The 144179-nt window shown below is 32.8% G+C and overlaps 5 protein-coding genes across 11 annotated transcripts; 1 reads left to right on the forward strand and 4 right to left on the reverse strand.

Moving 5' to 3' along the window:
* Positions 1-1425: 1425 nt before the first annotated feature.
* On the reverse strand, positions 1426-25129 carry LOC148609191 (tetraspanin-9-like). 2 transcript variants are annotated; one of them, XM_088596302.1, is made up of 7 exons: positions 24966-25129; positions 16567-16767; positions 13139-13213; positions 11764-11868; positions 10970-11218; positions 9514-9603; positions 1426-5772 (listed from the first exon to the last, which is right to left on the reverse strand). In XM_088596302.1, exons 1-7 carry the CDS (start codon positions 25029-25031, stop codon positions 5608-5610), a joined length of 951 nt encoding a protein of 316 aa, XP_088452428.1. In that variant the 5' UTR covers positions 25032-25129; the 3' UTR covers positions 1426-5607. The 2 variants fall into 2 exon arrangements, with proteins under 2 accessions (XP_088452428.1, XP_088452429.1); XM_088596303.1 differs by lacking the exon at positions 9514-9603 and adding an exon at positions 9803-9886.
* A 5614-nt stretch (positions 25130-30743) lies between these two features.
* On the forward strand, positions 30744-58495 carry LOC148609192 (uncharacterized). Of its 3 annotated transcripts, XM_088542613.1 has the most exons (10): positions 30745-30818; positions 31995-32119; positions 33252-33347; positions 34587-34709; positions 37450-37716; positions 38280-38484; positions 45933-46081; positions 52458-52619; positions 52838-52984; positions 54116-58495. In XM_088542613.1, the coding sequence occupies exons 4-10, from the start codon at positions 34622-34624 to the stop codon at positions 54421-54423; spliced, it is 1326 nt and encodes a 441-aa protein (XP_088398739.1). In that variant the 5' UTR covers positions 30745-30818; positions 31995-32119; positions 33252-33347; positions 34587-34621; the 3' UTR covers positions 54424-58495. The 3 variants fall into 3 exon arrangements, with proteins under 3 accessions (XP_088398738.1, XP_088398739.1, XP_088398740.1); XM_088542612.1 differs by lacking the exon at positions 31995-32119 and having other exon boundaries at positions 30744-30818; XM_088542614.1 differs by lacking the exon at positions 31995-32119 and having other exon boundaries at positions 30766-30818; positions 33240-33347.
* On the reverse strand, positions 58390-80321 carry LOC148609193 (uncharacterized). The gene is made up of 12 exons (XM_088542611.1): positions 79834-80321; positions 74599-75561; positions 72069-72213; positions 69634-69827; positions 67317-67481; positions 65935-65991; positions 64427-64484; positions 63458-63548; positions 62340-62373; positions 61207-61310; positions 60476-60562; positions 58390-60070 (listed from the first exon to the last, which is right to left on the reverse strand). Exons 1-12 carry the CDS (start codon positions 80149-80151, stop codon positions 59968-59970), a joined length of 2319 nt encoding a protein of 772 aa, XP_088398737.1. The 5' UTR covers positions 80152-80321; the 3' UTR covers positions 58390-59967.
* An 11494-nt stretch (positions 80322-91815) lies between these two features.
* Positions 91816-129821, reverse strand: LOC148609194 (uncharacterized). Of its 4 annotated transcripts, none has more exons than XM_088595923.1 (17): positions 129414-129821; positions 117501-120581; positions 115827-115981; positions 112113-112281; positions 109448-109662; positions 108867-109042; positions 107658-107749; positions 106076-106155; positions 103936-104023; positions 103363-103468; positions 102633-102663; positions 101982-102097; positions 101234-101284; positions 98514-98552; positions 97350-97396; positions 95249-95370; positions 91816-94880 (listed from the first exon to the last, which is right to left on the reverse strand). In XM_088595923.1, exons 1-17 carry the CDS (start codon positions 129484-129486, stop codon positions 94377-94379), a joined length of 5145 nt encoding a protein of 1714 aa, XP_088452049.1. In that variant the 5' UTR covers positions 129487-129821; the 3' UTR covers positions 91816-94376. The 4 variants fall into 4 exon arrangements, with proteins under 4 accessions (XP_088452049.1, XP_088452047.1, XP_088452046.1 ...); XM_088595921.1 differs by lacking the exon at positions 101234-101284 and adding an exon at positions 100025-100054 and having other exon boundaries at positions 117501-121379; XM_088595920.1 differs by having other exon boundaries at positions 117501-121379.
* A 3427-nt stretch (positions 129822-133248) lies between these two features.
* On the reverse strand, positions 133249-142340 carry LOC148609195 (protein FAM221A-like). Its single transcript, XM_088541144.1, has 8 exons — positions 142186-142340; positions 140958-141036; positions 138635-138729; positions 138221-138411; positions 137775-137987; positions 136598-136714; positions 136218-136330; positions 133249-134937 (listed from the first exon to the last, which is right to left on the reverse strand). The coding sequence occupies exons 1-8, from the start codon at positions 142260-142262 to the stop codon at positions 134815-134817; spliced, it is 1008 nt and encodes a 335-aa protein (XP_088397270.1). The 5' UTR covers positions 142263-142340; the 3' UTR covers positions 133249-134814.
* Between the last annotated feature and the right edge of the window lie 1839 nt (positions 142341-144179).

Consider the following 144179-nt stretch of genomic DNA (forward strand, 5'->3'; position numbering starts at 1 on the left):
AAACTTAGATACAAAAATAAACTTGAGGCTCTAAAGACCCTGTATCGCTCACCTTGTCAAGCTGGACTCTTGACCTCACCGTACTATTGTCACAAGAATCATTTAATCAATACAGAGCATCTTATTTATCCATCCGGTTTCATATAAAATAAGTCATTTTTCTCTTCTAAGGCAATACTTCCACATTGCGCAACAGATCTTTATGAAAATTTCGGCATAGGTCGGTCTCACCATGCTGTTCAATCGCCCCTTAGAAATTTTCAGTAGTGGCGGTCATGTTTTCGACAGTTAAAAAATTGTTAAGGATATCCTAACAAACATTCATGCAATGTTTGGTTACAAACCATCCTACAAGTTGTTTTAGAGGAGATTTTTAAAAATCCATTTCAGGACCCATATCTCATTCATTTGTCAACGGATCTTTCTGAAAATTTCGGCACAGGTCCATCCCATCATGCCGAACAATTTTACCCTCACCAGGTTTTAGCTAAATCCAACTGTTTTTAGTTATTTGCATAATTCTTCAATTTGACCCCTTTCATGTATTTGTAGTAACGGCTGCCATGTTTTTTTTTGCCAGACCAGAAATTCCCACATAATGATTGTTAAAAATACCCTAAGGAACATTCATACAAAGTTTGGTTACTATCTATTGAGTAGTTCCAGAAGAGAAGTGATTGAAAAAGTTAACAGACGTCGCACTCATAGTGATGGCAATAGCTCACATGGCCTTTAAGCCAGGTGAACTAAAAAGCACTTGCGGGTTCTTTATTAAAAACGATACTGCTCACTCAGTTTTTTTAAATGGAAATATAGTCTATAGTTACTTTGTTTTAAACAAAATTTAATGGATTCAATTGATTTTTTCGTATTTTCCAATCATTGTCTATTTTTTAGCTTGAGATTTTGACCCCTAATTGCCGTGTTTTGTGTCATTGTATTACTTTAAGTTTGATTAAGAAAATTGTCATTGTTCTGTAACCATGGATTCTATTAATTTTGCTGTCGAGGACTGTAAGAGTGTTTTTACATTTTTGAATAGCTTTTGGTGGTCTCTGAAAATATTTACTATTTTGTATTTTTATGATATATGCTGGTGCATTTGTTATGTTGCACCATATCTTTTTTTCTATAGTAAACAGATTGTGTCATTCTATATTCATTTCTTTTGCTTTTAAGATACAGTTGCTTTATAGCACAAAACATTGTTGGCATTCCTTTCCAGTGTTAGCATTTCAATAACTTGGAAAATTGAGCTTCCTTCCATGAACATATAATACCAACATAACATTTCCTTGGAACTTTCTTGAGTTATTGTATGAGAGGACTGACAACTTAACTGACCAGTATCCATATTATATCTGTCAAAGTTCAAAGGTTAGTAAAGTAGGTATTCCTGTAGCTGATAAAAAGCTTCAGAAAGAATTTCCATGTTAAAATGTTTTAATGACAATAATTACAACATCATATAAAATAACTTTCTTACTTCCTCATAAATCTAGAAACTATGTCATCTATCAAATATTATGATAAAAAAATATGGTGAAAATGACATTAAAATAACATTGTTTTACAAAATACAATAACAATACAACCTTATAAAGGCAAAAAACTTGTAGGAAGATAGTTCATTAGGCGAAGTCAAAAAAGCATTGTTTTTTGCACTACCATGTACAGAAAAAATTCTAGAGAAACTGGGGTTTCCAAGTCTTAGGGTTAGGCAACACTTAATCAAGATTCCAAAGTAGATATCTGGTAAGGAGGAGAATGTTTGAAGATGTTTAGTGAGGGCAGTAATAATCAATTTCTGAAACATAAACTTTGTATATAAGATAATTTATAAACCAATAAAATCATATAACAACTTCATTGTTATCTGTCAATTCTACTGAACAGATTAATTATATGGGATGGCCTAGCTACTATTAAAAAGTTGAGGTCTGGTGGGACAACATGTTTGTCAAAAAAGCCCGTCTAGAAGACAATGTAGAACATTTTTTACAGTTTGTCAACTTAAAGGTAAGTATCAAATACATCCATCATTACAAAACTAGGATTTTTTTTTGCACATGTTAAGAACTAAAAGATGATGATTATTAGGATTTCTGATTTCTTCCTTAAAATTATATACACATTTTGTAATCATTAATCAATTTTTCACTCCTCTTTTTCAAATTTGTCTCCATCATACATTTATGAGAATTTAGATCTTGCATGCTTAATACTTGAGATTCATATACAGCTTCAATTGTTTACAGTGCCATGACTACCCTAATAAACACAACATTAAGGTCACAATTAATGAATAACGGTTTGATAACAGTACAAATATAACACAAAGTTAAACTCCAAACTTCATTTGAGTTAGCATATACCAAATTCTTACTTTACAAAAAATACTTGTGACATGAAAATGAGGACTTTGTTTTGAAATGGAGTTCATTATCATGTAGAGATAAATCATATATGAATACATCATGAATATAACAAACTATTTACTTGTTTTTGAAGAGGATAAAAAATCATCAGAAATCAGGGTTACTTTTACCCTTTGTTTATTATTTGGTTACCATTATGCACCAAGGATATAAAAACATATATAAAACACAAGGAAAAGCTGTCCTATATATACATCACTATTGCACAATAATAGGGAGGATACGATTAATTACAAGACAAGTAATAAAATACCATCTTTTCCTAATTTGTTAATTGAATTTATACTTTTCGTCTTAGGCATGTTTTATTAAATATTCTAAAGGACTTCCATGATTTAAATAAAAAAAAAATAGACAGGCTATTGTATAATAGATTGAAATGTCGGCCAAAGAATATAAAACAATTATTAGGTCATGATCATTGTCCTACATGATAAAGCTTTAAGAAAAGTTTTCCTTATACTGGAATTTATCAGGAAAAAATGGTATATATTCTACAGCACACAAACATTGAAGATGTCATACATACAACCAATATTATCGAAAGAGACAAATTTCTATCACACTGTAATTAATATGTAAACAATTTACAAAAAATTAATGAAACAAAAATATCCCACTAATATATCACCATGAAGTCATGTGTAGCACAGCCAATTATATTTTAGGTTAAACACTGATGCAAGTCTAAAAGAATCTGGTGCATACATGTTTAGCCTCAATTATAGATTCTTACAGATGGACAGTTAATTTTCATCAACTTTCCAAATTAAAAACAAAATCATGTGAATAGCTCCTTGAAAAAAATATTTGATGTCTGTGGCAAATCATGTTCAATTTAGTATACTAACAACCACCTGTGTTGTTACATTTTCTCATCACCCAGTTATGGGTGGGTGGTACCATCACATTCCAGAAATGGTGATTATTGTATATCATTGGCATTAATATACCATTTTACTTGTATCATTTTTGACACAAAGCTAAACACACTTTACAACATGTAACAATCGTCCATTCATAACATTAAAACTTTCCCAATAATATTACATTAATAAGAGGAGAAATTACAAAATTCAAAATTTGTTCTTTTTGAGTTTTAAGAACTTCAAAGCATTGCAGAAAATTTTATACGAAAACTAGGGATGAAGGAAGACAGCGTTAAGGACTAAGTCATAAACCATAAACAATTGTTTTAAAATTTAGTCGTCATAAATAACTTTAACATGAGATTATAAAGTAACAATACCAAATAATACTATTTTTAAACATGTCAAAAAGGACCTGATTTAAATTACTTTTACAACCTATAAAATAAGTTATCAGACATAAATCAAAAATATCATTTTAAAAAACTATAAAGAAACAACTTTTTACAGATTTACAATACCAGATACCAAACATTAACTGAGTATTATTGAATCTCATTAACGAACTTTGGATTAAATACATCAAGATTAAATACATCAAAATTAATTGAATATTGTTAAATTTCTTTTATTTGCAAGGCTGAGTCCTATGTTCAAAATTAAATTCAAATCATGATAATTATCTTCCCCAAAAATATAGTAACAGACAATTTCAAAAATTTAAGCATCACAAACAACCAAAATGTTCTAAATCCATAACACAATAAAAAGTTCTATGAGAGAAAAGGACATTATTAAATTAATAAGAGCCTATGAAGTTGTCTTTCTTCATTCAACATATAAAATTTCATATGAATTTGTTCACAGGTTTTTATTCAGAAATATATATAAAAATGAAGTAACTACTATTCAAAATTCTTCTGAATAGTTAACATTAAAAGTAGAATTGGTTCAATAAAATAATTTCTGTATTTGCCTTATGATAAAATACTACCGGTATATAAACTACAACCTCTGTCATATAATACAACTAACATTCAAATGTGTTTCATTTCCTCCTTGAATGAAATTCCTATGCCAATAGAAGTGTGTATATTCATTCTACCAAGGTACAGCCCAAACAACTGCCATATGGCATAAGGAGCAAGTTTGTTTGGGATATTATTATAAAAATCTTGATCTTATGCAAAAATAACACATTTTGGAGTTGAAGCCTTTTGCTGTCTTTGAACCACTAAGTATTACTATCTTTGATTTAAACCCTTTCTGTATTCATGGTATTGAACTTACTTTATCTCCTTTGTAAACAGACATGGATAACTGTGTAGACAGGTGGATAAAATAATAAAACAACATTCATACAGTGCATCATTATGAAAACAGATAATTACATATATTATGACATAAAAAAATATAAAAATGGTGTCTACTTGGAATGATTTAATCAAAATGAGACGAACTCCTGTTGAAAATGCAAATTATGCTAAAATGAAATATTTGGGTTTAGCACCGTTTTTCTGACAAGCTTGCAAATCTTAACTTCTGAAGCTTCCTTTAATATGCAAGGTAGCAAAACATGATTTTCTCCCATAAAATTTCTTAAGAGTACAAATTTTTGTTTAAAAGCTTTAACCAAAGAAAGTTATATTATAATTAAAAAGGGACTTGCCAACAAAGAAAAAAGATGTATAATCTAAAAAAAAAAAACCATACCAGGTATTTTTTTCTGAAAAAAAACAACAAAAAACCAGTCACTTTCTTATGGAAAAATAAAATCTTCTGAACAAAACTAATATACACAAGCAATATATCTCTAAAGGTTGTGTTATAATAATACTATAAAAACATTAATTATTCATTCAGTCTACCTAAATGAGCAAATTTATTTACTTTTATCATGGCTGGGTGTATAAATAAATTTGATCTCCCTTTGCAAGTATAAGCTTTCTCCATTACAAATGATCAATATGTTCCCTTAAAATCCTATAAATCAAAGGTAAGATAAACTTGCATTACTTCTATTTATACCTGCAAGGGAGATAACTGACAAGAACTTACTGACTAGAATTAGATTGTCAATTAATGTTGATTCACCGATCAACAATATTATGTGATAAGATTGTCTTTTCCCTCATTCTGAATAAATCTTCAGAATAGATTTGCTACATATGACAACCTTGATAACACATTGAAGGTGTTGCCTTCTAAAACTTGATTGAAGTCCCTGTTCTTCAAATTGTCAACATATCTCAATGCAGAGAGAAAAATTGGTTTTGTGTGTTAACATCATTTGATATACCTTAACTGTTGTAGAGATTTGCATAAGGCCCTCGTGTAGGGTAAGGGGATTTCTCTTGACTTCTCGCCATCTCATAGACAACATCATCATCATGGTTTGATTGTATTTCTGGACGTCTCAGCTTGTGGATTAAGGCTACAGTAAGCATAATGGCCAGCAGTAACACCTATAGGCAGAACAAATAAAATTCATATAACAATTTTATAAAATAATTCTCCATATCATAATTGGATCAGGGGTTATCAGAGAGTTTAAAATACATGTATTATTAATTTTGTTGCTTATCAAAGCAAAATGGAGATAGTTCTATGTTTTATACATCAGTAGAGTTAATTTTCTTTCCTAAATTGAATTTGAATCATCAAAGTCAAAGAGATAAACATTGAAAAAAATAAATAAATACAGAAGATACATGGTTATTTTAATTAGTTTATTATATTACAAAATATGAGTTGCTAAATCTCATAATGTCAGAGAGCCTTTAAAATAAACTAAAAAAATCTTTTTTTTTTTTCTGTTCAGTTGCAAGTATGTAATAGAATATGTTCCAATTGTAACTTCAACTACATGTATAAATAAACGTTTATGGCACACATTTCTCAGATTGTGTTGTTAAATTTTTGTATGTTGACAACTTTCAGAGCAGCTACATTATTTTTTTCCCCGACAATCTCACATGCAATATACTTCACTTTACTACACAATGTGTTCATAAAGTTTTATACCAAGTAGTATGAAAACAAAAATTCACCGGAGCAAAACAAAGGCAATACAAATTGCTGAATCTACTGCCCATGTAAATGCTAACTGTGACCTTAACCTTTGACCTTTATAAATATTTAGGTTTTTAGACAATGTTTTGGTTAGCAAATCTTTTTATTTATTAAAAGTCACATAAGTTGATGATAACTAAAACTTTTCTACTGTTGCCTCGTATCTTAGCAGCTCAGTTATAAATCAAAGTTTGTATTTGCATACAAAAACGTACGTCTCCCCTTTTCAAAGCTCTAAGGGGTATAAATCACACAAAATTAAGTGGATCAAAATTTCCTGATAATATGCATATCATTTACTAACTACCTAAGAGTATCATGAAATATGAAGCAGTAGTTTTTGAGGAATTGCCCTTGCATAAGTGTGACAGACAGACAGACAGTTTGATGGACAGGGCAAAAAAATATGTTTCCCAACCAAAGTTGGGGGGAGACATAATAATTTTTTCACTTAAAATGTTTTGACATTAAAGTTGTTTGCTTTTTCTCAATGATATTAATATCTACATTACAGGAATGTTATTAAGAACTGCACCATCAGTGTATGATATCCCCTTTAAATACCTAAATATATACTTGAAATGTATGTTTTTTGATCCACCAGTGGTGAGTGAGAGCACCGCTCAATCAGACCGTCCCTCCAAAAACATCCCCACAATATGGTCAATATATAGCTATGGGAAGACATACATGTATCTCCCCTAGCATGGTAGATTAAGGCGAAGACATACATGTATCTCCCCTAGCATGGTAGATTAAGGGGAAGACATACATGTATCTCCCCTAGCATGGTAGATTAAGGCGAAGACATACATGTATCTCCCCTAGCATGGTAGATTAAGGCGAAGACATACATGTATCTCCCCTAGCATGGTAGATTAAGGCGAAGACATACATGTATCTCCCCTAGCATGGCAGATTAAGGCGAAGACATACATGTATCTCCCCTAGCATGGTAGATTAAGGCGAAGACATACATGTATCTCCCCTAGCATGGTAGATTAAGGCGAAGACATACATGTATCTCCCCTAGCATGGCAGATTAAGGCGAAGACATACATGTATCTCCCCTAGCATGGTAGATTAAGGCGAAGACATACATGTATCTCCCCTAGCATGGTAGATTAAGGCGAAGACATACATGTATCTCCCCTAGCATGGTAGATTAAGGCGAAGACATACATGTATCTCCCCTAGCATGGTAGATTAAGGCGAAGACATACATGTATCTCCCCTAGCATGGTAGATTAAGGCGAAGACATACATGTATCTCCCCTAGCATGGTAGATTAAGGCGAAGACATACATGTATCTCCCCTAGCATGGTAGATTAAGGCGAAGACATACATGTATCTCCCCTAGCATGGCAGATTAAGGCGAAGACATACATGTATCTCCCCTAGCATGGTAGATTAAGGCGAAGACATACATGTATCTCCCCTAGCATGGTAGATTAAGGCGAAGACATACATGTATCTCCCCTAGCATGGCAGATTAAGGCGAAGACATACATGTATCTCCCCTAGCATGGTAGATTAAGGCGAAGACATACATGTATCTCCCCTAGCATGGTAGATTAAGGCGAAGACATACATGTATCTCCCCTAGCATGGCAGATTAAGGCGAAGACATACATGTATCTCCCCTAGCATGGTAGATTAAGGCGAAGACATACATGTATCTCCCCTAGCATGGTAGATTAAGGCGAAGACATACATGTATCTCCCCTAGCATGGTAGATTAAGGCGAAGACATACATGTATCTCCCCTAGCATGGTAGATTAAGGCGAAGACATACATGTATCTCCCCTAGCATGGTAGATTAAGGCGAAGACATACATGTATCTCCCCTAGCATGGTAGATTAAGGCGAAGACATACATGTATCTCCCCTAGCATGGTAGATTAAGGCGAAGACATACATGTATCTCCCCTAGCATGGTAGATTAAGTTGATTTATTGGTATGAAGTGTAGATGTGCATTCTACATTGCCATTTTGTTTTGGCAAATTTTGTTACATTTATGGGACAAAGATGTTGTGGACACAAATTCTCTGAAACTTACCTCTATATCTGAACCTTATATCATTATTTATTACTTCTGAATTTGAGTATTTTAATCATTCCACTTCAACAACAAGTGTCTTCTCTAACTATATTTCACAACATACCAAATATCAATAAGAATCCATCACTGGGTTTCAGAAGAGTTGTGTTCACAAGGTTCTCTACTGTAGAAACATTCCGAAAACAGTGCAAGTCCCATAACTTTGACAAAATTTTAATGTTGGTGTAGTATGCACATTTACACTTCATAACAATACACAAGACATCTAGATATTCTGTCATATGGTTTCAGAGTAATTGTATCCACAAGGTCTTCTATTGTCGAAACATGCCAAAAATTGTCTAAATCCCATAAATCCCACAAAATTTGCAGAATCAAAATGGTGGTATAAGTATGATCATCTATACTTCATAAAAACACATCATACAAATACCAGGAGGTTCCATCAAGCAGTTTCAGAGGAGTTACGTCCACAAGGGCAACTCCTGTTAAAAACATGCTGAAAATAGTCCCTTAACTTACAACAAAATTTGCTGAATTAAAATGATGGTAAAGTATGGACTCCTAACAAATTATCACATAAAATATCAAAAGAATCTATCAAGCGGTTTCAGAGATGTTGCATCCACAAAACCTTACAAATGCATACCATTACACTGTCCCTACGCCACTTCCTGATGGCAGAAAAAAATAGTTCATCAATGTTAAGTGGAATTTGCTTCAAGCTTTTTGAGTTTTAGTCTGAAAACAAGAAATCACCCTATTTTAAAGTTATTCTACAGAAAAGACCTATGGGTAATGTACAAATCCTCTCAATTTATCCTATTCATGCTCAATTCAGTCTAAACAGAATTAAAACTAAGTGTAACCATATATGCAATGTACCTGACCTTATTAAGCCATGCCTTTCTATGTTATGTTTGTCCAACAATTACATGCAACATGTGAAAAATGATTGCTATAACAATCTCAAGCAGAATAGTTAGTAAACTTGAGAATATAAGTTAAACTCGGGACAGGAGTAATAATTTGACTGAACAACAATTCAATTTTCATGCTTTTTCTTACCGATAAAACAGAAAAGGAAAATCCTAATAAAATTGCTGTTAAACCAACTTTTGTTTCCTCAAAATAGAAAACAAATGCTTCTCTGCAAGGCTGAAATATTGGAAGTTGTTTCTAATTACATTCAATAGAAATATAGATGTCAGTTAGTCTCACAAAGGAGTCACAATACTGCCATCAGCATGTATCAACAAATTTCACTACAAAGAAAGTAGAAAATTTGTCATTCAATGATACATAGCAGCATCAGACCCCTTTGAAGTTCTAGTATCCATATCATCTACAATCTTACCACAAGAACAGCTATAGAAAGTCCTAGACCTAACACTGTAAGTACCCGATCATCTAAAAACTTCACAATAGACTCTCTGCAGGACTGAAATAATGGTAGAAATCATACATTCATAAACATATCTATATCTTCTATACATGTGTATCACACAGGTTCTATACCAACACCTGTATCTCATAGGTTCTATACCTACATGTGTATCTCACAATGTTCTATACCTACATGTGTATCTCGCAATGTTCTATACCTTCATGTGAATCTCACAGGTTCTATACCTATATGTGTTGTATCTCACAGGTTCTATACCTATATGTGTTGTATCTCACAGGTTCTATACTTACATTTATCTCACAGATTCGTACATACATGTGTATCTCACAGGTTCTATACTTATATTTATCTCACTGGTTCTATACTTATATTTATCTCACAGGCTCTATACCTACATTTTGTACATGTATATATCTACATGTATATTTCAAAGCTTCTATACTTACATGTATATCTCACAGGTTCTATACCTGTATCTCATAGGTTCCAAATATATGATAATTCATTTTCCAGTATTTTTTTAATGAACACTCACTTATTTGTAATCTTTGAACCTAAACATGATTGAAATGAATGTATTTATATTGATTGTAGATAATGTCTTTTGGACGTGTCCTTAAGTATCGTAATTTTCTGCCAAGATGGGCTGAGAGTAATTATGGAACAGAATGGTTTACGTCCGGATCTAAATTAAGAAGTATAGCATCGATATACATATACCTTACTTTTCGGACAACAAATTGATACTTTTTTCCTACCAAATGTCCACCTCAACTTATTGTCCACTTCAACTTATAAATTGATTTAAAAAAAAAATTTTCATCTACAATGCATTTCATTAGATTTGTTTATTTTATTTTTGATTGCTTTCATTCAAAGTTTTGGGTAAACAATCAACGAAACCAAAGATTATTGATCAGTGTCGCTATCCTTTATGGATAAATACGATGATGTTAATAAAAACTTAAAACAGTTAAAATATATAGACTAAGTCTAGAAGGTACGTCAACAAAATTCTTTTTTTTCACTGGTGAGACATTATCAATAAAAGATCACTCATAAACATCTGAACTTGTCTCACTACTACATGTATACAGCAATATTTTCAATACTTACTACAGTATATAACTGATCATTTTCCTTCCTAGAATTCTCATTTGCTCCTGGCTCATCTTTATACATGCGACAGTACTGATAGGATCCTTCTTGTCCCTCATAATGATAGGAGTTCTTGCAGCAAGATAGGGGCACTTTATGTTTGCCAATATTTTCACATGTAACAGGGTCTTCTTCTGAAGAGCATACAGACTGAATCCATTGAGACTCACTGTAGTCTGTGTACGCGGTCCCACCACAACAGTGTAACTACAACAAATAATAAAATTTATTACACAAATGTACATTCTGTTAATTTCCCTGAAAAAGGTGAGCAGTCAATCCTTTGAAAAAAAAAACAAAAAAAAACATGTTGCTGGAACAAATAATAATAAATAGTAGTACTCTGCCAAAGTAAATGTATACACCATTCCACAATTTTGTGGTTATGTACAAAGTACCATAACACAGTTTTTAAATACACAAAATGGACAACAATACAAGGCAGAATAACAAAATAACAAAACAAGGCAGAATAACAATATAACATAACAAGGCAGAATAACAATATAACAAAACAAGGCAGGATAACAAAGACAAAACCAAAAATACGCAAAAGCAATAATACGTTACAACAAAAGATACATTATTATGGACCAGCTGTAGGCTTACAAAATAACGGAAGGTAGATGGAAGATGTTAGAAAGATAGTTGTAGTAAAAACGCAACACTTTACCCCATCTTGTGACCTTGATGAAGTCAAAGTTAAGGTCAAAAGATAGTTATCAAATGGAAATTAATGATAAGACACTTACCTCTTTCTGCATGAAGTTAAATGCGCTAGTTACAGCTGTATTAGATCCGTAAGAGTTTGTCAAAGCATTCTTCATGACATCAGAGTTCTTTACACTATTCTTTATCTACAAAACATCACATGTGTATAATAGTGAAATGAAAAAAAAAACAGAACGATTATAACTATAACATATTAAATATAACAGAAAGTGACTGAGACAAATAAAGGATTTCATGTGAGAGTAAAAAGGAAAGTGTTGATGTATACATGTACGAATTATTTTAAAAATTTGCTTCATGAGTTTTTTTTTTATATTTAAGGGAATAGGGAATAAATGTTGATTCACCCTTATGAATCTGAGTCTGGTATATTTAATTAAAGTAATTTCATCATGATAGCAACTTATTGTTTCATTTTACATAAACAAAAAGTTGTAAACATGAATACTGCACCTATCAATTAACAAGTATACATCTGTGTAATAACCTCAGAAACATGAATACAGGATGTATTCTACATGTTGGGTTCATTACTTTAAGTTAACAGGTAGTTAAGTACAAGTACTGACTTCTGATTTTTCAATAGGGATTTTCTTCTACCAAATCTAATTGTGTTTCCACAATGTAATTGACAGGAAGTATTTAAGTATCTAAGATGTTTCTAGTCTTATAAATTCTTTAGACTGTCACAGGTAGCCCTCACTCCTGTACAGCCTCCAGTGTGGGAGATTGTGAGTTTGATCTCAAGATTAATTACGAGTGTTAGCACAATATTTGAGAAATAAAATGCTTCATGAGATGCAGCTTGATATGACCATAGAGGGTAAACCTAAATAGTTGGAGCAAGTATGGACACACCATCCAAACTTGATACAGCTTTGTTTTTTTTATTGTGATAAGACATTTGACACAAGATAAGAATTTGACTTTTTCAGCCCCCTTTCCTAAATAGTTCCGGTCACAACCTCCAAAATCAAATCCAACCTTCCTTAAGGGGTATGCAAATTTGTGGTAGAATTTCAAAGATCAAAGAGATCCATTCACTTTTACTAAAGTTATCAATCAGAAATCAGAATAATTCTCATTTGTAATTTAGATTTTACTAATCATATCTTTCTATGAATGAGAAATATTTGTAATGTAACAGAAGAAGAATAAGTTTTATCCCATAAATATACCACTACCCCAGGAACATACCATTAACAAAGCTATTTTACATTTACTACTAATTTTTTTGCTGTGAATAATTAGATGTAAGAGCAAAACGTTGTATCAAATAACATGATTTTTAACACTATGCCAAACTTAGAAATTATGAATCAATGCATCAGGCATCACATCTCATATGGGAGGAAGGGGGAAGGGGACCAATCAAATCGGTAATTTGTGGCTTACCTCTATCCTAAATACATAACAGTAGATAGCTCCTCCGAGGAGAACTAATGTAACACACACCAAGCAAATGAGGTACTGTAAAATAAAGAAAAGAAAACATGGATTAGGAGTAATAAAAGAACTTTAAGTTATGTAGTATAACACCAACAATTTGTGATATGGACTGATAAATGATATGTAATGAAAAATTAGAAAGTCTAAGTAGTACATCTATGTTGATGAATTATACACCACCCTGTAACAATAAATCTATTTGTATTATCACCTAAGATGCAATGCCTTCAAAATACACCAAATACCTTAGAGTTATAAAAAAAAAAACAAATACAAATTCATTTATACATGTAGTTTAGATAAAGAGGACACATACATACAAGTGTGATTGACAAAAAAAAAGACAGAATACTCAATAACAAATAAACAGACTCATCCCTAGATGTATATACCAATAACACCAAACTAAATGATATGCTGTAAACAGCATGGCTCAATACAAACACTGAAGTCTTAATTTATTGGATAGACAGAATGAATAAGAGATCAAAGAACCTACACATTAATCTAAATATAAATCAATATCCAAAATCTGGATAATAATGAGGAAGTTGAAACATATCAAAGAGTTCAATGTTAAAAGTAATATATCATTCCTTTTATGATGAGGAACCTTGTGTCAGATACACTGTACAATGTCATAACCATCTTTTAACAGTTATCATCAACTCATGATGGTCTATTGACAACAAGAACACAGTAGACACATTGCCATTACATTATATACAACCACATATTTTATGTGTGGTATAAAGAGAAGTGGGTATGATTACTGTGCATATTGATTTATAGTCAAATTCTCTTTCAGGAAATATATAAGTACATGTAAATGAAGTGCATGATAAATCTGCTATCTAGTATAACCTTGACAGACAATGCTTCAGGATTACTACAAAAATATCTTGTATGCATAATATAACATTATACGAACACTACATTTTCAATAAAAAAAAAAACTAAATAACTAATACCCATGGCTGACTGTTAAACCTGAACATCTGGGGACCAATGTGGGCATACATCAACATAGTAAAATTCATATTGGACACAATTTCTATGATGGATAGACTAAGCACTTTTGACAATTTGCTGCTTTTTCTAAAACACTCAGTAGTCAATATTATTCTACTTCAGTACTTATTTTTCTATACATAAATATTACAGTAGTTCTGCTGTTTCAATCTTTCAAGTCGTCTAGATAACTATTTCCCCTCCCGGTAAATAGTTTTGACTATTTTCTCTCTACGGTAAATTTCACAATCAGATTTCCCCAACTTTTTGTGTCTCATTCATTTCAATCAAATGGCATTGCCTCGGACAATAGTTAGTACCTTGGGGGGCAATAAAATTGCTGTTACTCTCAAACCTAGTCAATAAGTGTATACTATTTTTTTGTTGAGAGCATAATAACAGACTATGAGAAGAGAGGCTATAGTGAACAATTTCCATTGTATTTGTACTTCTAGGTGAACAAATACTTTGCCCTTTATTTCATGTACATAAAAGAACATGTACAATGTATATGTGTGTGTTAATTATGTAAGCTATGAAGAGGACCCTACTAAGTTGTGAAACTAGTTTCTTTTTAAATACATGTAGTATTTACAATATTACTCTAATATACATTTAACTAACGATTCTTTAAATAGCCAGATCCCCATAAACATTGATTTTCTCTGCACTATAAACAAAACAATTGAATTATTGGTAAAACAAACAGCATATAATCATTACAGTGGTAACTGTTGCATGTAATAACATCTCTTCAAAACAGTCTTCAAAATTGGAAAAGTTTAAATTATTCATAGTCAGATTGTATCAGACAATACAATACATATAGGTTTAGTTTCTTCTATATTTTGATATCCCAAGTTAATTATATCGTAAAGATGTAAAAATCTTATATATTTGGCGCTACTGGAAAACTTTCTGATTTTAACTTGAAGTTGACCAGAAATAAGAATGTGAATCTCAGAAATTGGAGTCGACCACTTGATCTTAACAGGTCACCTCTGCTAATTTCAATACATCAGCACAATGCCAACCCTATAATTAAACTGAAATGAAACAAGAGGCTCCCAGGAGCCTGAATCGCTCACCTGGTTAAATTTTGCTTTTCAAAGACAATAAATTTAACAAGATCTTGTTCAACAATTTTACTCAAGAAGTCTTTGGTAGGATTTACATGTATCATAGGATCATTTCAACAACTGAAAGTTTCTTTTAATCTATCATAGTTTTCAAGATATTGACTGAAAACTGTAAAAAAAAAAAGTCATTTTTCACCTTTCAAGGATATTACAAGGAGTTGTCTGACAACTTTTGTTACTGAAGACTATTGTAATCCTAATAACAAGGATCATTTCAGCTATTGAAAGAATTTAGCTTAATCTAACGGTTTTGGAGATATATGCGAAAAACTACTGTCTGTTCCCTATGTTCTATTGTAAGTAACAGCAACCATGTTTTTCAACAGATCAAAAATACCCACATCAGTTCTATGTAGGATCACCAAGGACATTCATACCAAGTTTGGTTCTAATTAGTCAAGTAGTTTCAGAGGAGAAGAGTTTAGTATAATTGTTAAAGATGACGATGATGACGGAGACAAAGGACGCCAAGTAATGGCAATAGCTCGAATGGCCTTTGGCCAGGTGTGCTAAAAAAGAAAGGCTGTCAAATTGGCAGCAAATTAGAGTTTCAAACAAAGTCCCATTATTTCCCTGATAAAAGGTCTATAACATGAAAAAGATAAAAAAAGTGTTTAAATCAATTCAGGTCTTCCTTATATCGGTATTCAATGAAACAATGTACAGGTAATTGAAACTCGAAAGATTCCACCACTGGCTGTTTACCAATATTAATTAATAACTATATTATTTACATGATAAATAATCCTACATGTACATTCAGGCATTTATAAATATCATCTTTTTCATTTTAGCATTATATAATACTGTGTATAGATGAAGCAAGATAACAATGACTAAAGACTAATTACAACCAGTATTATTTTTATGTTTTATGCATATTTGTAAGAAACAGGTGGGCTCAATGATAATATTCTGTACATATAGAAATGATTCAGCATACAAAAACTAGTATGCAGTACAACCACATATTCCTACATATATATCTGTTAGGAGTACACCTTTAACACATATTATAAAAGCACTATAAGCAAAGTCAATTAAAAATATACAAGCACAATGTTCATGTACGCCGAACTGTGCTGATTTAAAAATATATATTAATGGAAATTAATCAACCCAAACATAGCCCTTAGTTTTCTTTTTGATGTGTAAAATTCTCACTCAGTCATTATAAATTCAAATATGTGTACATGTATGTAGATTTAGTCTAACTCCACTTACCAAGATAAGTGCCCAAATCTTTGGTCTGGCTGCACCATATATACCAATTATACCAAAAATAAGAAGTGAAACACCCACTGCTATAATTACATGGACAGCAACCAGCACTGTTCTTAATTCATCAGCTGCCTGTATATACTGATTAATGAAGAAGTCCAACAGGATCCAAAGGCAAAATCCAAAAAGGCCTCCACCAAACAGCTGAAAATATAGAAATATTTCAAAATATAAACCAATCATTCACATGTCAACCCAGTTAAGATGCTAATCCCTTACTGTACCCACCACAACTGCCTGTATCCATGTAATTCCCCCTAATACATGGGTATACCTTACTAAAGTGTATTTGCAAATAAGAACTGGGGATGACCACCAGCAAGTGGTATAAAATATGACCAACAGAAGGATGGATAATGGTAAAACATTACCCCACCCCTTTTATCAGCCATGGCAATTTTTTTATCAAAGGTTATAAATCAGGATGTGACAGAATGACAGACAGGAGAGACAAAGTATTTAAGTTTCACCCAGTATGCATACCATTAAATTGTTTAACAAAATTTGTAAATTATCAGAATCAAGTATAGAATATTTTCCTATCAGGCATGTATTATTTTAAATTACTAGAATAATTAAAACACTTGCAATGCTGGCTAATGCAAGTGTAAAAGCCATTAAGGCATTCATGTACAAATTGTGATGACATTTGACCAAGTTCATTAATACTTAATCTGGATACTGAAAGCTTAGGAAAAACCTTTTATGAAAGTGAGCTGTAAATTTCCTTTGGGTTTTATTGGTGTTGGTGTTTCTCAACTGTGTCAACATATTTGAAAACCAGGCTTTTAGATTGTTGATTTTGTAATATTTGTTAAAATCAAGAATCATGCTTTTGATGTTCATAAAAGTTTTCATTATACCTTTTCATTGTGCTTTTACTTCTTAAGACTATTCCCTCATTTATGAATTCTTTATTACAAGGAAATCAATTATGCAAGTTCCAAGTAAAATTTTATGGAAACTGCAATACATGTACATTTACAAATGTAATAGTCATATGAAATTATACACGTATATATAATTTCATTCATTTAAATGGGTAGTGCATTAGAATGAAATTATTTTCTCCTGGGTGTTGCATCATATATTTTGGTCACGCTTCATTGAATTAAGTTTCCCGGGTTTAGTGTAAGTCTTGTCATTCAGCATGACGACATTACATTGAACAGGTTAAATTTTTATTTTTTGGCCATATATACATATATGTGTTTTGATATATACATGTATTTATATTATGAGTGTTTGATGCATCCTGTAATAAATTTCAGTCGGCGTTGTCGTGCGACCATCCACTTTACTTGCGTATTATTTACTATTGCCCTAACCCATTTTAGCATTCATGGTACTGTTAGTTTTTGGTTCATGGTGATTATGTTTACTTTGATGAAGTTTTGTTACCAGGAGAACAGTAAATGTATATATACAACAGCTCATCAAATAAAAAATATAGACTTACAAAATGTACACATGTGTACACATGTAACAGTGTTTGCCTTTCTTTGAAGAGATAAAAATAGGGCAAAACATTAAGTGATACCCTACCACGCAATTGTGAAACAAGGGGATGGCAAAATATTCAAAATTCAAAAACTACATTTTGGATTTTGTTGGAAGTTAAACTTAAACTGTATTTTATGGTACTAAACATCTGTGCAAAGTTTCCAAAAGATAAAATTATAAATTCATTCTCAAGCTATCATCTGGAAACTGCAGGTGTAGCAAGGTATAAAAAGCATAAACATATAATTCATACTACATTGTAATTATCAGAATGGATCACTATAGCATACATGTATTTAAGTCTGTGGTCTTATCCATCAGACATGACAGCTAATTGATGTTTGAAAAAGTAATCAACCATTGATACAATTCTCAACAAATCAGGCAGAGTGCTACAAAACTTACAAAATACATGTACCTACATGGAAGTTGGAAAATACTCTTTACTTCCATGGAAAAACTTATGTTTGTGATGTCACAAATATTTGTAATTCTCAGACTTAAGAATCAATTTTAGTTTTTGTCAAGGAAGGCTATTTATAGCCTTAAAAATTGACTTGGAGATTGTCGGTGACCTGAATTACATATCCAGGGTAGACATTTCAACATAAAAATACCCAAATAACATTCCTTAGGTAACTCTCCTAGCTATGATTGATTGATTGATTGTTGGGGTTTAACGTCCGAGCAGCAATATTTCAGCTATATTCAGACGATGAACATAAAATGGATGATAAAATGAACATGAAATGATTATGAAAAATGGGATGGGACACAAGGACAGTAGGGTCGACAAATTTTGATTGCCACTAGAAAAAGGGAGGGATGGGACACAAGGACAGTAGGGTCGACAAATTTTGATTGCCACTAGAAAAAAGGGAGGGATGGGTAAGGTCGGGCAATTCAGCCTCCTGTGGCGGAGTGCAGTGGTTCCTACTCCTATTGAATACCACAGCAGAGTTCTTTAACGTGCGAGGAACATGGCATCTTTCACAACATGGTGCACTACTATGGTTTGCGGTCAGGTTTTCCGTATTATAGCCTGACAACCCCAGCATGTAATATGCCAGGGGTACCCCATTCCACCACCTGGGGCACACATCCCAGTTGCTCTGTGGGCAGAGCACCTAGCCCCCGGCTGGGTTTCTGAGCACTATTTATTCGCCTTTTACGACAAGCTTAGCGCTGCTGCAGGCCTATTCTTTTGACACCCGGACCTGTACGGGGCCTCTCCAAGCTAAGATTACTCACCAATTCTGATCATACTCTATGTCAAATATGTGATGTTTTATTTTACATAAGACACAGGCGTATCATGATATTAAAGCTAATTAATATGTGTTGAGCTGCAAAATTTCAATGATTATGTGATATTTAAATTTTGACACAGAGAGCTGGACTATTCTTGTGTAATTGACCCAAGCATTTGCAACCTCGAATAACTGAAAACCTGTCTTTTTCCCAAATACCGAAAACCAGGTTTATGCAATTGTATATCTGAAGACCTCAATAACATACATATGTACATGTACGTTTTTTGTGACCTATTGCATATATATCACACTCCTAGACCTTTATCCCATACCCTATATCACACCCCACGACCTATAATATCGCATTCACTATATCATTCCTAGACCTTTATTGCATACCATAAATCACACCCTACACCTATATCACATGCCATACATTGTACATGTACATCACACCCCTAAACTTATAATATATTACATCCCTGTACCTACATGTACATCACACCCATAGGCCTATATAGCATTCCCTATATCACACCCTGAGACCTTAATCACACACTATACAGATCACACTTGATGTATAGTTAAAATACATGACATAATGACATGCAAAATATCATATACGGCACCAACCCTCAACCTACAATGTACATGTATATCACCCAGTGGGTGGGTGGCCCTTGGGTTGATAAACATTTTTGGTATGTTATATTTTTCAGTATGGCAAATAGTAATACAATGTACATGTGTATTATCCATGTAAGTCATAACTGATTATCATTATGTTTTATTTTATTAGTATATTGTCAAGATATACCAAACACATTTATTTAGAATGCAGATCATACAGTAAGAGACAGGATTTTCATGACACAATAAAGACACAGTCAATTAGGTTAGAAATTCTAAGTCCATCAAAGTGCATTGAAAATGTGATGGATATCAAGGCACTAAAAAGTAGACCTTTCCTACGAGCAGACTTTAGGGACATTCATACATGTGCAATGTACTAGTTCCATGTAAGTGTTAAGGTAAACATTATTTGTGCGTATATTTTATGAATGTACATGTACCCTAATAAGTCTAACTCTTCAACCCGATTTTCTTCCGGCTGTTTTCTTCATTTTTAAATGTGCACTCAACAGCTACATGTATACATGTACATGCATGTGTTGACAATAATTAATGAAACGAAAAATATCAAGCAAGTCTTTTTTTGGAAGGCATGTTCTTGCAAGGTCTTGTACTTTTAAGTTAAATCGGAATAAATTAACTTATATTGCTCATCAAGGGTATAAAAGCATGTCAGCAGTTATTTTTGATTTTACAATCTAAAAATATATACACATGTACTAGTATATTTTTAATAAAAAAAGAAACAATTGTGATGTCGGCTAGACAAAGCCAGGTTTCATGAAAAAAATTAAAATAATAATAATAACTAAACAGAAAAATATATACTGGCTTTAGCTTTGAAAATAACAACTTATTCTTCTTCTTATTCTGTATCACTGCTGGAATTGGTCACCTCAGAAAGAAATATGAAAGTTCTTTTTTTTCAATTTTTGTGAATTCTGTTAGACAATTAACAATATAGACTTATTTGTTTATTTAATACATTACAAACAAACAAAAAATCTTATAATCAATAAACATTTAATATTGATACATTAGGTGGTGATTGCCAGTGGAATTCATAATCTTAAAGAAATGCTAATTTAGGTGTAAAGTGTAAAGAAATTTGAGGACATAAACCTACTCAGCCAGGAACACCAAAAGCAACGGTACAAAAGAAGATTCAAAAATACATTAATAAACAGGCTGTATAAATATGTGCTGCATTAAAGCAAATGGTTATTCTTAAAATTGAAAAAGTTTTTCTCAGTTTATTTAGCTTACAATTTGGTTGCCTGAATATTTTTGATAAATTTGAGGTTCTTCTTGACTCAGTGCCTCAGCACTTTGATTAGCATTGAAATCATCATTATAAGTTTGATTCAAAACGTGAAGATTGATGAAAAATTTAAGTATAAAACTTTCATTTAGTGGTACACCTAAATGTTTGCTTGGATTCCTATCAATTTGCACCAAAATAAGGGGCCAACTTTATCCTTAAATGTATATACATGTACCTTAATGAGTGCAGGGCCTATTGCATTTCCAGCCTACCTCACATTTTAATGGAAGATTAAGTGGAAGTTTGTTGTTTCCTGTTATAATAAAACATGATGAAATAGACCTGAGGGCTCATGTCATGAATGGAACTGGTGAGAATATGATGTATTACCATTGTTGTTTTAGTCATACATGTACATGTACACGTCAATAACTACTGTATAATTCAATCAACATTAAAATAATCTTTTAATGAAGGGACATGTACCTCATCAATTTCAGTATCAGTTTATCAAGGTATAAATTGTTCATTTGATCTATAAAAATGAGAACTGAAAAAGCTATCAAATACACTAGGTCACAGTCATTTAGAAAAGATTTTATGAGGTCTACAAACAAAGCGGAAATGGGCAAAAATGAAAGTAAATATACAGTAAAAAAAGAATTGTAACGGTAAAATCTGGATTTGGAATAGTTGAATTCCGCTAAAATGCTGAACAAAATCATCCCTGCTTAGTAAAAAATGTACATATGTACATGTATTGTGATTTCATTTCACCAAGTACCTCTCCATATAAAATTCAGACACTGCCAATGGTGAAGTGATCACTCACCGAACAAACAATGGTCTTTCAGTCTACATACCTTTTTACACTACAATGATCAATTTAGTATTCAGATCTGCACTTTTGAGAAAAACATGTATTCATCTCCCAATAAAATTAATCAAATCAAGAATGATAACTCTTACAAAGTACCAATTTCATGCACAATCTATATGATTTATATATCAAAAGTGCAATGGCCAACAAAAATCTTAGACTGATTACATGTATATCATCAAAAACATTTTCTGAACCAGAAAAAAAAGTGAGTTTGATGGGTTAATGACATGAATGAATCACCTTCTGTCTGATTTTTATACAGACTGCTACTTACATGTACATGTAATCAGCGCTTTGTCTTCACCAAATAAAATACTACATGTAAATCATGAAATTCAAAATTTCAAATGTATTAATAATGCAACTAAACTTATATACCCATTCTACTTACCAGTATATTTCTGGTAAATCATTTTGTTCATAAACATGTACATATTGATGCTGATTCCTGTGGTGAACCAACACCTTGAAATATTTAAATTGTAGCTGTTAGTGAATGTTGGGTGGATCCCTTGTTTGGTATTCACTAATTGTCTTAAAACTTTATAGTAGCATATATTGTCAAAACAACAAAAACACCAAGTGACATTATATTTTAAAGAGTAATCAAGGGAACCAAGGTTATAGCAGTAATCAAAAGAACGTAATCCAGGGACAAAGACCAGACATGGAAAACAGACACACACAACAAAGAACACAAAGTAACTAAAATCATACATACAAAGTAACAAAAGTAAATGAGCAACTCCTACAAGATGAAAATTGTCAACTAAAACAATATTTATGCCAATATAATACTGTATTACATGTACATGTATTGACCAGATTTGATAGCAATAGCAAACTGACAGTCAGTACCCAGATACATGTAGTTGACTTGTATGCATGTACATGTACATTGTATGTACACTGCTCAAAGAACCCCATTCCTTATTTTTCTTGCATTAGCGCTTGCGCAAATCAGAATTTCTTAATTTAAAAAAATCCCGACATGACAATTTTCATCTTGTCCATTGATATCATCTCATGAAAACAGACAATACACTACTCAAGTCGAAATCAATGAAGACCATAAAACTTCAACGATGACTTAAATCTTGTAGCAACATAACCCTGTTCCAAAAGCCTAACTGTAGGAAGTCTAGTATAGTAAAAAAAAGTCCAAGCAGTTTTGACAAAGTTTGGCATAACAAAAATTGTATATTTGTATGAGCTGTGATATGAAAACTCCATAGTGATACGCAGATGTTGAAGGGATGATTTGTGGCAGAAGATAAGAGAGTTGACGATACAGAATGAAGAGTCATCCAATTTGTAGTATACATTTTTTGCAGTTTGTTCATGAGTTTTTCTTTCTTGATCACTATGAGTAAGTCAAGGTTAGATAATGCCCCCCCCCTTTTACACTACATTATTGTACATGTATCTAAGTCAAAGAATGAGGCCAACTTCATAGTGTGTATTGTCTTTTATATCAAGTTTTTTGTTGGTGTGCCATGTATAAAATCCCTGAATCTATGATTGTTTACTGTGTTTTCTGACAAAACATCTTCTTGACATGTTAGTATAACGATAAAGGATCTGGCTAAATGATGTTACTTCTTTTAGATAAGATCTGCCTCATAAGAGCAAAGAAAATAGTTATATACATATACAGACAGTGTATGTATGTAGATATACATGTACGTTTGTACATGTCATACAAATTTTGTACATATATACACGTACATTATATTAGGTCCTATAGGATTACATGTAAATGCATCTCCATTTTTATGCAGAATTTGAAGAAGAATATAAGGGTACATTGTATACAAGACATGTACATGTATGTTCATGTTCAGACAAGATTTTTATTAAGAAAACAAAAAATAACACAAAAAGGAACAGAATGGTTAAATCTGGATTTAAAAAAAGAAATTCTCTTTTAAAATTGAAGAAAATCATGTCTGTATGATGCTGCCTGGAAAACCTGTCCACTTCAAACTTTGCAATCATTTTTTGGACTGAGGAATAAGTGGATTTGTACATGTACATGTATTTTGTTTAAAGTTAGTACAACACACAAATTTCTCATTGTATTAAACTTATTCTTCTTATGCAGCAATTTTAACACTCAGTACTTGCTTGCCTAAAGGTATGTGAGGTAAATTAATGTGCTTACAAAAATGTTCCCATCGTTACAAAATCATTGTATTGAAAAAAAAAGTCTGTAAAATAATTTCTTTAAAAAATCTTGCAATGGGAATTTGAGGACACACACTTTAACAACTTTTGATGGATCATGATAACTTATTTATCCTTATTTAATATTCATTGGATTAAATTTGAAGATCATGCTGAAAATCTAATAAAAATTACCAGTTTGTCCCTAACGTTTTTATCTTTATAAAAACTGGATAAATTTTACACTGATTCCTAGTTCAAACACAACAAATACCTTTATATGTGCATTGTTCTGTGTTCTTGGTCTAGCATTACCATCATACAGAGGGACCCACAATATACATGTATTGGGAACAGAGTACATGGAGTAATGATATATACAGTAATACACAGCAACACTAACACCAAATTATGCAGTCATCTTATCTACATTGAGTACATAATTCAAAGAAAAAAGGGAAAAATAGATCAGCAAATTTCAGCAGAAGTTGGTTCAAATAATCAGCATTAAAAACGAAACCAAGCATTTCTTTTTTTTTTCATTATGTTAATTTTATGCAAGAAAAGAAAGCCTACCTGAGTGGAATATACCACAGTTCAAACAGTCATTCTTCATAATGAATATTAATAAAATACCTACCCATAAAATTGCTGTCACTATAACAATAAACACTCGTAAGCAACACACACATCGTTCCCAAGACATTTTTACCCAAAATATTGAGAGCTTCACATTCCCATAAAATTTATCAACACAAAACACTTCCGGTGAGTTTCATGTACCAGTAGGTGGCAGTGCTGTAAAAAAAAGAAGCAGGACAGCTCGGCACTTTACAAACTCGGCACTCACAAAGTCGCTACATTACTAACTCGGCACATTGCAAATTCGGTACCTAACGAACTCGTCATACTATTTAGTTACTATAACACTATAAAGGCAAACTCGCATACAGTTTATTTAATATTTTAATATAACATTATAAAGTTATAAAGGGTAGAAAAAGTACACAAATTATATTATTATTAGAAAAAAAATATTTTTTAAATATTAATTTGGCTTAAATATTTTTTAACGCAATAAGGAAACCAGTGAAGCAAAGTTTTAATTAAAGTTAATCTACATACTTCATTTCAAAATTTTCCAATATTTTCATATAGAGAAACAAAGAAATCTAGCTATCAAATGACATGTATATATACCGTTTATTTATCACCAGATTCGTATACCTAGTTGTTATTTGTCAGGTAGATATCGGATGTAGAGCATTGTAACTATGTTATTATTCTGATGACACCGATAATTACCCATTATTAGAAACTGATTTTCATTAATATTCACGCAAAGAAGTGACAATTTGCAAGATGCTGGCAAATACCATGTCACGCACGCGAGTTGGTGCAGTTGTTAAAACGTCTAAGACGCCTCTTTTTATGATTTATGGCCATCCTAGAGTATAAATTGCTCCGAACAATTTAGTATTGAAAGACAAAAACGTTGCCATCCTCACGGATTCTTTTAGTTCTCTTCAATCTATTAAAAAATAATAAATCTAGCAGACCAGACTTGTTAAATTCTATTCAACTATAATACGCAAAATTTCTAAAACAGAAAAATATAAGTGTAATTATAGAATGGATTCCGGCACATGTCGGTATTTCGGGTAGTGAAATAAGCGACAGATGGGCAAAACAAGCTCTACCAAACCCTACTATTGGTGTCAAAATTGGGTTAAGTTCAAAAGAATTTATTTCTATTATTTCCAAAATCTTTAAACAAAAATAGCAGACAAGCTGGCAAAATTCGAATCACGTTTGGCATAAACAGCTAAGACCTAATGTTAATCTAAAACCAGCATTTTACAGTGGTTAAAGGCATCACGCAAAAACAATTACTAGACTCAGATTGGGTACAACCATGCTACCAGGTCAAATAGGAAAATATGTTAAAGATATATCGCCTTTATGCCAAAAATGTGGACTTTCAGGGGACATTAAGCACGTCCTTATAGATTGTTTAGAGCACCATCAAGCACGTTTGGAACTTAAAGAAAATATCCACAAATTGGGTCTCCACACTCTTTCGGAACTAAACCTTCTTCACCGTGACGCAAGCATAATTCGAAATAAAAATCGAATTTTGCAAAAATACGTATTTTTGACCCTGGTACCGAACCATAGGCCTGCCTTTTTTCTTCGGTGCGAAGTGCTCACCGAAATTTTGTTTTAAATATAAACAAAAAATAGATCCTGCCTTTTTTTGATTTTCTTATGGGCTGTCCTTCCCTGTTAATTTTCGAAAATTTCAATCCTGCTTTTTATTTATTGCAGCCCTCTCCTTGAAAATCAGACAGTAGTTCCTCAGATGACTACTTCTATGACTACTTCTCCGCTCGAGCCACAACGGGAAGCCTGTAATCAAATTCATTTGAATTACTGGTTAATGATTCTATCGTATGAATTTTCTTTGATAGTCGGTTGATTGTGTGTGTGTGGGGGGGGGGGGGGGTACACAAGGCCATTTTTTAGATAGGCCGTTGATTCAGTTGAGCCGAAAGGACCACTTGTCTTGTCCGTCTTCTGGCAAATTTCTTTTTATATGAGTTATATGTTACAAAATAACAGAGTTAAAACAAAAAATATGCAATTTATTGATATCGAACGATACAACGAAAACAACTTTACTATGTACCATAAATGATACTTTTTTTGTCAAAAACTGGTTCAACATTTATAGTGCTGCGGACGGCTAAGGATTTTTCGGTGTTTAATGGGCCTAGAGGGTATACGGCTATATCATGTGTCAATGGGAAGATAAATCAATGTAGTTTTTGAATATCATTCTTATCTAACTGAAAAGTGGTAAAGTTTTCTGCTATTTTGCATTAATTAGAGGAGGGGTCAAAGATCAATCGACACCGATACACTTTGATAAGTAATTTAAGTGAAATCGTTCATTGTAGGTATCGAAAAACAAGTAACATGTGAAGATCAAGTGCATTTTCAATGATTGAGAGATAATAAAACACCGTAGAATATAACAATGTATATCTAAATATTCTTTACTGAATAACACTTGGCACTTGGGACCAGGACGTTTTTTTAATTTTCCTCAAAATGTCATTGAATCATTTTGTCTCCATATTTGAGTTATTATGCGTGTTCTCTGACACGTCCGCTTGCTATTTATTGCTGTTTATAATATGCCTAGTATATAGATGAAAACTGGGCATAGTATGAACAACAATGTTGTTTTGGGCTTTGTCTGCTTTTACTACAACATATTTGTCATGTATAGTAGACACTGTTTTGGCAACATCGCGGGATATTCGAAAAAATGTATATCGGCGACCCGACTGTTCCAATACCTACATAGAAAAAATGGGTTTCCATTTGGTATAAGCAGCTATCCAACATATTACCGGTAATATCCAAAAACTCGTAATATGAAAAAGGCTTCGCCAATGATGGACGGAGCTATTTGTACTCAAAATTTATAATGCATCGTTATGCCAGCACTACACAGCATTGTAGAACTGCCTAATTCTTGTTTTGTAATATGATACTAAAATATGACACCTCAAGGGCTTCCGGTCGAACTATTATTTTTTGTTGTTGAAGAAGGCCGCTATTCTAAGATAGCCGCCAGTTGATAACAATTAAAAAAAAATTAAAATCGCAAAATAATCATAGGTTTTTTGTAGAAATGATTTCGGGAGCTGATGTGATAATGTGATCGTTTGGGGAATATCTGCATTGATGTCCAATTTAACATAATTAATACTAGTTTCCATTGCTTCTCAATGATCTGGAAAATTTTATTAGAGAACAAAATATAAGAATGTTTAGGATAAATAAATAGATGATTTATGTCAAGAGTCATTACTTGTGTATATACCTTTATGATGATGATACACACTGGACACTTTTAAACAATATTGTGATTGATGAGCATATGATAGGTAGTTATAAAATAACCGAAATAATACGTACAAAGAAACAAAGGTAAATGAGCAACTCGCACTCCATTAAAACTGGGAACATGGAGTGGGTGCACCGGTGTGGTAGACGTCCACTGCTTTTCTAGAAACAACCGTCGAGTTGCTCATAAAAAGTCAAGTCCAGGGCAGCCGAAAGTTGGTGGGAAAACTATATGCAGGTGGGCCCCGTGCAGGTCCGGGTGTTAAAAGAATAGGCCTGCAGCAGCGCTAAGCTTGTCTTCAAATAGTGCTCAGAACCCAACCCTAACCAAGGACTAGGGCGCTCTGCCCACAGAGCAACTGGGATGTGCGCCCCATGTGGTGGAATGGGTAACCCTGGCGTGCTACATGCTGGGGTTGTCAGGCTATAATACGGAAAACTTGACCGCAACCCATAGTGGTGAACCGTGTTGTGAAAGATGCCACGTTCCTCGCACGTTAGAGAACCCTACTGTGGTATTCTCCCGGAGTAGGAACCATAGGACTCCGCCACAGGAGGCTAAATTGCCCGACCCTACCCACCTCTCCCTATTTCTAGTGGCAATCAAAATTTGTCGACCCCATTATCCATGTGTCCCATCCCTTTTTCATTTCATCATCAATTTCATGTTCATCGTCTGAATATAGCTGAAATATTGCTCCTCGAACGTTAAACCTCAACAAACAAACAAACATATGCAGATGGATACACCGTAACGATCCATGAGTTCATTACTTCTGCAGTGATGACTTCAGTCTTGTAGCAACACAATCCTGTTCCAGATCCCTAATTGTAAGAAGACTGGCGCGGTACAAATGTATGTGTAGTAAGCTTTTGCATAACGTATGTTTGTGATATGAAAACTCCATATGAGGGATGTTACCACAGAAGAAAGGAAAATTGATAATAAGTATACGAAATGAAAAGTCATCGCGTTTGACGTATAGTTAGTTTAATCAATAGTTTTCCTTTTCTGTCGATCTCTAAGTGTAGCTCAAGATAGGAGGCTTACTTCATAGTGTCTGTATTATACTTTATCCCAACTTCTTTGGGATAGATGCGATGTATAAAATCCACGAAACCACGATTTTTAATGCGTCCTTTACATAGCAGAAACTGAAATCAAAGGATCTGGCAAAACGATATTCCTTCTTTTTGATCAGATCAGCTATAAAGTCAGTCTCATAAGAGTGAAGGAATGGGTCAGCAAGTAGAGGAGCACAATTTGTTCCCATTTACTACATGTACGTACCTGTATCTAGGTATACTGTCTTTTCTTGGGTAAAGATGTATACTATTTTTGAGTCAGGATTTTAACTGAGTATGGGGAATAGAGGTATAAAGAGTTGAAAAATCATATAGGTTTTAATGCTATTGTATTCTGATAATAGTTTCCAGAAGATCATTTGAATTTTTCTTGAACTACTACGTGAGTAACAAGTGTCGTTATAGGACTGAAGACCCTTCGACAGCTGTGAGTATAGAAGTTAGAAGTTTTAAAAGAGGTTTAGTGGTTCATTTTGCAGATCCAGCTATGTACCGTTGTTTGTATGGATTCTTGTGTAGTTAAGGAATCCAATACATAGACGCAAGACCACAATCATAGTCTTTAGTAGAGAGACCAAAAGAGGGTAGCACAAATCTATGGTTTTCTACTATCTCTCTATCTCCTTGGAGAATGTATATGTGGTAGCAGTATATGTCTTATCTACTGCTGCAATTTTCTACGTCTGTATTGAATGTAATGCGTTTTGCAGACAAAAACAATGTTGTTTTGGGCTTTGTCTGCTTTACTACAACATATTTGTCATGTATAGTCACTGTTTTGGCTGCATCGCGGGATATTAAAAAAAAATCATGTATATCGGCGACCCGACTGTTCCAATCCCCACATAGAAAAAATTGGTTTCCATTTAGTATAGTATAAGCAGCTATCGAACATAATACCGGTAATATCTAAAACTCGTAATATGAAAAAGGCTTCGCCTATGATGGACGGAGCTATTTGTACTCAAAATTGATAATGCATCATTATGCCAGCACCACGCAGCAGTGAAGAACTGCCTATTTTTTTGTTTTGTAATATGATGCTTTGTAACATTTATCACTTAAAAAATTGTCAACAGCTGTAAATGAATATAAATATCTAAAGAAATAGCCCAGGCAGACCCCTTCAGAATTGAGTAATAATTTTTTTTGGAAAAGTTCAAACAACCGCATTCTATACATTTGTAGGACATCACTCAGCTCCGGCTTTATGAATTGTAGGGGATTTAAATTTTATGTGATAAGGTAAATTTTCAGCAAACATTTAAAAGAATTAATTTCAGGTAGAAGCTAATACTATCGTGTATTAAAAAAACCCACACTTTTAGATATTGATCTCTATCTTGGACAAAATTTCTAGCGGTATTCCAATCTCAAAATTCGTTTCGTACGGTTTAGTTTCGTTTCGCGTTTTCTAAATACTTGCAATTAAAAATCCGGAAGGATAATATTCAGCATCAAGCGATTGCAGTTATTTGAATAGCTCTAGGTAGATATGACCGACATCTAAAAAAATGTCTATCTTCAAAACTAAAATTGTTTAGAAACACGTATGAGATCATGGTACAAAGACAATCATATGTCGACAATATAGAAATATAAGCTCAACAACTCGGATAAGTCCCCCTTTTTCTGATGATAATGTAACTAATGGCCTATTACAACAGATAAAAATATTACAATAAACATATACGACAGATAACTTGTTTAAACTGTATATTTTTGTTAATTTCCACACCTTCAATTCCCTAATCTCTAATTTTCTAATTTTAAAAGAAATTCAATATAAATGTTGTTCATTTCATTTGCTATTTAAAATAGACCAGATAATTCTGTCGTCTGAAAGCTCATAACCTTTCATATTAATCTGACTTTTATTTTTATTATATTTTGCTGCTTTCCATAAAAAAAATAAAAAAAAAATAAAACAATAAAAATAAACAACAGTATTATTTATATCATTAAAAGAGCATTGACTAAATTTCATAAAGCCAGGGATCAATTTATTTATTTATTCATTAGATTTTGTCTTTTGTTCAGTTATTATGTCAAGAGTACAATGGGGCATGAAATGTTCTTCATTTTTATTTTATCCAGAGTTGCATACTGTACATAAATGTTCTGATACAGGGATATGTCTATGCCATCCTTATTCTGTCATTAGAAAGAGTATTCAAGGGAACCAAGATTCTAGCGGAAATCAAAAGAACCCAATCCAGGGACAAAGACCAGACAGGGAAAACAGACACACACAACAAAGAATATAGAATAAGCAGAATAATAGAAACAAAGAAACAAAAGTAAATGAACAAAAGTAAAAATAAACGGAAACTTGTCCGATCGAATTTATGCAATAGCAGCATGTTGTGTTATGTTCTCTATACTGTCTACATACGATGGTGTTTCTCCCATCATACAAGTATATATTTGTTTCTAAAAAGTTCTAGTTTTGAAGATTAACATATTTTTGACTTTTGATATTGTAAATTTTTATCTATTATTCTTTTTGATTTTAAATTTTTGTTTAAAGAGTTTTTTTAGCCACGAAATGTATAATATTAACTTTGAATTATTTTCGTCAAATTGGAATTCTTGAACTTCATTATCTCAAAAAAATGGACACATTGTTTTTCTATTTACTAAATTAGTTATTCTTTAATTCTAGATATACTGGTTTAACCTCTTATCAGTGTAAACCTAACTCTGGTGCAATCACAAATTCTGATTTTTTGTAATGAAGAAAAGGGGCCTATGCATGTGGATCATATGTCATCAAAGTCAGGTCAAAAGGTGTTTATTGGCATATTCAAATCAGCTCAACATTCCAGAACCATCTGAGAGATACATTTTATTTCTTTTGAAATCTTCCAGTTAATTTTTGGCCCTTTGTTGGTTTTTATCGCCTGATTTATTGCTTGGTGATGTTAAGTTAAAGATCTAATTAAAAATTTTCAACTAACTATTGGTAAATTACGCATGTTTTATGGTGATTTTTTCGTTGCCATAATCTAATTTTGTCTATTTACAATGTTCGTTTACTGTTACCAAATTGTCTGCTGTGCTTGCAAGCATGGTGCTTGTTTAGAAATGAATTACAGTGAAACTTCTCCAAACTGGACCCTCAGAAAACCGGTCTCCCCTTCAAACCGGCCGTTTTCAAAAGTCCCAGCTGATATAACTTAAAACCTATGTGTTTTGTCTTCAATAGACCAGCCACCCCATAAAACCGTACATCGGCCAGTTTTTCACAGTTTTAGTTACATATTTCAAATAAAAACAACCTCTTAATTCCGGCCGCCTGATTATTGTTCACTTGTAATAAATGTGTCAACAAAACTGTAAATGATTATGTAATTAATAATTCATTCACTGACCGGCATTTCGTCAGTGGACAGTAGTTTAAACAACAAATTTAATCCAGACATTACATTTTGTCACTGGTTGGCTGTTAATTGTTGTGTACACACGTCAGGCAACCAGGGACATTTAGAAGTACGATCTTTACGATCATTTAACTGTCAGTTAATGTGACCTGTACCCAAGCCAAAACAACATAGGAGTGAAGTTATTAGACTTTGTTGAAAGATAATTTACAAAAACAGTACAAAAAATTAATTACCATCAATAGGCCTTTGATCTTTAATACACGTTCTTTCAAAACTTTGAACATTATTTTTTCGGCAGTACCGTTTATAAAATCAAATCATTTACAAATGGTGCAAGCTCTTAGAATGCATTGCTATTTTTCAGAAAACCGGCCACCCCTGTAAACCAGCGATTTTTTCTTGTACTAGTGGTGGCTGGATTGGAGAAGTTTCACTTTATTTGCTATATGTCAATAGTGTTTGATAATGTGGTCACATTTAATGTGGTCATTAATGTGATTACGTATTGTTATTTGACATTTTAGTTTATTTTTTAGAAGTGTCATCATTCTGTTACTGTGGACTTTATTAATTTTGGTAGTTGAGGCCTTTCAGAACTAAAGACACTTATTAAAGACCTTTCGGTGATATCTGTAAGTATTTACTATTTTATGGTGAAAGGTCCTACAATGTTGATTAAAAGTGTATGGATCTTTTTTAAATTGTACCAAAAAGTGCCATACATCAATATGATAACTTGAATTGAATTGGTTTTGTGACCTGATCTACAGGATTTTAAGGCAAAAAACGGGACCAGGAACAAATATTTTGTTCGTCTTTGTTTGAATTAATAATTTCATTTGTCAATGACAAATTAAAATTTCTTTGACCACTTTCATTCTGGTCAGAATCTTATTCTAGTGTGCCTAACATTTAATCACATTTATACTTACCCAAAATTGTCAGATTTTAATCCCTGTGGTTGTCTCAAGCTGCACGTAGTGAAGCATTTATTTTGAAGATATATATACATACATGTATTGAACATAAAAATTCAGAAAGGGATAATTGAAAGTTCTTTGTACATGTCATTTGGCACCAGAATAGCCCTTTGAAGTCTTCATTTATACATGTTACAGGTTTTTACTAGAAAAAATAAGCATGCTGCTGTGCCATGCTGCCTTCATCATAAATTTTGCCAGTTTTCAATTTCAAAATTAAATTAATTGCTTTTTGTCTGATTTGCATTAAAAAATTTACTCTAGTTGTTTTGGCACACACTAATGACACTTTTACAATGTCTCACAAGGGTGAAGGCTGTATTTTGTAGGTTTAAGAAAATGAACTGCCCTCACTTTAAGGTGGGGTGTCCCAATTTAAACCTTTTGTAAAGGTTTAGGGCCCTCAAAATACTTATTTTTACCATGCCTTCACAAATGTCTGGGGTAAACACTGCATGGAATATCAAAAGAATATTTCAATTGATTCTTATTTCATCTTTCTTTATTAAATAGAAGTCCTTAGCTGAAAAATAATAAATTTCTCAAAATAATGAGTATTAATTGTTTTTTGTGAATTGTTCTTTGTGCTGATGTGACTGCTAATTAACCATTTATGACACAATAGCATGCAAATGCTATTTAATCACCACCAGTATATATTCAATTCGCAATGGAAGAGAGAGGTTTTGCGTGCTGTAAAACATAGATTTGACCCACCATTTCGTTTGAAATGCCTGTATCAAGTCAGGACTATTGTGGTATCAGGTGGTGCAATAGTTATTTTGCCAGATTTGTTTTGGACTTGATAATGGATCGTATTAGTGTTTTGTTGTTACCCTTATATCATGTAACATTAGATTAGCCTTTTATCTCATTGATACTGTTTTGAAGGTAATGCAGAGAAAACAGAGTGGTCTAGAACTCCAATGGTCTTATCTTTTATAACATCTGTTTCCATATTGTGGATGTTTACATTTGAGCCTGGAATCTCAGAAATAGTTAAACTTGGAAATAGTAAGTTAACTTATAACTGCCAATGTATCATCAATTGTTAACACATTACTAGTCTTGTTCTAGTTTCATTTTCCTTTCTGGAATTTCCGATATAGAATGTATTGAAATCCTAAGACCGATCTGCATTTTATTGTTTACTACTGGGATCTTGAAATGTTTCATTATAATGCCAAATCTTCTATTTTATGCTTTTTTTAACATTTTTATTATTATATAGAACTAGATATATATATATGGAGTTTTGTAGCACTTGTTATTTTCATCAATGATGAAAGACTTTTCAGAATAGTGTTTTGCAATTGGACCAAAAAACAATACATTTGGGTAAAGAATAAATAAAAAAAATAATAAAACTAATATTGCTTTAATAATTACTGCTTCCTTTCACCAGACATTTAGAAATATAGGGCCACAAAGCGTCCAGGAACATGATGTCCGAACAATAACTTGAGTTTAAGTGAATGAATCTCTTTGATTTTATACAGAAAGGTGCCAAATTCCACCATAGAAATGCTCGAAATGATTATGGGTGTAATAACTGTTTTTTGTTTGTTATTTTTTGCTATTTTAAGTCACCTATCTCTGCATAGCGGGTATATGTTTACTGGAAATAAATAGGACCTTCCAGGCTTCCTCCTTCAGCTTGAACTGGAAGAGCTCTGCTATGGTCATTTAGTTGAAGTTTGATGATGACTCCTTACAGGAATTTTTTGCCCTGTGAAAGTAAAAAGTGACAATTTTTGTGTTTTTTTTCCCCTTGAAAACTGTAATAGTAAAAAGAAACTTTCAGTCGTTAAAATTATCATATGACAATGTGTACAAAAATCCTGAAAGTGTTCAGGTTGTGTGAGACTCTTAGTAAGAATAATTGCCCTTGAAAGATTGACTAAATAAATTTATAGCAACATTCAATTAATTCTGAGTTCTTTTCTCTAATAGCAGAAAGGGAGGTACTTTTAAAAATACTCTGGTCTCACTTACCACTTGTTGGTCAAATGGCCACCCCTCTATGTAGTACCAAAAATACACTGAACCTGGATCTATGCTTCGCCAGTGCATAATCTTTGTATATGTTGATCAAAAGTAGTTGAAATAAAGCTAAGAGTGTGTACTTTAAAATCAGATTTGTTATTTACTACAAATGTGTATAGGTGTTGTTTACATGTGTGAGTAATTTGTCTCAATGCTGTCAGTTATCAGAAAAGGTAAAAATGAGGTTTTTAATGTTATTTATTCAAGTAAATTTTGTGAAAATTTCGATAATCATCCTACCATTGATTTTGAAAGCCTTGTTTTCCAAGTTTTGCAATGGTATGCAACTTTAAGACATCTTACATTTGTCTTGGGATTTCACTGTGAAACTTTAAAAAGTACTTTTGCCATCACTATGTATCTGTTGTCCATCCTCATCACCGTTGTCAACGTCGATTAACTTTTTCAAACATCTTCTCTGAAACTACTGGACAGATTGTAATGAAACTTTGCATGAATGTTTCTTAGAGTATTTTAAACAATCCCTGTGTTAGGATTTCCAATATTGCAAAAAACATGGCTACTTATCTAAAAATAGACCATAGGGGTCGAATTACAGATTTTGCAAATATCTCTAAGACAGTTTGGCTTAGCTAAAATCTGGCTGTGAGTAAAATTGTTCAGCGTGGTGGGATGGACCTTTGCCAAAATTTTCAGAAAGATCTGTTGATGGATATTTGAGTTATGAGTCCTGAAATGGAGTTATTTCCTGGATTTTACATTTCCAACCTAGAAAATCTTCTCTTAACTACTGGACATTGCCACCATTACTAAAAAATGAGGATTGGTGGTAATAAGCCAAATTTCTGGAGTAAAATTGTTCAGCATGGTGAAACAAATCAATGCCGAAATTTTCATTAAGGTCTGTTGATGAATGTTGGAGTTATTACCCTTGAAGAATAAAAACAATGACTATGACAGATTGATTTTATAACATGAAAACAGGGTAAATGACTAAGCTTTAGAAGGTTAAAATGGCTATTATTGACCAGGTGAGTGAATCTGGCTCTCTATAGCCTCTACGTTTTCTTAACAGAATTGGTTAGTGAGACCATGTTTTAGAGAAATGCATATTTTTGTCATTATTTCCATTTCTCTTAAAATCAGAGTAGCAAGAATGGTAATCTGACTATATTTTATGTGATTCATAGTGCAAGATATAGCGAAAAACTACATAGCATCAAGATTTTTATGACTCAAAACTAGAGAACATCCTGGAAATAACATCACTACTTTGGATATTTCAGTACTCAATTGGTGGTACATCACAGACTAAAAAATCACACAGAGATGATGTGGACATGATTTTGTTTGTTGAAATCTGTCCATTTGGTCTTAATAACCAATGCTATAACCTACTACAACTCCTTGAAATATCAAGATACATTTGTATATTGAGATCTGAAATTGGTATATCAAGTTAGCCAATATTGTCATTTCAAGTAATTTAGGGAAAAAACATAATATAGAACTGGCCATTTCCTTGTAATCTTTTGTCTTATTTTGATAGTTTTTGTCTTATTACACTCTCAGTACCACAGACTTTCTTAAAATGTTAAAAAAAAGAAAAAAAAATATCAAATCAAGAATTTTTATGAACTCATAGATAGTAATATTAAAATCACAAAAAAAGGGGAAGCCGGTATTATAGACAGTTTAAAATCGAACATTTTTACCCTTAGGTTTAAAATATTTCTATTATTTTCAGAAACATACGATGTAAGTTATATGTATAATGAAGATTATATAGGCCGTCGACTGGAATTGATTTGTCAACTGAAAGGACCAAAAATCTCATGGTACTACAAGGACCCATATAATATCCCTGCTGGATACAATCATATGCATGAAAAAGATTGTTTAATTGGAGAACATGCATGCAATTTAGTGTTACGTAAACTGAAGAAATCTGATGCAGGTCACTATATCTGTGCAGATGGTGTTAATGCCAATGGAAGCAACGTTGAAGTGAGAGGTGAGTAAAAATATATATGGTGTTAACTGACTTATATGATGTGGTGAAGAAAAGTGTGAGTACCAATGAAGACGGTGTTATATATATATATAGATGTGATGAAGTAACTTGTTAGTATCAATCATTGGAGAGATGTGAACTTCTCACATGGTTGCCAGACTTGTGGGGGAGGAAAGCCATTGAAGCCTTGGGTTAAGGTAGTTGCCTGGAAACCTTGACACATCTGGGGCTTGAACTGAAGCGGTGTCAACCTCATCATTTAAAAGTCCGGTCATCCTCCCATTTTATGTTTTTAATGTTACAGCATCATACAAGGTTATACAAAATTACCTGATTTCTTACAAAAAAAAAATAAAAAATCAGAAATAAAAAAAACTTGTTACAAATCAATATCATCTCAAATTATGCTATGTTCTTGTAATGTATGTGTGGTTATGATGAAGTATTCTAAGTTTAAATAATGAAGGTAGTATATTATTAAGAACAAAGATCACTTAGATGTATGTATTAATACTTTCAGGTTGTTTGAGTTCAGTTTACAAGCGTACTATTTTTATTTTCAGAGTGTAAATGGCCCAAAATAAAGGCCTTACCATTTTACAACCAGACTGTTTCTGAAGGAGACAATGTGTCATTTATCTGTGAAGCTGATATTGGACTAGTCAAATGTCCAATGTTTATCTTAAAATTATCATTCCATCAAACAATAAAAAAGAATGGAGTAGATGTGCATCTATCCTCTATAGTCACACAGGAGGCTATAAGCAGGTCAGTTGGTTAAAAGTACAGTAGCTGTCATCACCAAGGTCAAATTTGAATAATTATATGAGAGTAGTCAAAAGAATAGTCCAACCAATTTGGATCCTCTTCCAGGGCAGACCTTGGGCTATTGTAAGTGGTCCCAAGAACCTGGGCCATGAATACACATTTTGTTAGCTATACCACCGACTTATAAATCTGATCTTGAGTAAAAGTGTATAGATCCTGATGAATTGTACCACAACAGGAAGGCTGGGATTGAAGGTCAAGGTTGTGACTAGAACAATTTAGAAATCAGGCGCCAGAAACAATCATTTTTCTAATGTCCAAATAATAATTCGAATAAAAGCAATCTCTTTGAAATTGTACCACAAGATGCTATGTAGCACTGAAGGAAGGCAGAGATAAAATAAGTTTTGGGGGTCATGTCTTGAATCATTTAGGAATAACAATCCATAAAAGGGCCATTTTCCTGAGGTATGCTCAAAAACTTGAGTAAAAGTGAATAAATTTCCTGGAATTTGTACCACAATGTGTCATTAGATAAAAGGGAGATTGGGATTATTTTTGGGGTCAGAGACCAGCATTTCCTAGGTATCTGGAATACCTTGATAAAAAGTGTATGAATATCTTTGAAACTGAACCACAAGTTGCCATACCCACAAAGTATAAGGATTGGTTTTGAAGGTTGTGACTTGAACTATTAAGAAATTAGTGGCCAAGAAAAAATGGGCACTTCAACTTTTGGGATCTTTTTATTCTGTGTCAAAGTTTTAAGCACAATGTAAATACAGAGCTGTATCAAGTTTGTATGGTGTTTACTTACTTGCTTATAATGTTATGAATTCTAGTTCTGTGCAGTTGTATCAAGCAGGTTGCTGCAAAGTATTTTTAGTATAAGCTGTGCAATCAGACCTGCACAGCTTTTCTTGATTTACTGGTAAAAAAAAAAGTGGAAATTGCAGAATAGATCTGAATGATTATCTTTAATACCAAAATAAGGTTATATTATTGAAAGGGAAATTTCAGAATTATTGAAAGGGTGATTATGGCAAGCCAAAGTGAAAAAAAATCAATATTTTGTAATATTAGAAAAAGAATTTTTAATATTACAAAATCATTTAATATTACAAATTCCTAATTTTGTAATATTAGAAAATATATTTGTAATATTGAAAAATCACTTTGCAATATTGCAAAATCAGTCACATTTTTTAATATTACAAAATGATTTTCTATATTTGCCATATATTTTTTTTTGAAATAGCAGCCGATGTTGACAGTATGTGCGACAGCCCCCAGATAATTCAAAATTTTGGCGATTCAAATGCCTTGATAGCTACGGACATAGGTTCGAATGGAAATACATGTGATTTCTATGAAAAGGAGACATCCTTCAGGGAGTATTGCCCTCAGAATAGTGAATTTCTTCATGTGTTGACCAACCAACCCACAAACCCGATTCGTGTTCACAAAATGTAAACGATGAGATATGTACCGGTAATACATTGACTGATTTAAATGACTTACCATTGTCTCAAGGGTTCGTCCCAGATGAAAACTTTATTGCTAATTTAGACTATGAACTGTTAAACCTCCCGAAAGAGAGATACATTTCTAAACTTATAGAACTTACACATGAATGTGAAAATACAATTATGTGGTGTCGCAGAATACTCGCCTATCGTGCAAAGTCATTTGATGGGTGTCCTGAAGGGTCCCTTTTTACTAGAAAAAGTACAACAAAAAGCTCGTCTACACAAAAGTACGCACAGGATTGTTTCCTTCTGTACATGTTTCTAAATGGCGACAAAAATAACATTTATGAAGTTTTTCGCAAAGACGAACACAAACAGGCAAATGAGACCCCTCGTCCAAATTGCAACCCTGTTTTGTCTGATGTTGAAACTAGAGTTAATCTACTAACAGTACTACAGTGAATTAGTGATTTGGAAAAATCAGATAAAGACAATAAGAAAACAATACACATCCTAAAGAAAGAGAACAATACACTAAAGGTAGAACTTGGTGAGTTAATCAGAAAGGTCGAAAACATCTTGCAAAACTGCAATAGGAAATTCACACAGTATGATGCAAGCCATAAACTTTTAAACGAGCAGTCAAAATCTGTTTGAGAATTCAGTGTACAATGCCTTCGGGCAGAAAGTTGATGATGAACTTTCTCGTCACAATAAGCTTTTTTTTAATGTACAGAAAAGTATATCTGAATTAAAAACGAATGTTACAAACTCATACACAAACGCAGTTTCCCCTATAAAAGAACCTCAGTTAAAGAAACTACTCTATACATGAATAGTAATACAACTCTGACCATTACACCTGATCGTGTTACACATGAGCGCACCCCTTTACAGTTGTCTAACCCATTGATCCCTAGTAATAACCCGAAGTCGGATAACGCCACTGATCTTGACGCTAATTCTAATACAAGTACTCAAGCCAATACATACAACATACCAGTTCGAACAAACGGAATTACGGAAAAAGTCAGTGCGGTCAACAAAGACTCATTCACTGGTGTTACTAGAAACGGAACTGCACGTTATTACTTGTGTGGCATCTCAATGAAATCAACAAGAAATGGTATTTGGAACTATTTAACCGATGTGGAGTCACATGACTGCAACTTTTTTGAGAATATTTGATCCGAAACATGACTATTCTTGCGTTTTCTCAGCTAAACTGAATGTTACCTTAGACAGTGTACAACTTATCGAAACACCAAGTTTTTGGCCGAAAGGTGTTAGTTGTAGGAAGTGGTTGAGTAATTGCGAATGGTACGGTGAGCAAGATAACAATTAAACATTACATCATGATTTTTAAGCCTTATATTTTTTTTTGTTATTCCCAACTGTATTTATAATTTTGGTAACTATGGGTAGTATCAATATTGTGACCTGGAATGTAAGAAGCATTATGTCCTCAACTGTATGCCTGTCTAATCTACTTGAAATGTCAAATTGTGATATTTTTATTATAACTAAACACAAACTGAAACCAAACTCATTGCAGTATTTGTCTTCTATAGATAATAGGTACAATTGTATTAGTAAAGCTGATCAATTACCAAACTGTTATAGAGCTTTTCATGGAAAAGGTGGTGTTGCCCTTTTATACAAATCTACACTTGAATTTTTGATAAGTGAAACAAATGGTATTCAATCAAATTGTATTGTAGGCATTGAGTTAAAACTGTCAAATACTGTACCTTTTTTTATATATATATTTGGAACTTATTTACCCTCAGATGACGACATAGATGCTTATAGATAAAAACTGAATCTTTTAGAATCATTGTTCTCTTATTACAGTAATTATGGTTACATTATTATTGTACATGTAGGTGATTTAAATGCTAGCTGTAGTATACATAACATTGTTAATGTAAACAGGCCTAAATCAGTTTTACTTAGTAATTGTGTATCACGGTATGCAGATTTTGGTTTTCAATTCAAAGGGCCTAATTATACTTTTATAACAAAACAAACCATGTTATATTATATTTTATTAGACAAAAGTGTAGTGAGACAACTGATCTCTTATGAAATCCTTGATGAGGGGTCGATTAGCAGCACATCAGATCATCTACCTGTATCAGCTGTTTTTCGTTTAAACTGTAATCCGCGCGATGTTATAAATACGATGCTTCGTCTTCCTGCATGGCACAAGACCGAAGACTCTTTACTTTTGCAATACAATAAACATTTAAGCGATAACTTAGAACCATTAATTGACAGTATCGAGACTAACAATGAATCCGTTGATGAAATCTATAATCGCTTTGTTACAAATGTACATTTATCTAGTGACAATTCTATACCCAAATATGGTTTTAATCTAAAACTTAAGCCCTACTGGACCGCTGAAGTCAAAAACTGCTCACAAACATGAAAGGGCAATGCGTCGAATCTGGTGGCATGAAGGCAGACTAAGAGGAATGCTTCACGAATCCTACAGAAACTACAAAAAAGCTAAAAACAATTTCCGAAACGTTCAGCGATGTGCATCCGAAAAGTTTTTGCTAAAATCATTAGATGATATTTATGAAGCAGCAGACTGTGATATTCGTCTGTTTTGGAAGTTAATGAAACGTTCAAGACCTACATCGAAACGAATTTACCCTGAAATAGTGTTCAATAACAAACTTTGTAATGCTCCGGAAACAGTAGCTGAAGCTTTCAAGGAATATTTTACAGACTTGTATAGCGAAAGTGAAAATGAGAACTTAGACGCTGAAAACAAAAGTAGGGTAGAAGAGACTTATGAAAACATTCACAAATCTCTAGTGCGTGGTGACACTCTTCCAGGTGCATGGTTCTATCACAGGATGAGGTAGCCAACATAGTTAAAAATCTTAAACGAAGAAAAGCAAGTGGTATTGATCGAATTCAACATGAACATATTTTGTATGGTAGTAAAATTATTAAATTTCTAACATGTTTTTTTTCAATACTATTGTTGAAACCGATGAACTACCTACAGCTTGGAAGCATGGACTGATTGTTCCACTGTATAAAGGCAACAACAAACCGAAATGCTTACCGGATAGCTACAGGCCTATTAGCCTTCTTTTCTGTACTCATAAAATATTTGAACTGTCTTATACTTTCGAAATTCCAGATGTAGTTTCAGAAAACATTACCTTTCCCAACCCTCAACAACGGGGGTTTCAAACAGGGCTCAGTTGTCTCACTGCATCGTTTAATTTGCAAGAAACTGTGTATTTTAACTTAGAATTATCAAGTAAAGTGTATGTAGCCTTTATGGATAGTCGAAAAGCCTTCAACTCAGTATGGCGAAAGGGGTTATTAGTCAAATTAGATAGATTAGGTATTAAAGGTAAATTATGGCCATTGATAGATAACTTCATAATAATACATATAATGCAATTATTGTAAATCAATGTCAGTCTGACTTTTTTCTTGTCAATAAAGGTGTTCGTCAAGGTTTACTATATATAGTGTTTATTAATGATTTGCTAACTGAATGTAAACACAAATACTGGGGTTAATAATGTTGTAAGTTGTGTCCCATCATTAGCTTACGATATTGCTTGTATTAGTACAACCCCCGTTGTGTTACTACGTATACTTGATGTCTGCTATAAGTTCTCATGAATGTGGCGATTTACATTTAACGTACAGAAATCATACATTGCGATATTTACGCTTAACCCGAGGTCGGCTACATCAAACTTTGACTGGACTATAGGACAGGAGTGTATTCCTGAATGCTTACATGAAGACTCACGAAAGAACTATTAAAGCCTGTCAAAAAGGAAAGAACTCGTTTTTTTGCATTAAATAGAATTTCTTCGGATACATCAAACCCGAGTATTCTTGTTAAATTATATTTCGCTGTCATCCTTCTATCTACATCGTATGGTTGTGAACTTTGGTCCAAATTCAAAGCGCAAGACTTGTCTACTCTTAACCGATTTCAACACCTGATAGTCAAAAACATTCGGAAACTCAAAATTAATACTCGTTCGGATATGTGCGAAAGTATTCTAGGCTTCCATCCTATCACAAGTGAGATTGATAAACGCAAAACGCAAATTATTCTTTCTTCAAAAGCTGTGCACTTTGGACAACAAACATTTATCTAAAGCAATCTTCCTGAATCGATTATTTTCATATTTGATGGACCCCAGTCGTAAACATCTTGGTTATGTTCCTGATGTAGTAACCTTACTTCATAAATATAGTTTACATGAATATTTACTTGGATTTATTCAAGATGGACACTTCCTCTCAAAACAAGAACGGAAAAGAATTTTGAAACAGAACGTGTCTAACGTACAAACCAGCGAATGGTGTACTCGCATAAATAACGATAGTGACTTTGTTAAATTTCGCGAAATACACAATACTGTCATTTGCAAGATATTGGAGAAACTCAAAAACAATAAATGAAATAAAAAGGTCATACTTCATAACAAAACTGTTTCCAGTGGTTCACCAATGATACGTTTAATATGTAATAGACATTACGTAGACTTTGTTTGCCATATTTCTTGTACATGTTCTGCAACCAACGTCTTGAGACAAATCTGGTTTGACTTGATAATTGAAAACTTTGACCTAGAACTGTTTACAGAACTTGACTCGTACTCCCAGGATTATCTTTTTATTATTCTACTTAGGAAAATACCAAACACTATACAAAGCAGCAATCAACTTCAGTAAATTGTGCCATGCTCATGTTGTACAATGCGCCGCTGAATACAACCGCCAATTTAGACTTGTTCGTAATAACGATAACGTGGATTGTACTAATACAGATATCCCCGATTGAAATGCATGTTTCATGAAATAATTGTAAATATTTGATATCTTTTCCATTTTTACATATAATAATGTTTTGTTATTTGCTATATATATAAATTGTTCATATATCTCACGTATTTGAGGAAACAAAGGTATGAATGAATGAATGACAAATCCATTTTCTAATATTTGAAAATCAATTTGTAATATTAAAAAATCATTATTTAATATTAGAAATTCAGTTGATTTTTTAATATTAAAAAATGACTTTTTAATATTAAAATGTGTTTTGTGATATTAGAAATCTAATTTGTAATACATGTGTATTAGAAAATGAATTTGTAATATTAAAAAAAATCATTTTTTAATATTAGATAACACTTATTTTGTAATATTAGAAAACATACTTTTTAATATTACAAAATCATTTTTTAATATCAGAAAATATTTTTTAATATTATAAATTCAATTTGTAATATTATAAATTCAATTTGTAATATTAAAAATTCATTTTCTAATATTAGAAATTCCTAATTTAGTAATATTATAATATATCACACATTTTGTAATATTAGAAAATATATTTGTAATATTAAGAAATCTAATTTGTATCAATTTGTCTACCCCGGACTTGACTTTTTATGAGCAACTCGGCGGATGTTTCTAGAAAAGTAGAGGACACTTACCCTACCGGTGCACCTGGTCCATGCTCCCAGTTTTTAGTGGAGTCCGAGTTGCTCATTTGCTTTTGTTACTTTGTATGTATGATTTTAGTTACTGTATGTTCCTTGTTGTGTATGTCTGTTCCTTGTTATGTATGTCTGTTTTCCATGTCTGGTCTTTGTCCCTGGATTACATTCTTTTGATTACCGCTATAACCTTGGTTCCCTTAATTACTCTTTGTAATATAAGAGAATAAATTTGTAATATTAAAAAATCATTTTTTGATATTAGAAAATGCTCATTTTTGTCCACTTTTGCTTGCCATAGGTGATTTCAGAATTATTGAAAGGGTGATTTCAGAAGCTGTGGAAATGATAAGGAATTTATAGGATTCTTTATGAAACATTCATTTATAGGATTCATTCAAGGCTCAAGGCTTGTTTGCTGAATAATAAGATGTGTGTTTTTATGAATATCTGCATGTACTGTTTTCATGCTTTTCAGAACCTTAGAAGGACATCAAATTGGTGGCTTGAAAATGACTATTTATAAGGTTACTGCAGAATTCTTTGGGTCAGAAGTTTCAATTGTACTGGAAGACTTCGAAACTGGCCAAAATTGCACTTGCAAATCATATTTGCTTCAAAAAAAAGGTAAGTTACTGGACAAATTTAATAATTGTTCTTGAATAGACAAGTCTCAGGTGGTTAAAGTTGTCTTAATGCAAATATCAAGTCATGATTGAGTACTCTCACTTAAGTTAAAATTGAATAATTTTTATTAACCTTTAATTTTGTAATGATAGTCCTGAACAGACTTTTCCATATCAATATAAACTTATTGTTGTTACAGATTGTTTTTCTACATTGAACATTATAATGAACATTTAGGACACAACTCCTCTGACACCCCTGGATGAATTTTGTTTAGATTTAGTACAGTTGTTAGACATTATACCTAGTGAATTGTATGCTCATCAATTTAAATCTAACAGATTTTACACAAGTTATGGGACTTTGATAATTTTTCTGCATTGAACTTTACAGTAACACAATCTGGACACAACTCCTCTAAAAGTGCTGGAATGATTTGGTTTAAATTTTCACAGTATCATTAGACACAATATCTAGTTGATCATACTTCACCACCATTTTAATTCAACAATTTTTATGGGTGTAATGGGACTTTGATTACTCTTAAGTATCTCATGTCTTGGTTTACATAAATAAAACTTTGCAGGAGACATTAGAACACTTTTTTTTTATGATAAAATAGAATCTTAAAATGAGAAATATATTGGAGGGAATGTTTAGATATTTGGTATTTTGCTATTGCATGATGACTTGTAACATTTCTCATCTTTTCAGGTTCCACATTCATCTATTTCCTGTTAACAATGTTTACTGATCGACATGTTTAGGTGAAGCATATTTGTCAATGTTGTTACTGATTTCCCAGCTTCTATTGGAAGGAATTCTAAGATACTTACACCCCTGCTCTTGGGAGAGGGTGATATGCTGTTTCTGTGTCTGTCACTCCATAACAATTTTTAGTTCACCTGGCCAAAGGCCATGTGAGCTATTGTCATCACTTGGCATCCATTGTCATCATCCTCTGTCATCCATCGTGGTTAACAATTTTTCAAAACTCTTCTCCTTTCAGACTACTTGACCAATTTGAACCAAACTTGGTATGAATGTTCCTTGCGTATCCTGCATAAAACTGATTACTTAAAAAGAACATAGGGGTTAGACAGTAGTTTTTTCACATTTATCTCCAAAACTGTTTGGTTTAGACAAATTCTGACAAGGCTCAAAGTGTTAAGCATGATTAGATCTATCTGTGGCCAAATTTTTGGTTTTAATCAGATAAGCCATGTTGGAGTTATTGCCCTTTTTCAACATTTTTTGGCTATTTTTAATGTTATTTCTTTCAATAATCTTCTTCTCTGACATTACTTGACCAATTGGAACCAAACTTTGTAGGAATGTATCTTTAGGTTTAGCCAAATTCTGACATAGGGTAAAACTGTTCAGCATGATGAAATCTATATGGTGTGAAATTTTCATTTTAGTCTGATAGGCCATGTTGGATCAAAGTTGTCATATACTACATGTATGAGTTATTGCTTTTAAAAGGTGAAAAATGTTGGTATTTTTACAGTTTTTAGCCAATATCTTGAAAACAATGATAGATAGAATGAAAGTTTCATTGCTGAAATGATCCTTATAAGTTTTACCTCTTTGAGTCAAAATTGTCATTGTTTTTCTTAACTAAGTTCTCTGTAAATCAGACTTGTAATAATTTCTACAAAGCTTTATTTTGGTATATTGAATTGTGGAATATGTTTTCATCATGAACTCGTGGATCGTTATTGTGTATCCATCTATTGATTTGTTCAACGTGTCATAGTTTTCCTTTCCTCTTGTGTCTACCCTGGACTTGACTTTCCAAATTGCTCATTTGGTTTTGTTGCTTTGTGTGTATGATTTTAGTTATTTCGTGTTCTTTGTTGTGTATGTCTGTTTCCCATGTCTGGTCTTTGTCCATGAATTGCATTAATGTGATTATTTCTATAATCTTGGTTCCCTTGATTAGTCTTTCACACCACTGGGTCGATACCGCTGCTTGTGGATTTTGTCCCCGAGGGTATCATCAACCCAGTAATATGATTTCAAAATTTATGGTTTTAACAAGAGGAATGGGGGACTACACAAGAAAATGGATAAAATGAGAACAAGAAGACATTGATTCTCTGTCAAAGTGGTTGAAGACCATGAGGTCTTTAATTTTGAAACAAATGGGAAAGTTTAAAGTTAGTCAATGAGTGCCAATGCTTCATCTGTTTTCAAAGACCCTGATGTAGCAAAAACATTGTCTACTATACATGACAAATATTTTGTCATACCAGTGGACAAAGCCCAAAACAACATTGTTTTTGTCTTCAAAACGTTTTTCATCCAGTGTTTATTATCAGAGGTAGATGTAGAAAATAATAGCAGTCACAAGACCTATACTGCTACCACACTCTCCATAGAAGAGATGGTGGAAAACCGTAAATCTGGGCTATCATCTTTTGGTCTCTCTACCAAGGACAATGATTGTGATTTACCGTCTATGTACTGGATTCCTAAACTCCACAAGAATCCATACAAACTACTTTTCATAGCTGGATCTGCAAAATGTACCACCAAACCTCTTTCAAAACTTTTAACTTCTATACTCACAGCTGTCAAAGATGGTCAGCAGTTCTAACACAACACTTGTTACTCCCGTAGTGGCATTAATTCAATGTGGATCCTGATTTTTCAACAATGTATACTTCTATTCCCCATACTCAGTTAAAATCCCAACTTAACAACATTATATATTGTTGTTTTTCCAAAAAAGATGGTACACCTAGATACAAATATATAGTTCTTGGTAGAGATTCCTCATACTTTGTAAGAAATAATTCCAAATCATCTTTCAAATATACAAAAGAAGATGTTTACAAAATGCTGGAATTTTTAATTGACAACATATTTGTCTTTTGTGGTGGACTGTTTTTCAACAAACGGTTGGCATTCCAGTGGGAACAAATTGTGCTCCTCTGTTGACCCATTCCTTCACTCTTATGAGGCTGACTTTAGAGCTGATCTGATCCGAAAGAAAGGATATCATTTAGCTAGATCCTTTGATCTCAGTTTCTGCTATATAGATGACATATTATCTTTAAACAATCCTAATTTTGGGGATTTGATACATTGCATCTACCCCAAAGAACTTGAGATAAAAGATACTACAGACACTGTGAAGTCAGCCTCACACCTTGACCTACACTAAGAAATCGATGGTAAGGGAAAACTATTGACCAAACTTTACGACAAATGTGATGACTTTTCATTCAGAATTGTCAACTTTCCTTTCATTTGTGGGAACATCCCTTCAGCACCTGTGTATGAAGTGTTCATATCACAATTCATACGTTATGCCAGAGCTTGCTGAAACTACACAGACTTTGTATTGCGCTAGAATTTTAACAAATAGGCTTCTGGAACAGGGTTGTGTTGCTCCAAGATTGAAGTCATCACTACAGAAGTTTTATGGTCGTCATCATGAACTCATGGATCATTATGGTGTATCCATCAGTGCCCTGAAAACTAATTTTTGTTCAATGTGTCATAGTTTTCCTTTCCTCTTTCGTCTACCCTTGACTCGACTTTCTATGAGCAACTCAGCAGGTGTTTCTAGAAAAACAGAGGACGCTTACCCTACCGGTGCATCTGCTCCATGCTCCCAGTTTTTAGTTGAGTCAGAGTTGCTCATTTGCTTTTGTTGCTTTGTGTGTATGATTTTAGTTACTTTGTGTTCTTTGTTGTGTATGTCTGTTTTCCATGTCTGGTCTTTGTCCCTGGATTACATTCTTTTGATTACCGCTATAACCTTGGTTCCCTTGATTACTCTTTCACACTGGTATAACATCTGTTTCCAGTTTGTTAAAAAAGCAAGGTAATCACAAGTGAGCTGTAACTCACAGATTTCAAAAGTAGCATGCATTTTGATTGGCTAAGAATTTGGTATATCACATCATTGACAAAATTTTGTTATGAGACTGAGACATCATCAGTGTTTTTTTATGATGTAAGCTTTGAATTTTAATACTAGAATTAGTCATATGGAATGACTGATAATTTTTTTGTGTCAGTTTTAAACAATTTATATGCCCATGAAGCACACTTGTAAATGACCTGCCTCATGTGATTGCAGTAATTTTTATCATTGATTAAAAAGTCATTTCCTAATTATACCAAACTATGGTAAAAAAAACTTTACAAATCAACAAAAGATATTTCATATATGACTGTTGGTATTGCGTTTTGCTTTTTTTTAAAAATAATTTTGTTTAAATGCCCCCTGCCTCTTTTGACCAAACTATGTGAGGATGGGGCCATAGAACTTGGCTTTGCTTTCTTCGATCAATGTTTGTTTTATTGCTCCCTTCAAACTGTAGGTACCAGTCTTGTCTAGCAAATAAATCAAAACTCTGAGGGTATTAAATATAGTTCACTTTCTTTTCCATTGTTTATTTCATTGTGAATGATTTTCATTTTTACTCAAGAGTTCAGGGTAAATAACAAACTTCTAACTTGGCTTTTTTTTTTAAAGGGAAAAGCTATATTCCTTCAGAAAATGGGCTTATTTATGAACTCAATATTTAAGTAAAAGTAGGAAAAAACTGTTTTCAGATTGACTGGTTTACCATCGATTGTATATGCTCTTTTGAAATTACCTAATGATAATTGTCTATATTTTTCTGGTAGAAATAGTTTAACTCACTAAAAAAGTAGAAGGCATGGGAAAAGTACTACAAATTGGGAATTTTAATTTCTGTTAATGTTGCTAAAAGAAAGCTAGAATGTAGTCACCCTCTTAGGTCAGATTGTTGAAGGTGATGGTCATTGTTCCAATCAATAAATATTTATATGGCTATTGATTTTGTAGTTAGAATGAACCTTATAGATACTAGCTGAAGTGACAAGAGTGGTGCTTAGTCATTTTGAAGATTGGCTGGTCAAAAATTAAGATCACTGTAACTAAAGATGCAGGACTGGGTAACAATAAGAATTATGTCCCCCTCCTTTCTTTGGAGGGGAGACTTTTGTTTTTGCCCTTCTGTCACACTTTGGAAATGCAAATCATTAGAAACTACTGCAATAAAGTTCATGAAACTTTGTAGGAAGTTAGGACATATTATGTTAGTTATGCCATCACTTGGTGCCGTACTAAAAATAGAATGTAGGAATAGAAGGGGCCCGACGGCATTTTTTTTGTAAATAATTCAAAAACTGTTGCCTTTAGCAAAATTCTGGTGGAAAGCAATATTGTTCAGCATCAAGCGTCGGACCTTTGCCCAAATTTTCAAAATGATTTGTTCACTGGTGTGGGAGTTATGGCTCCTGAAACAGCCTTTTTAGCATTTTTCACAGGTACCTCTCTGTAAAAACCATTTTACAGAATTCAGTGAAAGTTGGCATAATTGTTCTGTAGGATATCTCACACAAAATTACCATTGGAATTTTTTATCCATGAAAAACATGGCGCCTGTTACTAAAAATAGAACATAAGGGTCAGAAAGCAGTTTTTGCAAGTAAGTCAAACAATTCATCATTTGTTGTAGGAATTATGGCCCAAGAAACAGTTTTTTTGCCGTTTTTTTTGCATGTGCAGCTTTGAAAATCTTATCCTCTAAAACTAATGTACGTAATTCAATGATGGTTGAAATATTTGTTCCTTAGGGTATCTTGCACAAAATAATAATTGGGATTTTTAATCAGTGAAAAAACATGGCCCCTGTTACTAAAAATAGAACATTAGGATCAGAAGGCAGTTTTTGCAAATAACTCAAAAACTGATGCCTTCAGCAAAATTTTTGCATGGTAATATTGTTCAACATCATGTGACAAACCAATGCCGAAATTTTCAAAACGATTCATTTACTGATGTAGGAGTTATGGCTCCTGAAACAATTCTTAATTTTTTTTTCACATGTACAACTTTGAAAAATCTTCTTCTCTAAAACCATTTAAGATCTTTTAATGAAAATAAGCATATTAGTTCTTTAGGGTATTGTGCTCGAAATGACTTGTGATTTTTAATCAGTGAGTAGGTATAGCTGCCTATACTAAAAACAGGACATAGGGGTTGGAATACAGTTTTTTTTAAATAATTCAAAAACTGTTGCCTTTACCAAAATTCTGGTTTATGTCATAAAAATACTATGCAAAGCATTCCTGCATTTGGCAATTTAGTTGATTTTAACTTAGCCTGTCTCATTCCTCAAGTTTTTCAAATAAGCAAATGGTTAACCAGGTGAGCGATTCAGGCTCTCTTTAGGCCTCTATTTCAGCAGTACATACATGTATAACCAGGAATTTATGATCCACAGGTAGTTAAGCCCTTTCAACTTTGAAACAAAGAGACGTATCTGTTTGTAGGCAAAACAAGCTTTAAATACTATTCTATATAAGTATATATACCTTTTTCCAGGTGGGAAGAAGATTGAAAAGAATGTAACTGTTGGAATTGTAGTCCTTGTGGTGGTAATATTGGTTATAACCATTGGGGTTTGCTGCAGTATATTGAACTATCCATTTTTACACTATTATTTTTTATTGTGGAAGTGTTCAGGGCATGGACTTCCTGATATTGGTAAGAACATTTATTTATTTGGTATACTATATTAATAAGTAAATATCATCCTTCTTCAAGCTCTTTCAACACCTGGAACCAAACTAGCAGAAGCAATTTGTTGTAATATAGCTTGTTAGTTACACATCTTTCCATTGATAAAAATCTCTAAGGAAAGACAACAAATCATTTTTAAGGCCCTGAATCTTTTTATAATTGTTAATGTTGTGTCTTCATAGAGGGTAAAGAATTTCATGGACTGCTGTTATACAATGAATTAGAGAATTCCTACTCAAAGGTTCAGAAGTTGAAGAAAAATCTTAGTCAGTATCAATTACAGGAATTTCCACCTGGTCATGACTCAGCAGAACAGCAGGCTGGTTTTGGTAAGTTTTATTGTAAAGAGAGGCATCTGGAAAATCCCACACAGACTGTTAAATCAGAAAAATGTAATAACGATAATAGGACATCATCCAATTCATACCATTCAGCATAGTAACTTGTTCAGACATATATTTTCTCATGTCAAAATTTTGATGATTTAGATGTCAATGTGTTCTTTTTGAAATTCTGATTTTTTACAGGGCAGACTTAATCATTTTGAAGTGGAAGGGGCAGGAAATTTGGCCACGCCAAAATAAATCAACTTTCTAAATTTTGGTCCAGTTTTTAAATCTCATCTGCCTGCATTATTCAATCAGATGTCTATTATGGTTTTTGAGCTATAAGGGACCAAAAGTTCACAAAAAAACCAACTGTTCTTTTTGTCAGATTTGAATTCTTTTTTATTGAATTTCTCATGACAATCCCTTCCTGTGATTTCTATCAGATTTACATCTGTTAATGGTTATTAGTTATAGGGGACAAAGGCAAAGGTCTTTTATTATGGCCCTTAAAGTAGAGCTTTTTCACCTTTAATTGAATTTCAAATTTTGCACTATACTGTGCATATAATGAACAATGAATGAGTCCTTGTGCTTAAGTGTGTCAAAAACTAATATTGTGTCCACACTTGCCCAAAGTGAATAGAGATCAACATGCTGCAGTCATATCATGCTGCACTCCAAAAAGCTCATTATTTACATAATCATAGTATTAGAAGATTTTAATGTCATTTTCACTAATTTATTTGTTGGATTAGAATGAAGATAACTGTAATATATTTGATGGTTAGTTATCTTCAATCTAGATTTGATGTTTGCTAATATCTGTTTACCAGTCAACTCAATTAGTCACTGTCATATCCATGATTTACAGCTACTATACAATTATTTCCTTAATACACCAATATTAATTACACATATATTTATTCCCCCCCACTTACAGAAGGGTATAAATTGGTAGGTGTGTCTGTCCTTCCTTCTGGCTGTATGTGTGTGCTTCCTTCCATCTCCTTCCTTTTATCCCTTCTTCCTTCCATGATGCGCAGGGGTACCCATCTCTTATCCTTGGGGGAGTGGGGGCATTCATTTAGTGAGCATTGCTCACAGTTTTTCTAGTTTTATTCTTTATTACAGAGAGATTCCAGCTTTTAGACAGGATGTGTCAGGTTTCTGCCTGTGTTATAATTGTGGGAGAAGTAGGTGATGTAGAAGAAAGATGTTTATCGAGTTTCCAAGGCAGACATGTAACACATATACTGTTAGGCAAGTCTTTAACACATGAGAAAAAAATTAATCCTGTGCAGTGGCCTGATGATTCAGGTTGTTTAAGAAGTGTAAGGTGGAGAAATTTTGTGTATAGAGTACGTAAGAATTTACCCAGAGTTAGTGATGGTGCTGTAAACAACCATAAAGAACAAATGTTGACCCAAAGGATTATATAAAGGAGAATTATGTTTAACATTTTTGAAAGATATTTTGTAAATCAGTTGTTGATATGTAGATATATATTTGTTCAAAGTAACTATAAACATTGAAAATGTGAAGATAAACTTTATTGTACCCGTTTTTTTCTGATACATTGTCTTACCATTTCTGGTTGATTATATAAAGTTTAACCTTGTAGTTGCCCTTTAACTGCCTATATTGACGTATGTAAAACTGTTCTAGTTTATTATAAGACTTTTTATTGATCCTTAGAAATGGAAAATATGTGAGCAATAAGTAATTATCAAGTGATACCACTTGCAAAATTTATCAAGTTTGTTTATCTCCCTTCTCAAGCATTCATCAATTATTAGCTTGTTTCATGCACGTCTATACAGGAACATTTGCTACATATTTTTTCATTATATTTCTCAAATGTTTAGGACTAACAAAATAATTAATGAAAATCTTGTCAATGTAAATTATTCTATGATAATAGTTAGTTTTCAATAGTACCTCATAAATGTATACAAGGAGCGTGGTTTTTATATCAGTTTGAATACTAATGAGTTTTTCTGTGTTTTATTTGCAAAAAAACTTGTTTACTTGTGTAAGTCCTAAACATATAAAGACATGTGCTACAATTTTTCCTATAGATGCCTAGCCTTCATACATATTTTTATCAAATTTGTTTTGAGTGAAACATTTTACAAAGAAAACGCGTTAATACATCAAGGGTCAATATTTAACAAGGCACTGCTCTAGTCATTATTTTCTTTAAGTGTTGAAGTGTGGTAAATATTCCTGTGTCAGTAGTATATTGATGTACATTTTTGTATAGGATGTTATATAATGGGGTCATACCTTATCATATTCAGTCTGTAAACATAAAGTCTCTCAGACCATGTAGAAGGAATTAGTTATATATTGATATACTTGTTTTTATGTTTAAATGTTAAAGAGATTTTATTGTATAATTACTTTTTCAGACAGTTAAGGTTGATAATGTTAATGTTATATAAATAATTTTGGTGTGTTGAAGAATAATCAAAGAAACCATGATAATTATATTTATATTAATTTCTAGTCTCTTTTATAATTCTTTTACAAAAACATGAGTTTTTAAACCATGACATTTTATTTTTATATATTGTATTCATAAGGTAAGGGAATCATTCTTTTTGTGCCATTTTTGAGGCCAAAAATAAGTGTTTCGTTTTCTGCCTGATATAAATCACCCGATTTTTTTGGTATAAAATGTTGTAAAACTCACTTTATATGAAAAAGTAAAATGTATTGCATTATCAATATAAAAAAAACTTGTTGAATTGAGGAAGCCATCCATTTCTACAATGAATGTAATGATTTAAGAGTTTCTAATCATTTAATCGAATTTGAAGAGAGTTGTTGTCTGATAACCTGCCCTTCCAGCACAAATAAAAAGAACAATTTTACAACCTCTATTATATTCACATGGTGGTGTTTATCCTGTACTAATGTAATTAGACAAATTAATACTATTATGCTCAAGCTCACAAAGAAAATTCTACAGGAAAGTTAAGCATCGTATGTAGATGTGCATGAAAGAATATATACATGTATATATATTGTCAGAGGACTGTCAAAGGGAGATAATGTCACCTAAGAGTTTTGCACAGTACAGCTCCTCTGAGTACCCTAACTGCCCTATTCAATGCATATATAAATGTGCACATTTGGTTCAAGTAAAGGTCTTACAAACCACTTCTAATGTATCCATTACTTTACATGTGAAAAAAGTAATTTTCGAAGTTTCACTGTGAATTCCCAGGACAAATGACATCTTTAAGTTGCATACCATGGCAAAGCTTGGAAAATAAGGCTTTCAAAATCATTATGCATATGGTGTGATGATCGTAGAAATTCTTCACAAAATTTACTCGAATAAAGAATAAGGAAAATCCACATTTTTACAATTTCTGCTAACTGACAGCATGGAGGCAAATACCTCACACATGTAAATAATATTCATACACTTTTGTAGTAAATTGCATATGTGATTATAAAGTACACATTCACAACTTTGCTTTGACTACTTTTGATCAGAATACACACAAATAATGCACTTACAATGCATAGCTCTAGGTTCAGTGTGTTTCAGGCACTACATAGAGGGTGGCCATTTGATCCGGAGGTGGTTTGCGAGACCTAACTTAGTAAAACCTTGTTGGACAATATTCCTTTGTAGTGAATTTGGATATGAAATAGAAATACTGTGAGCTAGCTCACAATGAGAATACTCTGTGCTTCAAATGGAGTTCAATGTTAATTCAGAAAACCCTTAATTTGGATTATCTCCCTTTAGAGTCCTTTGATAATGATTACATTCCTTCATGCACATGTATATATGCATTGAATTGGGCAGTTTGGGTACTCAGAGGAGCTGTACTGTGCAAAACTCTTCAGTGACATTATCTCCCTTTGACAGTCATCTGACAATATATATACATGTATATATTCCTTCATGCACATCTACATACGATGCTTAACTTTCCTTTAGAGTTTCATAAAAAATCCCTTGAGTTTTTTAGTAGTTGTGGACAGATGACAGACAAGGTGATCTTTTTACACTTCATTACTGTTTTATTGCTCATGTTAGTATACAACCACAAATTATTATGGGTCAGAAAATGGTATGGTGCTGTTGTTCCTGTTATTGACATCCTTGGTTTTTGTGGGATAAATTTAGCATTAGTTTGTTGGTCTTTAAACAATTTTATAGCCACCAAAAGAAGGTTGGTAATGATTTTTAGGGTTAATTTGGAAGTAAGGGCCACAAACAAGCATTCCATAGAATTTAACTATAAAATTTTATGAAAAGTCAGACCCAGGATAATTTTTGGGTGTAAGACTCGAATCTTTTAGGAATGAAGGCCAAATAAGGGGCTAGAAAAAAAAGTTTTCCTGATGTCCAGGCAATACTTACAGAAGTTTTTTTAAAATGTACCACATGGTTCCATACCACCAGAGGAAGGCTGGGATTGATTTTTGGGGTAACCACTTAAACCATTAAGAATGAGAAGCCAAAAGGGGACCAAAAACCAGCATTTCCATGATGTCCAAACAATAACTTGATTAGATGTGAATGGAGCTTTTTTTTAAAAAAAAAATCATTTTCTTGATGTGCAGACAATAACTTCGCTATTAGTACGTGGATTTCTTTTTTGAGTAGTACCATAAGATACCATACTCCAAAAGAAAGGTTTGGATTTATTTTTTAAGTTGTGACTGGAACCACTTAAGAATTAAGGGCCAAAAATGGGCATTTCTCCTTTGGCATAAGACTTAATTGCAATCAAATTCAAAGCTGTAGCAAGCTTAAATGGTGTGTCCATACTTGCCCCAACTGTTCAGAGTTCAGTCTCTGGGGTTGCATTAAGGTGCACTCTGTGAAGCATTTAATTATTGGAGTAATTATTTAAAATTACTATAAATTCTGTGAAAAATATTAAATAATTGAATTTTTACATCAAGAATTTGCTTTTATGTAAAACTATCCCACATAAGCCAGTGTCAGTGGGGGAGAATCTCCAACATGAACTGTACCAAAGGTAAACAGGCATGTTGACTGTTAAAGTTTTTGTTCATGTTCTGCAAAATAAACTTCGGTTCGGTAATATCAATTACTTAATTTATAGTTGCTGGTTTTACCTATTAAAATTACCATTTGACCATTTTTGTAAGAAACTATAATTTCATTGATGTATGATAAACAATGGAGATGAATATTCTACAAACAATAACACTATTAGAGGAGAACTTTATTCATGTCTTTGTCTTGTATGTTAATCTTTGTCTGACATCTGGTTCATATTGGTGCTTTATTATACATCAATTATGTTTTTGAAATACTATATATCATGTATATTTAATCAAGAGATTCCAGCATAATACAAGTCTATTTTTTATATATATATATATATATATATACAAAGACAACAATATGGCTTTGTAAAACTTTATTTTTGCTGCCTTTATATTTTTTATATTTTACAATAGAGAAATTATATCCCATTCTAGTCATTTTTTGAAATAAAATTGTACAAACAATTTTTTGTCAACTTTATGTTAGACCAGCCTGATTGAATACACTCATCAGTGAACTTAATTCCAAATGCTCAAGGAGTTGGTGATAATTTGAGAAATGGCATCTTGATTAAGTTATGGTACAATGTACTTCATGTTCATTATCATGTAGAAACCCCTAAACAACATGTTAACATAATACCCATCAATGAAACATGTTAACATAGTACACATCGATTAGACATGTTAACATAATACCCATCAATGAAACATGTTAACATAGTACACATCGATGAGACATGTTAACATAATACCCATCACTGAAACATGTTAACATAGTACATATCGATTACACATGTTAACATGTGAATAATTAAGAAATAATTCATGGAGGGGTAGATCTGTACTCATTTTAACATGGGTATGGTTTATATTCTATTATTCAACACCAAGCGACAGCGAGGTGTTAAATAAGAATATAAATGCCAAACCCATGTTAAAATGAGTACAAATCTACCTCCCGAAGGAATTATTTCTTTTCTAATATGAAAAATATGGCAATTTTTTGTGACAAATATTTCCCTAGGGGTAGCCAAAATAATGGCTGCTCCATTTAACCTCCCCCATATGGAAGTTGGATTAAATTTGTATATTTATGTCATCGTATGTGTTAAATGTGTGTATTTATATAATTGATTTCAATAAGATAACCTCTCAGCCTTTAAATCATCGTGTAAACGTTTTTAAATGAGTGTTTTGTCTAGAAGTAACAGCAAAAAAAAAGAGACAGTGCGCAGGTGCTAAAGGTGGGGTTGTACCGACATATACTGTTTGACGATATGAAGACGTCATATTAGAAATATCAATGATACATGTTAACATAATAAATATCAATGACATATGTTAATATGTTGATTATCAATGAAACATGTTAACATGATAAAACTTGTGTTTCTTAACACTACATAACAATTCCAGAGTATCTCTCATCTAAACTACAGTAAATTTTGAGATAATTGCATGTATTTATTAGTGCATTTTTTTTTCATTTTAGATCAAATTTTGTTAGAAATTTGTGATTTCAAAAACACTGCAAACATTTCTATACATTACCCTTAATAAAAAAATTACCGGAGATAAGGCTGAACAGACAATATAGAAGAAAAAACATCTACAGAATCCAAGTGCCAACAAAATGATCAGAGCATATTAAATTAAGTTTTGATAAGACATTTGACCCTAAATCTATATTCTATATATATCACTACATTTATATTTCTAAATCACAATATTTGTTAACTACAACCACCAAGTAGAAATGTATACCAGATGCTGAATCGTGCCTGGTTTAAGGAGACAATATCTCACTAACATTACATTACTATCATTTTGTATCAATTACATGTAAATTGTGTGAGCACAATACAATTCTGAATCTTAATCAAGGTTCATGATTTATTCATGTGGTGTTTAATATGGGTTACATGTGGACAATGTTAAATTTCATCTAACATGGCATCAGCATCAATATCAGCAGTGGATGATGCATTCCCTGATGGCACTTTGGATTTCCTGGCACTGGATGGTCTTTCTGATATACTACAAAAAATAATGGTATAAGTCATCACTAACTCTGAATGCTTCATTACTTCCGTTTTTTCCCCATTTCTCACCTTTAAAAAAAGTTATAATTGAAGGATTATTAGAATATATGTGATTATTTAAAATAAACTGTTATCACAAAGATAAGTCTTGCCTGTTTGATATTATCAATGTAATGGTGTGTTTGTTAAATATTATTTTTTGTGTTGCTTTCATATTTTGTATACACTGCACATCAAATACCATTGACCTAGCATGAGGGGTTCATGTTGAAATGAACTTATCAGAAAACTTAACATTAAACTTTTACACTGAAGTCGTAATAAGTTCATGCGTTTCCCGTATTTTATTTATCATCCCTGGCCTATTAACAGACATCAATAACATATACCAATGACATACCTTGAGTTAGAGTCTTTAGAGGATACTTTAGGTAAAACTGGTTTAGAATTTGGAGTTCTTCTGGTTGTCTCTCTAGTGCGCTTTGGTCTATAAATAACAAATAATAAGGTTAATTCTATCAACAGAGACTACTTAGCATATAACTATTTTCAATCTGTTAACGACAAATAATTCAGCTGCTAGTACCTTGATTTGAGTTACAATGGCCTGATATTTTATATAGCCATGCAACCTTGGTTTTGCTTTGAACAGAAAAAAGAGTTTTATTTGGAAATTTGAAGTCCTCACAGAATCAAGGAACTGTACCAACTGGCAATAAATAATTTTACATCGAAGAGCAGAAACATAGACTCCATAGTCGTAATACAACTGAACAACATCAGATACTGGTATTCAAACATGCAAGAGAGTCTAATTTTCCATGGGATGGCATAAAACTTAGCGATGCCGCACAGTTCCTGTCATAATCTTGGATGTGGGGATTAGTCTATAACAGAGATGTTTGCACAATCAAATTGGACATGTTTATGAAACTGACCATGTCATAGTAGGATATACTTGTTTATAATTTCCAAGACATGAACTGACGTCACAATATAATCAGACCTGTTGTGAAATTGGACACCTTTGTGGAACCTGACATGAATCTCATCTTACATATTTATACCTATCTATCTATATATCTATCTATCTATCTATGTATCTATTTATCTACATGATTTATGAATTACCTAGCTACAACTGTATGTTTGTCACCATCACTGCCATCATCAAGTACCAGAGAATCTTCATCTACAGACACATTAGTCTTTAATCTTTTTACCTTCTGTGTGGGCTAGGGAGTAAAAATAATATAAAGTAAGGATATCAATGAGATAATGTGTTCACCTGACATTGGCACATAACAGAAAACCAAGCCAAATATTGAATACCTTTTCATAAAAAGAAAACCATGCCTAATAATGAATACCTTGTCATAAAAAGAAAACCATGCCCAATAATGAATACCTTGTCATAAAAAGAAAACCGTGCCCACTAACGAATCCACTATCATCCCTTGATACATTTTAATCCATTATCTGGGAAATATATTCACAGGATACGAGGATCTAAGACAAGTTGAAAATCTAAGTAGTAATAACTGTATCAATGCTACATTGAGTGGAACGAGACAAAGACTGTCAAATGTTGATACACCCTCTTATTAGTAAATAATAATGCTTTAAATTTTTCATCCTTTGAAATTCTCTAAGCTGGAAAGGTCAAATTTATAATATTCACTTTAGTATTTTGTTTAGATTGTATCTCTTGGCAAAGATAAGAAATATCTGAACACTGAAACTATAAAAACTATCTATAATGGGTGGATTCTCCTATTCATTGATTACTGTAGTATTGAATGGAGTGGTGGTGGCTCTAAAGGACCAGACTAGAAACAAAGATCATAAATACTTATTAATCTATAAATCTCTCAATGGGGAGGCACCAAGTTACATATCAGAAAGTTAAATTATATTTCCGGAAATAAACCTTATTCCCTTATTCACTAAGAAATGCTGAACAAGAAAACTTGATAATCTAAGAAATTAAAACTTTTTAGAGATTCATTCATAAATCCTTGCTCAGTACTTGAGAATTAAGTTACCCCAACATTTATGTAATGTATCTACTACCAACTCTTTCAAAATTAAAGAAACCAAGATATTAAAAACCAAGAATTAAAGAAATTAATTCAAACTGTAATTATGTTATGTGACAGACTTCCTGTATCTATGACATACATAAATACACTTACAGACACCCTAACATTTACATGCCCAACCCCCACAAATGAAAAGTTTTCGTCTCCTTAATCATAGCTTACTTTTTCATCATCAGTAGTGTCACCATCATCATCACTAAAAATAGTAACATGCAAATTGATAAGCGAGAGTGACTGCATAACTGTTACTCATTAAATGTTATTTTTCGTGAGCAACTTGGTGAGTGTTTTTAGAAAAGCAGAGGATGCTTACTCTAGTGGTGAACTTACTCCAGCAATGCAAGAGGTTATCTGGCAAGCTATTTTCTGACTTGGTGCCATCCTAACCTCTAGCATCTGACATGTTGAAAGCCACCGCAAATGTTAATTAGCTAAACGTGTTTTAAAATACTTTATGTCCTTTATTTACATAAAAGAAATTTAACCTACCGGAACTGTTAAATACCTAGAAAATATTTGTAATGAAGACAGTTGTCAAAATGACCAGCAAATTTTAAAATCTGTAATTTTATCAACAGGAATTACACACTCAAAAAGCTAAAAACCAAATATGAAGTTCATTTAAACTGCTTTTACAAAGGATTTCCAGTAGTGCTGGATTTTCTCATCAGGTAGGTCATTGTGTTTCTTAAGTTTAGTCACCTTCTCCCGTGTAATGGTAAAGAAACTGTATAAAACATTTTAAATGGAAAATAGTTTACTATAATTCTGCCGATTTCAAGAAACGGCAGAATGAGCGTTATGCAATATGGCATTCGGAAGTAAGAGGTTGGGGTATGGAGGAACAGAATTCCAACCTCTTATGTTGTAGGAGTAGTGGGGAACTTAGTCAATGGTGCTGTGTACATTTTATTTTAGTTATTACATGTACTTCGTTGTGCATGTCTATTTTCTGGTTATTGTTCTTGCATATTCTAATCTTGGTTTCCTTGATTTCCCTTTAAAGTAAATATCTGAACCATGTATAAACACTCCAAACCATTAGTGACATTGTTAGAAGTAGAATTTGTCAGAAATTTAAAGGTTTTTGTCACTTAAATGCACTTTATATATCTGTGCTGTGTAAAAGAGAAGACATTTTAAGTTGTATAACTTGGGCCAGAGCCAAATGTCAATATTATTTTTCCTATAAAAATAGTTTAAAACAATAAAGCGTAATTTTCTGAGTTCACAGAAATCAATGAAAAATTAAAATGTAACAATGTGACAATTAAACAAACCTATGAGTAATTGGTATAGTGGACCTTTTTCTACTTTGTGAGACATCAGAAGAAGGTCCTGGTCCTGTATTGCTATGGTCTACAGCTATACCTGTGAAAAATGATATGGACAAAGTTTTAGACTAATAGGTTCTGTCATTTAAGTCAAAATCAAATTACGACTTCATTGCCACTCAAGCTTCGATTTGTGCAAGTTTCTTTGAAATCCATTGTAAAAAGTACATAAATGCACAGAAAAAGCAAATGTTGACTGAAGGCTGAAATCTATAGTTTCTCTATAATCAACTACCCAGTACACTGAAAACACTTGTCTTTTTGTCACATGAAAGATTATCTCACATGATTTTAGACAAATTAAATGAATATCACCCTTCGTATAATGGGATTATTCTAAAAAGAACAGCATAAGAAAAAATGTTAGCAACAACAGCTTTCAAATTAAGTTTACATCAACACACTGTAAATGGATTACCATGTTGATTCTACAAGGGAAATCAAGGGAATTAGAATCTGACTTGTAATCAAAGGGAAATCAAGGGAACCAGAATCTGACTTGTAATCAAAGGGAAATCAAGGGAACCAGAATCTGACTTGTAATCAAAGGGATATCAAGGGAACCAGAATCTGACTTGTAATCAAAAGAACATAATCATGGGATAATGACAAGACAAAGAAAACAGACACAGTCAACACTGAAGATGAAGTAGCATGCACATACTTAGAAACAAAAGTAAATGAGCAGTCTGCACTCCACTAAAAACTAGGAGCATTGACCAGGTGCACTGGTAAGGTAAGCGTCCTGTGCTTTTCTAATAACACCTGCCAAGTAACTCATAAAATTCAGAGGAATGTTACTAGGGTTAGGTAATACTGACTTCTAGTGTTGAGGTGGATGATACATCCCTTACTCATTAAAACCTTCCCTCATTCCTAGTCTTTACTTTATCATATAGTAGATAATGCACTAACCTACTGACTCTTTTAAGTCTCTTATCTTCTCTTTTTTACTGTTTAGAATTGCAGCAAACTGTAAATACATAAAGAACAAGCCAGTTAAAAAGTTTCATGCAATTTACATTACATTTTACAGTAGATATTGTTGACTTGCTGGTGGAACCTTGCAGTACAATGACATACAGATATATATACATGTACAGAAGCCAGAAAAATCTTTCTATTTGGCCCCTTCTTAGCTTGTAAGTAAAAATTAAATGTGATTTGCCATTAGTCATTTCATTGGTTGGGTCTCTTTGGGCAACATATTGGTACTGTGACATCATTAATGTTGATTGGACTGCAGCCCATGACTTGAATAGTCTTAAACAAAATAATGTTTTAAGGACCAAATCTGAATTTGGACTGAAATCATTTAGAAATAAAATTGTATAGATAGTTTCTAATTTTTGACCGATATATGCATGATAACCTACTTAAGGAGAATTTGTGCTTGTTCATAATTCACTTTACAGTTCATGAAGTGTAAAATGCCCAAAAGTTGATTACATAAAATAACTTTAACAAAAATTAAAAACATTCCTTAACTAAATAGTTTATGTCAAAACCCCAATCTTAGCCTCTTAGTTTTGTGGTACGGAACCTTCAGGTACTTTTATTTGAGTAATAAGTCAAATTTGATTACATGATAATTTTGCCCCCTTTTGTTTATTCCTAAACAATTAGGGCAATAACCCTAAATATTGTTTTAACCATTTAAGGAATGACTTAAATTTTTTTGGTCTATGAAGAAATAACCTCAATCAAGTGATGCACACTAAATATCATGCGTATCAGGTTATTTTCAAGTGTACACCACAGGTATTGAGGTTATTTTAAATAGACCGAAACAATATAACAGTCATTCCTTATAATTTAAAAGTATCAAAATTCAACTAGTAAATCATTAAAATAGTTTTAAGATGTCACATTTATTACAAAATTTGTTCTATGAGATGATGGACGAAATTTTTTATCCAATCAGAATCCCTGTTACCTCTGAAATTAAATAACTCTTTAATGGTAGGAAACCTTGTTCTAAAATTCAATCAAAAATCCACCAACTACCACTGGAGTTGTTTCACAGAAGCCAAGTGTCCACTGAAGACAATGATACTTGTGATAACCCCATACAATAAAAAACATTTCTAGATATAAACATATTCTTTTTACAAACCATAAAAAATGTTATCAAATAGTTAATATATTTCTTACTGTACTAAAACCAATTTATAAGAAATATGACTTCTTGAGTCAAAATTTTGTGACATCATGTAGATTAGATCTATTAAATGACTAACCTCTTGAAATGAATATTTTTCATTATTAATGTGAAAAAATTGAAAAATGAAACCATGTCAGGTAAAAATGTGAGCAATTAATTAAAGAAGCCTCTTCTGGGGCAGATACATGTAATTAGCAAGTAAATGATCTATAGAAATGATGGTTTTCGTTATTGTTTTATAAATATACTTTGGACATACCTTTGAGTACAGTTCTCTTTCTAAATCCTCTTTAGCTACTACACACTTCTCTAATCTCTTTAAAGACAAAAGTAACAAAGTTGTAAAAAAGTTACTTGAGACAAAGCACTAGAGTAATGCAATGAATAATGGATTACGCCATGTGAAATTGTTCTGGTCTGTTTTTTTAAGTACATCACAACTGCACTAGAGTAAAGATTTTTGTTTTGGTTACTTTCTGATGGAAATACTAAATTGAATATTAATTGGTTATTACACCTTTTTCACACTAAAGAGACAAGAAAATTCCTATTTTTAGCTGTGCAAGATTTCTTTATCTTACCCATGGGTTGAGACAGAACATGTGGCCTTTCCCATAAAAAATGTGACACAATTATATAAAGAGTAAGTAAACAATTATATCCTTCCAATATGTATTTAAAAATTCTATAAATTTTAGTAAGAATAGACAGATATTGATTATTTCCAGCAGTTTGCTTATCCAGTAACTGTTCTAAAGTAACCAACATTTTACACCTGCTTGTGACATATCACTGGCCACATTGAAATGTCAGATCAGCTGTATAATGTGGGTCATTTTACACCTGCTTGTGACATATCACTGGCCACATTGAAATGTCAGATCAGCTGTATAATGTGGGTCATTTTACACCTGCTTGTGACATATCACTGGCCACATTGAAATGTCAGATCAGCTGTATAATGTGGGTCATTTTGAGTTAAATCAGAAAACAAACTCATAGTGATAAAAAGAATCAAACACCAGTTTCACTCATGCAAATTTGAGATTCTCCCATCCTACACTCTCACAGGTGTTTAATTCTTAATAGCTCAAGTGTGTAATATAGTCTTAATGAAAAAATTACCTCTCACAGTGTCTGTCCATAGTGCAATTTGAACATGTTTAAAGTTGTAAAACTTTCCAGTAAATCACCTTTAAATCATATTAGTTGGCAGATATGCACTTCTACACTCACAATAATCTGTGCTTAATATGTACATACAATTATTTATAATTAAACCCTTAATAATTCAAACCTTTATAAACAGCATATCAATGTGTATTGTCACCCACAAGTAATTGTTAAAAGGAAGATTATTCTTCTTTTACACTTTTAACAAAATTTGATATTTTTTTTATACTACACATATTTTCATAACACTTTTTTCAGCAACTTTACATCACACCAATAGAAATTTCATATACAACTTTCGTATCAGGTCCCATATTGTGGGATGTGATTTCAAGTCTGTTACTTTTACTTCCTGTTTACCAACTTGGTATATTTTTCAAGTTTATGGCAACCTGGCCATTTCTATCTTTGACCCACTTTAAAAAAAACATTTCTGTCACTCAAGAATGAAAAACTGAATTTACTTACTTTTAATGCATTAATCCTTTCCTGAGATAACCTACTGTTGTCAGTTTTCAGCATGTCAATCTCTGCTTTCTGAGATTTAGCACACTCTATACAGTGGTCTAATACTTCACTGATCATGTTACCTGGCATGGCTGATCGATGTAGAACAACTTTACCAAGCTGAAACTGTACATAGTATAATAATATTAGAGCATGTAATTTAATTGTTAAATAATTTCCAATTGATATTAATTAAGAATAAACTAGAGGCTCATAAAAAACTAAATCTCGCATCTAAAATTCAAAACTGGCTTATTCAGGCTACATCATCTGATCAATTCATTTTTGTGGTTCCTCCTAAAATCATTCCTGCCAAGATTAGCAGTTATAAATAAGTGTATTTCTCCACATGGATTGAATGACTTGGACCTATGATCAAGGTGGGCTAAAATCCTTAACAATTTTCAAAAATATGTTTCAGCTAACTGATAGAGCTCTTTCTTGAGTTCCCTGAGGTATTGTCAGTGTCATAAGTATATGTAAGTCTCTGATTCCCTAGTGTTTTCATTAATTTTAACCATATGTCTTTGAACAATATCTGTAAGAGCAAAATAATAAAAGTAAAAAAAAAAAGGTTGTAAAACAAAATTGTTTGTACATTTATTCATTGAAATATGACAATGCTGATATTTATTTTGGACAAAACTGGATAAGCATTTATGAACAAAAGCCTCCCAGGAGCCTGAATCGCTCACCTATTTGAATTCTGTCTTTCAAGGGCAATAAATTTAACAAGAAGTTGTCCACAATTTTGACTCAAGAAGACTTTGGTAGGACTTTTCATAAGGATCATTTCAGCAATAGAAATTTTCTTTCTATCTATCATAGATTTCAAGATAATGGCTGAAAAATGTAAAAATCAAAAACTCATTTTTCCCCTTTCAACGGCAATAACTCTTATAAGGAGTCGCCTGACAACTTTTATGCCTGAAGACTTTTGTAGTCCTTAAAATTAGAATCATTTCAGCTATTGATAGAATTTGGCTAAACCTAACGATTTTGGAGATATACATGAAAAATTACTGTCTGACCTCTATGTTCTGCTTTTAGTAACGGTGGCCATGTTTTTCCATGAATCAAAAATCCCCACTCCATTTCTATGCAGGATAACACCAGGAACATTCATACCAAGTTTGGTTCCAATTGGTCAAGTAGTTTCAGAGGAGAAGGGTTTAGAAAAATTGTTAACGACAATGGACGATGACAATAGACGACTACAATGGATGCCTAGTGATGGCAATAGTTCACATGGCCTTCGGCCAGGTGAGCTAAAAACTTCACTTCTTGGAAAATCAAGTTTTTTGAGTGTCAAATCTACAAAACCCATGAATAGTGCTTTGTGATCTGAAAGTTTTGTATGGTAGTTTTTTTACAGTATAAAGATAGAAATTATTAACTCTGGTCATTGACCTTTTGTAGGCACCTCGTATGAGACAGGGCATTTTCTGACTTTTAGACAAAACAGGACAGCAATTCATAGTACTTTTAAATATGAGAAACCTGCCATTTGAAATGTCAACTAAAGAAATATTTGCTCTTTTACTACATGAATCAAATTGTTTTTGTTTTGACATGTGATGAATGGGAATTTTCCTGATTTCCATTTGTACGTTACTAATTTTGGTTACATTACATACAAAGTTTAAGTCAGCCACACAAAGCTTACCTAATTTGACATCTCTACCATATTACTTCGCCTATTGTTCTTAGACAGGTAATTAAATGTAGGATATTTTAGCACCATCTTGTTTTCATTGTTCCTGTGATCAATTTACTTTGGCACAGTTTTAAATTCGCTATCTTTCCCCAATTTATGGTATAATGTTCTTTGAGAGAAAAATATTCATGAAAGTTTTATTTTCTTGATACAGCTCTTACCATGAACAAAATGAAAATAAAACTGCCATGGCTTACAGTAAACATTTAATACATGTAAAAAGAGGCAGAAAATATTATATAAGAATAATTGCTTTTATTGCGCATGTCATAAAAAACTTATCTCAGTAGATAATAGAACTACTTTTATTGATCACTGCCTTTTTTCTATGTACATCTAAAATAAAATATAAATAAAATAAGAGAAACATATAAACAGTAATTACATAAATTGAACGTATCATCAGTGTGTAAAAGCAATGACCAGGGGCACACTTTGGACATGAAGTGCTAGTGCTTTTTACTGCTGAAAATGGGTAATGGTCCACACTCTAATACACTGATGAAACATCAAAAATATAACATTCAATTATTAAACAACAGAGAAGCTAGTTATACTAACAGTTATATCTTCTACGGGGACATGTTTTTTCCACACCAGCTCCACTTCATCATCATCTAGTTTTCTGATTATCTGATAGTTAAATTTGATATCATATGTCTCATTGTTGGTTAAAGCCTGTAGAGTCTGTCTGGTAAATGTTCCCAAGTCCATCTTTATCTTAAGCCTCATAGTATCTAAATCATCTGCTAATACTGAAATTTGCAGGACAAAGACTTAAACATCAACAGGATGGAAAAAACTTAAACTAGCATAAGATCATCAAAGGGGTTATGGCAATTAATTTGAATAGCAGTCTGCATAAAAATCAGACAAGAGGTGATTCACATGCATTTCAAAAACCCACCATATTCACATTTATTTCTTATTCAGAAAAAAAAATTACGGATCACATAACCAGCCTTAGCTAGTCACTTAGTATTTTTGCTTCCTTCATATATAAATTATATAGATTGTACGTTGAAAATGTTGGCACTTTGCAAGAGTTATTGTTCTTGATGTGGTTGATGTAAGTTGGAGATGAATATAGGATATTAAAAAATTTTATCATTACTTTTCACATATTTATCACTAGTTTGTGCAAATAACAAACACAAACCTAAAATTTTGTCACTTCATTTTGTATTTCGCACTCATTTTCATGCATTGGCACAGTCTGAATTTTATACTGATTGGTATTTAATCTTTATGTTCCATATGAACTAATAATGTGTATTGAGCTTATGTTCTATTTACATGTATGTTAAATTACTCCAATAATTTACATACACACCTACATGTAGGACTCTTTACATATTTTTTGTATAGCAACTTTGTACTTGGAAAATATTTTTCGGAATTTTGTGCCAAACACTCAAGTTCTCAAGTTACGGCACAATCTTAAAGACTAATGCCAGTCATGATCAGGCTCAAGAGATTAAATAAAACAGTTGAACATCTGGAGCGATGAAATGTCTAAAATGCTTTGCAGGATGCAGCTTGATATGAGATTTGGGTAAGTATGAACATACCATTTAAACTTGATCAGCATTGATATTTTTATTGCGATTAGACATTTGACACAGGATAAAAATTTGAACAAAATCAAAGAAGTCACTTTTTTACATTTAATTCCTATATAATTCCACTTACAACCTCCAAAATCAATCACAACCTTCCTTTTCAGGTATGGCACCTTGTGTTACAATTTCAAAAAGATCCATTCCTCTTTATTCAAGATATCATCCAGATATAAGTAAAAATGCTTGTTTATGCTCCTTTGTGGTGCCTAATTCTTACTCAGCTCATGTCCAAACCCCAAAAATCAATTATAGTCTTTATTTAGTGATATGGCACGTTGTAGTACAACTTAAAAGATATTCATTCACATTTATTTAAATTATTGTCTGTACATCAGAAAAATTTTTGCCCCCTTTTTTGGCCCCTAATACCTAATTGGTTCAAGTCATACCCCATGAAAATTAATCTAAGCCTTCCTTTGGTTGTTTAAAATCTCATGATACAATTACAAAGAGATTCATACATAAATAGTCAGTTTATTGTCTAGACATAAGAAAAATGCTAATTTAAGGCCCTTTTTGGCTTTAATTGCATATGTCCAAGAACCATCAAAATTCAGATGTACAGTCAAACCGTTAAATGGTTAGCAAACACATAAGACAAATGGTCTTTATACAGTGTTTTCCCCAGGTCCTTAAAGCGCTGCATTTTACAGTGCTATCGAGTTAGAGTGCTGTGGTATTGACCTGCATACAGTGCTATCTTGCTACCTGTGCTATGAAGTTTAACATGAGGATTAAAAATCAATAATGACAGGAAGTGTGTTGTCCCCAAGGTCATTTATGGTACTTAGCTCAACAAATAGCAGTAAACACACCATTTTCTGTAGATCACCATATGACGACACAGGTGTCTGAAGCAAATCATTATTATGACATTGCCGAAAAAATTTTATTTTAATCAGTCACCCCACCTGGCCACAAAGAAATTTTAAGGAAGGTGTCAATCAGATACAAATATCTATGAACTGAACCAATCAAAACTTGACGATGGTCAAAGGTAACTCAACCCTGACCAAAATCATGTGGCCATTTATAAATAAGGGACCTACTAATGTCGTGTCATGGGTGCCGAATACAGCGCTATCCAAAAATCCTGGGGAGAACACTGTTATATAAAGTAAATTTTACATAAAATGCACTACATAGGGATATTTCAAACATGTCATTTATAATTGATTATTGTTGCTAAGTTAGGTTTGACTGTTATATTATTGTTGCTAAGTTAGATTTGACAGTTATATTATTGTTGCTAAGTTAGATTTGACTGTTATATTATTGTTGCTAAGTTAGGTTTGACTGTTATATTATTGTTGCTAAGTTAGATTTGACTGTTATATTATTGTTGCTAAGTTAGATTTGACTGTTATATTATACCTTTGCCTTTCCACACTTGTTGGTTATCTATTAGAGTTAATTTGAAGCCAGACTTTCCATCATCCTGGTAATCTGTCAGAAGGTAACATGTCTTCCCTTGCTTCCCATCCTGAACATCAAACTTCACAAACGACTTCATTGGAACCTGGAGCAATGGAAAAAAATGTTTTCAAGTTAAGTATTTTTTTTGTCAGTTTCGGGTCAACTGTATTTGCTGTGCATACATTTTGTATTTATTGTAATGCAAATTGCAAACACAGTTTGAAATAAAACTACATGAATGAGCATTCTTTCTTATTTTTTAACACCAAATTTAAAAAGATGAAGTCAAAAACATTTTGTGTGTTTCCAATTATTGGTACACTTTTGAAAAAAATAGGATAGACAGGGTTTTTTTTTTCATTGAGTCTTTGGAAGAAACATTCTGACTTTAGCAATGCTTATTGAAAATGACTACAAATTCTTTAGGGTTCATTATTTTAGTTGAAAAAAAAATAGCATTGGGTTAGGGTAATGGATAACATTTGTCCTAATGACAACTGTGGAATATTAATCTGGTGATCACTGATACCCCTGCTTAACTGATTCTCAAAATTGAAAAGGGGCTAACACCCCTTGCAGTGTTTCCTGGCCCCAAAGGCAAGTGAGTTTTTTTGTCAGTGAAAGTTAATTTTGACAGGAAAAAAATCAGTTTCTGAAAGGATAAGTTTGGAAAGCAAACATTGATTATGGAAAATTAATTTTCATTCTTGTCTTTGAACCGAAAATTTTCAAAAAACCTAGAACACTCATAATTCTGTTAAAATCTTTTAATTGTAGATATGTACTCTCCTATGAGTGCCTGAACTACAACAGATGTTGCTTGATCTTGAAAGGTAATAATGATGTTTGCTCAGAGATGTTGTCATGCACAGCCGTATACAGACTTTGTTTAAGGTGTGCAGATATAACTTATGTCAAGAATCAGATGAACAGAATCTTTGAAATTGTACAAGTAGTTGACTTCTGTTAACCAATTCATTTCCCCTGTGTAATTGTTTCGCTGTTTTCATGATGCTAGGCATGAAAAATAAATGAAATGCGAGGTATTTTTCAAACCTCCAAAATTGATACATGTTCATTTGAAAGAATCCCTAAAAAATTAATATGCCTGCATTCTACATTCTGGCAAGTCAACAATTGAAATTTCTCTTAAATAGCCCTGAAATTTATAAGCTAAACAGCCTCAACTACAGAAAATCACATTTACTTTTCGCAGAGTAAGGTACTAACTTGCCCAGTATTTTATATTCAACTGAATTAAAGTTTAAAAATAACTTTGTTCAGTAGTTCTTAGAAAAATGTCATCTGGAAACAAAGTATGTGTAACATGGACATACAAGTGATACATGTATGATTGACCCAGTGGACATGAAAATCACTTCATAATGACCCCAGCCAGTAAAGCAGGAGTATTAAATCAATGCAAAATTATTAATATGACCTTGACCTTGCAGTGTTTAATTCAACCAATGTAAAGTTTCAGAAATACAAGTCAATTTAAGAAACTTTATTGGTTCTCAAACCACACACTCAAGGCTATAACAAACTGATTTCTCTCTCATAGGAAGACTAAAAAATAAATAAAATAGGCACAACTTTGATCCTATTAGTATTCTTTATCTGAAAAAGGATTCTGAAGATAAAAATTTATAGAAATAATGTAGAACATATATACATTTGTGGCAGCAGAGATATTAAAAGGGCAAGATTTGAAACCAGTGGATATCAGTAATTCAATACAAATGTAAATACTGCTTAAACACAACAATTAGTATTTCACTTACGTATAAACGGTTACTGTAAACACATTTAACCTCACGATTGTTAATTTTTGAAGATCTGTCAAATTTACATATTTGTGTGTATTGATTTTTATGATTAAAACAATTACCAAGTTTACCATCGTGATCAAAATAATTTTTTGTGCGTATTTGTTCGAAACGAAAATCAATACTTCTACACAATTACATTACTACTTTTGACTAATATTTTGCTGAATATGAAGCAATATCATGATATTATTAGATGGCAATTTCTTCAATGGCCAAGTCATTGGTCTGACACTGGCTGTATTGGCCTGAGACATAGCACTGATAGTGGTTGTCTATTGTATTATCATCATACTGCTTACATTTGGGATAAAAGTACATGTACTTCAACTTGCCATTAAATGATACTAAAGAAGTAAACTAGTTGTATTTTTTTTAAATAATAACTAGTTCCAGCATCAAATCTTGCCCTTCCTCACATGTCGCCCAACTGGTGACAAAGCAAGATAATGCTATCAGTACCTCTGCAGTAGACTGACAAAAAATACAACAATAAAAACAAAGGAAAAATGTTCATTTTAACATATGTAAATATTGAGAACATGCATGCATATAAATATCAGGAATTAACCTCCAGTAGTTTAGATACATGTACATACACATATACACATCCAATCACCTAAAAAATGAATTGTATTCTTCTCAACTTCAGAATTTACCTGAGACATATTCTTATTGAGTAAGACATTAGACATCTTTTCATCCAGACTCAATGCTGTTTCTTCATCAGTATCGCTATCACTATTACTCATATAATCTGGAAATTCAGTTTCTGTTTCTTCGTTTTCTTCTTCATACTCTTCTTCGTCCTCTAAATCTTCCTCTGAAATAAAGGAGCTTCCATCTGATATAGATGTATTTTCATCAGAAATGTCGAAGCCAACCTCATCCTCATCAGTTGGATTAAAACCTGAGTTATTTATTGCAAGCTGAAGATCATCATCTCGTGACTGGCAATTAGTCAATGACAGGACATTAGTTGATTCCATATCAATTTCTTTGTTCAAAGTCTTTGCTCGGTAATTGAAAGCTTCTCCTAATTTGTGAATTGTAGCCACTGTCCTGTTATAGCCTAAACTAAGTTTTACACCACTAAGCTGATCAAATGTCTCCTTCCTAAGTCCTCCTTGCCATAATTGAATGGACAACATAGTGGGGAAAAAACTTGCTTTACGAGGATATCTACCATAAAGAAGAATGGCTAAGGCAATGCCAATGGAAGTTTTTAGGTTGATTGTTTTACGCAGCATTGAGTCTTTTTGACTTTCTCTTTGAGAAACAAGACAGCACAGAACAGACAAAGCAATTGGGGCTTCTTGTTGCATCACCTCTAAAGTTTCCTCCCATGTAAATCTGGACAAATTTTCTGCTGTACAGTCTTTAAACAATGGAAAATCTTCATTTTTTTGTAATGAATTAATTTCTCTCCAAATCAATTTACTAACAAGCCGACGAAAGTGTCTTCTAGTTCCAGGGGTTGCATTATACAAGCCTCTAAATGCAGCAGCATATTTTCTGTGCATGATGTTACAAATTATAGGATCCCATTTTGTAGGTCTTCTTACAGTCTTTTTGAAACTATTGAATGAGGGTTTTCTTTCAAAAAGTTTCCTTCTTTTTACCTATCAAGAAAAAAAAAGAAAATTTATAAGGAACCCTTTTTAGCCACATTTTAACGGATGCAACAGGAAATCAATAACATTTTTTTTTGTTTTTTTGAAAGACACTGTCATTTCCATAGAATTAGAACATATATGGATGCTGCAGACATAATGATCCATCAAAAGAGGAGAGTTTTGTACTCTATGAACAACAAGCCAACCGTGATTTCTCAATAGTTAGCTATTCTTCCTTACATGCAGAAAAGTACATGTATAATGTAAAATTCCAGCAATTCAAGCATATATGTACAATGTAAATGTAAACACAGTCTGTACTGCCTCACTAAAAAATTGCAAGCATACTTAAAAAAAAAATAAAGATTGTCTACATAGATGTAGGCAAGGATCAACCTTGGCTTTGTCAATGTCACAATTCCTACAGTAGGACACAGTGGGTTTTAAACATAAGACATTAGGGAGAGGATATACTAGTACTGTGAAAGTTCTTGAATTGGTGGATACCAATTTCCATGGATTATGGAAGAAACACAACATTGTTGAATTCATGGTTTTGAGGTTTCCTATATACTTATCAATGGGAATCTCCTTTTCCTTGGGAATCAAATTTCGTAGTCTGCTTACACATGAAAACCACAAAAATTGGTACACAATGAACAAAAGTACTTTCACAGTATTGCAATTTGTTTTCCAATAACATGGTTGTATGTGTTAACATCCTTATTGTAGTCTTTTAGGTTCAAGAAAACACATATGATGAATGACTGGCATATATGTACAACCGTACCTATTGAATAACCTGAATTGAGTAGATATACATGAAAATATTTTTTTGTAGGTTTCATAATATAGAAAATTAATCTATCAAATGATACCAAATTTGCAACTTTTGGTCATGCAATAACTCATAGAGTGGAATTTATGCAACTTTTATGGAAAATGTGAAAAGAGATCGTATTTACATGTAGATATTTTTTATAACATCTGACTATGAAAATCCCTACAAGTCATCAAAATAGCCCTAGAAGTATCAATTATGATATTCATGTACATGTACAAATGTAGTTACAAAAGTTTACAAATGTAAACAAAAATACCAAATAAGCCAATTTGTAAAGCAGTATAGCGATTCATGTACATGTGTACATACACTGCAGCACACTTTTTCACCTACATTTAAAATCATGCAAGTACAACAGCAAGTCAACATTCATGCACGTATATTAATAATATCCATTTTAATTTAATCTTTGAATTTCTAGTCTCATCCTATTCATTTTAAAAATTTATCGATCTTGAATATTATTCACATAATATTTGTAAATATCAAAAGAGAAAGTGACAAATGTAGTGTATTTGTCTGAGTACATGTACATGTAATTTTTTTAATTTCAATAATAAAGTACATGTATTTTACCTACATGTAACTATGATATTTTTACTTATTCATCAATTCATCAATTTTATTTATACTACACATTATAACAGGATCGAACACCTTTAACACTTACATGTAATATTGTTGGTATGGATGGATTTGTTTTTTAAATGTATTTAATAGTGTCTTATAAGTCTATTGAATTTCCCGCACCTATGAGTGCTACCATGATCAGTTGAGCTGTGATGTCACAAAATCAGTTTGTCAAGAGAAGATAAATAAGTAATTAATTACGGTGGCCAAAGTAAGCACAAGTTTGATTGTTTTCCCTATAATTTCATCCCAAATATACAGAAGAATAGATTGCGGTACAACATGTTAGCAATTGTTCGGCAACTTTAATGAACAGGTCAGTCTTTTTACTCAAATACACTCAAATTAACATGTAAATGTCTTAATGTACTATTTAAACCGCAGTTAAATAGATGTTCAGGGCAAATTAATCATGAATACCCAAATATTTATGTCTTATGCATTGACATCGCAGTTATAACACATAGATACAATGACGGATATGACACAAATTTCTGTACTGGATTTCAAATTTCAGCACAACTGATATTTTATTTGAAAAAAAAAGCATCTGATGTCGGTGTTTATTGCAATTCAAATTAGTCAGTCTCTATGAATTTCCATTATATCATTAGATATAACTGTTCTACTTACATGTATTTATGGTTTATGCTACCTTTTTTAAACAAAAACAATGAAAATGATAAAAATAACTGACATTCATTTTACAGATAACACCACTTGTAAACCTGGACATATATTTAACTGCCGTTATAACAGCATTTCAAGGCATTTCCATCTTAATTTGGGTGTATTTAAGTGTATTTGAGTGTATTTGAGTAAAAAGACAGACTGCTAACGAACAACTGGATTTGCAAGTAGAAGATTAGTATGTCTGTGGAAAATCTAATGGCTAATTCCGAAGAGTATTTGTGTTGTCGTTCAAAAAACTTTTTAAATATTTCTCTTTCATCATTTGTGCAATTGTAAGCTTGACAAGAGAGCATGTTTCGGAAATTAAAAAAACAGGATTGAAGAAATATCTAAGAAATATTTTTCATTTACAAATCAATAAGTAAATGTACTTGTACAATGTATCAGTACCAAACCGACTTAGTGACATCACAAGCTAATGTGAAGCTACATGTATCAGTAAAAATCAATAAAGTCTACTTATGATCCAATTGGAACTTCTCACTCAGTTTTTCTAGTTACACCAAAGAACTTATTTTTTAGTGAAGCGGAAATGGCATAGTACATTGTAGTTTAGATTAAATCTTCTTTCAGATAGAAGAGTTCTACGAGATGGCTATCCACAGATATTTCAAAGATTTCGAATTTTGTATAGCCTTGTACATTTTACAACAGCGCATTTTGCATTTTTAAGTTTTTCATTTTTGTTTACTTGGGTATGATTTTCAATAGGAGCCTAACTTAATGCAAGAGTAATCAAGGGAACCAAGGTTATAGTGGTAATCAAAAGAATGTAATCCAGGGACAAAGACCAGACATACACAACAAAGAACATAGAGTAACTAAAATCATATACAAAGTAACAAAAGCAAATGAGCAACTCGGACTCCACAAAAAACTGGGAGCATGGACAAGGTACACCGGTAGGGTAAGGATCCTCTGCTTTACTAGAAACACCTGCCGTGTTGCTCATAAAAAGTCATGTCTGGGGTAGACAAACGAGGAAAGGAAAACCATAACCCGTTAAATAAATCAGTTTTCAAGGTGCAGATGGATACACCATAACGATCTACGAGTTCATGGTGACGACCATAAAACTTCTGTAGTGATGACTTCAATCTTGTAGCAACATAATCCTGTTCCAGAAGCCTATTTGTTAAAGTTCTAGTGCGATACAAAAAGTCCAGCATTTTGTAAACATCTTCCTCTGTATATTTGGAAGATGATTTGGAATTATTTCTTACAAAGTATGAGGAATCTCTACCAAGAACTATATATTTGTATCTACATGCAGGTGTACCATCTTTTTTGGAAAAAACAATGATGTATAATGTTTTTAAGTCGGGATTTTAACCGAGTATGGGGAACAGAAGTATACAGTGTTGAAAAATCATAGGTTTTAAGGCTATTATATTCAGATAATACTCTTGAACTGATCGTCTTCAAAAGATCTTTCGAATTTTTCAGAATCCACATTGAATTAATACCATTACAGGTGTAACAAGTGTTGTGGTAGGACTGCAGACCCTCTTTGACAGTTGTGAGTATAGAAGCTAAAAGTTTTGGAAGAGGTTTGGTGGTACATTTTGAAGATCCAGCTATGAAATGTTGTTTGTATCGATTCTTGTGGAGCTTAGGAATCCAGTACATAGACGGTAAATCATGATCATCATCCTTGGTAGAGAGACCAAAAGAGGATAGCACAGATTTATGGTTTTCCACAATCTCTTCTTTGGAGAGTGCAAAGGTGGTCTTTATCTTAAAAACACAGTTGATCATTAGTACCCTCAAATGCAAGGGCAGGGGGTACATAAACCCCTAGATGTTAAAAACTAGAGAACAAACTGTAATGTACATGTAGTGAATTACTAAATGTATTCAGTGTAATACATGTACATATACATGTACACTTATACCAGTTTTCAGTGTGATTTTTATTAGTTTTCTCAGTGTGTACATTTTCATATTTTGAATCATTCGAGTCTTTATTTAGTAGTCTTACAAAAATAACTCCTTCGTGTAAAAATGTACAATTTGTAGACAACTACATGAAGCTAGGGTAGGTACATGTACATGTATTCCAGCCTGTATGAGTGTATATAGATTTTTTAAACCTACAACTAAGTACTTACCTCAGGTTTTGTTGTACTTTTGTTAGGTTTGTAATGCATCATAAAAGTTCCTGGCTTTGTTCTTTCCCAAAAGTCTTCTACAGACTTTCGATATTTGTGCATATCTGCCACCTTTCTGAAGCAAGTTGCACATAGAAACCACCCTTGTCTTACTTTAGCCACAAAAGGTAAAGCTTCAGTCGAATCAAATGAAAGGATGTCCCGCGCTGTTAGTGTTGAGTCTTTTGACACTTTAGTCTCCAGAGAATATCGGTGATAGGTTTTGCTCTTTATGTCTTTTTTGAAGAAAAAATCGCAGTTCGCACAATTTCCCCCCATCTTTCCTTGAGTTGAGGTATAATACAATTTGTATGTAGCTTGTACACCCTTTGACAGTACTAAGACTGACTTTAGTAGAAGTAAACAGGTGCATATACATGTACAAATCAAAGAATGGGGCAAGACTGCCAAGAGATTTTTACCTCGCAATGAGCAAAATAGGGGAGTTGTAATTCAGGGAAAAGGAACGTATTGCTATAGGTGTTGATCGGAACTACTCGGACATTTTCCGAACGTTGGTAAAAATAGAGCAGAAAAGTCCAGACGTCATATAATAGTGAATAATCAACGTTTAATGACTTTTTAAATGTAAATTATAGTTAAATATGTCTATTGAAATATTTTTCATCACATATATTTTGGTTTGCTGGTTCCAGCAAAGAGTTAAATATATATATAAATCCTTGGTTCCAGTCACTGAAAATATGACTGTGGGGGAAAGACCAGAATAAAATTTCTACCCACCCATTAATTGATTTTTCGAAGAAGAATAAAAAAAAATGCTAATCAATGTTATACATATAAGAAGAATAGACCTGGTGAATATGTCAGCGAGACAACAACTCAATGGGATGTAAAATGTCAGCTAAGGGTCACCCGTTGCATGGTCTTCAACAAACGACGAGGACCCTTCTATCACTGGGTAGGATGCAGCTGGCCACAATACATTACACATGTACAGCGAAACAAAACAAGACATACACAGGCCATGATTCTTGACTTGGGAAAGGGCGGGTTTTAAATACTTAATTGTGATCACAACTCTCCCCTTTCTAAGACTGGCCACTGTGGGAAAAAAAATAATTGACAAATATTATTGTGTTCACACTTCATATGTGAATTATATTCAGGATATTATTTAATAGTATGAAATAATATCCTATGTACAATTATGAATTCTATTCACCCTATGCGAACTGTTTTCTGGATATTATTTAATACTCTACTATGAAAATAATATTATCCTGTGTACAATTAGGAATACATCTAGCTTTATCGTAATAAGTTATAGTAAATATAATTATTCAATTAGTGGTAACAATTTAATGGGTGTGGACAAATTTTCATAGTGAAATAATATCCTCTAGAAAAAAAATGATGTGAGATTATGTCCGCTGGATAAGATTTCATCCGGAAAGTATTATGTCTTTCACTGGCAGTTCACTGACATGACAGCTTCAGACCACTACATAAAGTTATGTCCTCATCGAATGTAATATCAATCCTATCAACCAATTCTTCCCATATACGGGCTTGTGAATTACCACGGTACATCGATCACAAGTCAAGCAATAGGACAAAACCCATCATGGCATATCATACCGAAAACTGCTTTTAAATATATAGTTTTTATGTAGATCTCCTAGTAGCGAATCAATGTGTACATACTGAAGAATGCTATCTTCAACGATTTGCCAACAATATCATATATACCTCACTAATCAGCCTATTCAACGTGTTAGTCAACTTATTGGGTGGGTATTAAGTTTTCCGTGCCGTGTGAAAAATATTGCCATGAAATATAGGGTGGTAGATTAATAGGCCATGTATTTTAAAATCGTTTTCATCTATATTTGAGAATTAATTCCTAGTGATTTGTGAATTTCTCTGTTATATTAAGATTTCTTTTTTGTTAAAGTTCGAAACATTGCTACGATTACGGCTCGTATTCGAGCAAATCGAATCAATTGCGATAATATGTTAACACCATATGATTTGGACAAGGGGACGATGCATCTAACGATATGAAATGAAAAAATATCCCTTTTATTGTCATAAATTTCATAAATTACCATTATTGATATGAATGCTATGACCAAGAAACGGACATTCCTGATTATAAATGTTTGCTTTATTCAAAAAAAGTTGTACAGGGTATTTCTTTTTAGACAAGGATGTAAATATAGATTCTATATATTAATCGTATCTTTAGTATAAATATTGAAGTTGTCGTTGTTATGATATTGTCCAAATATCTGAAGGTGTTATTAAGGAGGAACAGGGCCTTCAAGCGCAGTTACTTTTGTCTATATTATTATTTCTTCAGATGTAGTAGATTGGTCAATAAATGCACTCTTTAGATGTTGCTACAGGATTGAAATCATCACTACAGAAGTTTTATGGTCGTCACCATGAACACGTGGATTGTTACGGTGTATCCATCTGCGACATGACAACTGATTTGTTCAACGTGTCATCGTGTTCCTTTCCTCGTTTGTCTACCCCGGACTTGACTTTTTATGAGTAACTCGGCGGGTGTTTCTAGAAAAGCAGAGGACGCTTACCCTACCGGTGCACCTGGTACATGCTCATAGTTTTTAGTGGAGTCCGAGTTGCGCATTTGCTTTTGTTACTTTGTCCCTGGATTACATTCTTTTGATTGCCGCTATAACCTTGGTTTCTTTGACTACTCTCAGTTATTTGTAATGTATGTCTGTTGCTATTTGGTTGGTTGTCGATAAATAGTTTTAACTACGAAAGAAAGCTGCTGTTCCTGGTAGATTGTGTCGTCTTCCCGAGTCTTTTATTCCATTTTATCTGAAAAGTCAAAATACTCATGTACTGTATCAATTTACATCGATTGTTTGAATTTTTTCCGTCTCAAATAATCGTCAAATCCCCCCCCCCAAAAAAAAATGAATATATTGATATGAAAGGAAAGAACCGAAATCTATTTCAAATGTATCTAAACACAGGCTTGTTGTTGTTAATCGTTGACATTAAACTCTTTGGTTTAAATTAAGAATTCTGGTTGCGATTGAAAGACAACATTAATTCAAAATATCACACAAAAATTACGTGGCATCTTCTCAATTGATAAGCTATAACTGACTACCCTATCGGGTCTCGCATAGACGCATTATATGGACGGCTGCTACAAACTGTCGCATAGACACCTTTTATAGATTATTACAATAGGCGGATCTAAGGGGACGGGGCGCTCCCTTATGAATTTAAAAAATTATCAAAATAACGTATTTTTGTGTGTGAATATTCACGCATGAAAAGTGTTTATCAAATATTTTTTGCGTCCTCTTTCAGATAATTCTCCAAATCCGCCACTGTTACAAATAACAATTACACCAGACCACACACTGACACATTTTTTGGAAAATCGATTATCTACATTACTATATACATGTATTCCACCATCTCAGCAAAGTTGTGTTTTATTTGTTATTTCCTTCCGATGTCACGAGACGAAAATCTGTCATGATTAAAAATCATTTCACATTTTGTTTTCAACCTAGCAGTCAGATTTTAGTTTGTTTGAATTGGCGTTTTTCCCGTTTAGTAGGAAAAGGGATAATAATGCATTCTGTGCTATAAATAATAGAACGTACTCATTTGGCATAGCGGTCTTATAACGCAAAGACGTACTCCTTTTTTGAAAAATGCTGCTGTTCTGAAATGCACGAAATAGTGACGGATACATCAGGTTGGTTTCAGGGGTTGTGTCACCATTTTGTTTATCAGTTTGTGTAAAACTTGGCCAAAAATGAACAAATAATAGCGTGGAACCCCTTTCTTCATATGAATCAAGGCCCCTTTTTTTGTAAATATATGGATCCGCCCGTATGAAATGTTAAGACAGCTCTTTCGATTTGTACTCAGGACCGGTACCCCCCTTAATATTTTTCTTTCTAGGATTGATGACGAAGTATAATCTCATAGGGGTTTTCCTCCTAACTTAACATCAAATGGTTTATTTTGCGTCTAACATTTGTAGACAATATGAGCATCGAAAGTAAATGACTGGTTTATTCGGGTAAATCATGGCATAGAACTGATAAGAGGTCAGAGGTCAACCACATGTATTTTTTTTTATTAATCAGAATTTTCAAAGTAAGAGTTGTTTATTGATTTTGTTTACTGGCGTAAATAGCATGACTTATTGATTGATTGATTGTTGTTTTTTAATGCCGTTTCAGCGACCAGGGCCATATCACGGCAAGAACATTTAATGTAAAGAAAATATTAAAAGCAAGATCAAAGTCTTTTCAGAATCATGAATTTAAAACAAAAAGCTTTTTACACATAAAAAGGTACATAAAAGGTAAATCTCAGACATAAAATACACATAGAAACATAACTTCGATGAAACATTTAAAATATTGAAAATTCAAGGAAGGTATCAAATTTAGATTTTATTAAATAAACCGATGTCCCGCAAGAAATCGATAATGTTTTTAGATGAAACGGTCTTGAACAAATCAAACATATTGTCGCAGTCAAAATAATTTTGCCTGGTGTTGGCAAAATCCACACGATCTAGAAGAACATGTTTGATAGAGAAAGGGCAATCACATGGGATACACTCAGGTCGAGGATCAGCAACAAGCAATGCCCATGTGTAGATCTAAAATGTCCAATGCGACATCTAGTCACGACCACTTGCTCTTTGCGATAGCTCGATCCGGATTGATGAACGATTTTATGGAATGGAGTTTGTTGTGTTCAAGACCGTCCCATCGGTCCTGCCACATCTTAAAAATGTATTTCCCTATTCAAGGTTTAAAATCGGTGTAAGGCAAACTAACTTTCTTAATTATTTCATTTAATGCCTTCTTGGCAACCCTGTCTACAACTATGACTGGGTACCCAGAGAAAAACAACATCTTTATCAAATTCCCGAAGTCGATGAATAAAATACAAAATTTGTAAAATAAGAGTGTTTTTCAGTTTGTGACTCTTAATTGCAAACAGACAGCTCAAAGAGTCAGAACAAATAATAAATTGTGAAAGATTAGATTGAGTAATCAATATTAGTGCTAACAAGATGGTCCGAGCTTCAGCTGTAAAGATGCAACCGTTCAGTTGCAGTTCTGTCACCATGAACAGCAGCACATGCAACGGCATCGCTGTCTCTCGAGCCATCTGTATACACCGTCGAAAAATCTGGATAATTTCTTTAATTAATTTCAGAAAATTTTTGTTGTTAAAATAATGGATTTGTATCAGACTTTTTTTATATTCACGCAGATCAAAAATGACAGAAGGGTGTGGAAGCTCCCATGGAGGGCATTTCGAAGTAACAACAGGCGTCACTGCATTGGTCTCCAGATGAATTGCTTCCAAGTGAGTTTTTATTCGAATTCGAAAAGGAGGGGTTTTGCTTTCATGTTTTCGATAAATGTCGACATAAATAGAATTAATGACACAGTCGTAGGCAGGGCTATCAGGGTAGGCATAAGTTTACTTACATATTGAAGACCTAATTTTAAACGTCTGTCTCCAAGGGATGGTTCTTTGGCTTCGGCATAAAGGCTCTCAATAGGAGAGGTTCTAGAGGCACCAAGGCAAAGTCGCAACCCCTGGCGGTGAACAGCGTCTAAAATTTTAAGGTAAGATTTTTTGGCGGAACCATAAACAATAGATCCATAGTCAAGTTTAGACCTTACTAAAGATCTATATAAATTTAACAAAATTGAGGTATCAGCACCCCAATCGGTACTGGACACCATTTTTAAAATATCTAGTGCCTTAAGACACCTAATTTGATTTAAGTAATTTGATATGGGGAAGAAAAGAAAGTTTACTATCAAAAAGTAAACCAAGGAAATTTGTTTCTTCTACTATTTTGATTTTATCACCATAAAGAAAGAGATCTGGGTCTGGATGCAGCTTTCGCTTTCGACAAAAGTGCATACCAACAGTTTTAGATGTAGAAAACTTTAATCCATTCTCTAAAGACCATTTCTCAATTCTTTTGAGGCAAAGTTGTAACTGCCTTTCAATATTACTCATATTTTGTCCCCTGTAGCAGATCAGAAAGTTGTCTACATACAAGGAACCGTCAACATTATTTTTCAAAACTTGGGCTAAACTATTAATTTTAATACTGAAGAGAGTGACAAAGAATACTTCCCTGAGGAACTCCCATTTTTTGCTACTTCTCCTAAAAAAAGTCGAATTTATCCTAACATTAAAATGACGACCTGACAAAAAATTAGACAAGAAGAGGGGAAGTCTTCCTTTCAACCCCATATCAAAGAGTAATCAAGGGAACCAAGGTTATAGCGGTAATCAAAAGAATGTAATCCAGGGACAAAGACCAGACATGGAAAACAGACACACACACAACAAAGAACATAAAGTAACTAAAATCATACATACAAAGTAACAAAAGTAAATGAGCAACTCGGACTCCACTAAACACTGGGAGCATGGACCAGGTGCATCGGTAGGGTAAGCGTCCGCTGCTTTTCTAGAAACATCCGCCGAGTTGCTCATAAAAAGTCAAGTCCGGGGTAGACAAACGAGGAAAGGCAAACTATGACCCGTTGAATAAATCAGTTTTCGTGGTGCTGATGGATACATCATAACGATCCACGAGTTCATGATGACGACCATAAAACTTCTGTAGTGATGACTTCAATCTTGTAGCAACATAACCCTGTTCCAGAAACCTATTTGTTAGAGTTCTAGCGCGATACAAAAAGTCTGCGTAGTTTCGGCAAGCTCTGGCATAACGTAGGAGTTGTGATGTAAACACTCCATCTGGTCTTTGTCCCTGGATTACGTTCTTTTGATTACCGCTATAACCTTGGTTCACTTGATTACTCTTTGATTACCGCTATAACCTTGGTTCACTTGATTACTCTTTGATTACCGCTATAACCTTGGTTCCCTTAATTACTCTTCTATTACCGCTATAACCTTGGTTCCCTTGATTACTCTTTCAGTAAACCATTGTTTACTAGGCCGTTTTGGATTTGTCGAGGTTTTAGGTATTGTTTTATTAGCAATTGATGTCAGTCTTTCATTTAATAATAAAATGGGATCTTCAACATCCTTCATCGTTTCTAATCGTAATTCTTCAAGACAATGTGCTTCAAATGAAGGTCAATCTGCTTTCTCAAGTTTAAAACGAGGTTGGCGTTCCTCTGTTTTGGAGGATAAATGCCCCAAAATAATTGGAGAATGATCACTCCCGCACAAGTCGTCATGAACTCCCCATGTAAACTCTGAAAGTAAGAGAGGATCACAAATGCTTAAATCAATAGAAGAATACGATCCATTGCCAGAATGAAGGAATGTCGAAGATCCGTCATTAAAAATGCACAAATCTTCTTGCTGAAGGAACTCCTTAACTTTTTTTACCTTTATCATTCGTATGATTACTACCCCATAGAGGATTATGAGCATTAATGTCACCCAAAATAAATGGTTTGGGTAACTGTTTTACCAGATCAACTAATTTATTTCTGCACAAAATTGAATTTTGGGAAATGTAAATGGAACAAACGGTTATGGTTTTATCGAGGGATAACCGTACAGCCACTGCTTGTAGATTGGTGGTTAAAGGAACAGAGCTATGTATAACTGTCCCTAACAAAAATGGTAGATCCACCTGCAGCTCGTTCATTTGACTCGGCAAATGTACTGTACATTATATATCCTTTTATGGAAACTTGACCAGTCTCTTTTAAATGAGTCTCTTGGAGACATAATGCAACTGGAAAAATAGACTGAACAAGAGGAGTTAATTCTAAAATATTAGCTTTTAAACCTCGACAATTCCATTGAAGTTATTTGGCCATTTTTATGGGTGACGATTGGGGGATATTTTCTCTGACTTTGATTCGCGACCACGACTCGATGATCTGCTAGTGCGAGTGCCGCCAGTAAAGTCAATTTGAATTGACTGAGCACGCTGCTCCTTGTATTTTTTTTTCATGGCGACAGGATCTGTTTGATCAATCTGATCAAGGTCGGGACCTAGCCAGTTTTCACCTGGACAAAGCCCATTGTCTGTTGTTTCCATGTCAGACTTGGAATCCGAGTCCGACACAACAGGCGACACATTCTGTCGCCTTGACATAGATTTCTCTAAGTCCTCCGCACGGAAATTTTCCAACTTTTTTTTGGGGTTGCACATTTTTCCGTTGAGAAGATTTGGAAGACGAAGATGGTGACTGTTGCGATGATGGAGATGATTTTGAAGATGATCCGGAATTTTGGGATGACTGAGTCTGGGAACATTGGTGAGATTTTTTGGCTCTGGCCTTTTTAATTTCTTCCAAACATTTTTTGGATGGTTTCATTATTTTTGTGGATACCTCAGTGGGCAGTTTGGCAAGACCATTGACGTCCTCTTTCCAACTCATGATGTCTGCACCTCAACAGTAGAGGACAGACAAACACGTTTTGCAACATTTGCATGTTTTGCCAGATGCAATGAAACTGATGGAAAGGGACCACTTCTGGCGAGCTTCACGGTATGAAATTTTGTTTTCAGTTTTTATCTTTAAAATATCCTTTTTTTTTCTTTTTTGTGTAAAGAGGGCAATCTTTAGATGATGACATATAAGCTTCCTCACAGTTTCTGCATTTGAGATCTTTTTTGCAGTCGATTCCCTCGTGTCCTTCAGAGCAGCGAAAACAAAAAAGTTTTCCTCTACACTGGGCCTTTCCATGCCCAAACTTCTGGCATTTAAACACTCAAATGGGTTAGGAATGTACAGACTGACAGCTGTCCTGTATGGACCAATGTAGACATGAGATGGCACTGAAGTTGAACTAAATGTTAGCAGGATTGTTCTCATTGGTGTGGTCGCATCTGCACGTCGAGAAGTAAACCTTTTCACTGACTTAACGCCTTGTGATTTCAGGTCTCGACCTCGGTATTTAAGGACGCCCTGTGACTGATTTAGAGACTTGTGTCAAATGAAACCACATGAAGGTCACCAATCTTGGTTAATTTTAACAAATTTGATGATTGGCCAGGTCTGAGGCATTCAATTAAAATTCCTGATCTTATTTTCTTTGTATCTTTAACTTCACCAGATATACTCTTGATGGTTTTCTGTATTAAAAAAGGAGAAAGGTCATTAAAATTTTTGTCTTTATCGTTTGCAGAAATTACAATAAATCTTGGCCAGTTATTATCACTTTCGTATGAAGAATTGCAGACTTCACCTTTTCTTTTTATTTTTTTTTTGAATAAGAAACATTGGACTCCCCGTTGTTTTTTGTCGCCATGTTAAGTTTTTATAAGTTTCATCGTGTCTGTTCCCCACCCACCACCGAGTGCCAATACGGGCGATGCTAGGATTCTACGGATTCCCAGCAGATAGCATCAGGGATTCCAGAGACGACATACTCGAACTGAGCGTATCTATCAATGGCGCATAGACAGCATACTACTCGATTGACCCATGAGCCACTGCCTTCTTCACTTGCCATATGTAAGTTTAAAAAAAATCTAAGAAACATTGGATTAAACAAAATGCCATCAGTAAAGCAGGTGGAAAAATGAAGGGCATGGCGTGACCAGCCGATTGATCGAACCGGGTCCATCCGATCGCCCGTTTAGATGACATAAGAGCCGAGTGGCATATACAGCCGTATCCTCGATCATCCAGCCATCGATGACACGGAGGGTACGTCACGACTGGAGTCTAGATACGACCTTCATCCACTAGGACCTCCTCGCCCATCAATAACTCACGACAAACAAGTAGGTGAACCCACCAGGCGCGTAGCCGCCGTTAGGCAAAAAAGCTTTTGCCTGCACTTAATTTTGCCATTTTTTTCTTTTTTTCTGAGATGTGAATCATGTGGAACATGGGATTCCAAACAACATCCATCAAAACTACATATTATGTACGAAAAGTTGACGACACTCTTAAGTCATGTGTCAAAAATCCAGGAGAGGCATAAATGATGCTCTAAAACGCTATCTCCGCGGAGCTTCGGGGGGGGGGCTTTGCCCTGGACCTGCTGGGGGCCTTGGGCGGCCTCCAGACCCCCTGCCGTAATTTTGCCTACATTTCAATTTGACCTCATTTGCGCGCCTGCCCACTTTTTATTTTAATCACCGGGCCCAAGGTCGATGTTCGGATCGCTTTAATCTGGCCTCTAACCTTTGACCTGTCCATGATGGGTAACCCTACCAGGTGGAAAAAAAAATCCAGCTGGCATGGCTCCTAGGAACACTGAAGCACGCAAGCCCCCACCCCTCTAACCAAGACAAGGATAGCGATCCACAGTGGGGAATAGCATGAATTAACTTTGATATTTAGAAATAATGGCAGAGCTAAGGACCCACGTGTTTGCATTTGAAACTTAACGGGGTATGTCGGTGGATTTATCTTACTGCGGCGGAGTCAGAAATAGTTGCAAATGCTACATCAATTCAGATATTCGATCTAAATTGATAAAAAATTAGTTGAAGACAGGCACCCCCAAATCTTGGACCACTCTTTTTAACTTAAATGTATTCAATACATCAAATCATGAAGCATCTTTGACCAATTTGACAGTGGGAGCAAGCCCCTGTGATTGATCCTTGCCATTTTTGGGTCTATTTGTGTATTCATATTTGGCCTGCTTTTTATATCAGAACCTACATGTATTGGCCTTCGTTAGTTTTTTTTAAGTATTGAATAGCCAAATGTATACATATTTTACATACCTGGTTAATGACATAATTTATATTTTGTACACTACATATATATATAAGAAGGCATTTTAACTTATATTACAACTGGTGCTTTGGTTAATTGTCTATGTTATTTTGGCTAAGAAACTTGTTTAATCTAGAAAGAAACCAATTTGTCTAGAAATCAAATGTCTATGGATGATGAAATATTATTACTATAATATATCAGTCACATTTCTGTGGTGTTATATAAAATGACAATAACAGTAAATATGCAAACCAGTTGTTGATGGGGTGTTGATGTGGAAATCCAGGAAAAAGGGTTCAAGTCTATTAATTTTTGCAGATGTTAATGTTTGCAGATTCTATAAAGAAAACATACTCTTGAGGTTTTAAAAAATTATAAGCATTTTTATAGTATTAAAAATCAATTTCACATGTACTATTTTAGCGGTTTTATGTTCATTGCAAAAACAGCAAATTTTAGTACACCACAAAATCAATACTTTTACAGTATCAAAAAGTACAAATGTACAAATCCAGGGAAGTCTTTATACAACACATACAATTATTTGATTTAATACTTTAATTGTGATGAAATGATAATAATTAACTACAATAAAAAAAAAACACACAAACAAATTAATATAATATCAACAATTACCGGTAATAATGTTGCAAAAATAATTGACTTAGAATTGAAAACAAATATAAAGAAATCAGATCTTTAGTCTTCACTAAAACATATATTAACAAATTATATTAGTGATTCCATAACAAAAACAACTGGATTCTAAAAATTAATCTAGAGAAATTTAGTTCTCATTATAATTTTGCTAGAAATAATGAATTATGATTGTTCACCTTTGATTAAATTTTAACCATTTACTTCACAACACATTATCAGTTTTTTACACCAACCATTTTATTACCAGGTTTGGAGGGGAATTTTCATGCCTGACTGAAATTTTTGGGCTTTGGAAAATCATTTTTATGCATCAAGTGAAGAAGATTATTTTTCCTTAACACACTGATTAAATTTTTATTTCAAATGCATTAAACATTTAGTTTAGGAACAAATAAAGAAATATTAAGATATTCCAAAAATGCCCTCCCCCCAAAAAAACCAAACACTTCTCCCCATCTGATTAAAAAAATGGTTGGTGCCTTTAGTGATTATTTAACAAACACAACATGTATTGATAAAAGTTATAAGGCTTGTAAGTCAGTGGTGGACCAATGGGTGGTGTGCAGGGTGTAGGCATCCCTCCTCTGGATTAAAAAAAAAAATTTCTGTGTAAAATTGACAAAAAAATGGTAATTGATGTCCTAGAACCCCCCTTTTTTCTGAGGAACCCAGTTTGTACCCCTCCTTTTCAAAGTGTCTGGACCCACCCCTGTAAAGTCTCATCATGCGACCCAATGAATTCATGAGAATGGGTTCTAACTGCCATTCAAAAGCAAAGAAAAATGTTTACTGAGTAAATATTAGAATCCCAGCAACTGAAACAACTTGTGTTTTAAAACAATTATAAACATATGATGCTGAACTAGTTCTTCACTGCAATAAGTTTAGTGAAATCACAAAAAAATCTGAAAACACAGCATCAAATTGATGTACCTGGAAGTCGCAAACTAAATACAAACAGGTCTCTGGATTTGAATGGTTTCAACAGTAGAAATCGTGGATCAAAAATAAATTATGATCAAGACTTACAAGACCTATAGCCAATATGTCATGACACACAAACAAAGAACATATTTAAAAAATATGATAATCAAACAATATATACTCTAATGTTGGCACACATTAATTATACAATTAATAAATTTGTTTATAAGAATACTCTAGTAGTTGTTTAGAGAAAGACTAGAAATTCGAGGTGAGCAAAACATCCAATCAATACTAAATTAGCTTCCTTAACAAAATAAAATTCTTCAGTTTGTTTCTATGTAAGAAACCAACATTGAAACAAAGTGAACCAGTTTTCACTGGAATTATTGCTTCAATAAATCTACAATACTACAATGCCAAAACAGCATTTAATTAGTATTTATACACAGAATAACAAAATATTGCAGTAAGTAAATAATAAATACTTACGGCCATTTTAACTTAATTTCTTGGTTCTGAGGCCATTTTTTCATGGAAAACAATATGGAATCCCTCTCAAGCATTTTATTGCCTACAGGGTATTTTTTACTTTGTTTATAGAGACAGGTGCTTATCATTGTTTTTACTGAAACATCAAAAGAGTTTAAGGAGGCTATGGACACCAAGAAATTGTTTTTTTGGCCTGTCAAGAGTAAAATTCATATTTTTGCATTCATGTGCTGGAAAATTTTTGAGGTAAGCGAAACTAATGTCAAATGATTTTTAAAAATATTCTGTGTCAAAACATGATGTTTGAATATATTCTAATACTATAAAAAAAAACCTGAAACTGAAGTGTAATCCACATGTTATACCCTATAAAACTACTGATATAAACATGAAACGACACCAGAAAAGATCAGAATTTTAAATCAATTACATTTCAGATTGATTAGATAATAGTGTATATAAATAGAGTGACCCAAGAAGAGGAGAAATAAATAAAAAGAAAAACATTATATATTAAATACTGTGATGTACATGTCATGGTGATGATAATATAAAAATACATGTGTATAAAATAGCACTATAAATAATTCCCTTCCACCATATCACAGATTCTTATAGTATGTCCAGTAACCAATCCTTAACTAGGCAGACATCAACTTTGAGGCTCAGCAAAATACTTACTTCAACTTACAAAGTAATAAATCTAAAATGAACCGATCTATATTCAGTAATTATTGACATATAATTAAAGTATTGCATGGAAATCCTTAGTCCTATGCTGATTGTTAATTCTTTTCTCTGTAACATATGAAAACACTACAGTAGAAAATGTTTGCTGTTTACTAAAGAAGAGAAATGATGATGTTGCAGTAATAAGATAACACAATGTTGTGACCATCATATTTGACACCAACAAAACAAAGTAAAATGATCTGTCTTATGCTAAGACTGGTTACTTTTCTAATTCAATCAACGATAACAAACATCTATTTACAAATAAATTAGTGTACATACATACACACATGCAAACATACATACATACAACCCAGTAAATAATACACAAATTTTGATATAAATACAATATGTTGAATAATAATAAAAAACTTCTATTGCCACAAGTAATTAATTCAGTAAGATAAGATGAATGCCACTAACCTTGACCTATGCATCAATTTAAAGAAAGATATACCATTATAAAGTTAACAAAACTTCAAAAATCCTACTAAAACAAGACTATGCAAAAAAGATATAATATCATTCAGGTAAAATACAGCCAAAAGTGTCAAATATGATAATCATATGTTGCTCAATTCATGCTATTCTCATATGTAAATATTGGTTTGCCTACATATGATTATCATGTTATACAAGTCATACATAAACTGAAACATATGATAATCATGCTATACTGCATATGATTCTCATGTATGCCACTTTTTGCTGTGTAGATCTTTCAGGTATAATTTTTGGTCAGGTTTTTGGAGTAACCAAATATAACTCTGACATTAATTGAAACTTGAGTAGTTTCTACAGGCAATAGAAAAAAAAAGTTTTATTTTACAAAGCTAAGAAAAAATATAGACCTTAAAAAAATCATACTGGTATATTCAGTTCAAATAATAAATGCTTCACAGTTAAACAAGGAAATAAACAACAATACTAAGATTGTTTGACATAATATTTGCAGTGATAATATCAACATTGATTTTAATTATCTCCCTTTAGGCAAGTTTGTTACGATATATCTGTGAGAAATTGTCTCCCCTTAGGTGGAGGTTTGTTTGAATTTACAATACTATGTAATTCATCTCGTATAGACTTTATTGTCTGTTCTGGAGGCTCTGTGTTACTGTAAAGACTAGTTGTTACAATATCAGTCTCATCAGGAACATTTGACATTTTTGATGGAGGTCTGTGTTGTTTTGAATGAGAAACCTTCCCATTCAAATTTTGCATTTCAACACCTTGCTGAGAGTCTGATGGCCTCGCCTTTCCAATCTGACTTGATTTCAGGCCTGATAGGTTAGAACTGTTTGTAGCACCTATATCATTAAACATTGTAGATCGGCCATTTTGATATCCCTCCATACCATTTAGACTACCTGTTTGATCAAGTTCTCTAGTCCTGAGAATGATGGGCTTTGGTGCTTCAGTTGTCAGTAAGGGACCATTGTAACTAATATTAGCCACAGGTCTCTTCCCTGAATTCTTCTTTGTAGGCTGGCTAAGAGAGGTTTGCTGTGAAAAATAAAATTATTCTATAAATATTATGACATTACTATGCAGAGTACCATAGTTATACATTTTTGTATGAGACACCCTGGGCTTACCATACTATACAGTAAAATGACTTGTCAAATGGTGGTTGCCATACCTACAGTAAATGACTTGTCACACTGGGGTTACCATACATACAGTAAAATGACCTGTCACACCTACAGAAAATGACTTGTCAAATTGTGGTTGCCATACCTATAGCAAAATGACTTCACACAGGCAAACAAATTTGACATTCACCATACAGTTTGCAATTTCCATATTTTAAAGCTCTGTAATGACTCCATGTACATGTATGTACAGATGTCTAAAGATATATAAACACTTACCATAGAATGAGGCATTGATATGAGAGCCACTTGATCAGCAGCTCTGTAAGGGCTCCAAGTCTGCAAAGCCTCTGGTAAAGGAGTGTGTTGAGTCTGTACAAACATTGGCTCATGCTTCTTCTCTGAAAAATAAAATTCAGAGTTGTCTCTTGACATTAATTATGAAAGGTTGAACTTATTTACTTATCTATTAAATGTGCATTCATTTGATAGACAAGAAATGATAACAAAAATATCAAACAAGAGGCTCCAAGTTACCTAAATTGCTAAAATGAGTACTGGACTTGTCATGAAGAAAGTTTTGTACAGGTACAAAACTTCTTGCATGACATGTAAACACAGGACAAGGCAGTTTTCGTTGAATATCTGACCATTGAAGGGGATGCGTAAAATTTTTCCATCCACCAATGTTGCCAAGTTTGGTTATCATTGACCCAGTAGAGGTAGAAATATAGAACAGTGTGTGTTTTTCCTTTCCATCTTTACAGAAATTTTGAGTAGTCAACAGCTTTTGGCTGAGCTATATAAACATTGACTCATTTATAGAGGTCTGTTAAGATCAACAATCCACAAAGTTTCAAATATAAACCCATTTAGTTCTAAAGGAGCTGATCTTAAAAAATGGACCAATCAGCAGCTTACATAGCCCATTGTAGTTATTTGTTCAATCACATGGACCCAAACAGGGTTATTTGTAGAAGCCCTACCAATGAAGTAATCATTCAATAGCAGTACTCAACATTCCTCAACTAGCAAATCTGATGAACAAAACTCAATTAAAGATGTCCTTTCTTGTCCTGGTTTACCACTCTTATTCGGAAATACCACAGCTTTTTTTTAGATTGTCAGTTGTTTTCCAGGACAGCAATACCACTATTTACTGAACTATTATCATTCTCTCCACTGAGAACAAGTCTAGTTCCTCGTTCATATCCCCAGTTTGGGGTCCTAGTTGCTCCTTTGATTTTTGGGTTTCCTGTTTATACAAGTTTTTCTTGTTTTCCTTTCAATTTAACAGGTGTTTTTGAGTGATGAATAAATAGAGAAATTATGGTACAGGCACCAATTTTCATTGGAAAAATTCAACTATAGCAAAAGAGAAGTAATTGAATTTGTTTTTGTTCTACTGGAATTTTAACTTTCAAGGACTTCCCCCAAATCTTGTTTGTTTTCACATTTTTTTGCATGGCCAGGAGCATCTAAATTAAGATTTCTGATTTCCCCCTATTTTTCTGGGTGCATGGTAACCCTGCTTGTCACTTTAAATGCATGATCAATGTAAGTTTCATCAAAGTCCATTAAAACAACTAAGCTGAATTCAAGCAGAAACTAAAAGACCTGTTAATCACAGGAGCCCCCGTCTCATTTGTTATTTTATTAAGAAATCATATGGTTCTGTAAGACACTAATGATGCCCCTGCTTGCTAGATTTGCCAAATTAGGAACATGTTCATTTTTGTATGAAGACATGGTTTGCAGATTCAGAAATCCTTCCAAGGCTTGTGTTACTCATGGTCTGGGGATCAGTTTGGGATATATTTCTGACAAAAATAACAAAGTTTAACTATCACCCAGTTCCGTAATATTTCACGAAAATCAAGATCCTATGGCCCTGCACACCTTCATCATGTGTAGAAATATTCTGTAAAATATTTCAGATGTAGTTCAAAAACTGTATGAAGAGATAGCCGGACAAGCCATATAGCCCTATTCCTGAGTAAAATGACTAAGTGCAACTATCACCAATTTCCATAATATTTCATGAAAATCATAATTCTTTAGCCCTGCACACCTTCATCATGTGTAGAAATATCCTGTAAAATATTTTAGATGTAGTTCAAAAACTGTACGTGGAGATAGCTGGACAAGCTATGATCATGTGTAATCTGGATGGATGGACAGACAGACGGACGGATAGGGGTAAATTAATATGCCCCCCCTCCCCCCATGACGGATTGTCACAGGGGCATAAAACTCAATATTAAGATGGAACAATCCAAATTGTTCCCTGCTTTAGTGAAAGGCAGGGGGCAAAATTAATGCATACAAGCTTCTCTGTTTTCTGTTTTCAATGTTTTCTTTCAATTAAATTATACTGTACCTGGTTCTGCTTTAAATGAATTCGATTTGATATCATCAGCTTGGAATCTAGAAAATAAAGAAAGTGAATACATAACTATCTTCACACCAATATTTACATAAATAAATAAGAATCAAGCCATTTTTACCCCCGAATCAAATAACAAATTGGATTTCAATCACAAGGAACCCAAACCCAGAACATGCAAACCAGATTTTAAAAAAAATTACAAGAAGTACAATGTCACTATATATGAACAACTACCTGCAGTAGCACTGAGCTACTTCAGGATTCAGTTTTTAGCCTTGATATTGATAACAAAATATTTGCTGTATCCATTGTTTTGTGTGTGTTTCATTTTATGCTTTCATGTATCTATTTCATAAGGCCAATAAAATATCTACTGCCAAAAAGTAAAAACAGGAAAATTTTTGTGATTTTTGATAAAAAAAAAAATCCACATACTGCATGCCTAATTGTAAAATGATAAAACAATAAAAAATTGATTCACAGTCCCTGAAAATTAACAGAATACTTTTTAAGGAATAAGATCACATGAAACTTACCATTTCCACACATTTCCCAGAAACATCACAACATGGTACCACACATATAATTTTTATCATTAAAATAAATAAATATAATATCAGGAGGTGAGAGGTGATAACATAAATCGCAGCAGTGTGAACAGACAACATTTAAACAGGTAAGTGATGCTGCCAAAACTAAATGGGAATATGGAGTCTTACATATACTCAAATACAGAGGAATTATCAGATATATTGTCATCACTGGAATGAAAAACATAGAATTCAATAAATTATGATTTAAGCCCATGTTACGGGGATGCTTTAAAGCTCGGCACATTGGACGTATGTCATCTTATTTCCTAGTACTACTATTTTTTTTCAATCATAGTGAAATATTAAAAAAAAATTGTGGTCCCCCCCAGGGAGACCTATAACATATTTAGCACACTCAGGGATATACCCTCCTAACTGTCAGTTGAAGCATAATGACTAATACAGTCTTGGTAAACATGAAATATCAACTGAAAATCACTCGTTAGAAGTTTTCATTATAGATATACATCATACAAAAGTGAGGATTGAGGAATTACAGAGATATTCACATGAAAAAAAAATAATATATATATATATATGTGTAGATTTAGAATTAACTTACCCCTCTTTAGCATTATTGGCTTCAGGTGCAACTTTGTTCCTGTAAAACAAAAGTAAAATATCATAATCTATTAGGAAGTACAGGTAATATGTACCATTCTTAATTCTATAATATTTGAATTAAACTATTGGTATTACACTGAAATTGTCCCATGTTTTTGTTGTACCAGATAAGATTGATCTAGTATTATCTTGACTAATTCATATTATAATGAATATAGATCTACAAAGCTAAGTATAAAAGGAAAAAAAAACATAAAAAAATAGTGAACATGAATAAAGTAATAGATCAAACAGTATTGAAGGAGTTTACATTTGATACTAAACTATAATCAATGACCTTTTTTGTAAATATCTGACCTTGAAAGGTTAAATTAACTTGGTGACAAAATGTAATGCTTAGCATTTTCAAAAAACAACATAACTCTCCATTGATTATTATATTTCAAATGACAGGTTTACATTAGTTAGTAAGACTATCAGAAATATTGAATAAAGCATTTATATCATGCAGAGTGTCAGCTATATACTAGGAAACTAATAAACTCGGAAAGTTTCTGTATGAAATGGGACTTTTTCTGTAAATAAAGCATTTTTTAAGCAAATTCAAAGATCAACATCCATTATGACAGTACATTTGCTTTTAAGTAGCAGTATTTGTAAGAATCATGCAAATTCTGTAAAATGTGATACACTCCAAAAAATGCTACACATCTGTATTTTTGTATTTAAGTTGCTTTATAGGTCTTTATGATAAAATGATGACATGTATAATTATTCATTCCAATCTGCTCTTGGGAGATAATCCAAATTGAAAATCCAACAGTTTCTATTGTATTTTAGTGTCATTTACAGAGTTATCTCCCTAAATTTTTATCTCCTAAGAGCAGGGTTTATATGGAAAGCCATATGTCAATTTTTGTTTACCATAACATTTTAAACAAAATATAAAAAACTGAAGTATGTAGGCTTTCCAACCATGAATCACATTTTGCATGATTCTTATCTGGAGTGCTACTTAAAACTGTATTGACTTACATTTACGACAGCATACATAAAATGTACATATGTCCCAAGTACTAACAAATCAGCAAGGTAAAATAAGGAACATTTAAGTAACAGAAATAAACAGTAAAAATCTGGTACACAATTACAAGAGAGAAAGAACAATTGTACATTACATTAACATCATCATCATATGTACAAGTAAAGTCAGCTAGAAATGTAGAAAATCCTATAACACGGAGGATAATCAAAAAGGCAGAAAAATGATCTGATCCTTGCATTAGAAATTCTCTAGATATCTTAAAGTAATAATCAAAATGTCATTAAAAAACTCAAATCTTTAAATAATAATAAATTAGTTTCCTTATTGGTAGGTATATAAAGAATCATTTATATTCAAATACCAAGAACATTGTGAGAAGAATATTTTGATAATCCCCCTTAGCTAAGAATATTTTGATTATCCCCCTTAGCTAAAGACTACACTGTCATGCAATATCCTGTCACCTTATACTTGATTTCTTTCTTCTGCTATAACTATAATATACCACAATTTTACTATTTCATAGAATGATAGATGTTTACTTATTACTGATCATTCAAGATATGACTGCATAAAGACCTTATGACGAAGTAACATCAATGAGTCCATTTCAGTCAGAAAATATAACAAATACCTGTACATGATATTTTGAGAATGTTTCCCTGAAAAGTTCATGATAGAAAAAGAACTGATATGGTGAAAAGTTTAACTTTGAAACATAAATACAAAATAGAGAAGATACTTTCAGAAATCACTGAAAGTATTTAATAAGTGTAAGCCCTAGAAAGGTTCTACAATAAAAACCACGGTAACTGAACGATGACAATTCTTCAAAATCAAACAAAAATGTGTAATATCACAAAGACACATCAATGACCAATATCTCGTGACTGTGGACAGATGCATGATGTGGGGGTTAAACTAGTTATATAAGACCTTAGTTCGTTTCTAAATTGTCTCTCCCATGAATTTCATGTAATGTGCTTCAAAAACATGGCTTGAACTTTTTGAATTTACATTTGTGCTCAAACATTGGATAAAAAATAGATTCATTGATTGTACTTGTAAGTCCCATGGTAGATATTTCAGGCATTTAAGTGGTACTAAACTGACATGCTGAGATAAATTGTGAAAGTGCTTGCTCACTAAAGCAACAGTGTACAAGTAGGCATATCTTTCCACTCAGAGTGATTCTGATACTGTATTCTTAATCCAATCCAGCAAGGCATCACTATATCTTTTATATGCCACATGCAGACAACCAATTTAAAAGACTTTAACATGCAGACTGGACCAGGAATTGAACCCTTGACCTCCAACACTCTAGATAATCACTACCAAGAAACTATTGAGGTGGTTTAAAAAAGACTTTTGTTGACTTGATGCATAAATATCCACCTGAATGTTATGGTGATTGTACATGTAATGATTAATTAAGAGATGGCCACACAATTAACACAACATGTACCTGTAATAGTAAATAACAGTCTTTGATTACACTGTGAAGTTGACGTAATTGTGTCAATTGTACAAAATTAGTGTGATGTGATAAAAAAAAACATAGATACCATAAAACAACACATAGAATACAACAAACAATATTCAATTGCTAAGTCAGTGACATTTCCACATGCATAAGTTGCATTATCGTGATTTTAATTACACTTTTATACCTATAAGAAAATTTGCGTATCGGGGTAACAGTTTTGGGTCTAGCTTTCCATCTGTTGGGAACAAGTCATTGACATATAAATTTAGTATGTTAATTCTAATAAAGCTACTATAACAATGAAGACTGGCATCAGTAGTTAGCCACAAATTAAGGAATATTAAAATCAGAACTGTAGTTAATGATAAAGTTATTCTCCATGATTAAGTCGTTTTATCTACAACTTGGACAACTAGATATTAGCAATATCACACATTGGACAATGTGATTTGAAATAAAGATATGAAAAATTCACCATTTCAACATTACTACAAAACCTGATCGGTTATTTCCTAACATTGTTCGCAAGACACTATTGGTGACGATATAGATAAACAATCCCTAAATGTCAAGCAGCCAAAACAGTTCATAGAAATCATAGAGAAAAAAGTATTATAACTTGTGAAAGTTGAATTTCCCAAAATATCAACTCTCTTTGTTTAATCTCAATATCATAACATACTTGCCTATGCTCATATGTTATGATGCTAAAATCGAATGACTTGGGTTGACATTCTGCCATTATGTTCAACTTTCACTCATAATGAATTTTAAAGAGAGTAAGACAAAGCTAACTAATCTAACAATCCACTTTATTCATTTTTATAGTTAATTTCTATAGTCGTGTTTAAAACACAATAGAGCCACTATCTGTGAACTAAAGTCTGTCACCAATAAATTCTATAAGTCCCAATTAAAATACAGATACGCACCCTTCCTCGCCACTGGTTGATCCAGAAGGGGAGATAAGTGCAAATGCATCATCTAACAACCGATGCATTCTCTTCCTGGCCTCTCGCAGTGACTCATCCTCTACATAACCTTCATTCTATAATTAGAACAGTCAAACAAATGATAAGAAAAGTATTCAACATTACATGAAGATTTTGTGTGCTGATTTCCAAAGTGCATGAATAGCTAAATATTGCATGATTAATTAACCCAGGCTGACATACTCTACCTATAGCTATTGCTGCATTTATGAATGAAAATAAAAACAAAACAACAGTGGATTTAAAAATAGTATAAAACAAGTTGTAAATAATAACAAGGCAATAGAAAATAGTATTGTAATGTTATTTCTCATAAATTTCACACTAACAGTTTTGTGTGTAATCAACTACTGCATCTCTGTCATCATTCTTTCTGCCTTTGAATGATGTGAAAAAGCAATGTAAATGTAGATAATACTTTAATATCACTTTCTAAAATAAAGTCTTAAAATGTGCCTTACTCTCTGAATATGACACAAGAACAAAGAAAATATTCAAATTCTTCAACTTCTTGTGAAAAAACTGTTTAACAGCCATTGAAAATGAAAATAATGCCAAATATTTAGAAGAAAACGTAACATCAATTTTTACCTCTTGTCCTTCTTTGTTCTTCCCTTTTTTCCTATAAAAAAAGGTAAATAAATCAGATTCGATAAAAACACTTTGTATTCTTAAAATCATATAAACTTTGGTTTTGATGAATTGTACAAGTATCTCATAAAACAGGAAATAAACAGAATTTCATTAATATACAAAAGGAGGCTGTCAAATGGATAACAAAACCTATTTTCCTGCATCGAAATTAGAACTGTGAAAATTGTGAGTTCTTGTGAAGATACATCTACATTCTGCTGTACATCCCAAAATTAATAACCAATTTTTTGGGGGAAAATTGGGTTAATAATCTAAAAGTCCAAAAATGTTTTCATTTAAGACAAAAAAAAACACTGAAATGCTTGCATAAGTCATGCTAGGTATACTGGATGTTTCCATATAATAAAAAATAGGAATGTCCCAGAAAACAGGAAGTTGATATCAGACAGTTACCAAAATACCTTACAAGGAAAGTCTATATAAACTATATTTTTGGGACAAAAATTTCCTCTATCATTCCCTTCAATGAAAAATGCTGGACAGCAACTTAAATCATAACAAATCTGTATAAACCCAAATACCAAATAATTCATTGGGAGTCCACAAAATTGCAACAAAATTGCAAAACTACAAAAAAGTAGAACAGACAGACAGACAATATACCAATATACCACCCATTTGTTGAGTTGGGGTAGAAATATTTTTGACGAGGCATATCCTCACTAACTTTTTAGGCTTATGTATAAATACATCTGGAATTTCATCGGAAGTAGGGCTTAGTACAGCATCAATCTCTTCTTGCCCTGATAAATACTGTTTCATCTCTTCCATATCTGTAATAAAAAAAAATTATAATTTATGGATTACAGTCAGTCATAAATCATGCTATAAAGATTTTCCTAAAAACTTCAAGCAATCTAATTCAATAATAGGATTCCATGCAAAATGTCTGTGAAATATGTCTAAGGAAATAAGGTATGACTGTAACAACAATGCTGTTAATGGAGTATTAAAATATGTGGATTTATATAGGTCATTCAAAACTTAATAATGTTTCAAAGAAATGCCAAGCTTTCATCCAGAACAGCCAAATGTACAAATTCAAGCTCTACAAATTAATCAATTTTAGCCATACCACAAAACTTGAAACTAATAATAAAAGGCTTTTCATATCTATCTTTAACATCCATTTTTTCATGAATTAAAATCAAACTTAATCCACAAAACAGAGTTTTATGTGAAAATTAGATTAATAAGAAGACTTATAACATTTGCTTAAGTACAGACTATTAAAAACAACCTTTCTCCCTCTTTCTTCTTTTTTCTCTCAATCTTTGTTTATTTTTCTTTCTTTCAGCATCTTTACTTTCTTGTAAGTCTTCGTCAATCTACGATATATCAGAAGTCTGTATTAAGTAAACATATCAATATCATTGTATGTATCATTTGCTTTTAGGAATTAAAAAAAAAACTATTATACATGTATTACATATACTGTAAACTGGGAAATTTCCAGTCTATTTTTCACGAACTTTGTGATGGATCTACTTTATTGAAGTTTTAAATTTGCAATCTTTTCTGGTCTACAGTATTAAATAAAAATATTTATGACAGTTTTATTTTCATGCTACAGCTTTTGTTGCATAAATAGCAAAAATAAAATTGCAGTGAATATTTCACTGTTTATCATATTAGTTTTGTAATCAGGTCAGTGCAAGAAATGAATTTATTATTTAGATCGAAGCGTTTTATCGAATGATCCAAGTGTAATAAAATTTGATAATTCGCACAGTGAAATAAATTCTATAATTTCACTAACTGACTTCTGCTCGCCAAAAAGTCACAATTTGATATCGATCCGCCATTCACAAAATTTTAAATTTATGTTGAAAATAGCAACAAATAATGGAGGAAACCTATATAATGAATACAATAATCCATTCGTCATCGGTAATAACCAAAATATGATCACTCATGCCAGGAACGCAGTAAAATTTAACTTATGCATGGAACAAATTCTGCACACTCATTAAGTCTAGGGGTTTTTTGGCACTGGTGATCATATTTGGTTATTCACTCTTTCCTATTAATTACCCTATTAGTCAAAACATTTCATATTTATTCAGTGAAATCTGTCTTTTAAAATTTGTTAAATATTCTTCACACAAAATTTTACCCAGAAATAAATTAAACAAGAGGCTCCAAGGAGCCTGAATCGCTCACCTGGTTAAATTTTGTCTTTAAATTTAACAAAAAATTTACTAATAATTTTGACCCAAGAATACTTTGGTAGGACTTATCATAAGGATCAATACATGGCTTAACAGATTAAAATGAAAATTTGACCACAGATAGATCTCATCATGCTGAATACTTTTACCCGAAGACAGACTTTGGCTTAACCTAACGGTTTTGGAGATATATGCGAAAATCTACAGTCTGACCCCTATGTTCTATTTTTAGTAATGGTGGCCATGTTTTTTGACGGACCAAAAATCTTAACAAGTTTTGTGCAAGTTACCCCAAGAAACATTCATACTAAGTTTGATTCCAATTGGTCAAGTAGGGTCAGAGGAGAAGATTTTTGAAAGAAATAATATTAAAAATGGCAAAATAATGTTGAAAAAGGGCAGTAACTTCTAAATGGCTACACAGATTAAAATGAAAATTTGACCACAAATAAATCTCATCATGCTGAACACTTTTACCTATGTCAGAATTTGGCTTAACCTAACGGTTTTGGAGATATATGTGAAAACTATAGTCTGACCCCTATGTTCTATTTTTAGTAATGGCAGCCATGTTTTCTGACAAATCAAAAATCTAAACAATACTGTTGCGCAAGATACTCTTAGGAACATCTGTGCACAGTTTCATATAATTCCTCTAAGCAATTTCAGAGGAGAAAATTTTTGAAAAATAGTTAACGGACGACGACGACAGATGCCAAGTGATGGCAATTGCTCACATGACCTTTGGCAAGGTGAGCTAAAAAGAAGATATTGTCAAAATTGAAAGAGAAATAAATCTTCTAAATCAATTTTAAATAAACCCCAATTTGACCCTTTTTTACAGAATGGTAGGGCAAGTGACTACATTTATTAAAGGGCACCCCTCCATGTAAGAAAGGAAGGAAGGAAGAAAGGACGAACAGATAAGAGATGGGTACCCCTCCATGTAAGGAAGGAAGGAAGGAAGAAAGGACGAACAGATAAGAGATGGGTACCCCTCCATGTAAGGAAGGAAGGAAAGAAGAAAGGATGAACAGATAAGAAAATGGGTACCCCTCCATGTAAGGAAGGAAGGAAGGAAGAAAGGACAAACAGATAAGAGATGGGTACCCCTCCATGTAAGGAAGGAAGGAAGAAAGGAATTAAGAAAGGATGAACATCCCTATCACTATATACCACACTTTGTAAGTATGACCAAGTTTTGTTTACCTGTGGCTCATACTTCTGTAGGTGTGTTGATTTGATAAGCTTAGGGTCATCTTCTTCTGGACTATCTAAACCCGCTACACCTATAAAATAAGAATTAAATACACATTTTCTTCCATTGTCAGTCAATGATTCAATATATAAAATAGCTTTTCAATTTAGCCACTTGATGGTCACTAAATTTCCCATTATAAATATTTTCATTTTTCATAGAATAAACTAATTTTGTTTCAATCAAGTCTTGGATCAAAATAAATCTCCACCCTCATATGAAACAGGAAGTTGCAGGCATTCATGGGCTATGTTTACCCAAATAAACAGGAAGTTGACATTATGCCAGATGTAAAATTGCTTACAACATACATGTACAACTCATTTAAGTAAAACATCAACTTAATTTCAAATCATTCATTTTGAAACTGAGATTTTGTGAGTGAAGTTTTCACGATTATTTACATATACAGAAAAATTCAAACTCCATTAAAAGATATCAGACACAAACCAAAGTCACTTATAATGTATGGACTATCACATTACTATATACAATCTAGGTGACACTGTAGCCCAGATTGAAACAAAATTTGGAAGAATAGATGGACAGAATGACATAGTGACAGTTCAACAAGGTGATTCCAATATACCACTCATTCAGTGTAGTCATAAAATTAAACCTGTATCTTGAAAATCCAAATTTTACTACCTCTAGTTAATAATTAAACCCACTCCTTATCCAAAGGAAAATTAATATGTATCTAGTTCAGTGAAAAACATTTATAAGTACTTCTGTAAAGGATAAAGCACTATTGTACCCCTTTCTGCTCCATTCTGTTTTGCAGCATGACATTTATCTGTTTTAGATTAATAATGTAAAAAGAGATTACATGTACTTGACTTTTTCACTAGATATTGTGAATTACTATAAACGAACTTGTTTTCCCGTACATGTACTACTTTGCATGCTTCACCATGTCAATTCAATTTTACTGCTATTTACCTTCACAACTTACAGGTACACTCTGTCACATATGTACTCAATGATGAAGGAAGTTACTTACTGTGATTTTTTTTCTTCTTTTTTTTTCTTTGCAAAATTGAAAAATGTAAATTGCTTGCAAAAATAAGTTGTTTATAATTGATTTTCTGTGAGGGTTTGGATTTTCCTTAGGGGTTACATCTTACTTGCTTAACTCTTTCTTTCTTATAATTGATTTTTTGGTGGGCTGTATTGGTTACAGCTTACCTGTCTTACCATCCTTCCTTATCATCATACCTGGTAACCCTACCACATTAGGGGGGAGACTCCCACAAAATAAATGAAAAATTTAGAACCTCCTACATAAAAATGCAAAATTTGTGGGAAGTTTTTGGTTACAATGGGTATATTTTCCATGAAAAATACTAAAGAGTTGAATTTTTACATAAAAAATTTGCTATTACATCAAAAACTTCCACCTGAGACAGTGTCAATGGAAGAGAATATCCCATATGATCTGTTCCAAAGGTTAACAGGTATGTCCAATGAAATTTCTGTAGGGGTAACAACTTCCCTTTGTTATAATGGATTTTTGTAGGGCAAACAGCTTACCTGCCTGACCTTTCCTTTTCTTTTTCTTTCTATGTTTGTCCTGAGTAGTACTGCCATCCTCTGATATAACTCTCATAGAATCCACATCAGTCCTAAATATAAACAATACAATATAGAAGGAATCCACATTGGATTTGTTCCTTACTTGTATTGTTCCCTTCAAAATGATTGAATGAATGATGAACTGCCTAGACAGACCATAGCTGTATCTATGTTATATCACCCTCTTGACTAGAAATTGGTTTGCCAATTTGCATCCACAATTGTATTCAGTATAGTACTATAGGACAAAATGCCTGTAATACATATAGAGGGTGTTACGTCCCAATATCACACTAAGAAAATATATCACTCGTGACACAGCCGTGGGTGATATTACTACTTTGTGTGATATTCTGGTATAACAACCTCTACTACAGGTACTATGTGTTTAAGAATGATTTGAAAAAAAATAACAATGCAGGGTAAAAACTATCTTCTGTACAGTATATTTCATAAAATATTTAATGAATCTGAAAAAAAAACTCGTTAATACAACTATTCATTAATATACACTACATTTGTAGTTGGTCCATGCTTTTCTCAAACTAAATCAAATACATCAGGTTTTTCTTAATTAAATGTAAACCATACTAATTTAAAACAATACACCACAACTACTTATGATTTACTAGGACAACTGTGAGCAAGCTTACATAAGGGAATTTCATAAGAGTAAATAATTACTGTATCACAGTCTAAAAATTAGCAATGCAATTATGGGTTATCAGGTATTAGTTTTCTTATTTTTATGTTAAAAGTTAAAATTTATTCCACCAAAGAAAACAAAGCTATGGAGTGCCGTTTACAGAATGGTGATAGCTTGCCTACTTCTCCAATGCACCGATTATACTTGGGTATTGGATTCCTCAATAAATAGCCACGCCTTATTTAAAGTTTTCTAATCTGGACAATTTTTTTTTAGTAAATTGAAAGAACTATTTTTAATGGGGTACACATTTTCATGTTTTTTTTGTCTGGTCTAAACATAAATATAAATCTGAAAGTTCTATTGAATACAGAAGCTACACAGCAATCCAAGAATTTAAGATTCCACAAACTAGGAGAAATTCAACAAACCATGAAAATTTATACCTACATAAAAAAGTACCTATACATTATACATTATAAAATACCTGAATATTAATTACCTGTAGATACCAATATTACCTTGTAGAGGTCTTGCTAGAGGATGGTCTATGTTTAGGTTTCTTAACTTCTGTATACAGACCCTCATCCTGTTGTATTTTATACTTCTGTTTCTTTGGTGATGTGACAGTGTAAGCTGGGGTACCATTAACTTCCTGTTCTGATGACACTTTATCATACTGAGGGACATCTCCATTCTGTAATTAGTTTCATCATAATATGTAAGAACCATGTAATAAACATTAACTAGCAGAGTGCAAAGAAAAGAAATCAAGATATTTATTCATTTCTATGGGGACTTGTTATTTCATACAAAGAGTATCACACTATAGTCTACACATACAAATATGAGAAAATTCACAAAGCCTGACATTGTCACTAAGATAACAAAACAAAACAAAACAATGATGTATATTAATTACTACATCCACAACTTTGTTCTTCTCATGTATGAATTTTAATTCAAATCTTTCTTGCAGGGATTTGGTAAAAATTGCACTTTACAATAGAAGCAGCATTGAGGGTCAGCTGAAAAGGCCAAAAACATTATATCCTTTTCAGAAATAAGACAATAAGCTAAAATGATGAATAGTAATACTAACTTCTCCTTCTCCAGCTGGAGATGACATCCTCAGTAAAGGTGGTTCTCCCTCCTGATCCAGAGCTTTAGCAGCTGGAGATCTCTTGTATTTACAGTAGATAATACACACAACAGCCCAGACTACAATGACTACAAAGACAACGGACCCTACAACAGCTCCAATAATCCACAGGCTTGATGGTGTGTCATCTTTGGCTTGTTCTTGGCTAATATAGGCTGTAAAGTATACAACATAAGTATTAATGAAACACAAATTAAACTGATGCCATACAAATGTTTAAAAAGAAACAATTACAAATCATTTAACTCATATTAAATAGTAGTAGTTATATTCCTAATTACTATGAAACTATTACCGGACAAGTCAATGTTTTGAAAAAATAAACAATGAAATGAGTTGTAAATAGAAATGTTCAGGCTGTGAGAAATTCATTAATAGAATTGTATAAAATATTCAAACCAATGACACCCTGTTTTTCACATGGAGTTTCTTCTATAACTTTATAATGAGATTTTAGCAGTATATCATGTTCAGGTTATGTTTGATTTCCCCAACCTGGAGAACTAGGTCAGGTAAGGAAAGTATTTCTTTAGTTTCTTTAAGTAAACATGTCAAAAACGTATCAAAACATAATTTTAATACTATGTGCCAAAAGTTTTTCAGACTGTCATGGTAAAATTAAGATAAAATTCACGAAGACTCAATTTTATCATTTTTTTTACCATGAGCTGGCAAGTTATGTGGCCTTTGTGTACCCTGCACTACTCCAAACAATAGCATGGGGTAAAATAAAACGACATAATGGCCAGCCTGTGGTAAATTATGATAAAATGGAGGTTTCCATTCTAATTAAAGAACCTTAGTGAGTGCGCTCACATACCCCATGCATCCCCATGTTGGATGCCAACGTAAATTTCTTCGTAAGAGAAATACATGTAGAAGGACCCGATAAAAAAAGGAATAAGAGTGTTTTTTAGGCTTTAGATCTTTATCTTCTAATTAAATTCTGTTACTCAGAATGGTAGTTTAAAACTCCAGACTGTGATTTCTATGAGTTTTAGTTAATCCAAAGTAAATATCATTGTAGCGAAACAAAATGTACACTTGACCTATAACTTATCATGGTGAATTATAAACCAAAAATCATGTCATAATCTGCAGGCATTCAGAAAAAAAAGTTCGGAAAATTGTTATTTCTGTTAATATTGCTAACTTCAAGGCCTGTAATTTCGGTAAAAATCATCAGAGTGGAACAAAACATAACCTGAACCTGTAACTTATCATGGTGAATTTATATACCAAAAATCATGTCAATATCTGCAAGCATTTAGAAAGAAAGTCCGGAAAACACTTTTTTCTGTGAATTTGGTAAAGTTCAAGGCCCGTAATTTCGGTAAAAACCATCAAAGCGTAACGACAGTTAAACTTGACCTATAACTTATCATGGTGAACTAATATATCAAATATCATGTCAATATCTGAAAGCGTTTAGAAAGAAAGTCTGGAAAACTGTTATTTCTGTGAATTTTGTAAAGTTCAAGGCCCGTAATTTCAGTAAAAATCATTGGAGCAGAACAAAAGTTAAACCTGACATGTAACTTACCATGGTGAACTTATATACCAAAAATCATGTCAATATCTGCAAGCGTTTAGAAAAAAGTCCGCAAAACTGTTATTTCTGTAAATTTTATAAAGTTCAAGGCCCGTAATTTCAGTAAAACTCATCAGAGCAAAATGAAAGTTAAATCTGACCTGTAACTTATTATGGTGAACTTATATACCAAAAATCATGTCAATATCTGCAAGCGTTTAGAAAAAAAGTCTGAAAAACTGAAGATGGACTAACGGACGGGTCAAAAACATTGGGAAATTAAGAAAATAAAATCTTGCCAAATTTTAGACAAGATATTTTTCATATAATTGCATTCCCTTAAATCTGAAGAAGTGACCAGTAAAGATGGCAAACACTTAATTACCCTATTCATAGTTTAAATGGCAAAATGGCAAAATTTTGGCAGCCCCATGACGCTGATCATATGTTTATCATTGATTTGCCACGGCTGTGGTCTGAAGACCTTTGATGCATGTCATAGTAGAATAAATAATAAACTATGACCAACAACAGCAGGACAAAGTTATGATATATTCATTTTTCCCATGATTCAACAATCTCAAAAAGTGTTTTGTAGTGAAGTACAGTACAAATACATGTACTGTCAAGAACTACTTGTTACAGTAATATTAGAATCATTTTATCATTTTGTTTGGAGGGATGAAATAATCAACATAAATACCCAGCCAATGATAAACTTGAATCTCCTTGAATTATACCTACTCCATTGACAAAAATAATATAATTTCCCGTTGTTTTAACTGAATTCTCCTTCAACTGAGATCATTGACGTCACAATTTAAAATTACATTGTTTCATTGACTTCGAAAAGTTATCTGAAGACAAATCTGAGGTCATTTGGAGCAAAATGACAAGTGTGAATTCATAAATTCCAGTTTTAGTATTATCTATGAATATACTGCCTCTATTTTTAAAACATTTTCATTTCATTTCCATCTAATTTTTAGTCACACTAATAAAACTGAACTTAAAAAAGGCAATTAACCAATTACTCAGTTTATTAATGTTTCAAATAGTAGGAAAAATACAAACCTTCTGCTTTAGATGTGACCTCGTAACCCAATTTAATAGCCATCATTTGGTCACTCAGAGTAGATGCTGCAGCAACTGCATCGGTTGCAGACAGTGTTGTCCCTGCCTTAGTAACTGTATACCCCACAGTAACATCTTGTTTTCCTGCGGCCCTAGTAATATCTGTGGCCTGTAGAGATATAAATGTGTTTTCAAAATAAAAGGCAATGCTGAAAAATGTGAAGATGTTGCAATTTTTTGCTCTGATGAAAAAAGCAGCTATATATCTTTTATACCTATTCCGCATCTATCATTTCTTTTTCGAGTGACAAAAAGAACAAATGGTCAGGTTTGTGTAGAAAAATCTTACGAAAGGGTTGTGAATGGGTTACTTGATATGGAAAATCATGAAAACAAGAGGATCCCAGGAGCCTGAATCACTCACCTGATGCTCACATATTAAAAATATTGATTTTGACTGTCTTGAGTGTAGAAATCTTTTAATCCAATCGAAACTGAAGGAGGATCTATATATAATGCCTGCTTTCCAGGTAGGGGTACAATAAATTGACTTGAAAGAGTGAATATATGATAACAAGTGTCAAGGAGCACCCAGATTTATGTGGCTTTCTATATCACACTTGATTTAGGCTGGAAGCCTGAGGACAAACACTATTGTTTGACATATAAGCTGTATTCGTTAAAAACTTAGTTTAGTTTAGTGAAAATCAGTTGAAAAAATAATATTTCTTTAATCTATCAGGGGGAAAAAGGGTGAACAATCTGCATCATCAAACAGCAACACTTTGTTGGGACTTTTATCTCCAGACAATGATTGATTTTGAACTATAGTTTCAGTAACTAAGATTCTCCAAACATCATCCAAGTCTGCCATTAAATATGCATGAATGCCATGTTTTATGATACTAAGTCTATATAACTTATGTTGCTGTGATGCTCCCAACTTGTATTCAGGCTTTATTTAGGCCACTATAACTTAATTAGAATTAATCATTCTAAAACACTTTTGGTCATAGTTAAATTTCATGAATAAGTATTTGGCATTTCAATGATAAGTTTTTTCTCATACTTTAAAACTCTATTTAGGGAGGACAACCCTGCCACAACTTTATTAAGGTTAGTATTTTCATTTTCCCTCTGCCTAAGCATTTCACCTTAAAGTGCATTAATCTATATTAAAGTAGAGGCATTCAAAGATGACATCATGCATAAATCTCTAAACATTGAGCTCTAACAAGTGAATAATATCTCTAGTGTAACAGATGTACAACTAACATATATTTATTGATTTATCAGCTAGTAAATGTATGAAATGAAATTACAGGGTCACAATATTATATTACTGAGTATAACAAACATGTGTGCTATGTTTTAGTAGATATTCATGGAGCATTTATGTCAAATGGTGCAAATAACGTCACATTTTGTGTTGTGTAACCTAAATTTGCCTAAAAAATATCAATGATAAAATAATTGTAAAGCTGAAATTTTCAAAAGCCTGCCATTTTTTTTGCAGTCTTAAGGAATGACTAAAAATATCTTTTTGATCTATGAAGAAATAACCACAATCATATAGCAGATACAAAATAACCAATTCATCCAATTTTAACTGTGCACTATTAGGCTATTTTAAATTAAATAGACCAATAATATCACATTTATCTACAGTATCAACAAATAATAATAAGTAATTAAGGAGGTAGACCTAAGGTAAGGGAAAGAACTCTTGAAATCAGTGATATGTTGATGTTTGTATTATTTTCAATTTCAATTTCACAAAAGCCTTTCAAGCTTTCCTTTGAAACAGAATGAAATAAGTCTGAGTTACTTTGATGCTTACATGAGACTGATGTAAAAATCAGAAAAATGGGTCTGTCACTCGAAATTGGTCATTTTTGTCCATTTCTGGTCATTTATCTTGCTACATGTGGGGTTCACAGGGAGAAAACAGCATAACCAAAGCACATTCATCCTACAGCCGTGAAGGCTACTAAAGCCAAATAAATTAGTGTGTTAGTAACGAGTGAGGGTCCCCTAAAGGGTCACTCGTGTGAAAAACTGAGGATTTTTTCCAATTTTTGGTCTCTGTTTGGTCTAAAACCGGAAGTAGTCAATACAAGGGGTTGACATAGAAATGGTGGAGACAGAAACCACTCTTATTAAGTTTCCAGGTCAAATAGAGTACTACAGATTAATTCCGCTTTGGCGAGGGTCTGAGAAATGAACACTATCCCCCTCCCCCAAAATCACCTTTTTTTCAACAGCAGAAACTCATGACCTCTTCTTTAAGCTTTCAAGTCATTATTTTTATTTTTAAACAAACTCTATATCAGATAGCCTCATTTTAAAGCACAGTCATGCTGCTTGCAGATGGACACAAATTGTGTTTTCCTTAAGTAAGATTAACACTGCCAGAGCCAATAAAGGGTAACCTGGTCCAATCCCGAATAGCTCTGGGTGTAGCATGACAAGGGTTAAACTGTCAATAAAAACATGTCCCACAGTAAATCATTTCACTGAGATTTTACTATATCAGAAAATATTTTACCTCTGAAATCAAATCACATCAGTATATAAAAATATATTGTTATAAAATGTGGAGGTATATCTAGTTCACATTTATAAGTTCTAAGACATGAAGATGTTACTTTACTATTATTCAGCTTTTATTTTGTCATAATCACAGGCACTTAGTGCACAGATGGTTTCAACCACCCACCCACCTCCTTTTTTCTCGAAAACCAATATTTCCATCTGAATCCATAATTTGATTAAAATTTGTATTCAGACTCTGACAGCTCCTTATGTAGTAAAGGGAAATTTCTTTAATACCCAAGTTGTTTTTTTTATTTGATGTTGGTTATAGTTGGACATTCTCGCGAGAAAGTGATAAAAATACGAACTTTAAATTGAAATTAAATTAAAAAAAAACAAAAAAAAAAAAAACAGAACAACATAATAACTATGATTAAGTCTAGAAGCCTAAGAAGGTCAATAATAAATTAACCATGATTATAACAACACATTGAAGCGACATGTATAACAATAATCAATGTAAGGTTAGTTCTCCCAGGGAGAAAGTATGTTTTACTAAATCTATCAATGACAATGATTTATAACTTTAAATAGATCAGACAATAATGATTTATACTGCCTGAGATATGTAAGGATATATTGGCAGTCCTGATGTACTTCAAAAATGTATTGATTTACCCTAAACAATTTTAAAAGTATTTAAAAGAGGGAAAGTTAAATCATATGATTCTTCCTTAAGTATATATGAGGAATTTGCTTGAAAATTGTTATAATAACTTATGGTCATACTTAATGTTAAACAAAAATTAGAAAAAACATGCATAGAAATGAACATATGCAATGTAATGGGAGATAATTCTTACACAGATTCTGACCTGATAAGTAATGGGAGATTTATCTTAAAATGATTCCAGCCTGTCAAGTAAGGGGAGATAAATCTTAAAATGATTCTAGCCTCTCAAGGGGTGATGAATCTTACATTGATTCTAGCCTGTTGAGTAAGGGGAGATAAATCTTACATTGATTCTAGCCTGCTGAGTAAGGAGGGATAAATTTTACATTGATTCCAGCCTGTCAAGTAAGGAGAGACAAATCTTACATTTATTCAAGCCTGTCAAGTAAGGGGAGATAAATCTTACATTGATTCTAGCCTGCTGAGTAAGGGGAAATATATCTTACATTGATTCCAGCCTGTCCTATCTGTACAAATCTTTTTCTCCTTCCATTTTGTTGTTGGTTTTGGAATGCTAGGTTATATGCCTTGGCTAGACCTGTCTCTATTGTTGTCTTAAATGTAACTGTGCTGACATCTTCTGTTAATGGTACAAGTATCCCTATCAAAATAAATAATGTCATTTAAACTCCATTTTCAAAAGTCAATGAAGATATCATTACATTCACTTGTATTATTGTTTTTTTTTATTTGATCATTTCAATTCACTTTTCCTGGCATAAAAGATAGATTGGTTAAATTTGTATTTTTGGCATTGTTACTTTCCTTGTTGGCAAAAGAATATCTTCTCTTGTTCATTACAAGTCAAATGTTTGTTGTGAACATGTAATTTAACTGAAATTGATTCGCATTGTATAAAGACAGTTTGTAATGCTAAAGGTTCACAAATGTACATGTATGTAGGTTCTGTGTTTCAATGCATATAGTAATTTAAACTGAAAATAGGCGTTCATGCTGACAATGCAATCTATTTAAAGAAAATCAAAATAAACTTTTAATCATTTGAACAGGCAACAAAAGAGTTGCCAAATCATTACTATCTATAGACTTGACAGAATGGCATAATACATGCAAGGTCAAGATGTCAAAAATTGTCAAAATGAATGGTATGTTATACCACTCCATACAACAGGTGAATCTAATTAGTACTTTCATGTTCATTGTAAAAAGATCTGACTATCTGATCTTGTTTAGCATTTAGTCAAGGGAAATGATCATGATTTGTACAGATGATTTTGAATTATTCAAATGAAATACTAAATTTAGGAAATGCTCTATCAGTGAAAAGTAAAGATGAACTATGTACTGTCAACAGTAAGTATGGCACGTATGTACAACTTATTCGTATTAGCAATTATTTTGACATTAATTTTTTAACTATAGAATTTAAAAAGTTTCTATAAATTCTTTATTGTGCTGTTTAAACAGATTCATGCTTCTTTATGTAACATATTCATACTATAACTATCATGATATAGCAATGCACTAAAAACATGCCTCAAAACATCTTTACAGAAATATAATGCAGTATTTTTTTTGTAAAAAAAGGGAGACACTCTTTTAACTAGAGGTTACATGGGAAATAAACAAATTTTCATCCTAATATAAAATGATCACCTTTCTCACTGGTTACTTAATGTTATCTTCCTAAAGAACAGAGACAAACAAGTCAGTCTGTATCAAAATGTCTATATGTAAAATGTAAGTGCTTCTTATTTTTATTTTTTCTTATTTTCACCTTCTCTACATTTTCAATCCAAATGTCTTACACATGAAATAAGCATACTTTTAAAAAGGTCCCCTATTATATTGAAAAACATAAATTTAGCTTCCACAAATCTAAAATGTCTATTTTCAACTACAACTGTTTGAAATTCAATTAGAAATGCACAAACCTTTGGAAAGAAATCAAGATATTTGCACCAAGATGAGGAGAAAACAGTTTCAGCTTTTTTTGTCTGAAAACATTTTTTTGTTTTGGTATTTTTGTCTTTACCATATGTTTGACTTGTTAAACAACTTCATTAGAATAATTTTTTCTGTTTTTTTTTGTATATGTCCAATGTACAATGTAGTTCTAGATTCTAACATCTTAATATACAACTACAATAATACCTTACCTGTCTTTACCCAGTAAGCTGCCTTAACATTTTCTGTTGTAGTTGGGGTAGGTGTCGTTGGCTTCGGTGTTGTTGGCTTCGGTGTTGTTGGCTCTGGCGTTGTTGGTGTAGTAGTTGTTGTTGGCACTGTTGAAGAGGTTGTTGGCACCACTGTATTCATGGAAACAGAACTAGACATTTCAGTACCTGATGTAGTGACAATTTGTGATGTCAAAACTTGTGTTTGCGTATTTAACCCAGTGCTCCTTGTTGACATTACAGATGTTTGAGATTGTGCAGGGGACATTACTGATGTTGTGCCATCAGATGTGGAAAACTCTGTACTTGTGACTTTAGAACTCTGTGAAAATATTGGTGATGTAGTGGATGGCACCAATGACTCACTACTCTGTGCAGCGCTGCCTATTGTGGAAGATGTCTTGATAAGATCACTTTGAGAAACCATTGGGGATGGTGTTGTTGACAATAGGAAACTGCTACTTTGTATTGAACCTAATGAGGAACCTTCAACAGCTATTGTTTCCAATGCCATTGTAATGTACTGTGATGAATGCAGTATCATTGTATCAGTTGATGACAACCCAATGGTTGTGGTCTGACTAGACTGATTGGCTGATGCCTCTACTGATGATTGTAATATAGAAGTTGGCTGAATATCATAACTACTTGTTGTACTGCTTGAGTTATCTACCATAGATGTATAAACTACTGTGGTTTCCATAGACTTACTTGATGACATTTCACTGGTTGAGAAAATGTTTCTGGTACTTGATGGCAAGGGAATAGTGCTAGAAGCATTCTGAGATGATGACATAAAAACATTACTTGTTTGTAATTCATACATGCTCACATCAATGGTGGATGTTGGTATTGCTTGTACAAATGAAGATGTAAAATTCATTGATAGTATTTCCTTGGTGGAAGTTGAAGGCACTATTGAGGATTCTATGGCAGAACTCATAACAAATGATGTTTCCATGGTTATGTTTGTTGTTGCTCGTGAGGTCATCACAGATGAGGGCAATGACAAAGTAATTGACCGATTTAAACTCTCTGAAATTGAAGACGTAACATCAGGAAAACTGGAAGACAATAGAGTCAAATTTACAGTTTCTACGATAACTGATGAACTGATGAAGCCACCAGTTATAGTTGGTTCAGGCATCTTAGTTGATGACATTGCGACTGATACATTAAAATCCAAAATTGAGCTTAGAGATATATTTGTCATTGCAGTTGTCATTAATACTTCAGAAACACTTCCATTATCAATTCCACTTGCTGTAAACAGTTCTGACCTAGGTTCACTTAATATAAGGTTTGCTGTTTGTAAATTTTCGGTCAATAAAGTATCATTAACTTCTGTAGGTAATGTGGTCAATGAAGTGAATATATTTAGAGTGCTTATTGGTTGTGTTGTGAGGTTAAAGGTCAGTGTTGGTAATTCTGAAGATACTGTATTCGACATATTCATACTTTCAGTAGGAGATGTAGGAGTAGGTAAAAACTCTGTAGAGGAACTTGTCATATTTAATGCTGGATAATTTGTAGAAAAATTTGTCACTGAATCTGAAGGCATTACTGTTAATGTCGGTAATGTGGTAAGGTGTGTGAAGTCACCTGTAGGTGTCAATGTAATATGAATACTTGCTGATGAAGTGAAGTTCAAAACGCTTATTGATTGACTAACATTACTGACTGCTGTCTCAAAAATGGAAACTGATTGGTTGAAACTTGTTGTAGATTCAAAAACTGGCATTGATTGGTTGAAAAATACTGAAGACTGGACTAAAGTTGACAAATTGAAATCTATTGTTTTATGAATGGTTAAGATACTTGTTGGTATAGGAAAACCTGTTATGTTTTTTATGTGTGTGCTGTAATTAGTGGTTTGTAAAGATGTACTGAAAAACTCTTGCTGTGAAGATGACAAGCTGTAACTTGAAGGATATAATGATTCAGTAAAATAAATTGTCGGTTTAACAACTGTTTGTGAAATGTTAAGTGAAGATCCTTCTGATATGTTTGCTGAAATCATTACTTGTGTTGTAGGACTTATTGCTGAACTTAAGTCAGAAATACTCTGAGAAACATCTGTGGTTATCACAATTGGTGATAGGCTTGAATATGTTTGAGCTGAAGAGGTCATGATTTGGCTCATGAAGCTTTGAGTGTTGGTTTGGTTGACAAGATTGGTTGTAAATGGCAATATTGGTGATAAAAATACTGAGCTTGTTGCAAAGGCACTAAAGTTTGCTTGTGGTGTTGTGATTACAACCAATGTAGGTAAAATTATTGATTCTGTGCTTTGATTGGTTGACTCAAAGATTGCTGATGTTGTTTCTGTAATTTTCAAAGTGAACACTACAGGGTCAGAACTGAAAAGTGATTTTGTCTCAAAATCACTCAGATTCATCTTTTGTGTTGTTACAGTAACAGATGAAGTCACTACACTGCTTGACATTTCTGAAGTTCCTAATACACCACCACTCAAATTTGAATTTTGAATCGTCACTGAGGAAAAAGTTCTAGATGGAGTTATTTCTCCTGATTCAAAAAAGGAGTTAGTTTCCTTTGATCTAGTTGGTGTTATTTCTAACCCATTTTGAGTACTTGATGGAAAAAAGCTACTAGATATCAAGGATTGTGTCATAATAAAATCACTAGTAAGCAAACTATATGCCTCATTAGAAGTTTGAAAGTGATCAGTTGAGAACATTGTTAGTCCAGGAGTGGTGCTCGGATTGTTAGTATCCATGACCATTGATGACACAAATGAGTATGTTAATATTGATCCAAGGCTACTTGTTTGTTTAGTAGAAACATGTTTATCCAGAATTGTAGAGCTAATCATATCTACTGTTGCAGAATTCACAACTTTATTGCTTGACATCATTGCTGAGCTGTTTGCTGGTAAAACTTCAGATGATTTGCTGTCTAATGACATCATAAAACTAACACCTGCTTGTTCAGTTGGCACAGCTGAAGATTCAAATACTGATGTCAGCATACTGTTTGAAATGACAACATCTGAAGATTGTGTTGTTAAAATGCTATCACTCTGAGATGGAGTAATTTCCCCTGAAACAGTGACAGACACTAAGTTTATATCTGTTGTAACAATATTTTCTACATTTGACTGAGCAACTGATGATAACTCAGTGGATGAAAGAAGATGATCAGTAGATGAAATGATGGACAGTTGGTTGATGTTAGTTGATGAAACACTATCAATGGAATCAACCACTAATGATGAATGGCTATTAAAGTAGGTTACTTCAACGACATCCGATGGTGAAATCAATGACTGTGTCACTACTTCTCCATGCTTTGACATAACTGAGCTTGACTTAGACACAGAATTACTTGTCACAAAAGTATTAGATATGGACTGTTCGATGTTTGAATTTTCTTTTACAATATCACTTGATGAAGCTTTTGTAGGCACATTCTCAATACTATGAGTAGAAGAAAGTATTTGTTCTAAAAAACTAGATGTCTGAGAAGGCACACTTTCATCACTTGTTACAATTTGGATGGTACTTGCAGAGGGTGATACATTATTAGTATGAGCAGCATTGGTTGGTATGATGCCACTTGACGGTAGGATGTTTTGAGAAGTCTTAACAGTCGTTTGATCAGATCCAATTCCCAACGAAGATGATAAACTATAAATGATATTAGATTTAGAGTTACTCTCTCTATGTTTAGTTTCGCTCACTAACAGTGCACTAGTAGGTAACACACTAGAAAACAGCTGGTCTATGTTAGTAGGATCTACACTATGCAACTCTGTGTCTTTGTTAGCAATCATTGAAGCAGAAAACACACTAAAACCCACACTACTGTCAGAGGGCTGCAGTGACACACTCAAATCAACTGTGAAAAAAAACAAACAAAAACGAAATGAAACACACAGTAAATTGATGTTAGTAAATGAATGTAAATCATACAAAATACATGATTAGTCAATATAAAATGAGAACATTACAAATATACTTATCACTATTTATACCAGAACTATTTTTTTAATCAAAGTCTAGGTGATTTATTAATGATTATTTTCCAGTGAAACTAAAATGTGAAGAATTTTTTGTGAAACCTGAGGCAGGTCTTAATCTGACTGTGATTAGGCCAAGTAAAATTAAATAGGAGACTTTCATCCAACCTTTACAAAAAATATGGGGCAGGTGGGAGGATTTTATATATTTTTTTTTATTCCTTACCAGATATTGGTTAGCCTAATTTCAGAAATTTGAAGTATAGATATGTTCTTATCAATAGCCACATCAGCTACACAGAAGAAACATCATTTAAGTCTCCAAGAAATGAAAGATTTGTGTGTTATAGTACCTCAATACTAGAAACCGGCATGAAAAAAATCCAAATTTTGAAATTCCAACCCTAATTTTTTTATTTCTGTCAATTTTTTAGGGGTGGGAGGGGATGAAAATCAATAAATTAATTTTATTTGGCCTAACAGAGGCTGACCCAGGGAGTTTCTAGGGGATGTGACCAGCCCTTTAATGGAAAATTTTGTTTATTTCGTGAATTTTTTAGATAAAAATTGACCAAATATAGCCTGAAACCTGCCTTTTTCTGGAAGATATAGATACCCAAATAAAGATAAAACACAACACAATTTCCTATTGACCATTATTTAGCTTGTCCTCCCCTGAGTAGTCATATCCTGTTTCTTATGTTTATTTAGAGTTTTATTCACATCAGACAAACCAAGGAAAGTTAATAATATGTTAGATATTTATACAAACTGATACATTAGTTGGATATGTTCAGAACTTGCTTAAATACATAAAGTCATGAACATCAAGGTCTCTGTGTACTAACTTTAACTTATTTAAAAGAATTTAGAGAATTATAAAGGATAGAAAAATGATACATGTAATTTGATTTAAATACAAACAGCTTAGACTAGCAACAAGCAACATTATTATATTGGTCATCTTGAACAACAATTTGTATCTTATTCCATTATTAAAAATTGGCATTGTAAAACTTTTTTTACACCAATAATAAAAACTGTATGCACTGCAGTAAATCCAATTTGAGTGGAAACTCGATAACTTGATTTCAAGTTGCAAAATGTCATAACACTTTTTCACATATTTGGAAGTGATTTGAACAGTTTTGCCGTCCAATAATACTGGAAAATGGAAAAGCTGACATTAATCACGGGCTTATAACACGTGATTGAACCATTGTCAAGAACAAGGTAATAATTGTCAGCCTTTTGCAATGGTAGTGCCACAACTAAGTGAAGTTCTGATTATAAATGAAATAATTTGTTTACAATAATGAAGAAATTCAATTAAAGTATGGGTTGAAATAGTCATCTATAGATTTCTTTCATAATGATTCAAATACATGTATGTGATAAAAAGGCTATGACATACAATTATATTTATGTAATGTACTGTTCCATATGGTCCCTTGCATCAATCCTTGACCCATATCAGTTCTCAAGCAGAGCTCTCAAGCTTGATATGAAAGTGTTGTTTTGATTTGAAATATGCAATGCAATTATCTATTTAAGGCAAGGAATGATTGTTATGTTTTTTCGGTCTATGAAGAAATAACCTAAATCATGTGGTGCACACTATATTTTATTATATATTTTAAGTCTATTTGAAATAACCTCAATGCCTGTGCTACACATGTTATTTTCAAGTGTGCACCATAACAGCTATTCCTTATAATTTAATTTTAGTATCTAAATTCAACTAGTTAATCATTCTAAAGGGTTGACGGCATCACAGTCACATTATAAAATTTGGTCTATGAAATGATGGACAAAATTTTTTATCCCATCAGAAAACTTATTACTTCTGAAATTAAGTCGTTAATTAATAGAACCAGCCAATATCATATATTCACCTCTTTTTATTTCAAAAAATGTTATTTCAAAAAATGCATACCAGCAGATACTCGTTAAATTCTACTACGATATGGTATCAAACATTCAACTTAACAGTACTTCATAAATTTGTATAAGATAAACTGTACCAAAAGACTCTTCATGATAAGCCTTGTTTGTATGGTGATATGGAAACAAGACAACGAGTACCGTGAACTTTTAAGTACTGTTGTCGTCACAATCCTAAAGTGACTGATAAACCACTGGAGATTCAGTATCAAAAACTCTGAGAAAAGGCTTTTCTAGTACTCATTTCATATATAAGATACTTAAAAAAAAAAATTTCAGTCAGTAGATATGGTACATTTTGTATATTAAAGTTCTCTCATTCTTACCAATGAGGTCAAACCGTCAAGGCTTGATTTATAAATACCTATATAAGAGAATAAATAGGTAAATAACATATCTTATTCATATCTAAATAAATGATTATAATCTCTAAGTATTTGGAAATGAAGATAAATATTGCCAATCAATGGATTAATTGTGTTGTCCATAACTGAACAATGAAATACATGTAGATTTGGATCTGAATAGTGACCAATGGAATTGGTTTGAACCTGCAAAGTACAAATGTACATGTATGCTCAACAAGCCAGTAAAAGACTCTTTCAGAAAAGTAATAACTAAAAATTAAATTCTGAGCATATTGTTTTCCATATTATCAGTATTTGTACCATTTGCCAGTATTGTGACAAGAATTCAACCATTTAAGTGCAAACAATAAGAAGAGGTTTGGCATAATATCATGAATGAAAAATACTGAACAGTATTAAAAATTTATATGAAAAAGTTGTTTTAGGTTATCCTCTGTTTCTATCAATAATGCTAAGAAAATAAATATGTCCAATTACGATTACATTGGATGAAAAATAGGGTGGGTAGGAAAGTACATGTAAGTAAAAACATTTCATTTTTCTATATGATTTTTATAGACACTTATTAGACAATTTCCTGACTGGTTCATCACAACTTATAAATGATAGTTTATATGTAGCAGCATTTCATAAAAAATACCAATAAAATGTGCTGGGGTTGACACAAAAATAAGGCAGCTAGGGTAACATTAAACAAACATTTGTCTTCTTGGCATTATGTCTATTTTCATTATACACAATGTATTGTATTCATTATCCTAGGCCAAACCAATCCTTTCCCAAAATAAGAAAAAAAATAAGTAAAAATCAACTAGAAATTTCAACGTCATATGACAAGTTATTGGTATATAAAGGCGTTGTTCAAAAAGACGTCATGATTAAGAAGAAAACAGATGTTAATAATGAGTCAATGGTTATCAATGACAAGCCTATACCACATATGTCCTACATGTTTAAAACATTGACAGAATTACTGCACAACCAGCTGCTACCAAATCTCTAATAATCAGTCTCTTTACTTATCTGCCCATTAAGTAAACAAAAAGATAAAACCACCAAGATCATAAATTATAAGATTTGGTAACAATAGCAAACCATAGAATCTCTCAGAACTATACTTTTGTCATTTTCTTTGCTGATTCAGAGATTCTGATCCTTAAGTCTCAGATCTATTGTCCTTCCAGCAGTCATTGATTGGTTTCACATAAACTGTTCTACACATGTTTGTATATATATATCTTCAGCAGGTAGTCCTCAGACTATGGTGAAATTCATTTAGCCTAGTTAAATAAATCTGGGAGATGCTGCTTGGGTACATGTATATAATACATAGAGGAAACTGCTCTGTTCAACTGTCTGTGTATTGTACATGTAGCTGAGCGATTTCAGCTCTGGAATACTTTATCAATTGGTTATAGCAATACATGGTACACATACAATAGAAAATTTAAAAAATGGAAGTACATGCACACATACTATTACTGTGTCCAAAAAGTACCCAACTCAATCAGAGTTTCAATTTGTGCTAAGTAATTAATCTAGTAACAGAAAGAGTAGATGCATGTATGCAGTGAATGTAAAGAAAGATACTTTTATCATAAAATGGAAAACTCAGTTTGTTACCTCTCCATAGGTTCACTCACATACATGTATACAAGTACTATAGATAATTAAATTTGTTTATGATATTTACTAGGCAACTGTTTTTCATTAAATTTCCTAAATAGTCCAAGACACATCAAAGTGTCATCAAACAGAACAAAAAATAAACTTGATATGTAACCTATAAAGATACACTACCGAACACAACTTCAAAATATCCAAGTGCTTAAAAAGAAGTCTGAAAATCTTGTTTGCTTTCATTGATACCAGTAGAGAACTAAACAGTGTGGAATGTGCAGCCACAAAGCCATGATTTTTTGTAAGATTCACAATGATACACTTAATACATTTGTAAAAACATATGTAAAAGTATACAGTGAATTTATTCATGTACTGTACATGTTATGAAAATACAAATGTACATGCATGTCATACATCTTCTGGAATAATAAGGAATCCTAAACTTGAGATTAAATAATTATATTTTCTGAATTTTCTGTCGACTTAAGAAAATAAATGTACCTAATAGTGTAACAATAACAATAGCCTGACTGCAATATGAAGACCACTTTCAAAAATGTACATATACAATGTACAATGTACATATACATACTAGTCAAGACACAAATATTTTTATACATGCATCATTCAGCACTTTTTGTTCAAATTTAACAAGAGAACTTATCTCCTAATGCAAGCATCATTGACTCGTTTTACATGTACATGTATTTAATGAATGTACTGAGAGATTTACCTAAAACATTAAGTATTGAGGAATGAAAATTAAATTACCAACACAGAGTACATGCCCAACACATCTTAACCAAAAATTACAAGTATGGTATGAAAAACACTGATTAATTTGTTTTACTTGGTTAAATACTTGTATTTTCAATTTATAGTTATCCATTAACCAAGATAAATATACAACATGATGCACATATCTGTGTCGTGTGCATCAGAAACAAAAACATAGAAGACAAACATTACATTAAGGCTAATTATGATACCAAGATTAAAGTGAATCATAAACTAAATATTGTCTCTTTGCAATACATGTATTTACAAACAGTTAATCCCTTTTGAGCATAGAAAAATCTGTAATCTATCCTATGTAACTTGCCACATCAAATAAGCAGCCTTAGTGATTGTAATGGATAAAAATGTAACAAACTTCCTCCGCTGCAATTACAATTCTTTATCACAATTCAAATAGAGACTTTGTCATGTGTTTTAAAGTAAACGCGACCTTTTTTCTGGTTCAATATCAGCAGGAAAAATGTTTGTAAAACATTTTCCAATTTGACTAAATTCAGTAATGCCAAAACCTCTTTGTTCTATTCAATTTTCTTAAAGGATGTTAATCAATCAACCTAACTTTATCTTTTACAGAGATGGGCTAAAGTAATAACATTATTATTATTATAAATACATGTACAAGTGCAAAAAGGAGATACTTATCAACAATTCAACTGTTGAAAAATATCTAAGTTTCAAATAAAATTAACTTGTGGAATCCTGAATTCAAAAAAATTAGAGACAATGTCACTATTAACTTGAAGACTAAGTTTGACAAAAGTTGGGGGATGCATCACTAAGATCAGAAATACATGTACATACCCCATCAAGAGTTATTCCGAGTAATTGTTTTGTAGATTGTCCAAAAACAAGAAAACAGGTTCATAGCATACCAAAATTATTCAGGATAATATTCCAGAACCAGTGAAATTAATGTGAAATGTCTGATAGTGGAAAACCTAGAGTGGCATTATTTAACATTTACATTGTGAGCAACAATGTATAAGAATGTTTTAAAACTGTGTTTAAAAGAAATATTAAGCATGTACATGCAGTATATTACATTGTAAATGTACATGTATACTCAGATAATGTGGCTCAATATGACAGCACTAATTTTCACAAATTAAAAAAGAACTTGATATAAAACTATCAAAGACTTGGTAATATACATTCAATTTAGATATACCTACAATGTATATAATAATCATTGTACAGACTCTTCCCATATTCAAGCCATTTTAAGCTTTAATATGCTAAAAACACAGTGTTATTTGAATTTGGAATTATTTCAGAATTTAGAAACTGAATATAAAAATAAATTGGAAAACTAATCTTAAACGGGTTAGTCATGGCCATGTGGCTAAGGGGTTAAAAATTATACATGTAGTTTAACAAAAGACAAAGGAAACTTAAATTGTACAATATACTTACTAATTGCCCTAATTTGTAGATGCAAGTTTTTTAAATGAATATTTTACTTAATTTATTAAGTCCAATATAATTTCAAAGTCAAATACAATGTACAATGTACATTGTAATACCTTGCTTAATCCATTTTGTTACATTGTGGTACATGTACACATACTATTTTAAATACCTATTTTATGTACATTGTAGATGTACACATTCACAGTACTGAAAATTTATCTCCTTATGTTGAAATTCGACAGGATGTTTGCAAAATTAGCATACCCTACATCTGATGTAAATATTTCAAGCAACCCCTGTTATTTAAAACATCAAAGCTGGATATCTTGATAAGACTATATTTAGAAAGGAAATTAAGTTTCAAAGTATAATCACAGCATAGTTATACAGTGATGTGGCCAGATTTAAAAATTACATATAACTGTACAAGTTCATTTCAAACTAATGCTAACTAAACCTTCTATTTTCATTTACATTTTGTACATGTACATGTATATTCACATTTTTGTAGCTCTATAAATACAGTTTACCGGTAAATTATTAACTTAATTAACCTGATAAACAATGAATCATATTTGACTGTGTACAAATAATATTAGGAGTAAATGTTGAAGCATATTGAAAATAATATATGCATGCAATACATGTACAATGGAAAAAGTATATAAATGATAACCATAGCAAAAATCCTACTGATATTTTTCCAAAAAATAAATAAAATCTTATGTACAAGCATGTTGGAATTTCCTAAATTGCCCTCACATGTTGTATTACCTCTCATCCATGAATAATTAATTTTAGCCTTAGAAAACCTGGGAAAATATAAATTAAGTAAGGAAATCATGAAATTAAGTGTGATAAATCAATGACTAGTGAATATTACCTGTGAATGTTTAAAGAATAACAGATGTTGCCAAGCTGTTTGCATTTCAATACAAAAACATGTAAATAAAGATGTATCATGCACATCGTTCAATGTATGTAATTTTGTCAGTACATGTATGCATGTATTTATTGGACAAATTACCTAAACATTAAAAATACACTGAAAAAATAAATGATAAAGATAACAAAAGTTAATGATAGTATGAAGGAAACATATTTCACAATTCAATTTACACAAAGTTCTAACAAACTATATTTTTTTCTTTAAAAGACACACATTTTGTACATGTATGTATATTTCAAACTCATAAAGAATCCAACTCAAATATAGTATGGTTTTTAATAGCTATTTTAATAATTTATAAAGAATTGAAAGCATTGTTAATACATTTGTACATGTATATGACCCAAAAAAATCAAGCCTGATAGAATTAATTAACCAAAGAGCAAACTAGTAACATTGGTTATTTTTCTCCCTGGTACTGCCAGCATATTCAATATGTACTGATAGCTTTTAAATTAAAAAGAAAAAGACTATCTAAACTGAGCAACAATAAGGAAAATTTTTAATGTTACACATAGTAAAGTTTCCCAAGCATTTTTGACTCCAGAAGTTAATTTTTCTAGAAATTCTAATTTTCCATTATTGTTACTTTTTGCTAATTTTCTAGTTATTAGAAGTTAGACTTATGTCATTAGAAATACATCAGAGTAGGAAACTCACTCAAATTCTAAGCAATCCTTAATACAATTTTTCAATATATTTACTATATGGCTATAAAAATTTTTGCTAAAATTAGCCAACCCTGCCAAAAAATAGCCAGTCTTAGGCTGTTGGTCAGGCTACTATTTCTAACTCTGAATAGTGTATGATATTAAACTCACCTGATGACTGACACCTTACAATTAAAATCCATTGTGAAATGATAACTAAGGCATGAAAAGCAAGATAATACATGATTTAAATCCTTCAATTTGACGACAATAATTAAAATAAAAAATAATTTCCTAATCTCCGAAAATTTTTTATGTCATCTTCGTGTCAAAGGTATTTTCTGAAATCAATTTCTTGTGTATGATGTTTTGACTTTTTCGCATGTGTGGGCCTGTTTGAAGATGCAACTCCTTTCAACATCGGAAGAATTGTGGACAAATTTCCGAATTAACTGTTTGTCAATCATGTTTAACAAGTATATTCCTATTTCATCACTGTAGACAACAACTGAGGAATGTGACAAGCCAATTCATTCACTTTTCTGCAACATTTGTTTACATGATGGCAAGGCCAAAACGAGACTTCGCGCCAAAAACTTCAATAAAGGGGAGTAACTCGGTATCTTCACACTTCACTTTAGGTCTCAGTATCGTATTAATTTTCCCATAGATTTCTATAGTGAAGTGCATATTTCTAGGATTTTTTAAAAAAATATATGCAAATTGATTCAATAAAACTTTCACTTATGTAGCATTTCTAAGGACATGTGAAAAAATAATTTCCCGCAAAGAAAATAGGGTGAGTCCACGAAGATCGGACAGAAAAGTAGTCTTGAACTATAAATACCCATTTTCCCTACATTCACTTTCGTTTTGCACTCACCAAACCAACCTTTTCAGTGGAACATTTTTATGATATTATGTTAGATTTTCTTTTAAAAAAGTTCTTCGTCTTACAGTGTTTTGTTTGCTCTATTTTATAAGTCATTGTTCATATCTTTTGACAAAACATTAGTTTGTAGAGAGGCAAAAAGACAATGCACTATATTTTTATAGCATCCATGTTTTGACGTACACCCGCTCAGGGATATGCAATACGATACTGGTACCTTTGGGTCTCAGTCTTGTATCATTTGCCCCCCATAGGCTTACCCTACCGGTGCACCTGGTCCATGCTCCCAGTTTTTAGTGGAGTCCGAGTTGCTCATTTACTTTTGTTACTTTGTATGTATGATTTTAGTTACTTTATGTTCTTTGTTGTGCAAGAGTAATCAAGGGAACCAAGGTTATAGCGGTAATCAAAAGCATGTATTCCAGGGACAAAGACCAGACATGAAAAACAGACATACACAACAAAGAACATAAAGTAACTAAAATCATACATACAAAGTAACAAAAGTAAATGAGCAGCTCGGACTCCACTAAAAATTATGAGCATGGACCAGGTGCACCGGTAGGGTAAGCGTCCTCTGCCTTTCAAGAAACACCCGCCGAGTGCCTCATAAAAAGTCAAGTCCGGGGTAGACAAACGAGGAAAGGAAAACCATGACCCGTTGAACAAATCAGTTTTCATGGTGCTGATGGATACACCATAACGATCCACGAGTTCATGATGACGACCATAAAACTTCTGTAGTGATGACTTCAATCTTGGAACAACATAACCCTGTTCCAGAAGCCTATTTGTTAGAGTCCTAGCGCGACACAAAACGTCTGCTTAGTTTCGGCAAGCTCTGGCATAACGTATGAGTTGTGATATGAACACTCCATATGCAGGAGCCGAAGGGATGTTGCCACAGATGAAAGGAAAGTTGACAATTCTGAATGAAAAGTCATCACGTTTTTTGTAAACTTTGGTCAATAGTTTTCCTTTACCATCGATTTCTAAGTGTAGGTCAAGATACGAGGCTGACTTCACAATGTCTGTAGTATCCTTTATCTCAAGTTCTTTTGGGTGGATGCGATGTATCAAATCCCCGAAATTAGGATTGTTTAAAGATAATATGTCATCTGTATAGCGGAAACTGAGATTAAAGGATCTAGCTAAACGATATTCTTTCTTTCTGATCAGATCAGCTATAAAGTCAGCCTCATAAGAGTGAAGGAATAGGTCAGCAAGTAAAGGAGCACAATTTGTTCCCATTGGAATGCTGACCGTTTGTTGAAAAACACGTCCACCACACTGGACAAATATGTTATCGATTAAAAATTCCAGCATTTTGTAAACATCTTCCTCTGTATATTTTGGAAGATGATTTGGAATTATTTCTTACAAAGTACGAGGAATTTCTACCAAGAACTATATATTTGTATCTAGGTGTACCATCTTTTGGAAAAACAACAATGTGTAATGTTTTTAAGTCGGGATTTTAACTGAGTTTGGGGAATAGAAGTATACAGTGTTGAAAAATCATAGGTTTTAATGCTATTATATTCAGATAATAGTCTTGAACTGTTATCTCCAAAAGTCCTTTCGAATTTTTCAGGATCCACATTGAATTAATACCACTACAGGAGTAACAAGTGTTTTGGTAGGACTGCAAACCCTCTTTGACAGTTGTGAGTATAGAAGTTAAAAGTTTTGAAAGAGGTTTGGTGGTACATTTTGCAGATCCAGCTGTGAAACGTTTGTATGGATTCTTGTGAAGTTTAGGAATCCAGTACATAGACGGTAAATCACAATCATCGTCCTTGGTAGAGAGACCAAAAGAGAATAGCACAGATTTATGGTTTTCCACAATCTCCTCTTTGGAGAGAGTGGTAGCAGTATAGGTCTTATCACTGCTATTATTTTCTACGTCTACCTCTGATAATAAACATTGGATATAAAACGTTTTGCAGACAAAAACAATGTTGTTTTGGGATTTGTCTGCTGGTACGACAACATATTTGTCATGTATAGTAGACAATGTTTTTGCTACATCGGGGTCTTTGAAAACTGATGTAGCCTTGACACTCATTGACCTACTTAAAACTTTCATTTGTTTCAAATTTAAAGACCTCACGGCCTTTAACCACTCTGACAGAGAATCAATGTCTTCTTGTTCTAGTTTTATCCATTTTCATGTCTGTTTTCCATGTCCGATCTTCGTCCCTAGATTACATTCTTTTGATTACCGCTATAAACTTGGTTCCCTTGATTACTCTTCTATAGTGTACCTTAAATTTTCATGATTTAAAAAAAATAGACAAAGAGTTTCAATCTAACTTTTGACCATGTTTTTCAATTAAAGAAATGTCAAAAATAATTTTTATGTCCATTTAAGAGAAAAAAAGGACGAACTTTGGTACACCAGGACAGGTCAAACTAAAAATATACTTTTTCTACTTTCACTTTTATTTTGAGTTCATACAATAGACCTCTTTTCTGAAGCATTATTTTTCATGAAAATACTGTTTTCATCAAAAACAAGTTTTTTGTGTCATAGGTTGATATTTACCCTGTACTTTTGATGAAAAATGATAGTCATTTGCCAAGAAACAAAACAGGAAAAGGCAAAAAGGAAGCGCACTATATTTTTTAGCCTCCATGTTTTGACGTACACCCGCTCCGGAATATTTAATACAAGACTGATACCTATTACTAATAAAAACTTTTAGGTATCTTTAAATGTTGTTGTTTTTTCTACAACTGTGTTCAATTTCCAACTTAAAGATATCTCTGTCCTCCTGCTTTCATGTGAATTTTTGTTCCAATTTTCATACAGGTACTCTTTAACAGTATTTCAAATATCTCAAACTTTGCAAAAAAGACAAGTTATTGATAAAAAAAATTAAGTTACCTTTTTAAACATTAAAGGTGGTCTGTATTGATAAGACAAATGCATTTCCTATTCTATGAATACCAAATTGTTTCAAAATCTCAATTTTTTTGGCCCACATTCACAAAAAGTTAAGTTTGGACCCCCTTTTTTAGCCTTCACACAAGGAAGCCTCTTGACAATTCAAAATCTGCTTACTGAAACAGCCAATTGAATTTTTGAAACTTTTAATAATAACAACTGCAATCTATTGGTCATCTTTTAATCTATTTAAACATTGCTAATTTCCAAATTTAGTAAAAATATGCCATAAAAGTAAAAAAAATGAGGCTTTGCATCACTTTATTCCATTTGAAGTTGCTCCATTTAGTGTAAAATATGGTAAACTAGATCAATGATGTACACAGCAATTACAATTTTTGGCCATTCAAAATAATGGCATTTTTTAAAAATAAATTTCTGCTGCAGATTAATAGTCTTGTTTGCGACTATTTCCAGTGGAGAAATCAAGTTACAGCCAAATTAATTTCATTGTTAGAGCAGTTTGTAGTTTGAAGTTAAGCCTAATGCATGATGTTGAAAACAAAATCTTAAATTAGCAGTCCTCAAAATCTTAAGATTGAGAAAACTTCATTCCACTACAGTGTGTGAGTATGATATACATATGATTCAAGAGTATCAGAGACTTAATCACGAATGGATGTATACAGAAGTCATATCTAAAACTCCTGAGCAACGAACATCCTTTGATAAGCTTAAAATGAATCAAGTTAACAAATTTGAGACTATATAACATCAGTTATATTAAACATTCGCTTGTCTTCTCCAAGAAAGGCAAAAACAGATGGCCGTTACTTAATATAAAAGTCACGTGATCAAAAACAGACGGCCGTTACTTAATATTAAAGTCATGTGATCAAAAACAGATGACCGTTACTTAATATAAATGTCACTTGATCAAAAACAGATGGCTGTTACTTAATATAAAAGTCACTGGATCAAAAACTTTATTAAGCAAAACGCTCTAAATCTATATAACAATTTTAATATTATTAACCCTGTGTAAAGATAAAATAGTGTAGAAATGTACTAAAAATTAGTATCACAATCATCAATAACAGCACAATTGTATGAACATTGCCAGATCCTTGGACGGAATATTGAGAACAGTATCACAGTCGCTATGTATATCAACATGGTATTTAACAGATGCTTGGACAGAATATTTGGACAACCATACTATATATGTAACACAACAGTTTTTTAAATATTCTAAATCTGAGCATGACTATTGAAAGAGAGTAGCCATTGCACTCCAGTGCATGATAAACTTGTATTAAAAACATCATGTTTACTAGAATTCAGGGAATAAGTAAACACATCAAGTGAATTAACTACTCCAGTCAAAAACAAAAAAACAGATTTTTTTTAAAGAAACGAAACAAAAAAAATATGGTGTAAAGTTCACTTATGTTACAAAATTAATAATAACCCAAAAAAAGATTGATCATATTATGGTAGTAAATTAACAATAAGAACACAAAACTATAAAAATATGATTGCACTAAACATGTATATAGATAAACTGCAGAAGTATTAATATTCTTTTATAGGAAAGTACTTAATAATATTCTAGCTTTAAGACATACTAAATTTTCTATATACATGATTAAGTATAGAATTAAAAAAATAATACTGTTGACTAATTTCATGTAATAAGGAATAAATATCAAGCACTGCATAAATAATATAGAGATGAACTTCTTGGGCAAGTTTAGATTAGTACATAACAGAAGCAAGTTCTATTTCATCTATTTTCTAGGTTGAGGTGTTCTAGGTTTTGGGGTTGAAGGTTTTTCTTCTAAAGCAGCCCTCTGTCCGGCATTTAACTGTCCGTATGCTTCCTGTACATTTCGTCCTCGTCCTGCTGTTTGCTGTAAATAACGAGGAATGAAAACACAATAAGAGCATAGAACACACGCATTGGAATCTTAATCAACAAAATGTAAGAAGTAAAAAGTTACTGATTCCTGCAAAACACTCAAAAACTCATTGACATAATCAATGGCTTGAACACTTTTCATGGAGGTAATGAACAGATGCGCTTTAAGCGCATAATACACCCTTTTAACTTGTCCTTATGCTTTTAATGAATTTATATGATCAGCTAGAAATACTGTGAACCTTGTCAAATTACCCCCCTCCCCTCCAAAAAAAAGTAAATAAAAAATGTACAAAAAATTTGGCACTATCAAGGCTACCTCAAGTTTAACTAAGTTTCCGGCTTTTTTTAAAGAGTAAAACTTCATAACACGGAAACGTAAAATTTGACATTTATACAAATCGAAAGGGAGCTTGCGTCAATAGATATGAACAATTCACCAGTTTCATAAAAGTAGGTGAAAGTGTTTTTGAGTTTTTGTCCAAAAACTTGAAAACCCCCTTTTTTAAGTATAAAAATTCATAACACGGAAACAAAAAATCTGAAATTTATAAAAATCGAAAGGGAGCTTACATCAATAGGTATGAACAATGCACCATATTTTCATAAAAGTAGGTGAAAGTGTTTTTGAGTTATTGTCCGAAAACTTGAAAATCCCCCTTTTTTAAAGGAAATAAATTCATAACACGAAAACGAACAATCTGAAATTTATAAAAATCGAAAGGAAGCTTACGACAATAGATATAAACAATGGACCAAAATTTCATAAAAGTTTGTGAAAACGTTTTTGAGTTTATTGTCCGAAGTGTGGACGACGGACGGACCCATAATACGTCCCGTTTTTTGACGGGCGTATAAAAACTAAAGGGAATGTTCAACAGTAGGGGCATACTTATTACTGAGAAGGGTGGTCAAGATAACAGATAAAACCAGTGTTGACAACTGAATCCACCAGCTAAAATTTAACAAACTGATCAATATTAAAACCATGAGCATAAGCCATGGTCAGTTAAATTGTAATCGTAATACTACTTTTTTAGAAGACCAACCGTTTTGTAGTCACAGCATGTCTGACAGATAAGACTACAAAGAAGAAAGGGAGAAATATAATTGATATGGACATATTCTATGATCGGAAAGCTTACGGCACCCATACCTATAGACACTAGACATTGACTAGTTAAAAAGTCATGTCAATGCTGCATAATGTACATGTATCATCCATTGATCATTGCTACCAATTGTGTTGCTCCCTTAGTATAACATACTTACCCTTTCTTGGTACCGCCGTTCGTAGTAGTCCATATCACTCTCGCTTGGTTTCTTCATCTGAGATATTCTCTCTGCCATGTCTGAAAAGATCTCATCCTCGGGGTCTATATTGTCTGAAAATTATACACATAAAAGAGACACCATGAAAATTCGAAACATATGAAAGAATAATTTTCCTCTCAGAAAAGAAAAAATGAATGCTTGGATACCTTTTTTTTTAAATTAACAAATATACAATTTTCTCCTTATTTTCATAGAATGATTAATTAAACTGAATGTCATCAAATGAAATTGTACAGTAAAAATTAGATATCGCAAAATTTACGTGTCCGTGAAGTTATCTATGACCCAGTAGTTATCTGTCCAGAGAATATACTGACCTCCCTTTATTGCCTTCTTCTTCATCTGGTGGGCCTTGATGGCTTGGACATTAGACCTTAGGAATGGATTATCATCAGATGTAATGGACTGCTCCAGAAAACCTTTGTTTGGGGCACCTGTCATAGTTAAATGAATTTTAAGATACGGTTACTTTACATTTCTGGCATACTTAAACATGTTTTTTTACCCATAAAAAAGTTGTTAATTCTGAAGCACTAGTATTTACTGAGGTTGATTAATGTATGTCAAAGACCCACCAAAATCATTGATTTGGTCATTCGATTGTTGCACGTACGAGATGAAAATGGATTATACATGAAACACTCACTTCGGAAGAGTTATCGTTCCTGATTTGGTAGATTTACACAATGTAAGTGAGAGACGACTGTATGGGTTTTCTCTCAAATAAAGGGTAATACAAAATTACCAAACTGATACACCAAATATAGATCTGTACACATATAAGAATGCCGTTACGTTAACACATGGTGTATGTAGATTGATTGATTGTTGGTGTTTAACGCCAAAGCAGCAATATTTCAGCTATATCCAGGTGATGAACATGAAATGGATGATAAAATGAACATGAAATGGATGATAAAATGAACATGAAATGATGATGAAATGAAAAATGGATAAGGACACAAGCATAGTAGGGTCGGAGAATTTTGACTGCCACTGAAAATAGGGAGAGGGGTAGGGTCAGGTAATTTAGCCTCCTGCGGCGGAGCTCAAAGATTCCTACTCCTATCAAATACCACATCTTTCCCAACATATTGCAACACTATGATTTGCGGTCAGGTTTTCTGTATTATTGCATGACGACGTCCAATATGCAACATGACAGGGGTACCCCAATCCACCACCTGAGGAACACAACCGCATTGCTCTGTGTGCAGAGCGCCCTAGCCCCGGCCACTATTTTGAGCACTATTTAGTCGCCTTTTTTCGACAAGCTTAGGGCTGCTGCGGGCCTATTCTTTTGATACCCAGACCCGCACTAGGCGTATATAGATCGAAAAAGCATGATGCCATCATTTGTTTGGTAGCTTTTACTACACCATGAATCACCTCTACCCTTGGCAATGGATTGTTACTTAAAACATAAGCTTTGACTTCTTCAGTAAACTGACTCAGAATTAGTTTCTCTGTCATTATTTCAAATGAAGTACATACCTCTTCCACTTGGGTCAAGCCTCATGTATCCATCAGCTAAAGAGGAAAAGCCCGTTATCCCACCCATGGCAGCATACGGAGTAGCCTGACCTATAGGGTGCCCTCGGGCCTCGCGTTCATCGGCAGTTTCCACTATCATTTTGTGTTGTTTGTACGATCCACTGCATCCACATGTAAATGAGCTAGTAAAGCCTGTACACTTAATACAGCCTCCTACAAGTGAAAAAAAATAAAATTAATTTATGACTACCGGTATTTAACTCACTTATAGCCAAGCATTGCTCTAGTAAATAAATGCTAGAGGTCTCTTGATTTGCTATGTGGATTTGGTGCCACTGTTTAAGGTATATAAACCTCTTACGTTTTACGTAAAATATCCATGGGGATAGATTACATAAAAAAACATAACGATCTCCGAAATGTCATTAAAAAATTCAAATCCTTACTCTTTTTGCATCTATAGGGTTCTTCCTCTGAGTGTTCATCGGAGAGATGTTTACACGTGCACCGGATGGGTTGACTTCCGTTGAGTGGTACAAAGTGGTAACTGACACACTTACACCCCTTTACCCTGCAGGGCAGCTTTATTGGTCTCTCCTTTGGTATCTCTTCAAAATCAGTTTTATGTTGTTTATACCTGAGTGAAAATATAAAAAAAATAACGATTTCTATAAAAAAAAAATCAGCGTTTTTGTTTTACTGTTTAATCGTGAAATGGTTTCTACATTTCTTCCAGTATAGTTAATTCGAAAAAAAAACAAAGCAGTACAATAAATTGTCCAACAGAATGAACTACCAGAATATATGTAATTTCACCCGTGTTCGACCAGAGCTCCATTAGAAATATAAACTAGATTTACCTGTGAGTACAGAAACAAGGTGTCTCAGGACCAACCATCTTACAGTCCATTCCTGTAGGTGCAGAATAACTGACAAATAGTCTATTCTTCATCCTCTAAAATATATGAACATCGTTTATTAAATCAGTTAAGTGAATTTTCAGTAAAGATAGATTGCTCTTTACAATGACCATATCTCGCTTAATTACTGCTTAAAATAAGGCATTGGTATATCATTAAGATATGTGTGGTTTAGTATCGTAAATTATGGCAATGTAAACGATTAAAAATATGGATACATGCAAATAATAAAATATATATTAATAATGAGACCAAGCCAAACACCATATAAAAAGTGTATGGTGTCTTGTCAATATGGACAATGATCTATTTGTGGAATAGTCCATGCGCTGGGGGGTCCACCGTGCACCCCCCACTCATCAAGTAGGGTACTAGAAAAAAAAATGCCCATTGCAGGTGAAATGAAAGAAGATGTGAAATTCCGAAAATTTCCCCTTTTTATGAAAAACTCATTATTGTCACATTGAAACTGAAAAATACAGTCTAAAATGAGAAGATATGTTAATAAAACAATAGTACCCAGTATGTCTAATGTACACCATTTATATGCCAAAAATTAACATTTTAATTCATGTTGAGGTATTTTTTTCATGGGTAGGGTGGCGATTTTTCACTTAACTTGATTTGGAAAAGTTCAAATATTCATTACTTGGGCTCACTTGGAGGCTAAGACACTATATATATGTTGGGCACATCATAATCTTATTAATGAATACCTCAATATAAGTTTAACGGTGTCAGTATGATGTGATGCGAATTCTGTTTGATACTGAGACCAGTTTTCTAAAGGTAGGGGTAATATTTTAAACATTTTTTGAAAATTCATTCTTGGAAATTAATTTTTCGTGGTTTATTTATATAGAAAAAATTAAATTATCTATCGAATGACACCAAATTTGAGACGTTTTAGTTGAGCAATAACTTGTAGAATCTAATTTATGTGACTTTTTATCGAAAAATCTTATTTTTCGCTTTTTTGGATAAATTCTGCCTATAAAAATCCCCAAAGTTCATCAAAAGAACCTCAGAAGTATTAATTGTGATAATAATAAAGAGAAAATACCAAAAATAAGCTGCATTTTGTATTTTGTACTGAAGCATAAATACTCTAGGGGTTTTGAAATGAAAAAATATGTCAATTTAAGCGATTTTTTGGTGGGGTACGAGTACATTTTTTTATTTTTTTCTCAAACCCTTAACTTTTTTGGTACCGTTGTAAAGCTGAGATGTAGGGCTATATGATGATACATATATATTTACTTCGTTTTGTGGAAAGAAGAAATTCGAAGAACCAAAAAAAATTGATTTTTGCCTCAACGAAGTATAAAAAGTAGCCAAAAAAATACAATAATGCTTCAGTTTATTTTTTGGTGTCAGAAATGGGAGGTATAAGGGTACCTAAAAATCATATTTTGGTTGATGAGTGGGGGATGCACATGGGTTATCTCAGCCCACGTACTAGAAACACCTCTACGGATTTATTAATTTAAGGATTTCGATGTACACGTCTCTTAACCTGTGAAAAAAAATGCCCTTCAAGCATTTCATTTCCATTGTGCTCTATGTTCCAGTTTACTTCACATGACACAATGAAGTATCGAAGAAAATATAATGACATACCCCACAAGAAAGTTCTTCTGATACCTTCAGAAAACTAGATATCATTGAGATGGGGGCCATCTCTGTGGGCCCGATGTCTACGAAATATGAAATAATAACAGTTCTAAAGAAATAGAGAGGACACAATTTGTTAAGAATGGACGGATGGACAGTACGACCGAAAGACAGACCTTTGAAGTTGTACATACATTATGACACACCCTCTGTTGTTGGTTAGTATACGTGTCATGTATAAACTTTAAAATCATAACGGTTCTCAAGATATAGAGCGGACACGATCTTTACCACAGGACATGGGGTAGTCAACTAAAACCAAAGTTTTTGACCTTGACCTTTGACCTAGGAAGTTGTACATACATTATGACAAACCCTCTGGTGTTGGTTAATATACATGTTTAAGTATAAAGTATGAAATCATAACGGTTCTCTAGATATAGAGCGGACGCGAATTTTTTACGGACTGACAGACTGATCACTATAGGGCGATCCGCCTAAAGCGGGGCCCTAATAAGACAAACAGAAATGAAAAATTAATATAAGCTAATGCAATAATCACAGAAGCACTAGTTTGCACTTTTCAAACAGCTATTTCCAAGGATTTGAAGCACACCGCGTCGAATGTAATTTATCATAAATCACCCACCATAGGCAAGACTTTCTTCTTGTACTCCTCAAACTGATCCGGTGTCATCAGTTCGCCGCCATCATCATCCCCGACAATTCTGAAAGCAATACGACCATTTTAATGAACTTAATTAAATTTGATTGAAATCTGAAGACTAATATCTAATTTTTACGCGTGTCATATATTTCAATCACATCTTTGACTTTTTGCGTTGAATTTCGTATGACGTCATTATCCGAATCCACGAAAATTTGGGAAAATCTTTTAAGTTTTGTATAAGTGATAGCTCAAAACTCTTTTTTATTGTTACATAATTACAATTAACGTTGCTGTCGACGTCTGAATATGATTGACTAGTTGGCAAGCTCAGAGAGAAAAGACACCCGACTCGAATGAAGTTAGTTATCTTCCTTTGGAGTCCCCGACAGTAAATATACTCTTTCATGACTATCTGCATGTGACGTCCAATTTCCCAAAATCCCTCAAGTGGTCTAAGAGAAATTTTAACACGTAAAACCCTCATGTTAGATTATCTCCACTTGGAATCCCCTGACAGTAATAATAATCCTTTATGCACACCTTCATGTGATGCCCAACATTCCTATAAATCTTATGTGGTTTAGGAAGAGTCGCTTACCAGAAGCTTGGACAGACCGACAAACAGACAGGGTGATTTCTTTATCATCCCAAAGTTTGTTCACGGCGATTATTATTAGCATTCGAAATATATAAAAAGAAAACTGCACCGTCAGTACATAACGTGTCTCTGAACTCTCTTGCAAATTCTAAAAGCATACCGACTATGCAAGGCTTTTAGGGGTAAACAAAGTTCTCTAAACACTTTACATGCTGAATAGGCCGTAGGCGTGAAATACGAAACACTAACTGCATGAAACACCAAAAAGCGGCCATGGAATAATTATTAATATGTACTTTTGCAACTCAGGTCCAGACGCATAGAAGTTATTCATTGCGTGGGTGTCAATGATTAATCTTACAGTTGAAATGAAAACTAAATTTCTGTCTGTTGCTGTTTGGCGCTTTGATCTATTCTGAACCAAGAAACTCAAATTGAAAAGACAATAAATACAATCATTTCAGCTTTAAAATTGTATATAATGTCATCGGCTTAGTTTCAATGCTTCCCGTGTGTGTTATACATTAAACAGTGCTAAGGTTTATTTTACATCGATTTGAAACATATTCATTATAAATGACTGATATAGGTGAATAAATGAAAACTTACCTTCGGTATTCCAGATACTCGTCCACAGCCTTAGCATTGGCATTGTCAAACTTCAAATGGTACTGTCTTTCCGCCATTTTTACTTTTTACCTGGATGTTTATATTAACTACCGGATCAATTTGTTTATATTCAAATGCATTAAGCGTATCTTTGATTTAATACTTGCTACACCCTGAATTTAAATATCAAAATTAAAATACTTTTTCATAACTGGCAAATCGATAAGAATTCAATTAGTTGTCAACTGTTTGAAACATTAAATAAATTGGTACTTTAATGTAACTGAACCTAAGACTATTTGAGGGGAAAAAAAGATGTTGAGAAATGTGAATGACACAACAACCCCTGAACAGTGAATATATTATTTTAACCAACTTACTACAATATGTATAGAAATATCCATCCTTTATGAATCGACAATTTCGAGAGCTGGTCTTGTACTATAAATTTACGATTTTTTTTATAATTGAAAAAAAAAAAAACCAACAAAACCTTCATGAGAATTTTTATAAATATTTGATTCATCGAGATATGAACTTATTTTAAATTATGGTGAAATCATATGTATTAATAATGGACTCTGACTATGTCCTGAAATAAAGTTGGTTCATAAAAGTATCAATGCATGGCCTTTTCCATATTGGCTCTGTAACATGCTCTTGGTATAAATAATGGCCTCGGCCATGTTACAGGGCCAACATGGAAAGGGCCATACATTAATACTATAACTAACAATGAACAAAACATTGGCTATTGTCTATTCTGTGTATTGTTGCTTTTGTCAGTAACTAAGCTTTGTTATTTGTTGAAGGGTAGAAGGGCCTGTGTGATGTTGAATAATTGCTATGTACACAAAGAAACAGCCAGAAACGGGTATACCAACACATTTATATGTCCTATTGAGTATTATAATGACACGCCAAATTGTCATCTTTTACGGTTTTTAAAGGAAGGTCCCGTAACTCGCAAACAAAAAGCAAACAAAAAGCAAACAAAAACAAAACAAAACAAAACAAAACAAAACAAAAACAAACAAAACAAAAACAAAAACAAAAAACAAAAACAAAAAATGGATGCAATGAAAACAAATCAGAAGAAAGTTTCTTCCTATGATACAAACATTGTACTTTTTTTTTGTCGAAAATATGTCAGAGTTCGAGGTGTCGTACAACATAGTGGAAAGACGGACGGACGAACGGAAATATATATTCTGACGGTTGGAAGGGAACGGACAGATTTTACATTTTGACAAGCGAATGAATAGAAACATACTTTCTGGCGGACACACAGGCAAAATACATCTCATGGCGTGCGTGCGGTACATAAACACACCCTCTGACGGGTGTATAAAATTGGCAGAATGGGAATCGATTGGCAAGGAAGGACACGCAGTTCAGGATCTTGAAATCTGACACACGAAAAATATAAATATATTAAATACACCGGACTTCACGATACTGCTGAAATAGTTTACCTTGAGTTCACACGGTCCAATAAACCATGGACTTTGTTATTCAATTTCGGTTATTGTGCTAAATGGTAATCAAGGTAACCAAGACTGCAGAAATCAAAGGAATGTGATCTAGGGACAGTGGCCAAACAGGGAAAACAGACACACAAAACAAAGAAAATGAAATAACCAAAATAATACGTAAAAAGCAACACCACTAAAAACTGAGCATAGACCAGATACACCGGTAGGGCAAGCGTCCTCTGCTTTTCTAAAAACAGCCGCCGAAAGAACTCATAAAAAGTTAAGTCCAGGGTAGACAAAAGAGGATAGGAAATCTGACACATTGAAAAAAATCGGTTCTCATGGTGCAGGTGGATACACCATTACGATCCTGAGTTCCTGATGACTACCATAAAATTTCTGTAGTGATCACTTCAATCTTGTGGCAACATAACCCTGTTTCAGAAGCCTAATTGTAAAAAAGTCTATATTTATATCATTATCTATAAAATCAGGTTCAAATCCAGTTCTACTGTTAAA

This window comes from Perna viridis, chromosome 8 (genome assembly GCF_037379345.1).
Source record: "Perna viridis isolate PV_CMFRI_1.1 ecotype Kerala chromosome 8, ASM3737934v1, whole genome shotgun sequence".
Taxonomy (NCBI): Eukaryota; Metazoa; Mollusca; class Bivalvia; order Mytilida; family Mytilidae; genus Perna; species Perna viridis.

Excerpts from the sequence above, each read along its gene's own strand:
- LOC148609191 (XM_088596302.1), bottom strand. The coding sequence starts at position 25,031 with ATGTCTTGGGAACGATGTGTGTGTTGCTTACGAGTGTTTATTGTTATA. Across the intron at positions 13,214-16,566 it reads AGATTTGGGCACTTATCTTG|TACCTCATTTGCTTGGTGTG; the intron begins GTAAGTGGAGTT and ends TTTATTTTACAG. Across the intron at positions 11,869-13,138 it reads GTTATGTATTTAGGATAGAG|ATAAAGAATAGTGTAAAGAA; the intron begins GTAAGCCACAAA and ends GATGTTTTGTAG.
- LOC148609192 (XM_088542612.1), top strand. The coding sequence starts at position 34,622 with ATGGTCTTATCTTTTATAACATCTGTTTCCATATTGTGGATGTTTACA. Across the intron at positions 46,082-52,457 it reads ATATTTGCTTCAAAAAAAAG|GTGGGAAGAAGATTGAAAAG; the intron begins GTAAGTTACTGG and ends ACCTTTTTCCAG. Across the intron at positions 52,620-52,837 it reads GCATGGACTTCCTGATATTG|AGGGTAAAGAATTTCATGGA; the intron begins GTAAGAACATTT and ends GTGTCTTCATAG.
- LOC148609193 (XM_088542611.1), bottom strand. The coding sequence starts at position 80,151 with ATGGGGGGAAATTGTGCGAACTGCGATTTTTTCTTCAAAAAAGACATA. Across the intron at positions 69,828-72,068 it reads ACAAGTGTGGAAAGGCAAAG|TATTAGCAGATGATTTAGAT; the intron begins GTATAATATAAC and ends TGCAAATTTCAG. Across the intron at positions 63,549-64,426 it reads AGACTTAAAAGAGTCAGTAG|GTATAGCTGTAGACCATAGC; the intron begins GTTAGTGCATTA and ends CATTTTTCACAG.
- LOC148609194 (XM_088595920.1), bottom strand. The coding sequence starts at position 129,486 with ATGTATTATCTTGCTTTTCATGCCTTAGTTATCATTTCACAATGGATT. Across the intron at positions 103,469-103,935 it reads AAGAAGAAAGAGGGAGAAAG|ATATGGAAGAGATGAAACAG; the intron begins GTTGTTTTTAAT and ends TTTTTATTACAG. Across the intron at positions 98,553-101,233 it reads ATACGCAAATTTTCTTATAG|GAACAAAGTTGCACCTGAAG; the intron begins GTATAAAAGTGT and ends TTTGTTTTACAG.
- LOC148609195 (XM_088541144.1), bottom strand. The coding sequence starts at position 142,262 with ATGGCGGAAAGACAGTACCATTTGAAGTTTGACAATGCCAATGCTAAG. Across the intron at positions 141,037-142,185 it reads GAGTATCTGGAATACCGAAG|AATTGTCGGGGATGATGATG; the intron begins GTAAGTTTTCAT and ends TATTGCTTTCAG. Across the intron at positions 134,938-136,217 it reads AACGGCGGTACCAAGAAAGG|CAAACAGCAGGACGAGGACG; the intron begins GTAAGTATGTTA and ends CGTTATTTACAG.